At 41.8% G+C, this 120,802-nt stretch overlaps 2 protein-coding genes across 2 annotated transcripts in view; both read right to left on the bottom strand.

Annotated features, from left to right (window-relative positions):
* The window catches only part of me2 (malic enzyme 2, NAD(+)-dependent, mitochondrial), a 60,057-nt gene extending 41,333 nt beyond the window's left edge, over window positions 1-18,724 (bottom strand). Inside the window, 4 exon segments of the mRNA XM_078399931.1 lie at window positions 3,740-3,889; window positions 7,334-7,467; window positions 8,328-8,450; window positions 18,649-18,724. Of these exon segments, the coding sequence (XP_078256057.1) occupies window positions 3,740-3,889; window positions 7,334-7,467; window positions 8,328-8,435 (392 nt within the window). The 5' untranslated portion in view covers window positions 8,436-8,450; window positions 18,649-18,724.
* An 11,484-nt stretch (window positions 18,725-30,208) lies between these two features.
* On the bottom strand, window positions 30,209-113,397 carry LOC144605419 (mitogen-activated protein kinase 4-like). Its single transcript, XM_078420689.1, has 7 exons — window positions 113,187-113,397; window positions 87,371-87,584; window positions 77,561-78,449; window positions 51,036-51,180; window positions 47,579-47,740; window positions 45,401-45,602; window positions 30,209-38,891 (listed from the first exon to the last, which is right to left on the bottom strand). Exons 3-7 carry the CDS (start codon window positions 78,104-78,106, stop codon window positions 38,213-38,215), a joined length of 1,734 nt encoding a protein of 577 aa, XP_078276815.1. The 5' UTR covers window positions 78,107-78,449; window positions 87,371-87,584; window positions 113,187-113,397; the 3' UTR covers window positions 30,209-38,212.
* Window positions 113,398-120,802: the final 7,405 nt, after the last annotated feature.

Genomic DNA, 120,802 nt, shown 5'->3' with positions numbered 1-120,802 from the left:
ACGAGTTAAACCGTTACTTTGGATCTGTCTTCACTGAGGAAGATACACACAATCTCCAAATGTTCTAGGGGCCGAGAACCTAGGGTGATGGAGGAACTGAAGGAAATCCACATTAGGCAGGAAATGGTTTTGGGTAGACTGATGGGACTGAAGGCTGATAAATCCCCAGGGCCTGATGGTCTGCATCCCAGAGTACTTAAGGAGGTGGCTCTAGAAATAGTGGAAGCATTGGAGATCATTTTTCAATGTTCTATAGATTCAGGATCAGTTCCTGTGGATTGGAGGATAGCAAATGTTATCCCACTTTTTAAGAAAGGAGGGAGAGAGAAAACGGGTAATTATAGACCAGTTAGTCTGACATCAGTGGTGGGAAGATGCTGGAGTCAATTATAAAAGACGAAATTGCTGAGCATTTGGATAGCAGTAACGGGATCATTCCGAGTCAGCATGGATTTACGAAGGGGAAATCATGCTTGACAAATCTACTGGAATTTTTTGAGGATGTAACTAGGAAAATTGACAAGGGAGAGTCAGTGATGTGGTGTACCTCGACTTTCAGAAAGCCTTCGACAAGGTCCCACATAGGAGATTAGTGGGCAAAATTAGGGCACATGGTATTGGGGGTAGGGTACTGACATGGATAGAAAATTGGTTGACAGACAGAAAGCAAAGAGTGGGGATAAATGGGTCCCTTTCGGAATGGCAGGCAGTGACCAGTGGGGTACCGCAAGGTTCGGTGCCGGGACCCCAGCTATTTACGATATACATTAATGACTTAGACGAAGGGATTAACAAGTACCATTAGCAAATTTGCAGATGATACTAAGTTGGGGGGTAGTGTGAATTGTGAGGAAGATGCAATAAGGCTGCAGGGTGACTTGGACAGGTTGTGTGAGTGGGCGGATACATGGCAGATGCAGTTTAATGTAGATAAGTGTGAGGTTATTCACTTTGGAAGTAAGAATAGAAAGGCAGATTATTATCTGAATGGTGTCAAGTTAGGAGGAGGGGGAGTTCAACGAGATCTGGGTGTCCTAGTGCATCAGTCAATGAAAGGAAGCATGCAGGTACAGCAGGCAGTGAAGAAAGCCAATGGAATGTTGGCCTTCGTAACAAGAGGAGTTGAGTATAGGAGCAAAGAGGTCCTTCAACAGTTGTACCGGGCCCTGGTGAGACCGCACCTGGAGTACTGTGTGCAGTTTTGGTCTCCAAATTTGAGGAAGGATATTCTTGCTATGGAGGGCGTGCAGCGTAGGTTCACTAGGTTAATTCCCGGAATGGCGGGACTGTCGTATGTTGAAAGGCTGGAGCGATTGGGCTTGTATACACTGGAATTTAGAAGGATGAGGGGGATCTTATTGAAACATATAAGATAATTAGGGGATTGGACACATTGGAGGCAGATTACATGTTCCCAATGTTGGGGGAGTCCAGAACAAAGGGCCACAGTTTAAGAATAAGGGGTAGGCCATTTAGAACGGAGATGAGGAAGAACTTTTTCAGTCAGAGGGTGGTGAAGGTGTGGAATTCTCTGCCTCAGAAGGCAGTGGAGGCCAGTTCGTTGGATGCTTTCAAGAGAGAGCTGGATAGAGCTCTTAAGGATAGCGGAGTGAGGGGGTATGGGGAGAAGGCAGGAACGGGGTACTGATTAAGAGTGATCAGCCATGATCGCATTGAATGGCGGTGCTGGCTCGAAGGGCTGAATGGCCTACTCCTGCACCTATTGTCTATTGTCTATAGTAATTATAGTATTTCTCACCCCACCTCTCCTTCCTCCCTCCCATCTACAGACACTGTGCCTCTTGCACGACATTCAGCTACAGAACACCCTGACAAGAACACCCATATCGGGATGCTACTCATTGACTGCAGTTCAGCCTTCAACACCATAATATTGAACAGGCTCATCTTTAAACTCTCGGACCTTGGTCTTGGGGCCTCCACCTGTAACTGGCTTCTAGACTTCCTGTCTGGCAGACCCAAGTTAGTTAGAAATGGTCATAACATTTCCTCCATCCGGACCTTGAACAGCAATATTCCTCAAGGTAGTGCACTCAGTCTACGTGGCTACATAAATCGACAACTTTAAGTTTGTCGATGAAACTACCGTTGTCAGCTCGATTAACAATGACAATGAAGTACAGGAAAGATATTGTAAACCTTGGGTCATTTAGCCCTTAACCTCGAAGGGAAAGAAGCGGTTGATTCAGGAGTCTGATAGCACTGGGGAAGAAGCTGTTCTTAAGCCTGGATGCCTGTTTCTTCTTCCAGAGAGAAGACGAGAGAAAAGGAAATGGCCACTTCCATTCATCTAGTTGATATACACGGTGCTTTGCATCAGGAAGGCTGGAAGTATTGTCAAGAATGCTTGCCACCTTGTCCATTCCCTTTTCACTCTTCTACTTTCTGGGATAAGATACAGGCATCCAGATGGAAAAACAGCTTCTTCCCCAATGCCATGAAATTCCTGAACTAATCACCAGAGGGTTCTGAGAAATGTTGTAGAGCAGAGGAACCTGGTGGTGCAGATACATAGTTCCTTGAAAGTGGCGTCACAGGTTGATAGGGTGGTCAAGAAAGCTTTTGGTACATTGGCCTTCATCAGTTAGGGTATTGAGAATAGAAGTTGGACTGTTATGTTACAGTTGTACAAGTTTGTGAGGCCACATTTGGAGTATCTTGTTAAGTTTTCATCAGCCTGCCAGTTGTTAAGCTGGAAAGAATGCAGAGAGGATTTACGAGGATGTTGCCAGGACTCAAGGGCTTGAGCTCTAGGGAGACGTTGTGAAAGATAGGACTTTATTCCTTGGAGTGCAGGAGAATCAGGGGTGGTGATCTTATAGAAGTGTATAAGATCACGAGGGGAATAGACTGGGGGAAAAACAATGTGCATTTACCTTGAGTAAGGTAATCATGAACCAGAGGACATGGGTTTAAGGTGAGAGGGGAAAGGTTTAATATGAACCTGAGGGGCAGTTTTTTCCACACAAAGGGTGGTAGATATATGGAACAAGCTGCCAGAGGAGGTAGTTGAGGCAGGTACTATCACAACATTTAGAAACATAGAAAATAGGTGCAAGAGTAGGCCATTCAGCCCTTCGAGCCAGCACCGCCTTTCAATATGACCATGGCTGATCATCCAGAATCACTACCCCGCTCCTGCTTTCTCCCCATAACCCTGATTCCGTTAGCCCGAAGACCTATATCTAACTTTCTCTTTAAAATATATTTGGACAGGTACATGGACAGTAAAAATTTAGGATATGAGCCAAATGCTAGCAGATGGGATTAGTGTAGATGGGACATCTTGGTTGACATGGGCAAATTGGGCCGAAAGGCCCGTTTCCACACAGTCTGACTCGATGATCCACTTTGCAGAGTTGCTGTTACATTCTCTCACTATAAACTCTACCTCATTCAGTTATTCAGCTTGAGGTTTTTTTTGGCACTATTTCAGATTGTACTACAATTCTTGCAGTATTCTGTTTGTTGTGTCGATTATTACCATGTATACTGTTTATTCTATGAGCTTCAAGTGAACAAGGAATTTCATTGCAACCTGGTTTAGATGACAAACTAATTGGAGAGGACCTTATAATATTTTTAATTAATTACAAGTCAGACTAATCCAAATCTCCAAGTAATTAGCAATGGCTCCAAGATTAAAATTCAGAATCAATATACAATATTCTAAAACATAAAACCTGTTTAACCACAGTGAAATGTGCTCTTGACTTACTTCGGTCTCCGAAAAATATGTCCATATTGTGAGCAGGCCAGGCCCACTGTTGGAGTATAAACAATTGGCATTAATTCCTCAATGTTGTCAAGCAGTACCCTATAGAATAATTTTTCATTCCTTTCCTGGATTCCCATGACGTAAATATATCTATAATGGAACAACAGTTACAAGAGAAGCACTTTGGAAATATCGTTCACACGGGGTATCTTTCTTACTCACTTCATTTGGCTGCTGAGACAAATAGGAATGAAAAAAAGTTATGTCAATCCCCCCCATCCCTCCACCAACCAACTATAAGAGAATGTAAAGTTGTCAATGCTTATACTAAAGACAACGCACATGAATTAAAATATTAATAAACCGTATCTCCAATCTCAACATACAAAGGGTTCAATAGACAATAGGTGCAGGAGTAGGCCATTCAGCCCTTCGAGCCAGCACCGCCATTCAATGCGATCATGGCTGATCACTCTCAATCAGTACCCCGTTCCTGCCTTCTCCCTGAATCATAGATCTGAAGAGTCAAGTTTTATAGCTTGGAATTTTAGACACTCGCAAAATACAATAGACCATGAACATTTTGTTTAAATCCTACATTGCCAGCAAGTCAAAAAGTAATGAAACTTTCCCAAATATCCCACTCTATTTTCACCACAGGGATAACAACAGATCAAGTCAGGGCTCACTACCTTTCTCAGTCAAATGGAAGGCCCCACACAAGAGATCACTGTGCAAAATTAGAGCACATGGTATTGGGGGTAGGGTGTTGACATGGATAGAGAACTGGTTGGCAGACAGGAAGCAAAGAGTAGGAAATAACGGGTCCTTTTAAGAATGGCAGGCATGACTAGTGGGGTGCCGCAAGGCTCAGTGCTGGGACCCCAGTTATTTACAATATACAGAAAGTATTCAGATCCCTTCACTTTTCCCACATTTTGTTACGTCACAGCCTTATTTTAAAATGGATTAAATTCTTCTTTTTTTTTAAAAATCAATCTACACATAATACCCCATAATGAAAAAACAAAAACAGGTGTTTGGAAATTTTTGCAATTTGGATGAGGGAATTAAATGTGACATCTCCAAGTTTGCGGACAACACAAAACTGGGTGGCAGTGTGAGTTGCGAGGAGGATGCTATGAAGCTGCAGGATGACTTGGATAGGTTGGGTGAGTGGGCAGATGTATGGAAGATGCAGTATAATGTGGATAAATGTGAGGTTATCCACTCTGGTGGAAAGAACAGGAAAGCAGATTATTATCTGAGTGGTGTCAGACTAGGATAAGGGGAGGTGTATCAGTCGTTGAAAATAAGCATGCAGGTACAGCAGGCCGTGAAGAAAGCTAATGGTATGTTGGCCTTCATTGCAAGAGGATTTGCGTTCAGGAGCAAGGAGGTCCTACTGCAGTGGTACAAGGCCCTAGTGAGTATTGTGTGCAATTTTGGTCTCCTAATTTGAGGAAGGACATTATTGCTATTAAGGGAGTGCAGCGTAGGTTCACCAGGTTAATTCCCGGGATGGCGGGACTGACATATGATGAAAGAATGGGTTGACTGGGCTTGTATTCAATGGAATTTAGAAGGATGAGAGGGGTTCTAATAGAAACATACAAATCGGACAGGCTAGCTGCAGGAAGTATGTTCCCCATGTTGGGGGAGTCCAGAACCAGGGAGTCAGTTTAAGAATGAGTAGGCCATTTAGGACTGAAATGAGGAAAAACTTTTTCACCCAGAGTTGCGAATCTGTGGAATTCTCTGCCACAGAAGGCAGTGGAGGCCAATTCACTGGATGTTTAAGAGAGTTAGATTTAGCTCTTAGACTAAAGGAATCAAGGAATTTACGGAAAAAGTAGGAACGGGTTACTGATTTTACATGTTCAGCCATGGTCATATTAAATGGCGGTGCTGGCTCAAAGGGCCGAATGGCCTACTCCTGCACCTATTTTTCAATTTTTCAAATTATGTAATCATTTTTCTTTGCCCAATAAGAAACTTATGAGTCAGGTGCACACAGATATTAATTGTCATAATATAAATTAATCTTGAATTTAAAAATTGTCAACATATTGAATATTTCCCTTGACAAAAATAAAATGAATTTCTGTTTTTGCATTGTTTGGATTTTTACTGGAACTGAAATAATTTCAGTCTTCGTTTGAAATGCAAAATGACGGCATTTAGGTATTGAAGTGATCTTACGAGCTTAGTTAAGAAAAGTCAAACTGAAATCGTTCAATTAGATACTTGACAACTTCATGATTGAACATGTTCACTTTCAGATTGCAGACACTGCTGCATTCTTCTTCCCCCAGAGTAATGATATCTAGAGATCTATTTTTTCTTTGTAAAAAGGCCATCGGCTTGCCTTGCAACATCTCTTTTGGTCTTTTAAATTACCACCCAAACCAAACCCTCCTCTTTTGTCCTTTCCTCCTCTCACTTTCTTCTCCCTACCTCTATTTGCTTACAAAAAAGATGCAGTCTGTCAAATGACCTTGGCAAGTATTTCCAACAATTGTTAAAACTAAAATCATGCACGTTGGAAACAGTAAGTACTGGTGGATATGCAAAGAGACCACAGAAACTGTAATTGTGAGCATGTTCAGAAAAGATAAGTTTGATGAAGACTTTTTGATTGAGTTCTTTTGAAGAGGCGACCAAGAGGATTGATAATGGTGATGCTATGGATATTGTTGACATGGCCTTTAGCACGGTCCTTGTCAAGGTCCTGTATTGTAGGCTGGTCTGACAGGTTAGATTACATGGTATGTGTAAGAAGGAACTGCAGATGCTGGTTTAAACTTCTGAAGAAGGGTCTTGACCCGAAATGTCATCCATTCATTCTCTCCAGAGATGCTGCTCTCTCTCGCTGAGTTACTCCAGCTTTTTGTGTCTATCGGAGATCACATGGTAGCTTGGATACATAATTGGTTTGGTGGTAGGAATCAGAGGGTGGTAGAGGAGGGTTGTGATTCACATCGGCAGCCTGCGATGAGCCCTATGACAGTAAATGGAAGGCCCTTGGAGAGTGTTGCAGAACAGAGAGATCTGGGGGTACAAGTACACAACTCCCTGAAAGTGGCAGCACAGATAGAGACGGTGAAGGCGCCGGCATTTGGCGCCCTTGCCTTCATCAATGTACATCATGTGACAACCAAACAAGATGGTAGTAAGACAGCACATGGAGTACTGTGAGCAGTTCTGGTTGCTCAATTATAGTTGTGCAGAACCGATCGCATTGTATGAACTAGGGAGGGTGAAGCTCTAAGCCATCTTTGATTCAGTTGCTGAAGCACATGAAATGTCAATAAACTGAAAAATAGCTAGATCCAGGCTCATGGTCTCAGCGGAGCTGTATCTGGCAACTTTCAGTTAACCCCCTACCTCATCAAAAAAAAAAAATCCCTGCAAGATTCTAAATACAACTGGTTCAGTTTCATCCCATTATGGTACATCCCAAGTTTACTCGATTATACATTTAATACCAATTAAAACAATTATAAACAAGAATAACTGTTATCTGCTGGTCCACTACCCCCCCCCCCCCCCCAGTTCTAACATATAGGTCACAATAAATTAGCTATTCCTTACTTTGTTAAAGGGCTTCGAATTTTTTCCAAATTCCTCTTGAATCGCATTGCTTGAATATCTTGTGTTTCTATTTTAGGAGGTAGGAGCCCATGCAGGCCTAGAATCTGTCGTTCTTCTAATGTGAATGCCATGCCCTAAAAATATATTGACAAGTTCAGTATCTCAATGATGACAGTTAGTGCATTGCAAGGGCACACCATTCTACACAGATGCATGGTATGTATGCATGCGTACATATGACATTCTTGGTGCGGAGTGATGACCCGTGAACAAAAATAAATCATTCTTCACTTTGAGAAACATTTAACTCATTCATTGTGCACACTTCCTCCTCTGCAATGGACATTGAAACCCCACACTCTACTCGCTCTCTACTTTCCTCTCAGTTAAAGTATTCATTTCCTCCATAAAACCGTTAATCACACTTCCCGACCTCTCCCTCGCTTCCAAGGATGCCCTTCACCCAATCCCCATGAGAATCCTCCACAGATTATTGGTGCTATACAAATTTAGATAAACACATGTTAAGTGATTATACTAAAATGAAGATCTTCTAATGGTTTTTTGAAAATACAGAAGTAACAGCTTTGATTAAGGGTCACTGACCTAAAACACCCGTTTTCCTCTCTACAAATGCTGCCAGTGTTTTTCATAATTACAGCGAATTACTAATCCCATCAGTAGATAATGGAAAAACTGTTTCAGTCAGAGTTGTAAATCTGTGGAATTCTCTGCCTCAGAAGGTAGTAGAGGTCAATTCTCTGAATACATTCAAGAGAGAGCTAGATAGAGCTCTTAAGGATAGTGGAGTCAGGGGCTATGAGGGAAATGGCAGGAACAGGGTACTGATTGAGAATGATCAGCCATGATCACATTGAATGGTGGTGCTGGCTCGAAGGGCCGAATGACCTACTTCTGCACCTATTGTCTATTGAAAGCATGTGATATTTCAAGACATATTATGCTGTTTTATGTTAAAGAGGAAGTCAATTACTTTATTTGTTCTGGGACTCAACATCAACGGTCGGCCCTTCTCATCTGTGTGCATACAACGACAGAAGTACGCACATGGCCTCATGGTCAATTTAAGTCGAGAGAGCATCTTTCAATATTGAATCTGCAGGAAATAAAGAAAAGCATTTTAGTGATTATTGTTTTTTTATATTGAATTGAACTGAATAAGTTTTATTGGCCAAGTATGTACACATACAAGGAATTTGCCTTGGTGCTCCACTCGCAAGTAACAACACGACATACAGTAAACAATTAAGAATAAAACATTAAAACATTAAAACATTAAGAATTCTACAGTTGGTATAATTTATAGTTTGGAGCCTTCTAGGAAGTGCATTCAAATGGTTTCAAGCTGCCAGAGTCAAACAGCACGGAAATAGGCCATTCAGCCAAATGCCTCCATGTCAACCAAGATGCCCCATCAAAGCTAGTCCCACTTGCCAATATCCCCATAAACTATTCAGTATCTACATACCTGTCCAAATGTCTTAAGTGTTGTTATTGTAGTGGTCTCAACTATTTCATTGAGCAGTTCGTTCCATTTACCCACCCACCTTTCTCTGTAGAAAACAGTTGCCACCCTTCTATGAAATTTTTCCCCGATCACTTTAAACCTATGCCTTTTTTTTCTTGATGTCCCTACCCTGGACAAAGACTCTGTACATTCAACCTATCCGTTCCCCTCATGATATCATACACTTCTATCAGATCACCCCACAGCATCCCGCAATCTAAGGAACAAAGGCCAAGCATACCCAACTTCACCCTACAGCCCAGGCCCTTGGATTCGGGGCATCCTCGTTAATCTTCTCTTCGCTCTTTCCAGCTTAATTGCATCTTTCCTATAACACAGTGAATGGAACGGCTACTCGACGGGCCACGCAGCCAGAAGGCTTCCTGACGGGCCACGGCTGTGGACTGGGAATGCAGCCGGAGGCCTTTATCAAGACGCCGTGGTCTCGATGCCTTTCGGATCGCCGCGTAGAAGCCCTGGTCGGGGCCCAGCCAGGGCCTCGCGGGCCGGACAGAGGAGCCGGGCCTCGCAGATCGGAGTCCAGGTCGGCGGAGTGGCCGAGGCTGGGGCCTGGATCCACACCACGGAGGTGTGAAGTGGGGCATGTGCAGCGGTGAGGCATTGGCGGCGGTGAAGCCTTGCAACGAAGGGGCCTCAGCAGTTGTGAAGCCTCGTGGTGGTGGTGGCGATGCCTCGCGGGTTGACCAGTGGTCGACACTGTTTGAGAGCATGGAGGACCACCATGGAGTTGGGAGGGGGGGGGAGAGAACAATGGTGGACCCGGCGTGGGAGGACCGCTGGGGGAGGGGAGAGAACAAAAGGAGGAGCCGGCATGCTTTGTAACATTGTCAGCAATGTAGGTGGCCGCTATTTGTATACATTGGGTATGCAGCAAAGGATTTCAATGTGCCTAGTCACATGTGACAATAGAGTATTGTCACATGTGACTAGGCACAGTGCAATTCCATATGTATAAGAAAATAACTGCAGATGCTGGTACAAATCGATTTATTCACAAAATGCTGGAGTAACTCAGCAGGTCAGGCAGCATCTCGGGAGAGAAGGAATGGGTGACGTTTCGGGTCTGAAGAAGGGTCTCGACCCGAAACGTCACCCATTCCTTCTCTCCCGAGATGCTGCCTGACCTGCTGAGTTACTCCAACATTTTGTGAATAAATCGAACAGTGCAATTCCATTCCATTTAGCATTGTCATTTTGCAATAATTAACAAGCTTCTGTGGAAGCAACTTTGCCATCAATGCAGCTTAAATTAATGATTTGCTGCCAGTCTTTAAGTACCTCTGCAAACCAATGTAGGCATTTCAAATTGACAGCAAGGATAAACCTCTATTACTCATAGAGCCCCCTACCCCAGTGTCAATCCAAAAGGGAAACAATTGGTGACTTAAAGCCAATTTGGTAGCTTAAGAAAAACTGCAGAGATAACATCTGCCTGTGCACATCCTACAAGTCTTGAGAAATCAGCTGAATTTGATTGAAATTCATTGCACAATTCATCACAAGTCTCTCCAACATACCACTCGTGCACCAAAACCACAATGTTGGTGCAGCATGTCATTCAAATGTATAATGCTAAAACTAATATTGAGAAGAATGAGAATATTTGACATATTTTAAACTTTAAGTAGTTGACACCACAAGTTATAGGAGCAGAATTAAGCCTTCAGCCCATCGAGTCTACTCCGCCATTCAATCACGGCTGATTTCTGCCTCCAAATCCTATGTTCCTGCCTTCTGCCCATAACCCTTGACACCCATTCAGATCAAGAATTTGTCTATCTCTACCTTAAAAATAGCTTCTGACTTGGCCTTCACAGCCCTCTGTTACAATGAGTTCCACAGATAACTACCCTCTGACTAATCTCATTCTTGCTCCCCCTCCCCCCATTCATAACAAGGAGAGTCCCCCTTGTCCTCATATCATATCATATCATATATATACAGCCGGAAACAGGCCTTTTTCGGCCCACCAAGTCCGTGCCGCCCAGTGATCCCCGCACATTAACACTATCCTACACCCACTAGGGACAATTTTTACATTTACCCAGCCAATTAACCTACATACCTGTACGTCTTTGGAGTGTGGGAGGAAACCGAAGATCTCGGAGAAAACCCACGCAGGTCACGGGGAGAACGTACAAACTCCTTACAGTGCAGCACCCGTAGTCAGGATCGAACCTGAGTCTCCGGCGCTGCATTCGCTGTAAAGCAGCAACTCTACCGCTGCGCTATCTTCCAACATTTCCGTCACCTCCAACGGGATCCCACTACTGGCCACATCTTCCCATCTCCTCCCTTTTCTGCTTTCCGCAAAGACCATTCCCTCCGTAACTCCCTGGTCCAATCGTCCCTTCCTTCCCAAACCGCCCCCTCCCCAGGCACTTTTCCCAGCAACCGCAGGAGATGCAACACCTGTCCCTTTACCTCCCCCCTCGACTCCATGCAAGGACCCAAACAGTCTTTTCAGGTGAGGCAGAGGTTCACCTGCACCTCCTCCAACCTCATCTATTTTATCCGCTGTTCCAGATGTCAACCTCTCGACATCAGCGAGACCAAACGCAGGTTCGGCGATCGTTTTGCTCAACACCTTGAGGGGGAGAGGGGCGGAGAGGGAAATAGGGGGAGGGGGGGAGAGGAGAGGGTGCTGCACCAATGCAGGAGAGGTATGAGCCCAACTTGGTCTAGTTCATAGTAAAGACGAGGGAGTGGGGGCCTAGAAAACGGAAGTCATTGAGGAGCCAAAAAACGTGTGAGGTGTCTTGGACATAGGTAGGGAGGAATTGGACCAGGGGGGGATAGGATGGAGTCGAGGTAGGTGGAAATTAATTCTGTGGGACATGAACAGGCAGAAACAATGGGTCTGCCAGGAGAAGATAAAATCGTGCCGTGTGGAGCTGGGGAACGATAAGGTTGGAGGCTTTAGAGGGCAGAGAGCTGGAAGTGATGAAATCAGTCATGGTGTTTGAGATTAAGGCCTGGTGCTCATCTGTGGTGTCATGGTCCAAGGATAAGTTTTATTTTGTTTCTTCAGTGTAACAATTAGGTTAGACTGAAAATGCGTGCATCATGAAAAAAAATATTGGCTTTAAGGAACTAAATCTCTCTGATAAGCAGGAAGCAAAATAATTTAACTGGATCCTACCAGAGCTAAAATGAAGGCTGCTAATTAACTAGCTAGGCCATCAGATGACAAGCACCAGTCAATGATCTCAACAGGTTCCAGTTTCTAAATGTGTAAGAAAGAACTGCAGATGCTGGTTTAAACCGTAGACACAAAAAGCTGGAGTAACTCAGCTTCTCAGCGGGACAGGCAGCATCCCTGGAGAGAAGGAATTATGACATTTGGGTCGTGACCCTGAAGAAGCTGGAGTAACTCAGCGGGACTGGCAGCATCTCTGGAGAGAAGGAATGGGTGACGTTTCAGGTCGAGACCCTTCTTCTCGTCACCCATTCCTTCTCTCCAGAGATGCCACCGAGTTACTCCAGCTTTTTGTGTCTATCTCCTGTTTTTAAATGTTTGATGTGCATTCACACAATCAGTTCACTCACATTCACTTAAATCACCCACTCCCTTTAAAGTACAAAATATACCAATCCCAGTGCTAATTTTAAATGGGGAGCGTCAGAGCAAAGTACATAGCTGGTACATTAATTATTGGAGTCACTCTCAACATACTCGATAATCTCGGCATAATCTATTATTTTCAGATAATAAACTTGGATAGTCTTACTATTTCAAGAGATGATGTCACTAATATAGCCTCATTGCTATGATAAGCAATTCAAAAAGTGCATACAATGGCTCAAAAAATGCCCAAGAAAACAAGCCTTCCACTGTGAACTTGGAACCATTTTTTAAATTCTTAGACACAAATGTATTGGAAGCACTGCAAGAAAAAAATAAAAGCAAAAGAGTTACTGGCAAATCATCATGTATGCAGGCATGGCAAAGTTCAAAATTTGTACCAAGAAACTGATTGATGCTTGGAGGGCATAAGTATAATAAAAATAGCAAATGCTGGAAAGACTGTGCACATCAAGCAGCACCCGTGAAAAGAGAAAAGATAACACTTCAGATTGAAAACAATTGAAGCTGTGTTGATGAACAATTTTCAAACTCAAACATTAACTCTTTCCATTTATACAGTTGCTGCCATGCCTGATCCGTTAAGTTTTCCCCAGCATTTTCTGTTATTTCAAACATCAATTCTCTTTATGCCATCTTCTAGCGCAACACTGACACTTGCTTTACCTCTCCATTAAAATGAAAAGTAATGAGTGCTCAGTGGTCATCTCAGGCCCATTCAGCGAAGATCCTTTTCCCACAACGTATGACCATGACTCTAAATTTTTGTAATAACGCCAGTATGTTGGATCTTTGATTCATGGGTTAAGTCAGGGATCTCCAAACTATGGCCCACGGGCCACATCCGGCCCTCCACGAGATTTTATCCGGCCCGCAGTAAGCTCTTAGGTGGCGGGGACTGGAGGCAGAAGCTGCCGGCGAAGGTTCACCGGAGAGCGGATCGCCACCGACCCAGAGCCGGGACAAGGCGAGAGATCGCAGCGCCCCCTCGCAAACACCAAACCCAAGGAGACCCCTCCTCACCGCCGCCGCTCACCCTGGGGAGAGTGTGGGGGGGGGGAGAGAGTCGGGGTAGAGGGAGCAGAGGGTGAGAGCAGGAGCGCGGGGAGGGGGAGGGTGTCAGAGGATGAAGGAGCGCCGCCACTTGCGGGCGCTGCTCCCTCCCTCTCTCTCCCCCAGCGAGATCCTCCACTCTCTTCCCCGGCCCCGTCTCCCTCTAACGCAGCGAAATTAGAACAAACACAAGTGGAACTTCCCTCCTCGCCGCTGCCGTTCACCCCGGGGATGCGGAGCTTCTGACAACAACTACACTTGTGTTTGTCCTTATTTTGCTGCGTTAGAGGGAGATGGGGCCGGAAAAGAGAGTAGAGCAGCGGCGCAGATCTTGCTGGCTCTGGGAGAGGGGAGAGAGAGGGAGTAGCAACCGCAAATGGCGGCGCTCCTTCACCGGACCCTCTGACACCCTCCCCCTCCCTGCGCTCCCCCGCTGCTCCCTCCACCCCACTCTCTCTTTCCCCCCCTCTCTCTCCCTCCCCCACTCTCTCTCCCTCCCACTCTCTCCCCCCCCCACCCCCACTCTCTCCCCCCCCCACCCCCACTCTCTCCCCCCCCACCCCCACTCTACCCCTCTCTCTCTCCCCGTGGTGGTCACTGTATTGTTTCTGTTTTATAAATAATTGTATACCTACAGTGTATATATATTCCAATATTTCAAGCTCTTTTTAAAAATTGATTATTTATTTGTTGCCATATAAACCTAATGTAAACTAACCTAATCTAACCTAGTTTAACATTTCCTAATCAAATCAAACGTAACCAAGTCTAAACTTTTTTGAGTTCATTAAATTTATAAAACTCACTTCTTTATTTTTTCCTATGGCCCGCAAAAATGTGCCAAATATATAATGTGGCCCTCATGCTGAAAAGTTTGGAGGCCCCTGGGTTAAGTATTGGGTGACAATCAATTTTCATGTCTCCAGGCACCATTCTGGAGGTTCTAACCTTCGTGTGATATTTAAAAAAATTATTAGTGTATGATATCTCCATCTGTCTATTCATGCTGTTGCAGGTTTTGTTCATGTGTAATAAAAAGGAAACAGGAGTAAAATGAGTAACACAACCTTTGAAAGAAGGGCAAACTTTTAAAATAATGGCAGACCCATCACAACTCTGATCAAAGCCACCAACTTCATCGCTCTGCCTGGTAATCTGTCCAAAACTGATCCAGATTGTTCACAATCCTTGTGTGATTTAAAACAAAATCTCTTATCCTATGTCATTTCCAATTCCACCTCCATAATCACCTTTCTTCTTCCTTGCCTTGGTTCTCTTTGTTCCTTCTGGACTTGACTATGCCATGTGGCTGGCTTTGCTCATTATTCTCATACTGGAAGGTATTCAAAAATCTGCTCTCCATGCCCTAATTCACAATGAGTCCCATTCATACTCAGCTTGCTTAACTGGGATTCAGTGTGGACAATTACAAATTATTTTCAAATCCCTGTGTCTAACCTTCTCCAGCACAATAACCTCCCAAGATGTGCATTTTTTTAAAAAAATCTCTGCCCTCTTGCACACCCTTATTCATTTGCATTGCTGTTGGCTGCATAGCTCAAACATCAAATTCTCTCCCAAGATAAATATTCTTTCTTCTCAGGTAGCAGTGTCAACATTTTGGTTTTGATTATGTAAAGTCCCTTCAGCTGTTTTAACTACATTAAGGACACAATACTGCATGAGATGCAGCAACAGTTCCTCTTAATTTCTCAAGAATTTCACTGGCTCCCTTGATGGTTCCACCTTATCCATTTTTTCAATTAAAATCAATGCAAGAGCAATTCTATTGAGGCTTTAATAGATTTTAAATTGAAATACTTCCTCCAAACTACAAGACATTTGAGTTCTATTTAAGGCAAAGGACCATTTTCAGTAAATTTTCACACCCTCATAAAAAATCTAATCTCACGCTCAGAGACATCAGAGTTCTGAGCATTCTTTTGTTTGCATCATGTAGTGGCTTGCATCAAATTTTAAATTAAGAGAACTCACATTAAACAACAAAGACAAAGTGCTGGAGTAACTCAGCGGGTCAGACAGCATCTCCAGAGAACATGGAGAGGTGATGCTTCAGGATGGAACCCTACTTCAAGCCGTTTGTCATAGGAGGACGGAAAGAACGTCAGAAGAGAGGATGGACAGAACAAAGCCTGTTAAATGCTAGGTGGATACAGGCGAGGTGTTTGAGAGGTAGATGGTTGGTCAAAGACAGGAGATGAAAAGACAAAAAAAGGTGTAAGATAGCGATTGAAAAGTTGTGAATTGTGAATCCAGAGGATGGACTGTAGTGGAAGAAGGAGAGGAGAGAAATAAGGCAAGAGACTTGGACAGAGATGCTGGCAGACCCACTGAGTTAATTCAGCACTTTGTGTCTTTTCTTTGTACACCAGCATCTCCAGTTCCTTATTTCTACACTTTACAACAAGGACTGATATTTTTTTTGTAGCTCAAACTATTCCTTACGTTATGAAAAAAGGAAAGATATTTGCACACAAGCTTAGGACAAAAGTCTCTGCAATAATCATAACCCACAATACACGAGTCACAACTTGTTAGAACCAAAGTCAAATAAAACAAAATAGATGTTTGAAAAATGTTGTCGGAACATGCTGCTTTTAATAGAAATAACTGCAATTAATGATTAGAGCTACACAATGCCATGAAGTTCTAATCTGTATAAATTGCTCACTCTTATCACTCATTTCCTGTTGTAATTCAATTCAGTATGCCTTGCAGATAAACAGCACCCAGTATCAATAAAGATTTAAAAAGGTCAGGTTAAGCAATGCACTGGATTGGAGGTTTTGAAAAATTGATACAAAATTTGCTCTTCCAAGATGTGTGAAAATAAGTAAATAATTTTTTTTAAAACATGTTCCTTGATGCATGCAGAGATGAAGCAGCTTCACATTACAGAGAAGGACTTCAACACTCCTATAATGAGGGGATCACCGGCAAGTTGGTTTTTCTTGAATCTAAACCGTTCCACAAATCTTACCAATTCTGAAGTCTTTCGCTCACTCCCCATGAATAGACTTAAACATTCATTAAGAAAATAGAATAATCAAACCCAGTTAGCTTATTAAAGAGGGGAATATCAACATTTTGGGAAGATTAATTAGCCTGGTACAATAATAATTTAGGCAGCCCAAAATCTTAAACTTTCATATTTGCAGTACAAGTAAGGTTCGTGATTATGAACTTCTTTGTGTCTTCCACTGCATCAATTTTTTATGATACTTCATCAAGGAAAATGTTTTTTAAAATACTGGTGCTTAATAAATTGCATACTTTTATAACCTGATAAAGTCCTTCTGCAAACTGTCAGAGTATTCATTTTGGGAAGACTGATTCATAACAAAACTGGCTGAAGTGCAGTTTCACATTTACAACAGCACAGAAATAGTGCTAACACAAGATGAAAATCACATTGATCCGTGTCACATGCACATTGATTGTTTATTTTAAATCCAAGAAAATTCTAACGACACAAAGTTACCATGTATGCAAAGTGCTAACTATCCAGTATTACATTATCGTCAGCATAAAAGTCTACACTGACATTTCACTGCTACCAATGAAGCAGTGCTGCATTGTTGAAGATGCAATCTTTCCGAGGAGACATTAAATGAAGATTGACAAAATGTTGGAGTAACTCAGCGGGCCAGGCAGCATCTCTGGAGAAATTGGATAGGTCACATTTTGATTTGGGATCGTTCTTCAGACCTGAAGGTTCCTGACCCGAAACGTCACATATCGATTTTATCCAGAGTTGCTGCCTGATCCGCTGAGTTACTCCAACATTTTGTATCTTAATTTTGCAGTTAATTTAGTTATAAACCACCATCTGAGGTTCCTTTTTATTAAATGAAGACTCCTCTACTGCCTTATGAAATATGTAGGAAGGAACTGTAGATTCTGGTTTGTGTGGGAATGACAAAGGGAATTAAAAATGTTGGCAAACTGAGCCAAAAATGTTCAGCGAAACAATCACCCAGTCTACATTTGGACTCACCGATGTACGAGTCCACACCTTACACATCGGATACTGTATACCCCCTCCCCAACCCATTCCACCTCCACCCCAACCCTCCCAGTCCCACCCTCCGACTCCCCTCCTCCCCACAACCCTCCCATTCCCCAACTCCTCCCTCCCACCTCCTCTAACCCCCTCCCCTCCCACCCCCAGAATCAGGAAATCAATTACTAGAGGGCATAGGTTAAAAAGTAGGAATCTAAGGGCAACATTTTCACTCAGAGGGCATGGGTATATGGTCCAAGCAGCCAGAGCAGGTAGTTAAGGCAGGTAAAATAGCAACACATAAAAGACATTTGAACAGGCACATGGATAGGAAAGGTAGGTTTAGACGGATATCGGCTATGATGCGACATCTTAGTTTTCATAGACTGGGCAGGTTAAAGGGAATGTTTCCATTCTGTATGATTCTGATTTTTTTTAAATGACTTCTTATAGGGCATTGTGCAGTTGTGAAGGTCAAATTCTTACTTTTATCTTTACAGTTCAATGCATTCAGAAGGCCTTTCAATATCCTGTTCTCTTTCGGTTTCGAGAATTGTTTTTTTTTTTTAAAGTCTACCTATTTACCAACGTTAGAAATTTTGTTAACGCATAGTTAAAAAACACAAATGTTTTTATATTGTTATAATACTGAACATTCAAGTTAAGGGACACAACATAAAATTCAAATTATTAAAATAAATTGTCCCGGGATGAGTGATTGGATTTCTCTTCAATCTGCTTAAAGTTTAAACCATTTCTTACAAGGATAAAAAACCAAATCCTCCCAAATAAGGAGTTACACAATTAACGGAAAACGGAGCAGGTCAGAAACTGCCTCCTGCAGCCACCGGCTCGTTTTTACACAGCGGCGGGCAACATGAATGTTTCCTACTGCACAACCTGCACGAGATAGCACAGCTGTTGGCGGCTGTGCAGTAGAAAACAGAAACATCTTGGAATCACACTATCGACCTTATTCCTGGTCTGAGTCTTTTAATTTCACGACCCCAATGGCGCTGCTTCCCTGCCCTTCCCTTCACTCGACCTCACCGACTGCCTGCAGCCATTGCCGGGCGGCAAATGCAGGCCGCCGCATCACTCACCCGCTCCGTCCACTCGCCTCCTCCGCAGCCCGCCAGACGCGCGCGACCAACAGCCTCCGTCCGTCTCCTCGCGCCGTGACCCGAGGAGCCGTTACGACGGCGAGGGGGGGGGGCGGGGCCGAGGTGGGGAGGAGGCGGGGCGGCGGACCATCAATGGAAACCATCAATTGACGACAGAGCTGCTCCGATGTAAGTTCCGCCTTGATCGGTCGCCGTCTAGAGAAGGGTCTCGACCCGAAACGTCACCCATTACTTCAGCATTTTGCGTCTGTCTCACATTCCTTGTGTCTTGCCTTCTAAACCATCCTACCATGTGGCATCTCATCAAAAGCCTTACTCAAATAAAGCCTTGTAAACTGAGCCTTCAACACTTTTCTTAGTTACTCCAGCATTTTGTGTCTGTCTTCGGCGTAAACCAGCATCTGCAGTTCCTTCCTACACAATTGCCACTTGTCATTTGCAAACCTTTTCACACCGATCGCTGGTCCTCAACAACTACAGGAAATCCATTTATCTGTTGAATGATTGCTTGTTTTTTTTTTAAATCGCACATTAAAGAGATGCAGTTCATGTCGTTCCGTCCGTTGCATCTTGTGGACAGACACAAAATGCCGGAGTAACTCAGCGGGTCGGGCAGCATCTCTGGAGAGAAGGAATAGGTGACGTTTCGGGTCGAGACCCTTCTTCAGACTGAGAGTCAGGTGAGAGGGAGATTAAAGATATGGAAGGATGAGGTGTGAAGGGTAAGGGTCTCTCCAGAGATGCTTCCTGGCCCGCTGAGTTACACCAGGATTTTGTGTCTATCTTCGATGTAAACCAGCATCTGCAGTTCCTTCCGATACATTACATCTTATTTGCTGTTTGGCGCCGGGTTAGCCCTGACTTGTCCACACGAGGTGGACAATTCATTTTTGGTCTATGCTGGTCTACGCTTTTGCACCTATTGTATAAAAAAGGTAAGAAATGGAAATATGAAATAGACGATTGAGTCTTTCTTGTCTGCACCCTATTTAATAAGACACAAGACTCTTCTGATGCTGGAATCTGGAGTAGAAATAAACTGTTGAAGGAACTGAGGATCAGACAGCATCTGTGGGGGGAAAGTGATCGACATTTAGGCATGCTGATCTTTTACCTTACCTATCAATTAGAGTTTATTGTTAATGATAGACACAAAATGCTGGAGTAACTCAGCGTGTCAGGCAGCATCTTTAGAGAGAAGGAATGGTGATAGACAATAGACAATAGACAATAGGTGCAGAAGTAGGCCATTCAGCCCTTCGAGCCAGCACCGCCATTCAATGCGATCATAGCTGATCACTCTCAATCAGTACCCCGTTCCTGTCTTCTCCCCATACCCCCTCACTCCGCTATCCTTAAGAGCTCTATCCAGCTCTCTCTTGAAAGCATCCAACGAACTGGCCTCCACTGCCTTCTGAGGCAGAGAATTCCACACCTTCACCACTCTCTGACTGAAAAAGTTCTTCCTCATCTCCGTTCTAAATGGCCTACCCCTTATTCTTAAACTGTGGCCCCTTGTTCTGGACTCCCCCAACATTGGGAACATGTTTCCTGCCTCTAATGTGTCCAATCCCCTAATTATCTTATATGTTTCAATAAGATCCCCCCTCATCCTTCTAAATTCCAGTGTATACAAGCCCAATCGCTCCAGCCTTTCAACATACGACAGTCCCGCCATTCCGGGAATTAACCTAATGAACATACGCTGCACGCCCTCCATAGCAAGAATATCCTTCCTCAAATTTGGAGACCAAAACTGCACACAGTACTCCAGGTGCGGTCTCACCAGGGCCCGGTACAACTGTAGAAGGACCTCTTTGCTCCTATACTCAACTCCTCTTGTTATGAAGGCCAACATTCCATTGGCTTTCTTCACTGCCTGCTGTACCTGCATGCTTCCTTTCATTGACTGATGCACTAGGACACCCAGATCTCGTTGAACTCCCCCTCCTCCTAACTTGACACCATTCAGATAACAATCTGCCTTTCTATTCTTACTTCCAAAGTGAATAACCTCACACTTATCTACATTAAACTGCATCTGCCATGTATTCGCCCACTCACACAATCTGTCCAAGTCACCCTGCAGCCTTATTGCATCTTCCTCACAATTCACACTACCCCCCAGCTTAGTATCATCTGCAAATTTGCTAATGGTACTTTTAATCCCTTCTTCTAAGTCATTAATGTATATCGTAAATAGCTGGGGTCCCAGCACCGAACCTTGCGGTACCCCACTGGTCACTGCCTGCCATTCCGAAAGGGACCCATTTATCCCCACTCTTTGCTTTCTGTCTGTCAACCAATTTTCTATCCATGTCAGTACCCTACCCCCAATACCATGTGCCCTAATTTTGCCCACTAATCTCCTATGTGGGACCTTGTCGAAGGCTTTCTGAAAGTCGAGGTACACCACATCCACTGACTCTCCCCTGTCAATTTTCCTAGTTACATCCTCAAAAAATTCCAGTAGATTTGTCAAGCATGATTTCCCCTTCGTAAATCCATGCTGACTCGGAATGATCCTGTTACTGCTATCCAAATGCTCAGCAATTTCGTCTTTTATAATTGACTCCAGCATCTTCCCCACCACTGATATCAGACTAACTGGTCTATAATTACCCGTTTTCTCTCTCCCTCCTTTCTTAAAAAGTGGGATAACATTTGCTATCCTCCAATCCACAGGAACTGATCCTGAATCTATAGAACATTGAAAAATGATCTCCAATGCTTCCACTATTTCTAGAGCCACCTCCTTAAGTACCCTGGGATGCAGACCATCAGGCCCTGGGGATTTATCAGCCTTCAGTCCCATCAGTCTACCCAAAACCATTTCCTGCCTAATGTGGATTTCAGTTCCTCCATCACCCTAGGTTCTCCGGCCCCTAGAACATTTGGGAGATTGTATGTATCTTCCTCAGTGAAGACAGATCCAAAGTAACGGTTTAACTCGTCTGCCATTTCTTTGTTCCCCATAATAAATTCCCCTGCTTCTATCTTCAAGGGACCCACATTTGCCTTGACTATTTTTTTCCTCTTCACGTACCTAAAAAAACTTTTGCTATCCTCCTTTATATTATTGGCTAGTTTACCCTCGTACCTCATCTTTTCTCCCCGTATTGCCTTTTTAGTTAACTTTTGTTGCTCTTTAAAAGAGTCCCAATCCTCTGTCTTCCCACTCTTCTTTGCTATGTTATACTTCCTCTCCTTAATTTTTATGCTGTCCTTGACTTCCCTTGTCAGCCACAGGTGTCTCTTACTCCCCTTAGAGTCTTTCCGCCTCTTTGGGATAAATTGATCCTGCAACCTCTGCATTATTCCCAGGAATACCTGCCATTGCTGTTCTACCATCTTCCCTGCTAGGGCCTCCTTCCAGTCAATTTTGGCCAGCTCCTGCCTCATGCCTCTGTAATCCCCTTTGCTATACTGTAATACTGACACTTCCGATTTTCCCTTCTGCCTTTCCATTTGCAGAGTAAAACTTATCATGTTGTGATCACTGCCTCCTAATGGCTCTTTTACCTCTAGTCCCCTTATCAGATCAGGATCATTACACAACACTAAATCCAGAATTGCCTTCTCCCTGGTAGGCTCCAGTACAAGCTGTTCTAAGAATCCATCTCGAAGGCACTCTACAAACTCTCTTTCCTGGGGTCCATTTCCAACCTGATTTTCCCAGTCTACCTGGATGTTGAAATCTCCCATAACCACCGTAGCATTACATTTTTGACACGCCAATTTTATCTCCTGATTCAACTTGCACCCTATGTCAAGGCTACTGTTTGGGGGCCTATAGATAACTCCCATTAGGGTCTTTTTACCCTTACAATTTCTCATTTCTATCCATTCTGATTCAACATCTCCTGATTCTATGTCACCCCTTGCAAGGGAATGAATATCATTCCTTACCATCAGAGCAACACCACCCCCTCTGCCCACCTGTCTGTCTTTTCTATACGTTGTGTACCCCTGAATATTCAGTTCCCAGCCCTGGTCCTCTTGTAGCCATGTCTCAGTGATCCCTACAACATCATACTTGCCCATGACTAACTGAGCCTCAAGCTCATCCACTTTATTTTTTATACTACGCGCATTTAAGTACAACACTTTAACTTCTGTATTCACCTCCCCTCTCACATCGGTCACAATTGGCCCTGCCCTTAATTTCTTTTCCCCTCTAGAACTTCTGTTCCCATTCTTCTGAGAGTCTTTTGCAATATCTCCTGTATTCCCTTTTTTTACCTCATCTTCATATTCACAATTTGTCAACCCCTCCCCCCCACTACTTAGTTTAAAGCCACAGGTGTCACATTAGCAAACCTGCCTGCCAGAATGTTTGTCCCCCTGCTGTTAAGATGTAACCCGTCCCTTTTGTACAAGTCACCCCTAGCCCAGAAGAGATCCCAGTGGTCCAGAAATCTAAATCCCTGCTCTCTGCACCAGCCCCTCAGCCATAAATTCATACCCTCTATCTCTCTGTTCCTGGCCTCACCAGCACGAGGTACCGGTAGCAGTCCAGAGATAACCACCTTCGACGTCCTACTTCTCAGTGTTTTTCCCAACTCTCTAAACTCCCGCTGTAGCACCTCCTTCCTCTTCCGCCCGACGTCATTTGTGATGTTTTGGGTCAAGGGAGAGGAAAGGTAAGGTGTGTTGTCATGTACACAAGTCAGGTGAGGTACATCTGTATACTAAAACTCTTGTTTGTTCGCTTGTTCCTGAACTACAGCCTAAATGGTACACGATAGCGCAACAATTTTAGACCCATCTTACTCACTGTTGTCCCGTGGTCTTATGGAAGAAGTTTCATTGAAATTGGTGTTATATTTTTTAAGTATTCACATTTTAAAGTTTAAAAAAACGCACATGCACAGTTGGGGCTCCATTGATCTGGTACTTACGTAAGATGGCTACCGCATCCGCGCATGGGCAGAACAAAAGCCTCCTCACCTGTGCAGTTGGGGCCCGTTGAGCAGGGCTCGACCACATGTCTCTTTTTTAAAATTTATTTAAAAAAAAAAATATTTTATTTAAGTTTTAACAGAACCCATACATTATACATTATACATTTCATAGTAAACAATAGTCACTAACCTATAACTTCGATTATACACGTATTGTTCTGTATTTTCTCCCCTCCCCCCACCCCCCCACCTCCCAGTTAAAAAGAAGGAAAAAGAAAAAGCAGAAGAAAGAAAGAAAGAGAGAAACCTGGAGTCCCGAGGGAGTCACTTCCGAGTAATTTCTTTTTAAATTCTTGTTAGGTAACAAAGCAATCCTGAATTTAAATACTTCCTATTCTTAATCCTAGCTTTGCCATGAATGGGTTCCACACCTTCAAAAAGAAGTCGTATCCATTTCTCAGATTATACGTTGCTTTTTCTAATGGGATACAACTCCGCATTTCTGCATGCCATCTTTCAAATCTTATTTCATTTTGTTCTTTCCAAGTAACCGCAACACATTTTTTTGCTACTGCTAATGATAATTTGAGAAATCTTTCCTGATGTTTATCCAAACTTAGCTTTGGTGTTATTCCTTTTGTATCTCGTAGCAAAAACAACCTTGAATCCATTGGTATGATCTTATTCATCAATTGATCTAAAAACTTTTTTAGGTCTTGCCAAAAAGGAATTACCTTCTGATATGCCCATGTAGAGTGTATAAAAGTGCCCACATCTTGGTTGCATCTAAAACACCTTTCTGATGAGTTTGGTTTAAATTTATTTAATTTTTCCGGGGTTAAATATAGTTGCTGCAAAAAATTATACTGTACTAAGCTATATCTCACATTAATAGTATTTTTCATACTATCTAGACACAGTCTTTCCCAACTTGGTTCATCAATAATAATATTAAGATCTGTTTCCCATCTTTGTCTTGCTTTATGAATTCCTATCTTTGGACTAGATATCTGTAGTAGTTTATACATTGATGATATATTTTTTTTAATTCCCTTGCCCTGAATCAAGGATTCGATTCCTTTAATCTGAAATAGAGACATTGAATTACCTAACTTTTCCCTTAAAAAAGATTATAATTGATAATAGAAAAAAATACTATTCCCTGGAATTTGATATTTATTTCTCAATTGAGAAAATGTCAAAAAGATATTCCCTTCATAGCAATCTCCTATATTTTAATACCCTTCTGTTCCCAGAGTTGTAGTATTTGATTATTCCAAGCAAACGGCAATAATCCATTTTTTACTAATGGAGTTTTAGCTGTTAAAAAAAATCTTTTATCCTTAACTTTAACTGTTTTCAACAATGTATTAATTAAATGTTTTAGCAAAGGTGACTCTTTATCCTTAACTAATATCTTCGCTTCCCATTTATATATAAATTCTTCTGGACAAGACTCTTTTATTTTATCCATTTCAATTTTAACCCATGCTGTTTTTCCACCCTCTTGATAAAAGGATGAAATAAAACTCATTTGCGCTGCCAGGTAGTAATTTTTAAAATTTGGTAATTGCAATCCACCTAATTCAAATTTCCATGTTAATTTTTCCAGAGACACTCTTGGCATTTTACCTTTCCAAAGAAAATTCCTCACAGTTTTGTTCAATTCTTGGAAAAATTTATTTGGCAAAGGTATAGGCAGTGTTGAAAATAAATACTGTATCCTCGGAAAAATATTCATCTTAATACAATTCACTCTCCCTATCAATGTAATTGGAAGATTCATCCATTTCTTCAGGTCCTCATCTATTTTTTTTATTAGTGGTTTATAATTTAATTTATACAAATTATTTAACTTATTATCTACTTTAACTCCTAAAAACTTAATGCCTTCCTTTTGCCATTTAAACTGACTTTCTCTTTTACATTGATCATAATTGCCTTCAGTTTTATCTTTATTAATTTTATATCCTGATACTTTCCCATATTCTTCCAGTCTGAAATATAATTTTCTTAAGGATTCCAATGGTCTAGTAAGACAAATTAAGACATCATCTGCAAATAAAGTAATCTTGTGATCTTCCTGATTAACTTTAAATCCTTTAATATCTAAATCTGATCTTATTAGCTCTGCCAGAGGTTCAATGGCCAATACAAATAAAGCCGGTGACAAGGGACATCCCTGTCTACTAGATCTTTCCAAATTAAATGATTGAGAAGATTGGCCATTTGGCACCACTTTGGCTTTAGGTTGTTTATAAAGAGCTTTTACCCAGTTAATAAAACCATTTCCTAATCGGTACTTCTCTAATACTTTAAATAAAAAATCCCATTCTAACCTGTCAAACGCCTTTTCAGCATCTAAAGCAACAGCTACGCTCAATTCCTTTCTTTTCTGTGCTAAATGTAAAATACTTATAAATCTTGCTACATTATCAGATATTTTCCTTTTTTTGACAAATCCAGTCGACCACATGTCTCTTGAGGGCGGAGAGGGTGCTGCACCAATGCAGGAGTGGTTTGGGCCCAACGGGTCCACTTGGTCTAGTATACAATAAAAATCTTGCATGTAGCAGCATCACAGGCACATCTCCAATAGAGAGAACATAAATTATACATACATTGTATAAGGCAGTGAAAAAAATAAAAATCATGCAAAAAAAGGACATTAGTGCAAAAAACCAAAATTAGAAACCACAATGTGGTCAAACAAGTCAAAATAAGTGGTAGTCCGTGGCATTGTTTACTGGGGTTCAAGCCGGTTCTTGAAACTGGTGGAAACCGGATGAGAAGTAGTTGTTCCTGAACCTGATGGTGTGGGACTTCAGGCTTTTATATCTCCTGCCTGATGATTACAAGGTTGTGTTCTTGCCCCTACACTCTTCAGCATGGTCTTCTCTGCCATGCTGACTGATGCCTTCCGTGACTGCCAGGATGGAATACACATCAGGTACAGGACTGACAGCAGGCTGTTCAACCTCAGGCACCTGCAAGCTTTACAAAGGTGAAGGAGACCATCATCAGAGATTTCTTGTTTGCTGATGACTGCGCCCTTAACGCCAGCACAGAGCAGAAGATGCAGCATGAAATGGACTGCTTCTCACAGGCCTGTGACAACTTTGGTCTCTCCATTAGCACCAAAAAGTCTGAAGTTATGTACCAGCCCGCGCCTGGAAAGCCCTACCAGGAACCACATATCATGGTGAAGGGGCAGAATCTACAGGCAATCGACAGCTTTACCTATCTGGGTAGTACACTCTCACGAGTGGTGAACATTGACGCTGAGGTCAACAACAGGATTGCCAAGGCCAGCGCTGCCTTTGGGCGACTCCGTGAGAATGTTTGGGAGCGGAGAGGACTCAGCCTTACCACCAAGCTGAAGGTCTACCGTGCAGTGATAGACCTTCACCACTGACCACTCTTCTCCATGCCAGTGAGACCTGGACTGCCTACATCAGACATGCCAAATAACTCAATCACTTTCACGAGCTGCCTACGCAGACTCCTTCACATCAGGGGGCAGGACAAAATTCCCGACACAGAGGTCTTGGAACGGGCCGGAATCCCCAGCGTCCACACCCTCCAAATGGAAAGCCCAAGCCAGATGGGCAGGCCATGTCGTTAGAATGCCCGAGAGTCGACTGCCAAAACAGCTTCTGTATGGAGAACTGTGTCAGGGCAAGCGCTCAGTAGGAGGACAGAAGAAACGGTTTAAGGACTGCCTCAAAGTGTCCCTCAAAGACTTGGACATCAACCTCAGCTCTTGCTCTGGACCATCCAACCTGGCGTAGCAAGCTCACCACAGGAGCCCGTGCAGCAGAGGAAAGACGCACTGTAGAGGCCCAGAGGAAATGCACCGCGCGCAAGGCCCGGGCTACCTCCACTTCCACTGCAGCACCCATCCACTTGTGTCCTACGCGTGGGCATGCCTTCCTGGCCCGGATTGGCCTCACCAGTCACTTCCGGACCCACAGTCACCAATCCTCCAACTGAAAGTGAAGTCATGGTCATCTTCGAACCCGAAGGACGAACAACAACAACATCTCCTGCCAGATGATTACAGTGAGACATGGGCATTGATGTCAGAATTGAATGCACTCAGTGACTGAGCCTGTTTGGTTGTCTTGGATACCGAAGCCCAAAGATTTATTGGCCATTGAGTAAAGAAATTACTTTTCATCTTTATCCTTAACTTTGAAACCTTGACCCTTGGTTATAGACATCCCACTTGGGGAATAATATTCCTGCATCTCCCCTGTTGAGCCTCACTTGAATTATGTATATGTCAATAGATTTTGTAGAAACTCTAGAGACCATATATATGCCTGATAAGCATATTTGATCCTCATATGGCAAATCCACCATCTCAGGGATCAACCAAGTGAAATAAACAAATGGCTGGAGTAACTCAGCAGGTCAGGCAGCATCTGTGGAGGCATATGGACAGACAACATTTCAGGTTGGGACCCTTCTTTCGACTGATGGAGTTAGCTGAGAGATAGAGAGATGAGAAGAAGGGCTGAGGCAAGAGTTGGCAAATGACAGAGGCATTCAGGTGAGGAGCTCTGAAAAGACATTTGGACAGATATCTCGTCACGAAGTGTTTATGGCCAAATGCAGGTTAGCCCAGGTTAACACGAACAAGTTGGGCCAAAGGGCCTGCTTCCATGCTGTTAGTCGTAATGCAGGTAGTGCTGCTGCCTTGCAGCTCCAGCAACCAGATTCAATCTGGACCTTCAGTGTTATCTGTGTTGAGTTTGAACTTTCATTTTATGACTACCTGGGATTTCACCGGGTGCTCAGGTTTCCTCCCGCACACCACTAATTCATAAGTTAAATGGTAAATTAACATGAACGTGGGTGGCAGGAGTGCTGAGAGATGTATGAAAATAGCTGATGATGATATATTATTGTCACTTGCACCTAGTTTAGGTGCAATGAAATTCTTTGTTTTTGCATACAATGTACACAAAAGAGTCGCTACAAAGTCTAGGACAAAGTTACAAAGAATCACCACCCACATTAGTCCACATTAGTTCTCGGTGGCACCCCTACGCCGGGCCCCCTTAATTCTCGACAGCCCCCGAACCCTTACACCAGGTCCACCTTCGATCTCAGTGACTACCCCGCCACGCCTGTCCCCCTTTGTTCTCGGCGACGCGGCCTGTCCAACTTGGCCCGACATCGTCTTCGGCCCGATTCCGTTCAAGGCTTCGACCCGACTTGGAGGCTCCGACCCAGTCTTGTCTTCAGCATGACCTAGTCTTCTTCTTCGGCCTGACCTCGAGGCTCCGACCTGACTCGTCCTCAGCCCAACCCGACCTCAGCCAGAGTAGGGTCAGAAGCCGGTGCAATAAACAACTGGGGAGCCATTGAGAGTCAGGGATGTGTCGGCAGGTCCGTCCACTATCTCCGACATCTGTTATAAGGGGATCATTAAAAAAGGGTTTACTGTATTGACTTTGCTAAACAATTAGAAGAGAAGATTGAGAGTATAATTGATTCTCACGTCAGAGCGACATGACTGGAAAGGGCGCTCAGCGCTCAATGCTATCTGTGGCCGCTCAGGGAATTTCAACTGAGCTTTCGTAAATTTTGTCCGGATTATAGGGGTGGGCAGACCATCAGTTGCTGGAAAACCGGTGTTCACATTGTATTTAGAGGTAGCAACATTCATTCTGATCACACTGACCTAATGGGATATTATTACAAGATAGATAATCTTAAATGTTTAATTAATAAAGGGGCGGCACGGTGGAGCAATGAATGGCAGAGTTGCTGTCTTACAACGCTAGACCCAAGTACGGGTGCTTGTCTGTATGGAGTTTGTATTTTCTCACCTGTGTGGGTTTTCTCTGGGATCTCTGGTTTCCTCCCACACTCCAAAAGATGTACAGGTTTGTAGGCTAATTGGCTTGGCTTGGCTTAATTGTAAATTGTCCCGAGTATGTGTAGGATAGTGTTAGTATGCGGGGATTGCTGATCAGCACGGACTTCGTGGGCCGAAGGGCCCGTTTCCACACTGTATCTTTAAACTTAATACATTTAACAGCGTGGATCAAACCCCAGTATTCAGAACTTTCCCTTTTAAAATGTCATTCGGTCATAAGCATTATATCTGCTACATACATGAATATTTCTGTAGAACTGGAAATCATCGGGCACCTAGGATGGCCATTTGGGCCATTTGGGCTGAAGGGCCTTTTTTCCACGCTGTATGCCTCTCATTAAAGTTGAAGATGTGGGAATTGGAAAGTTAAATCCACAGGATTAAGTGCAATTTATGAGAATGCTCTGGGGATAAACTCCCAAGAATTCATCTTTAAACTTTCAGAATTTATCCAAAAATATACATCCATGTGACTTCCGGTTATCATGTGCTATTATTAATACCCAAGGTTTTTCTTGCATTTTTTAAATCGTCTGCTGGGTTACCAGATTTCTTGTTGCTATTGATAACAAATGTGCATTCTGAGAATATTGCAGTCACCATTGCAGTCAGGTAATTTTTAGATATAAGGTTTACGTAATTGTACAACGAAAAGTAATTAGCAAACAGAAACAAAACTGTTGCACTGTGTGGACCATAGAGTTGAAATAGTGCAGAAAACACATTCTTGGAAAAATTATCTTTATTCCTTTTTGGAGATATTTACAGGTTTACCCTTAACATCCCAATAAATCAAGAGTAATGAGGAATATATCTGCTTTAAAAAATAAAACACCAAAGCTTTATTTCCATCTCACATTTTGAGTCACATTAAATTAGTTTTTATAAAATGCACATTGGAATTCTGTATTATGCATGATATACAGGATTGTGCAAAACATTCATTCCCGTCACTAACTTTAAATATAAATTTTGTTATACAGTGCATTAAGATTTTTAAGTCTTTCAATTTTAAAGTAATAATATCCATTTTGCAGGCCTGCATTCATAATAAAATATTGCAAAATTATTTTGAGGCCACATTTAGGTAGATCTCCTGAGCTGGCAACCACTTCCTTTTGTTAAGTCAAATTCATTTTAAAGGCCACCATCTTCATTAAAAGAAACAACTTATTTTTCATTTTGTTCATAGCAAAATTATATGATCATTTCAATTGCATTGAGATTATTTTAGCACTTGCTTGTACAACTCTTCTGTATTTTCTACCTATGGTAACAACGTCCTTTTACAACTATTGAAAATAATCTAATTGAGGCCCAACATGATGGCAGTAAGGCACAACAAACAATGGGTATAAATTTGTACTCTAAAATAGCAGGATCTCATTAGGTACACTTAATACCTTACAAATCCACACGATATTTGGAGGTTCCTACATCATGTGTCTCTGGCTCATGTTATACGAGTCTGGAGCAATAAAGGTGATTCAGAAATCTCACATATCAAGAAAAAATTTGTAAAGTATACAATAATTTACAAGAAAGCACTATTTAGCCTTTTCTGCCATCTGGGTTCATTGCGGTTTATCAGAGTACCCATAAGTGTATGCATGAGGTTAACTCACTCAGTACATACCTGAACATGGACCTTTCCTAAATTCATCGAATTGTATATTCAAAAATTTTAAATATTTACATAAAGTAACATGCTCATTAATTGTATTCCACTTTGAACCTCATTACTCACAGATGACCAATTTGATTCACCCCTTCAAATGTATTTACAGATATTGTGTTACCAGCACATTACATTTAGAACAATGAATATTTAGTCGTTAGCTCTTTGAATCTATCTGGGTACCATAATTCAATATGTTTATTTGAATTCCTTTTTTTTCACGCCATCTCTTCATAATTTAAGTTTCAAGACTTAATCTCGGTACTTTCCTTAGAAAATAAATAATTCCTGGACGTAACAATGAAATTGGTGTCCAGATAGATGAATTATATGATTAAAACATTGAGATTCTTGTTTGAATGAAGTGAAACATCAGTTGTGTTTTTGCATTTTTGCTAATCAACAACATTAAAACAGTACCTTAAGACTTTATTTCAGGATAACTTTTTCAAACATTGATTTAAATGCAAAACAAAACTGCATAAGCTGGAAATTTGAAATCAAAACAGAAAATGCTGAAATATCCAGCAAGTTGGGTAGCATCTATGAAACAAACATTTGAAACGTTTTATGGCATGGTACATGGAGATCTGATGTTATGGTACTTTATAAAGAAGAGTACGATGCAACATCCTGTTGTATATATTGTTGACTTGAAACTGTGTCCCTTTAACCACATAGTTTATTTGTTAAATATACACACTTTCTTGAAAATCAGAGATTTAATTTTATTTGGTGAGATAACTGTGTTGATTTGAAAAATATTTTCTATTTTTGTACATATAGGAGAAACATTCACCATTTTGGTACTTTTATTCTTTGTTTTTTTTTCCTCAAGTTACTTTGCCTCTGGACTGAAGTGTGACATTGGCAGGATATGAGAAAGTGTAGACACTGGTAGAATTAATCAAAGTCAGTCAGAAAATAAGACAAAGCTCAAGCATGTTCCCTAATGATTTGGCAGAATGGTTTTAGTTACATTTAAAAAGTAATTGCTATTTAGCAAATGGAGTATTTTGTCAACTAGATTGTTCAGAAATGGGCATCTAATGTGAGCCCAATCACTTCACCTAGACGGTCCGTTTCAAGAACCACTATGGCTCGTTTGGATTCCTTCCTCTATTTTATTTGCTAAGGTCTTTTTTTGTTTAATGGGCCATAAACATTGTGATTCTTGTGTTAGTAATGGTTTGATGTTGATTTAAAAGTCTGAATTATATCAGGCGATCAGCTTTCACCCTTTTTCATAAAAATTGGTTGCACAAGATTTTTCAAACAAAAAATGGCCCAGAATGAATTTGTCTGTGAGCTGCGAGAGAGAGAAATATAAAACAGGTACGACATTGCAGTATGCAACATTACATTCTTACAAAGATATTTGTATACCTTTAGGCAATGATATTAGAATACCATTGTGACTGATGTTCACAATGGAAGATAAATGATTTGGTTCTTTTACTGTTTGTCTGCCTATACAAGGCATTATTCTCAGTCAGAAATAAAACTGAGATAACCCATTGACGAATTTACAACCTCCATCTGATCTAATTAGTCATCTCAAAATTCTGCTTACTTTTAACGAGTTATGTGATTTTATCTTTAGTCTTGATCAAAATATAGTATACAAAACAAATCACTTTGTTATGAAAGAAAATTGCTTTATACCAAGTACTGAAATGTATGTTCCATTCTGCACCGTCATATAATGTCGCTTTTACTGTTTTTCAGGTTAGAGGGAAAATGTTTTGTTCAGGGAGAAAATATTAAAATAATTCAAATTGGCAAAACTAGTTATTCAAATACTGGATATTCAACTAAATGGAGAACTGTCGGGCTCAGCAGATCCTCTGCAATTCAGCAGCTCAAACAGAAATTATGCAACATAGTTTCACCAATGAATCATCCAGATAAAGGTTAAAATCTCTGGCATTTACCCTTATACAAATTGTATTATTTAAAGTTAAATAGAAGTTGGCCGATAGCATAGATTGTACCATCTCCAAATTATGACATTCTCATTTGTTCTTTATGGCAAAGACGATCAATAGTGTGTGCATACCTCAAACACTAATACCAACTGCAACATATTTTTCATTCTAGTTCCTTGTTTATGATTCATCTGATGGACAGGTGTCCTAGTCTTAAAGTTTTGGTATTCCAGTGGAAACAAGACTCAAAATTTCAGTTTGAAAATTAGTAATCAATAATATGTAATCTTGAGGCAGTGAGAGATGTGAAGCATCAGTATACTTTGTCATAAGTGTACTTTGTAATAAGTGATGAATCGTTTATGGATCCATTTCTTGAATTCACAAGTGTTAGTTGTCATTTTCTGGAGAGCAACTGACTGAAGATTAAACACCCACTCCTTCCCAAGAAAAAGAATGAGAATTCAAAGAGACAGATGTTTAATGTCATACTCCAAAGTGAAGATTAAAGTAACTATTTAGAGACTCCCAGTTTCCCCCTTGCCACCTAATTGTATGTGATAAGAAAAAGTGATGAAGTAGAAAATATTTTTATAGATATTCGCCTCTAAGTAAATCTGATGGATCATAGTGTGTTAGAAGGAACTGCAGATGCTGGTTTAAGTCTGAAGAAGGGTCTCAACCAGAAGCGTCACCCGTTCCTTCTCTCCAGAGATGCTGCCTCTCCGAGTTACTCCAGCATCTATCTGATGGATCATAGGCCATGTTTTCTCGGTTTTAATGGTATGGCTTGAGCAAGAGAAATCGAACACTACAACAGAGAGAAGTACATCCAATTACAAATTAGCTGAAGCAGAGGAACTAAGACATAAAGTAGAATATGGCCAAGATGATCCTTTAGAATAATGGTAACATTGTTCCTGCTTATTTGACATGAAAGTGGGTGCATAATCAAGCTTGTCCATCTTTGCAGGTAATTCAGATTTCATGGGGTTGTAAGCAACAGGGAACAGATAGATAAAATACAGAAGGGAAAGGTAAAAGACCTTTGACAGCAGAGGGATCTGGTGTCCAAGACCATAACTCCCTGAAAGTAGCAACACAAAAGATAGAGTGGTAAAGTAGTATATGTAGGAAGGAACTGCAGATGCTGGTTTAAACCGATAGACACAAAATGCTGGAGTATCTCAGCAGGACAGGCAGCATCTCTGGAGAGAAGAAATGGGTGACGTTTCAGGTCAGGACCCTTCTAAAGACTAGTCAGGGGAAAGGGAAACGAGAGAGATATAGAACAAAGGAATGAAAGATATGCAAAAGAGTAATGATGATAAAGGAAACTGGCCATTGTTAACTGTTTGCTTGGTGAGAGTGGGAACCTGGTGCGACTTGGATGGGGGAGGAATAGAGAGAAAGGGAGTGCAGGGGTTACTTGAAGTTAGAGAAATCAATATTCATACCACTGGGTTGTAAGTTGCTCAGGCAAAATAGGAGATGCTGTTCCTCTAATTTGCAATTAGCCTCACTCTTGCCTTTATTGCTTGCCTTCATTGATAGGGGCATTGAGGCAGGAAGAAATGTTGCAGCTTTATTTTTCTTTTGTTAGACTCGCATATGGAGTACAACATGTGGTTTGGTTGTCCCACTATAGGAGGAATAAGGATGCTTTAGAGTGCACGCAGAAGAGGTTTACAAGAAAGCTGCCTTGATTAGAGGGTATGTTCTGTAAGGGGAGCTTGGGAAAAAACTTGTATTGTTTTCTCTGGAGCATCGGAGGTTGAGGAAGGACGGTTGAGAATGCGATTTTGAAGAGCCACACATGGAATACTGTGTATAGTTGCAGTCTCCATATTTAAGGAAGGATATACTTGCATTAGGGTCAATTCAGGCAATGTTCACTAGATTTATTCCTCTGACGAAAGCTCAGAGGTTGTGCAGATTGGATCAATATTCATTGGAGTTAAGATGTATGAGGTGTTCTGATTGAATCCCAAGATTCTAAGAGGATTTGCAAGTGAATGCTGTGAAGACATTTCCTGTAGTGAGGTTGCTGAGTTTCAGAATAAAGGTTCACTTATTGAGACAATGAGAAGGAATTTCTTCTCTCAGAGATTCATCCAATTTTGGAATTCTTCTCGCCAGAGAGCTATGGGGATGGGGCTTTTGAATGTATTCAAGGTGGAATTTGATGGATATTTGACAAAGAGCACAATGTGGAGAGAATGGGAAAGTGACGGTGAGTGGATCAACCATGATCTTTCTGAATGATGGAGCCGGCATGAGAGGCCAATTAGCCTAGCCTTGCATCTGTTTCTGATGCTCATATTTAAAGTCCTGATCCGTGTTGTGTTTAAATGGTCCTATTCTAAACCTCAGAAGTTTTACAGATCTAATCCGAAAAATGCACAATTTCTGCAGCCATTTTTTTAAAGACTAAGGATTAAGCTTTCAGGTCCTGTATATTAGTCAGATTTCAATCCATTAATTTTTTGCTACCTATTGTTAAAATGTTGTTTAAGGTCATCCTCTCACCTGTATAATTATTCTTCTGGAATGAGATCTGTGTTTTCTGCCTTGAAAATGCGTACAAAGTACTTGTTCAATATCTAATTCCCCATTGTAATTTCTCTTTATGTTGCGTAGCAAGGACCCATGACTACTTTTGTTAAACTCTTCCTATTTATGATCCTGTAGACATTTTCACAATTTATTTTTAAGTAACTAAAAGACAAATGCTGGAGTAACCTTTCTCGTTCCATTGATCCTGCATGATCTGCTGAGATTTTTCTTCCAGGATTTTCTGTATTTAGAAATAAACTCTTGTCCATAGCAGAAATATCTAAAACTAGAGGGCATAGGATTAAGATGAGGATAAAGGGGATCGGAAGAAGAATTTTGTTCAACCAGAGGGAATCTGGAATGCAGTCTGAGGAGGTGGTGGAGGCAGTTACTGTCACCACAGATGAGTACTTGATCGCCAAGGCATATAAAGCTATGGACCATGTGCTGGTAAATGAGATTAGTTTAGATCTCATTTGATGAAACTTGATGGACTGTAGAATCTCTTTCTACACTGTAGAATCTCTTTCTACACTGTAGAATCTCTTTCTACACTGTAAGACTCAATGAAATAAGGACCCAATGCTGAAATAATTTTGAAGTGCCCTTTTGCTGCCTTGATTGAGTTGTCTAACTCATGGGATTCAGGAGAGAGAACAGGGACTATCTTGGTCCTTTTGGCTCAGTCCCCTTGATAACCTCCAGTAGTACATGTATCTTATCCATGTCATTTTTAACACTTTTTTTCCTGAATGCATCGATTCATTACCACATTTAACATAATTTATTTTTCAGTTTCATCTAAGTGGCCAGGGGACCCAAGAATATTATGCCAAACCAGCCCTTTTTTCAGCATTCGCTGAAGAGAATTCACTTAGTTTCTACTATCAGCTAAAATGTCTCAATGTATCTTTCGCTGTAATATACCTGTTGAAATGGCAAACACAGCAGAATGGAATTATCAGGGAGAGCACTATTTACAATTTTCGGTAGTTTTTTCTACTGCTAATATTTACCTGCAAGTGTTTAAAAAATAACCTGCATTTACATTACACTTTAGATCAGATTGAAAATCGTCAGGATGTATTTTCAGCAGTATAGCCTTTTTAAGTACTAAAAAGAAATCTTGCAGCAGTCTCCTTTTGCTGCTCAGCCCCTGTTTAAATTCAATGCAACCAGTCTCAACTCGACTCATCTTTGAGACAGAACAGGTCCACCTTATTCCATTTTATATTAAGTGATATTCAGACTGGTCACACAATATGTAGCTGCAGACAATGGAAAATTATCACCATGGTGCAAGTTAGAAGATTTTCCGAGCTTGCAAGCAAGGTGTATTCTTTGAGCAGAATGTGAAATCCAGAGCCTTCAGTCGGGATTATATTTGATAAAGGAATGCTTCACAAAGGCAGAGTTGAGAAGTGTTTCATTTTGCTATAATAATTATTCAGCCCAAGAAATAAGCAAGCTCTTAAAAAAATAAATGTAAATAATTTCACCTCTGAGAAGATAGTAATAGGATTTTCACACCAATAGGTGATGTTCCAGTCCAGAACTCTAAAATGTTATCTTATCTACAGCATATAAGATACTAGATTTTAACTCCTGGCTGGGCAGTTGACTGCTAAATTGGGCCTTCCAGGGACACCATGGTTAAATCTCTGACAGGGTAATGAAGTTACTTTGGCACCTTTAAAGCTGCCAATCCAATAACATACAAGTTTGGGATATAGAGATTCAGTCATTAAAGTGGAAAGCATGGGATACAACAACCCACATTGTGTGCATGGAATATCTCCTGGCTCTCCAAAAATATTATTTTATATTTAGAAAATAACTACTAATTCTGTCCCATCAGATTTTATTGAGGCTAGCATCTTCAGCGAATACCATGCCCAGCTAAAATCCTATCAGGATTCTGTATAAATTGCATTTGTGATAAAGGGGAAATAAATTCTAACTCAATGATTACAATTAACCCATTTAAAGAAGTTGAGATGTTATATGGGTAGGTGGGAATTGAACCTGAAGTCATTCAGATGGAAATGGGGCAAATGTGAAATATTCCAATTGGGAAATTCCACACCCAAAAACATGGCAGAAAGCTAGAATTGGACAGAGCAAATGAACAAGGCAATCAAATAGTAAAAAAATAATTTAGCCTTTGAAAGAAAAATGTCACAACATCCATGTTATTGCCCCTAATTCATTAGTATGAACCTAAAATGTAACCTGTATGTACATGCATCACATAAAGTTATAGATTTTTCAGGCAAATTAATTGAAACTATCAGCACAAGATGGCAAATTCATTTCCTGGAAATATACAAAAAATACGAGCTTTCATTTTTGCTGAAATAGTGTCATAATCATCCCAGGTTTAGCAGTCATTGGTGCTTACTACAGCTATCTTCCAAATGAATGAAGCAGTGAACTTGGGTTGGAATGGATCAAACAGCCCACATCTGTAAGAATTAATTTTCCAGGTTAATTTCCATTAGGTTATTCTACTTGTTTGTTGGGACACCATCTTTATAAACTGACACCCCAATGCAGCAGTTCCAATAATATCCAATAATGCTGTATTCTACCATCTTTCTTTTTCATTGATTTCTGCCTGGACTATTTCATTGGCATGTTCTGACATGCAAGTGCCATTCAAATCATTTAATTTATTATCGGCTAGCTCTTCTTGTTTCCCACAAAGTTTCAGAGCTCTGGATATGAAGACATCGAAATCAAATTGGGAGCCTCCTCCACTTATTTCTGAAGATGCCAGAGTGCGCGGCGATGCTGGCTGACTCCTTTCCTGAATGTTTGGCAACGAGCTGGAGCAATCAATTTTTAAAGGACTGCCATTCTTATAATCTGAGACTTTCAAAAGGAGGTCTGATTTCCCTTCATCCAGTGAAACAGCCACACATGAGGCCGTTGCTGTTCTTTTCCTGTGAGATAAATCCAGAATGAGTTTGGGTTCGGAGTAATGATGGGGCTTGTTATCCCTCCACAATAGTCTATCCAGGTAAGAGGGCGATCCGATTTTATAATCGCACGATCGTCCATAGTCCATTTCACACATTCGATCCATTGACGTGTGAGACTGCTCCAGGAGTCTCTCAGAGCTACTCTGTGAATATTTACGTGGGTCGATCTGCACATCTTCTGCTACAGCTTTGGACATAGCTCGTGGATCTCGCTGCACTTCATCCATGTCTCCATATTTGTCCCGGAGCCATTCCAAGTCAGAAGAGAAGCTATCTTGATATCTGCAATACAAATGTTAATTGTGATTATTTTAAAGAGAAGCAGTAAAAATCAGTCTGAAGAAGGGTTCCGACCTGAAACGTTACCCATCCTTTTTCTCCAGAGATGCTGCCTGACCCGCTGAGTTACCTCAGTGCTTTTTGTCTATCTTTAGCAGCAGAGGTAATATCCTTGTATTGATTCAAAATTCTGCAATATCTTACAATGGGAGATGTAATTTTTGCTATTTATTGGGAAAGCTTCCAGGTCCAGTTTTCACTTTAATTGGATATCCCCCTCATCAAATAATGAAACAGAATTTTCTATGTTTCCATCAAAATTCCTGAGAATTATAAGGAATTGGATAGCAGAACTATTTGTATCTGTTATGGTTTAAGAAAGTACCTAGACTTTGTTTGTACCTCCCACCATCAGTTGGTTGTGAGAAGAATTTTAGAGTTGAAAACAGTCATTTATATTTACATAGGACCTTTATCATATCAAAATGCCTCAAGGTACTTGAGACATAAATAAAATGTTACATATAGAATATATGTTGCAATAATACCACTCGAGTATTATGAAAATATAATAGGTGCAGATGCTGGAAATCTGCTGGAACCACTAATTAGGACAGGTGATATCTGTGGAAAGAGACAGGGAGTTATTGTTGCCGGTCCAAGACTTTTCAAAAGAACTGGGAAGCAGAGAATACAAGTTGCTTTAGCTTTCTATCCCACTCCTAATCAGACCCATGTGTCTCTGGCCTCCTGCACTATTGCAACAAGGCTTAAAATAAGCTTGAGCAGCATCATGTCATCTTCTTTCTGGGCATGTGGCAGATTTTCAAACTCAATATCCAGCTCTGGGTAACTCACACTGCCTTTCAGTCTTTATCAGTACACACCATTTCTGTCAGCCATCCATCGGTGATTTGGACTCCCTTTTTCGCCCTTCATAAGTATATTATGTTTACAGGGCAAGTCCCACATTACACAGGCTAAAGATATATAAATAAAATTTAACGCATTTGACTTCACCTATCAGAAATAATTTTGTTGTTCTACCCAACTCTCCCATCTTCTCTTCTACTGATGTTTTTGGCATGGATCATGGAGCTTCAACATTAACTCTGTTTCTCTTTCCACATATGCTGCCTGGCCTGCTGAGTGTTTCCAGCACTTTCTGCTTTTACTCTGTGCTCCATGGTGGACCCATGGAATGATTGCAGCCTGGAAGGACACTATTTAGTCTATCAATATCATACCAGCTTTACAAAAGAGTAATCTATCTTGTCCCACTACCTGCCCTCTCCCCAAAGTCTTGAAATTCTTTCCTTCACCAATTTCAATTTTTATATGAAAATTACTTGTCCAATATTAAACAATCTTTCACTACTACTGGCCATTGGTGTGTATGTAGATATGGCAGTGCATTTTATGTAGTTGTGTGTGGTTGTGAAGGGCATCTGTACCTTAGTCAAGCTTTGTTCTCATTCATAACTTTTCCTTTTGCTAGGATTACTGCACATGAGTGAGTTTTTCTTCTTTGTCCTTCCCCAGTGTCTAAAGTAACTTATCATTGCTTTCTGCTATGTTAAGTTAACTTGTCGTAGACCATACATTAAACTTGGTGTATTGACCTCACCTGCGTCCAACAGTTTGTCCATCAAAAAAAAACCCTCACCTATGTTCATCCTCACCGGCTCTGTCCAGCTCCTGGTCTTATCCAGCTTTCTTTCCTGCCCCCCACAATCAGTCTGAAGAAGGGTCCCGACCCGAAACGTCACCTATCCATGTTATTCAAGAGATGCTGCCTGAACTGAGTTACAACAGCATTTTGTGTCTCTCTTTGCTATAAACCAGCATCTGCAGTTCCTTGTTATTGCATTTAAGCAGGGTCAGCATTAAAGCAGGCAGGGCAACAGAAATAACCTGCTATTCATTTTTTGCCCTCTAAAAGTCTCATCATCCACTTGCATGTACAAAACAACGTAAATAAGAATCTTAGCAGGCACTTCAGTTCAAATTAGCAACCTCAAATCATGGTTCTGAGAAGAGTCACTGCCCTGAAATGTTCATAAGTTATCGGAACAGAATTGGACCATTCGGCCCATCAAGTCTTCTCCACCATTCATTCATGGCTGATCTATCTTTCCCTATCAACTTCATTCTCCTGCCTTCTTCCCATAACCCCTGACACCCTTATTAATCAAGAATCTGTCAATCTCTGCTGTAAAAATATCCATTGACTTGGCCTCCACAGCTGCTTGTGTTACTCCGGTTTCTCTATCCATAGATGCTGACTGACGTGAGTATTTCCAGCATTCTCTGCTTTAATTCGTTAGGATTGTAAGTCATTGGGGAACTTCCTTTTGGATTTTCAAATTTGCTACATCTTCCCTACAAAAAATACACAGGCCGAGTCATACAGAGTGGAAATAGGCCCTTTGACCAACTTGCCCATGTCAACATGGACCCATACCCCATCTACACTAGGCCCAATACCTCCATTTTGCCCATATCCCTTTATCCATGTACCTCTCCAAATGTCTTTTAAATGTTGTGATATTACCTGCCTCAACTACCTCCTCTGGCAGTTCCTTCCATATGCGTACCACCTTTTGTATAAAATAATTGTCCCTTAGGTTCCTATTAAATCATCCCCCCCCCCCCCCCACCTTAAATCTATGTCCTCTGGTTCTTGATTCATCTACTCTGGGTAAAATATTCTGTTCATTTCCTCTCATGATCTTATACACTTCTATAAGATTACCTCTCATCATCCTGCGCTCCAAGGATGAAGTCTCTGCCTTCTCAACCTCTCCCTCTAGCTCAGGTCCTCAAGTCCTGACCACATCCTCATAAATCTTCTCTGAACCCTTTCCAGCTTAACAACATTAACAACATATTTCCTATAACAGGGTGGCCAAAACTGAACACAAAACTCCAAATGTGGCCTCACCAAAATTCTATACAACTGTAACATAACCTCCCAAATTCTATACTCAATACTCTGATGAATGAAGGCTAATGTACCAAAAGCCTTCTTGACCATCCGATCTACCTGTGATTCCATTGGTTGAATATCTGGACAATTAATCCTGATAAGTTGTTACTCAGTTATTTGTAACTATGTCCTCTGCACTAAAGATCACATATTAGGAGGAAATGGATATCTGATTTCTGAAAGGATCAAGGGAGGAGATGGATCTTATGTACAAGATAAATTAATGAGCTCACAAGAAAAAAAAGTACAAAAAAGCAAAAGAATGGTATGAATTCAGTGGCAGTGGCCTGATGTGTCAGGAAAATTAGCTATAGAGGTCATGGCTTCAGTCATCTGAATTAATGATACAAAACAGTTTGTGAGTTTCTTGAATTTTGGGCAGAAAAAGGAATGGATTAAAGTTTGTGAAGATGATTTGCAGAATAGTAATAAAGCTTGATATTATTTTTGTATTCGACGTTGTGTTACTGTGGCAGAGAAGTCATGATCAAAGATCCTGGGTGTATAAATAGTGTTTGATCTTTCCCCAGGGCAGCACAATGGTGCTGCGGTAGAGTTGCTGCCTCACTGCGCCAGGGACCTGGGTTTGATCCTAATTACAGGTGCTGTCAATACACAGTTTGTACGTTCTCCTTGTGACCACATGGATTTTACCCAGGTGCTCGGGTTTGCTACCACATTCCAAAGACCTGCAGGTTTGTAGGTTAATTGGCTTCTGTAAATTGCTCTTAGTATGTAGAATGAAAAAGTGGGATAACATAGAACTAGCATATGAATGGGTGATAGTTGGTTGGCCCGGACTCAGTGAGCCGAAGGGCTTCTTTCCACACTGTACCTCTAAACTAAACTAAGCTAATCTACCCCGAAGGATGCTGTGTTGCATCATTTACTTTTGTATGAATAGCAAGATGATGAGGCACACAGTTCATTTTTGTCCTGAGAATAAATTGAGAGCTTGTATCCATCATTGGTCCAGCTAGCTGATTAGTAATTTCTCCTCTGTTGATTTAATGTGCAACACTTTCCCATTGGGAAAAGATGGTCTCCCAAGGCCAGTTGTGTTGGCAAAGGCAAAGAGATTGATAATGTACCATAGAGCGGAAATTAAGTAAAAATGTTTATCATAGCAGATTTAAAACAAAAAAGAAATATTTGTAAAAGATAGTACCAAAGAAGATGGAATGACTATTTCCTGGAATGACTATTTCCTGGAAACTATGGCCAGATGTTAACATGTTGCCTGAGAAAGCTTGCACTGCAGCTGATACTTCAGATGTGAAAATGTGGCTCTCTCAATTTTATTTTGCTCAGGATATTACAGTTATTGTTTCTGCAATTGTGCATTGTGTTTACATCCCCTGTGAGATTGTTGACATATAGTATATATATGTATTGAGGTGTTTATAAATATTTAATCCCGTTCTTTTATATCTTAAAAAAACAGATACTGCACCACAGGCAGTCACAATTACTAAGAAACGATTGTGCTTTGCTGCATAAAAACATTGATCTTTTGAGATAACGTGGCAACATTGTCATTCAAATGTGATTTCAGTGAAGACAACTATAATGCATTCCACTAACAGCTGGGCAAAACGATTACAATGCTGCATTTTTTCCGGAGTTGGTCTCAACACAGTAAATATAGTAAAAAATCTAATCTCCCTTTCAAAATAAAAATCCTCTGTCTGAAAAGTTTGAATGTGTGGCAGTAAGGCATTTGACAAGGTTCCACATGGAAGGTTGATTAAGAAGGTTAAATCGTTGGGTATTAATAGTGAGGTTGCAAGATGGATTCAACAATGGCTGAATGGGAGATACCAGAGGGTAATGGTTGACAATTGTATGTCAGGTTGGAGGCCAGTGTCTAGTGGAGTGCCCCAAGGATCTGTGTTGGGTCCACTGTTGTTTGTCATTTACATTAATGATCTGGATGATGGTGTGGCAAATTGGATTAGTAAATATGCAGATGATACTAAGATAGGTGGAGTAGTTGATAGTGAGGTAGATTTTCAAAGTCTACAGAGAGACTTGGGCCTTTTGGAAGGGTGGGCTGAAAGATGGCAGATGGAGTTTAATGCTGATAAGTGTGAGGTGCTGCATTTTGGTAGGACAAATCAAAATAGGACGTACAGGGTAAATGGTAGGGAATTGAGGAATGCAGTGGAACAGAGGGATCTGGGAATAACTGTGCATTGTTCCCTGAAGGTGGAATCTCATGTGGATAGGGTGGTGAAGAAGGCGTTTGGTATGCTTGCCTTTATAAATCAGAGCATCGAGTATAGAAGTTGGGATGTAATGTTGAAATTGTACAGGGCATTGGTGAGGCCGAATCTGGAGTATGGTGTGCAGTTCTGGTCGCCAAATTATAGGAAGGATGTCGACAAAATGGAGAGGGTACAGAGGAGATTCACTAGAATGTTGCCTGGGTTTCAGCACTTAGGCTACAGAGAGAGGTTGAATAGGTTGGGTCTTTATTCTTTGGAGCGTAGAAGGTTGAGGGGGGACTTGATAGAGGTTTTTAAAATTTTGAGAGGGACGGACAGAGTTGACGTGGGTAGGCTTTTCCCTTTGAGAGTGGGGAAGATTCCAACAAGGGGACATAGCTTCAGAATTGAGGGACAAAGGTTTAGGGGTAACATGAGAGGGAACTTCTTTACTCAGAGGGTTGTGGCTGTATGGAATGGGCTTCCGGTGGAAGTGGTGGAGGCTGGCTCGATTTTATTATTTAAGAGTAAATTGGATAGGTATATGGATAGGAGGGGATTGGAGGGTTATGGTCTGAGTGCAGGTAGATGAGACTAGGTCAGGGAGAATGGTCGGCGTGGACTGGTAGGGCCGGACAGGCCTGTTTCCATGCTGTAGTTGTTATATGTTATATGTTTGTTATATGTGTGAAACTGACTCAACTTTTTAATCAAGCCTTTTTCATCAAACACTTTTTTCCTCCCTTGTTCCTCACTTGTCAAGCTTATTTTGCAGGTGCTAATTAGCTTCGCAAATAAGTCAGTGAAGTAGTGCCTGGGCATGAACTTGTCTTCATCCAATGTCCCTATATGATGTTTACAACCGGAATCCTAAGTTGCAATTGGTGTCAGGAATTTTACTTATTTATTTATATTTTCTTTTGCTTGATTCAAAGCACATTAACTTTATTTAAACTAGCAACTCAGCATAGGTTGGAAGTTGAATCTGAGTTTTATGATTCCCAGGATCCACCCCTCACCAAGGTTTACCCCACTACGCCAATGGAATGTATTTTAATAGCATTACTCCCCCAGCCAGCAAATACCTTCCGAGCTTCCCATCCCCTGTTTCACTTCCTTCTGGTTTGCCTTTGTCTGTGGATCACCCAGCCCTAATTGCCAATTCTTTAAAGACCAAGAATCGCTTATGAAGAGAGTTAAGGATGAAAACACATGTCCCATCTTTCAACAATAATGTATCTGTTATAAGAAACAATAAATTCTTAAGAAGACTCTTTATCAGGGTCATTTCACATAATTCACATCAAGCGATATACCTCTCCCAGTTAGACATCTGGCTCTGACTCGCTTCCATCAGCAGGATGTCATCTATCTCGTCTTCGATTCTGAAAGGATGCTGAGATACTGGTTCATCTTGTGGGCAGGAGTAAGGGCTCATAAAGAGATGCGCTAGGCCTTCTTCAGCAGTTAATCGATCCATAGAGTTAAATGTCAAGATCCTTTCCAGGAAATCGATGGCTGTTTGAAGCAGATAATATCAGTTACTTTTGCAAACATTGTATTTCGTTGTACCAACACAATTCTCTCCTGTAGCTGCTGCATTGATAAAAATGACAAACAGGACTTGTTTGAACCATGTGCATGCAATTGATCTTTGCTCAGTACTTGAATATACTTTGGTTAGGTAAAAAAGCTTGAAGTAATGATTTTGTTCCTCAGTAGAAAAGCTCTGCCATGAATTCTGTATGCTTTATTTTGATACATGGATGCTTATACTGTACACACATTACTTTTTGCAAAAACAGTAAACAAAGGAAATATGTCAATATTTTAATCAATACCCATCAATATGTCACATTTATAAATAAGCTTTTTTTGCATTCAGGACAACCAAAAAACTAGTTCTGAATTGTAGTCACTGTCATTGTGCAACAAAAGTGGTAATCATATTGCTCACAGCAATTTTCTACTAACAGTAGTGAGATGTTGATCAACCACCTGGTTGTAATTGAGGCTGAGGTACAGGATTCCTGGGCTCGCCAAGTATGATGGGACCTTTTTCACTCACCTCAGCAGGAAGGCAAAGAATCAATTTAACCTCATTGCCTCCAACAAATTAGCAGGTGTGAGAGATTCGATAGCAAAAACTGAAAATTCTAGAAATACCCAGCAGATCAGGCCGGGTCTGTAGTATGATGGCTGTGGAGCCTTTAGTAATTCAGAACAGAAATCAGTAGATAAGGGAATCATAGGATTCCTTAAGTATAGGGATATAGTATTGAGGTAGATTAACCATGATCTTGATGGGCAGGCTTGAGGGGCCAAATGACCTACTCCTGCTCCCACTTTTTATGTTCTTCAAAACATGCACCATTATGAACTGTTAATTTATCACCATTCCTTCACAATTGCTAGGTCAAAATCCTGGAAAACAGTACCTAACAAAAACTGGAGCAGTACCTTCAGCACATGGTTCTCAGCAGTTTCAGAAGGCAGCTCATCGTCATTTCTTCAAGGCAATTAGGAATGAGCAGTAAACACTGGCCTTGTCAGAGATAATCATGTTCCATGGATGAATTAATTTGTTTTAAAAATGGTATTTATTAGTCTGCATGCAAACTGTCTCTTCATGGCACTGCAAGATGATATATTCCTTGGGAGTCTCTGCCTGCTTTTAGTAATTACCTCTTTGCTAATCAAGTTTTTGGACAAATCCCAAATTGCACTGCTACTGAGATGATATCTGGCAATCTTTGTCTACACTTGTTTAAAGGTAGCAAATGCCTCAGATAGACAAGGAGAGCAGTAAAAGAAAACAAAAGGAACCTGATACAAATTCATTAGTACAAAACTGAAAGTGAGCATTGCAGTCTGTTCTGTGTTCACATTATCTACAGTAATGTTAGAGCGGGGATTTTTAACTGTTGTTTGCCCATTTCTCAATTGAGGAAATCAAACGAAAGAAAAAAACCCATTGATTTTCATACATTTTAAATTGCTCTACTTCTTAATATTCACCATGTGAACAGCAAGTCCAAATGTGTAGATTTTTTTTAGGATATGTACGTTGTTAAGAAATAAGTAGAAACAGCTGTCGGCCATTCGGCCCCTTATGTCTGCTTCCCCATTCAATAAAATTGTGGCTGATCTTGTACCTCAACTTCATTTTCCTGCGCTAACTCTCCATAATTTCTTGATTCACTTAAATTCCATAATTCTATTGGTCTCCATCTTGAATATACTCGGTGACTGTGCCTCCACCACCCTTTTCAGTACAGAATTCTAAAGATTCACTACTATCAGGGTGAAGAGATTTCTTCCCATCTCACTCCTGATTGGCCGACCTCTTATTCTGAGATGAGACCTAGCCTCAATCTATTATCCATGCACCCTACCCTTATTGTTCTCTCTCACCCTTTTTATTCATAGAATCTCTCGACCCCTGAACAGATCACATATGCAAAAAAAAAAAACCACACTAATTACTTATTTACCTTCTGCATTTCCTTCAGGAAGTAGATCCCTTAGGGGTTTTGATACCTCCCACTTTGGGCTGATGTAGGCGGGCATGACGCGGAGCAATTCTTGTTTGTCCTCTTCTCGGAGAACAGGAATTGTTTTCAGAATTAACTGCATCTGTTCCAGCTCATGTGCACCTAGGAAGAGAAAAAAGTGGGCAGGAGGAAGTCGCTGTGTATAAAGGTTAGCTCACTGCATTCCCCATCACAGACCATGTACAGTTCAACATATAAAACAAAAACATGTATTGCCAGGGAATAATAGGCTAAAAGGTCTTAATTTATGGCCAGGAGTACAGACACTGAATATCACCTCAGATATCTGTTAGTTGATTCTATACATAGAAAAGAAGCAACACTGATTCAACTATGATTCAACCCAGCATTCCTGCCCAGTTAAGTCCCACAAAACTCTAGGCTCACACCAATATGTGGATGCTCAGAATGCGCTCTTAAGTGGTTCATGCACTGAAGAAGAAGTGATTTCCCCCCCCCATATGTTCCATAGTTCAGTGGAACACGAGGACAAAAATAGTTTGATGGTGATGAAGAGGTAGCACCTCAATTGCAAAATCAAGCACTGCAGAACAGAATGAAAAGAAACAATTGGCAGAATGATCTTTCAGTTTATTATTGTCACATGTACCAAGGTACAGTGAAAAGCTTTTGTGTGCATGCTATCTAAATTAAATCATATAATACAATATATGAATGCAAGCAAGCCAAACACTAGTACAAAAGGTAGATGAAAGAAAAAGATGGCAAGGTGCAGATTTATATGTGGAAACAAGATTTAAAAGAGTCAGGCGATTGTATTGGATGTTAGTAGATTCTCCCCTGGGACCAAAGAGTCGCCACATGGTGCTATTGATAGAGACGAAGGGTCAGATCAGCACAAAACTTGGAACAATACAAGATCAGTATCCTATAAAGTACTTCTCAGTACTAGTGAGCAGCAGTGCTCAAATTGGACGAGCCCCACTGCAGGTTACCCATGCAATGCAACATGGAACAGAACAGTACTGCACAGGAAAAGGCCCTTTGGCCACAAATAGCCTGACATAATAATTGTAAGAGGATGTACTAGCAAAAACATATCTAGAATCCATCATAGTCATCCCTGCTTGTATACGGACCTACCAAAGTGACAAGACAGGTAGGAATTCAACAACTGACTTGAGACCCCATGAAATTTAATGTTTACAGATTGAAGAACTAAACAGATCACCTGATGATCAGCAGCTCTACGACTACTCCATTGATCAATCAATCTTCGTTTACAATAACTACCACTTTCATGAAGCGCTGTACCCCAGGTTGCAGAAGACCTGATCTATGGGAATCTGCCTTTAGGCTAACTCTCCTGTAATTTTTAAAAATAATTCTTCATGACAGTAATAATAATAATCATAAAGGGTGCACCCGTTGGGCCCAAACTCGTTGGGTTCCTATTGTGATGTGGGAAAATCGCATTTTTTCTTTAAAATAAATGGCATTTCAAAAAAATTAATTAAATCTCAATGAAAATCGCGTTTAAAAAAAAAGTTTTTTTTTTGCATTGGTCTAGCACCCTCCCCTTCCTCCCACTCCCCCTTCCCCTCCCTCCACTTCCCCCTCCCCCCACTCACCCACTCCATCCCCCTCAACCCCTTATCCCCCCTCCCCTCACCCCCAACCCACTCCATCCCCCTTATCTCCCCCTCCCCTCACCCCCCCACCCACTCCATCCCCCCTTAAAACTCCCCCAAAGCTCTCCTGCATTAGTCGAGCACCCTCCTCTCCCCATTCCCGCCCCCACTCACCCACTCCATCACCCCTCAACCCCCCCTCCCCTCACTCACTCCACCTCCCCCCCAACATGAGATTAATATATATTAAAAGATATACAATATAACATTTTATATTCTTACATCATTATATTTTAAGTATTATTATTTTTATTATATTTTAAGTATTATTATTTTTATTATATTATATCATTATTTTTATTATTACCCTGGAGTTGTATATTTTAAGTATTATTATATTATATCATTATTATTTTTTATTATTACCCTGGAGGGGTGTGTGTGTGTGTGTGCGTGTGCGCGCCGCACTGCCCGCTGGGGGTTGTAGTCCGGTGATGGTCCGGGGCGCTGGGACTGGGCGGGAGCGGGGACGCGACGACACTGTCGGTTGAAGCGGGCGCTGGAGGAGACAGAGGGGAACGATGAGACGACGGGAATGACGACCATCTTCCTCCTGCTTGGAGTCTCTCCCGGGGCTGGGGGCAGGCGAGGGGGGAGAGGAAAGAGGAGAGGGAGCCACTCACCCCAGACCCAGGTGGCCAGCAGCAGGATAGCGGCCTGCCGGCAGCCCTCTTCTGTTGCCTTACCTCTGATGCCGCGCTGAACCATGGGAGGAAGGTTCGCGCTGCACCACGATAAAATACACCCCCTACATGACCACCCTTTGCTACCTCAGCGTTTGAAATCACGCAGAAGTTTCCACCCTTCTGTCCATCCCCTGGATTGCAGTGCATTGTCCAGAAGACTCAAACTCTGGGAAGAAATCTCCAGAAGACACTCACATGGCAATCGATCCCTCTGAGAAACTCTCACCAGGTCCCGACCAACCGTGGATAACTTGGCGCAGTCTCAACAGACTGCGTCCAGGCATGGGGAGGAGCAAATCGAACATGCTGAAGTGGGGATATACTGAAGATGCGGCAGACTGCGAGTGTGGACGTGGCCTCCAGACTATGGAACATCTCCTGAGCTGTGACATGCCGAATGACACATGCACCATAAAGGATCTTGCAGAGGCCAACGACGTCTGACTAAAATTTGCTCGCTATTGGTAAACAGCTGTGTGATGACACGAATAAATAAATAAATGTGAAAACAAAGTCTCATTTATACAATGTGGCCATCTTGGTATGTTGGAGCTATGATTAGTTAGGATTGCAGATGCCACAAAAGCTGGTTGTGTTATGGACAGTGAAAATGGTTGTCCAAGGCGACAGCAGGCTAAAAGGTGGAATGTTGACTTAATTTAAACCCGACGTGTGCAAGGTGATACATTTAGGAAGTCAAATAGGGTAGGACATATACTGTGAATAGTAGGATGTACAAAGAAATGTTGTGGCTCAAGTCCATAGTGGCAGCACAGGTGGATAGGGTGGTGAATAAAGCCATGGTATGCTCGCCCTCATAGATCCATGCATAGAAAAGAACAGTTGGGACATGTTGTAACTTTACAACACACTAGTTAGACAACACTTGAAATATCGAGTGGTGAAATTGAAATCCATTCAATTATGGAAAAACATTGCAGAAAATTGCTTTTTCTTTTCTATTTTTTTTCCCTTTCACATGTAATATGCAAGATTATTATAGATGTCCTCTGTGGCAGTGATTGAAAGTTGGCGTATTTGAACATGGGAACTTCTTACCAGCAAACAACATCTTTCCAGTCAGCATTTCTATCAATATACAACCTGCGGCCCACATGTCAATGGCTTTGGTGTAATTGTTCGGTGACAGAAGGAGACGTGGAGATCGATACCATTTTGTTACCAAACCTTCCGAAAGATGACCCTGGACAACAAGAAATAGAAAACATGGCACTGAGAAATATCACAGATTCTCAACCTGAACGAGAAACCGAGAAAAAGCTTTGCGGCACAACTGCACTACTTGAACAAGTATATGATTACCATTAACATGTCATGAAATTCACAACACATCATTACCAAAGTTTCTTTTTTTTTTAGAGATACAGCGCAAATACAGGTCCACCGGGTCCTCGCTGACCAGTGATCCGTACATTAACACTATCCTATACACACTTGGGGCAATTTACAATTATACCAAGCCAATTAGCCTACAAACCTGTATGTCTTTGGAATGTGGGAGGAAACCGGAGCTCACCGGCAAACATCAACGCAGGTCGCGGGGAGAATGCACAATCTTTTTACAAACAAGCACCCGAAGTCAGGATCGAACCCGGGTCTCTGGCACTATAAGACAGCAACTCTACCACTGCGCCACGTGCCGCCCTAAGTTATAAAAGATATTTTATGAAATTAATCTATTGTAATTAATTTTATCTATACTGTACAGTATCCATTTCTGATGTTGACCCTCTGGCAGTATTTTAATCACAAAACCAATGGAAATTTCCCATCTGCTTTCCAACTGCAGCTCTACAACTAATGTAATGTAAATGTTATACAATTATACTATAGATTGGAGAATGCACCAAAAGTACTAATCAGCATAATGTCAAAAATCCATGACATAGAATTTCACTCATTGCCGTCAACCACAAGTGAAAGGAGCAGAATTAGACCATTCGGCCCATCAAGTCTACTCCGCCATTCAATCATGGCAGATCTGTCGCTCCCCCAACTACATTCCCCTGCCTTCTCCCCATAACCTCTCACACCCATACTAATCAAGAATCTATCAATCTCTGCCTTAAATATATCCACTGACTTGGCCGCCACAGCCTTCTGTTGTAAAGAATCCCACAGATTCACCACCCTCTGACTAAAGAAATTCCTCCTCGTCTTCTTCCGAAAAGAATGTCCTTTAATTCTGACTATGAGGCTGTGACATCCAGTCCTAGACTCTCCCACGAGTGGAAGCATCCTCTCCACATCGACTCTATCCAAGCCTTTCATTATTATGTACGTTTCAATGAGGTCCCCCCTCATTCTTCCAAACTCCAGCGAGTACAAGCTCAGTGCCGTCAAACAAAAAAGCTGTTGCCTCAAATATGTCAATTTTTCTGAGTGTTTTGTTCAGTAGCACTCATTGAAACAAATGGGGAATTTTGTTTCACATTCCTGACATATGTACTACAAGATGTCAGGGCATTTTGACGCTTCAGGAAGTGAGATACTTACTGCAGTGTATCCACAATTTACTCCTGTCCTTTTTAGTTTATGGTGTTTATTTTTTATTAGAATGGTGTCCAGCCTCTCAGACAGCCTAAATGCATTCTAAATTTGCCTACAGCTGCAACAGATTCCCCCATCTCCCTTTCGCTACACTCATCCCTGGAAATAGACACAGAATGCTGGAAGAACTCAGCAGAACAGGCAGCATCGCTGGATAGAAGGAATAGCTGACATTTCAGGTCGAGACCCTTCTTCAGACTGAGAGTCAGGGGAGAGGCAGACACCGCAATAAGGAAGTGTAAGGTATGAGAACAAGACATCAAAGGGGGTGGAGACCAAGGAAAATAGAATAGATCATTGTTAGCCAGGAGAAGTTGACAACCAAGCATACAGAGATACAATTTAATCAAGGGGACAGTCAGATTGGTCGGAGAGCTAGGAAGGGGGAGGGATAGAGAGCGTGGGAAAGCAAGGGTTACTTGAGGTTAGAGAAGTCAATATTCATACCACTGGGGTGCAAGCTGGCCAAGCAAAATATGAGGTGCTGTTCCTCCAATTTTCACTGGGCCTCACTCTGATGGTGGACGAGGCCCAGGGCAGAAAGGTCAGAATGGGAAGGGAAGTTAAAGTATTTAGCAAGCAGGAGATCAGGTAGGTTTAGGCGGACTGAGCGGAGGTGTTTAGCGAAACGATCGCCAAGTCTGCATTTGGTCTTGCCGATGTACAGGAGTTGACACCTGGAACAGCAGATACAGTAGATGAGGTTGGACGAGGTACAACTGAACCTCAGCCTCAATGAAAAGACTGCCGGGATCCTTGAATGGAGTCGAGGGAGGTGGTATAGGGACAGGTGTTGCATCTCCTGCAGTTGCAGGGTAAAGTACCTGGGGAGGGGGTGGTTTGGGTGGGAAGGGTCTTTGTGGGAAGCGGAAAGGGGTGGAGATGGGAAGACGTGGCTAGTGGTGGGATCCCGCTGGAGGTGGCAAAAATATCAGCGGATTATGTGCTGCACGCGACGGCTGGTGGGGCCTAGAAAACAGAAATCATGGAAGAGCTGAAGGGCATGTGAAGTGTCTTGGACATAGATAAGGGGGCATTGGACCAGGGGGGGATAGGATGGAGTCGAGGTATGTGGAAATTAATTCAGTGGGACAGGAGCAAGCTGAAACAATGGGTCTGCTAGGGCAGTTCTGTTTATGGATTTTGGGGAGAAGATAAAACCGTGCCATGCTGGGCTGGGCAATGATAAGCTTGGAGGCTTTGGAGGGCAGACAGCCGGAAGTGATAAAATCAGAAATGGTCTGAGATTATGGCCTGGTGCTCATCTGTGGGGTCATGGTCCAAGGATAAGTAGGAGGAGGTGTCTGAGAATTGGCGCCTAGTCTGGCGCGGTAGAGGTCAGCACGCCTCTACCTAGTTGGCGCGGTAGAGGTCAGCACGCCGGACTACCACGGCACTTCCCTTGTTGGCGGGTTTGATGATAATGTCAGGGTTGCTGCAAAGTGAGCAGAGGGCTATACGTTCAGAGGGAGTGAGGTTAGAGTAGGTATGGGGAGTAGAAAAGTTGAGACGATTGATGTCACGTCGGCAGTTAGAAATGAAAAGGTCTAAAGAGGGTAGAAGGCTGTTTGGGGGAGTCCAAGAGTCCAATGGAGGCGGGAGAAGAGGTCATCACTGAGTGGTGAGAACTCCTTCCCAAAGAAAGAGGCGATGGAAGAAAAGCTCTGCGTCGTGGCGGACCCGGAACTCATTGAGGTGGGGGAAGAGGGGAACAAAGACGAGGCCTCTGTTGAGGACAGACCATTCCGTATCGGAAAGGGGGAGGTCAGAGGGGAATGGTGACGACACGGCAAGGGTGAGGGTTGGTGCCAGAGAAGGGCAGGTGAGTGGACCGAGGCCAAGGCAAGATCTGGTGGGGGTTCAGAGAGGAGGAGGGCATGAGGACCAGTGCACAGGTGGAGAGTAGCTGGGCCCACCTGGTTAAAAGAGGGGGAAAGGGAAGACCCAGTGAAATCACCACTGAGGTTTCCTGTATTGAGGGGGGGGGGGGGGGGGGGGAGCAGTGGGACGCAGGATAGTCAAACCCCGCGGTAAAGGAACATTCAGTGTGGAGGCTGTGGTGCTGAGCCTAGAACTCAGGTGAGGCTACGGCTCCGGCCAACTGGTGGGCAGTGGCGAGGCTGGTCTCGGCTGAGTCGCTGGTGGAGACCGCGGGGGACCAAAGCAAAGGTACGGGTTGGCAGCGGTGATGGCCCCAGGGAGGTGGTGAGAGTCAGCGGCAGCGGTGGTGACCCCGGAGAGGGGGGGGGCGATGAGAGTCGTTGGCAGCGGCAGTTTCGATGGTCCAGGCCTGGGATCGGCCAGGAAGACGATGAGGGTCGGAGAGGTATTATAGATGTTGGTGCTAGTCCTCTTGGTGGTGATATGGTCTCGGCCCCATAGTGAACATCCCTCATCCCTGGAATATCTGGTTATGGACACCGACTTCAGATATCTCTGCCTTCATGCCATAATCCCAACAAAACTTATCTCCAAAGTCTTGGACCTCGAACTCAGCGCCACCATTTAATGATACTGAACCATCATCTGAATATTTTTTAAAGAAATTTACATTCTGAGTTAAATGTGGAAGCCATGGAGTAACTTGGCACCAAAAAAAACATTTAACATAATTCCAGAGGATTGCATGAACAAAAGTTAAATTCAAGAGGATTGCATGATAAATTTTGAGTATCGCTATGAAATAGCTGGAAAATAGAGGACAAAAACTGCAATTAAAATTGCCTGACACACTCTCAGCAGCACCGTTGTAAGTGCCAGCATTCACTGGCCTTTCACATTGGCTCAGCAGACACCTCCACTGATCCGTTAGATATCAACACAGCTAATCGTGGCATGAATCAGTGAATACATGCTAAAATTATTGTTTTGATAATAATAAAACATTTAAAAATTAATGTTTGCTTTTAATTTGCTTCATGATAATATGTATGGCTCACTGTATGCACTTTCTTGTTCAGGTTTGATTATGTGACGATGAATGAAATAACTTTAGATATTTCACAGCAAACAGATTGGCAACCTGAATTTCCTTGGAAGGATCTTTGCCGCCAATCAATTTACTTTTACTGCTAACATCCATTTATTAAGAGTGTCAAAGGTAACTGGGAGAAGCCAGGACAGTGGAGGTGCGAGGGAAAAATAGATCAGCCATGATCGAATGGCAGAGCAGACTCGATGGGCTGAGTGGCCTAATTCTGCTACTATTCAGAAGGCTATTTCCACAGCACATATTTTTTCGTCTGTTGCTTCAGTGACTTTATTTTAAAAAGAAAGCATTTAAAGAAACTAAAGCATATAATGAAACTAGAAAAGCATTTCTTCTGATGCTTCCACCCCTTATCCATCTCCCAAGAAGCAAAATTTAAAACCTCCCATGGAAGATCATAATGCAAACATTTGTTGAAATATTATTCTCCAATGAAAAATGCACATCCACGAGTTTATATTTATATCAAGGGTTACTTCCTTCAGGTTTAATGTCACACAGTTATGCAATAAGCAATTAATCTCTTCCAAACAGACCATAAGACATAGAAGCAGAATTGGGCCATTCAGCTCATCGAGTCTGCTCTGCCATTCAATCATGGCTGATACATTTTTCCCTCTCACCTCCTTCTCCTGGCTTCTACCAGTAATCTTTGACACTCTTACTGACACTCAAGACCTTATCAATCACCGCTTTATAAGACAAGGAGCAGAATTAGGCCATTCAGCCCATATCTCAAATTATCCAATGCTTTACTTGCGGTAACAGGCCAAAATATCACCCTCTTGCAGTTCAGGCCATTGAAACAATAGGAGTAATGATGAGATTCCTATTCAGGAGCAATGAATTGACTGGCTCCTCAGCTCTTTGCAGACAGCCATATAGACTTCCAGTTCAGCCGCCCAGCAGCAGTAAAAGCACTTAGCACCTATGTGTAAACTAACTAGACAATATCAAAAGCCATCTCTAGGATGAAAGCCAACAATGCCACAGGGATAGATCCCATTCACATATAAATATCAGTCATTTGAGCAAACAAGTGAGGACCAGAAGTAGGATATTCATCTCCTTGTGTCTGCACAGCCACATAATAAAATTGTGGCTGAACCCTGCTTTTGCATCTACCCACAATGGCCTTTCAACTCCTTGCTTACCGACCTTTACCTTAAAAGCATTCAGAGGCTCAGTTTCCACTGTAGTTGACTAAGTGAAACATTTCTGCCTTTATCTCTCTTTTAAATAAGCAATCTCTTGTCCTTAAACAGTGACCCTAGGTTCACTTGGTCTTCCATGTGTCTGAAGGCAGTGTGGTTTGGGATTCACCAGTGACGAGAATGGCCAGGAGTCATCTGAAGGTTAGATTGCAGGGCAGGTGGCATGGGAAAAGTTGAGGTTTGGGACATTGAGCAAAACCCAAAAACCTGCATGCAGAGATCAATTCCTGTACCTGGACTGGCAGGTCTAATGTAAGCATTACAAGTCCACACGCCTCATCAACCCTAGAAAGATCATGTGGTAAGTTGGACGATCTATCCATGTTCCTCGGTAGGCCGTTGACCTTTCACCGCCCAGCGGCGGCTTCAATATCGGGAGCCCCGACCGCCCCGACGTGGCAACTCCAACAGCCTGACCGCGGGACAAGACGGCAGGGAAGAGAAAAAGACATTTTGGCCTTCCATCACAGTGAGGAGGGACTGGAGGAGACTCACTGTGATGGATGTTTCTTTTTGTTTGGTGTTAGTTGTGATTGTATGTGTTATTGCATTTTTATTGATTAATCTTATTGGTCTTATTGTTCAACTGCGGGTAATGTTTCATTTTACTACACATTTATGTGTATGTAACAAATAAACGACTATTGACTATTGATTGACTATTGATAAGAACTAGGAGGAGGAATGAGACATTCAGAGCTTCAAACCTTCCTTGCCATTCAACAAGATCATGGCTTGGTTTTTTCTTATCTAAAACATCAGTTTCCTTCCCTTTTCCCATACTCCTTGATTCTTTTAACATCAAGAATTCTATTGATTACTGTTTTGAATACAATCAATAACTGTGCCTCCAAAGACTACTGGGATTAGAGAATTTCAAATATGCAAAACCATTTGTGTGAAGAACCTTCTCATTTCAGATCTAAATAGCCGGTCTTTTATTTTAAGATTGGGACCCTTAATTTTGGGTTGCTCAGCTTGGGGATGTGTCCTCCCCATATCTATCCTGGTAATTCCACTAATAATTTTGTATGGTTCGGTGAGGTCACCTCTCATTTTTCTAAACTCTAGAGAATGGAGACATAGCCTACTCAATCTCACTTATCAAACATACCATCCTAGAAGCCAATCTGGTGAACCTTTTCTGCATTACCTACACATCAAGTATATCTTATTTAAGTAAGGATACCAAAATTGTACACAATACTCGAGTTGTGGTTTCACGACAGTCCTTTATAGGCATGGATAGATTTGTTGGTTTGTTCAAAGCTCAGAGAATATTACAAAAACATCAAGGATGCATATAGGAATTCAGGTGATTTCCACCCAAATATATTCTGAAGACATGCATTGATCTGTTTAATGTACCATGACGTTCCTCAAAGATAACATGGAGTCTGAAATGTTATTTTGTGAATTAAAGTAGTCCCACTGAAGGCAACTACAATAGACTCATCACGAATATGTATTACGTTTTAGAGACCGATTTACTGTATAATTGAGATACAGTAAAAATATTACAAAACTTGGTAATATTAATCTTGAATAATACCTGCAATAGTGTTCCTCAACTTCAAAAAAATAACAAGGTTTTTACCTCTCCGAAACAGTTTTATTCATGCATATAATTATACAATTGGTATTGGTTTATTATTGACACGTGATATCGGTGGAAAAAATTGTTTGTGTGCTATTCAATGATTCAATGAGGACAATCAACCCATACACAAGTAGTACAAAGATAAAAAAATAACCTGAGGGCAGAATAAAATGTTACAACATTATAACTACAGAGAAAGTGCTGATAAAAATGTGCAGAGGCTTCAGTGAGGTAGGTTGGTTGATCAGGATCACACTCTTAGTTTACAAGATGTCCACTTGGTCGTCTGATAATAGCGGGGGACAAAGATGTTCCCAAATCTGGTTGTAATGTGCTTTCAAGCTTTGTATCTTCAGGAGAAGAGTGAAGGACTGGGGTATGGATGGTCCTCCCTGAGCAACGGTGAAATGTAGATCGAGTCGATGGACAGGTGGGAGGGAGGATGGTTTGCGTGATGGACTGGGCTGCATCCACAATTTCTGCAATTTTGTATGCTCTTGGGCAAACGTGTTCCCAAACCAAGCTGTGATGCGCGTAGAAAACATGCTTTCTACAGTGCATCTCTAGAAATTGGGAAGAAACACCTTGTTGTTATATTTCTAATTATTGTCATTAGTGTAGCACTTGCCAAACATCCCATTGGATACCCGTGAGCAGCTTTTAATTCCCCACAATCTGTGCACCTGGCTGACTGACCATATCTGGCTGCATTATCAAAGGCATCAACATAAACATCCACTTCACACCCCAATTAATAATTTTAAAAGATCGTTATAAATTCTGAATTAATCAAACAGTATAATATTATGAAAAATTCTAGATTGTCCACACTTACTAATGAACTGGGCTGCACTGAGTGGAACTCCTGGCTCTCCCATAAGAGCCATATGCTCAGGCAGTATTCGAAAGCGTCGCCGCTTTAAAGAAATGAGTGTCAATTTGTGCATGGATTCTTTCAGGTAATGGGCCCTAGCCAAGTAATTTGACATAGAAACAGGACTTGGCCAGGTTTTCCTCAATAGCTTTTATTCACAATTTGGAGGCAGGGCAATTGCAAGAAAGCCCGGGAACCCAAATTTCAACAGTCCAAACATCAGAAAAGTACCATCTATATATTATCTTATTCTGATTTCAAGTGCCTACTCATGTTTCATGTGCTCCTTTGCTTTCTGTGGCAAGGTTGGTTTCATATTTTAAATATCTTTGATGCATAGAACAGTACAACACAGGAACAGATCCTTCTGTCTACGATGTCTGTGCCCAATACATTGCCTATTTAAACTAATCACTTCTCATGCATGTGCTTTCCATGTCCCTAAAATCCCTGCATATTCATGTATCTGTCTAAAAGCCGCTTAAAGTTCATAAGTGCTTACACCACCACACCTGGCAGCACATTCCAGGCATTTACCACTCTCTATATAAAAAACATGACCCAACATTTTCTTTAATTTTTTCCCCTCTTTCCTTATAGGTGCATCATGTAGTCTTTGATGTTTTCATCTCGGAAAAAGGGTCGAACTGTCTATGTCATCTATGCCTCTCATAATTTTATACACTTCTATTAGGTCTCCCCTCAATGTCAACATTCTTGATTGGAATATAAGAAAGGGACAACACAGGTTGAAAAGGCATTTGGCACACTTGCCTTCATCAATCAGGGCACTGAGTACTAGAGTTAGTGCATCACGTTACAACAGTATCATTCATTGGTGAGAGCACACGGAGTATTATCTGTTGTTCTGGATACTGAGATATAGGAAGGATGTCATTAAATTGGAAATGGTGCACTAAAGATTCACAAGGATGTTCTTGGGACTGGAGGATTTGAGTTATCAGGAGAAACTTTTTTCCTTGGAGCAAAAGAGGGTAATGGGTGACCATACTAAAAAGTATACGTCATGAAGGGCAAAGATAAGGTGAATGGTCACTGTCTTTTTTTCAGGCTGGAGGGCATATATACATTGTGAAAGGGGAAAGATTTAAAAGAGACCAAAGGTGCAAAGGTTTGATACAGATAATAGTGGAAATGTGGAACGCGTTGCCAGAGGAAGCCGTGGGGGTTGATACAATTACAGTATTGAAAAGACATTTGAACAGGTTTTTGGATAGAAAAGGTTTAGAGCAATATAGACCAAACACAGACAAATGGGATCAGCTCAGGTTGGCAAATTAGTCTGTATGGACCATTTAAAGTATAACTATGACTCCAAACAACATGAAGAGGTCGTACTGCTCAAGTTACTGGTGCATTCAATAAACTCATGGTTGATCCGAAAGTCCCCTTATTCCCTTGTTGAATTTACTCATCCAGTCTTGAATATTCTGAATGAGCATCCTCCACCCTCTGAAGCAGTTATCTGAAGATTTAGAGCATTCCATCTAAAGAAATTACTTCATATTTCAACCTTAAATATTCAATCTCTCATTCTGGTATTAATACTAGATTATTCAGCGGAAAGAAACAACCCCCTGCAAACTTCCCTGTCAAAAGCATGGATGTTTCAATGAAATAACTTTTGAAACTCCTTCTTAACTCAGATGAGTATAAGCCAATCTTCCTCAATCTCTTTTCAAAACAACCCCATCATCATTTTGAATCGAATTAAATTGCTATGATTCAAAGGCAAGTTCAAACACTTTTAGATGTTTTGGTCAGTACTACAAACAAATCTGTTTAGAAATTGGGAGTCAGCTCCGTGGAAAGCCATAGGAGAAGAAGTAAACAGTAAATAGAGAATCTCGGGTCAGGTTTCCCAGCACCGGACAGGGACTCGCTCAAGAAGGCCCCCTTGAAAGGATACTTTGGGCGATGGTTGCCTATTAGTGACTGGCGAAGGATCTGCTATTAGATTGATTGTGTTGAGTCTAGGAGTGAGAGTGGGAGATTAATTTCATTCGTTCATACAATTATATAATGTATTGGTATTGGTTTATTATTGACATGTGATATCAAGGTGCAGTGAGAGAGTACTAGTTTCCTGGGTCAGATATCAAGACCCAGGTGGAGAATCTAGGACCAGAGGCCATAATCTCAGAATAAAAGGATGTATCTTTAGAAAGGAGATAAGAAGGATTATCTTTAGTCAGAGGTTGGTGCATCTGTGGAATTCATTGTCACAGACGGCGTGGAAGCCAAGTGCATGGACATTGTTAAGGCGAAGATTGACAGATTCTTGATTAGTACGGGTGTCAGGTGTTAGGGGGCAAAGGCAGGAGATCGGGGTTGAGAGGGAAAGATAGATAAGCCATGATTGAATGGCAGTAAACTTGATGGGCCGAATAACCTTATTCTGCTCGTAGAAATTGTGGGATATGTGCAGACCTGACAAGGCTATATTTATAATCCAGCTCTAATTATATCAAAATTCTTACTGGTTCAACAGTGCTCCTTTAAGTATAGTTCTGAGTAGCAAAGCATAATAAACAAAAATAAAGATAATGGTTTAGATTGTAAAACAATCCAGCAAACTCTTCCTCACAATGTTCCTTTTTCTTTCTGTGTGTGCAATTACTGGTTAGATCTGATCAGGTCAGTCATTCACCTTGAACTATTCCAGCATTCGATGGCTTCCACCTGCTTCAACCAGTTAGCACTAAAAGTGCAACCTTGACTTCCTACCTTTCTTCTGCAATCCAATAAAAATTAGTTACTGATCAAGTAAAATCCACTGTGTCATTTCACACAGGTTAAGACACCGTAATCCATTAAAACGCTGATAGACAATAAAATTACTGAGTGAGCCACATATTTTACAGACAAAAGCGGTGTACGGTTTCAATAGTAAACAAGATACACTACAGGGGCTCTTAACTCCACCTCAAGCTCAATCTGTGAGATAATATATTCACAAAATGAGCAACAACCGAACAGCTTGTCCACAACGTAGCACCTGCTCTTTTGACTTGCATAGAATATTGGCAAATGTCCTAATAAATACTGGATTTGTGTCAGCTCACCTTCTGTCTAGATCTACACCTTAGAAACATAGAAAAATAGATGCAGGAGTAGGTTATTCGGCCCTTCGAGCCAGCACCACCATTCAATATGATCATGGCTGATCATCCAAAATCAGTACACGGTTCTTGCTTTTTCCCCATATCCCTTTAGCCCAAAGAGCTAAATCTAACTCATTTTTGAAAGCATACAGTGAATTGGCCTCCACTGCCTTCTGTGGCAGTGAATTCCACAGATTCACAACTCTCTGGCTGAAAAAGTTTTTCCTCATCTCATTCCTAAATGGCCTACCCCTCATTCTTAAACTGTGACCCCCTGGTTCTAGACTCCCCAACATCAGGAACATGTTTCCTGCATCTAGCCAGTACACTACTTTAAGATTTTTAAATGTTTCTGTAGGATCCCCTCTCCAGTGAATACAAGCCCAGTCGACCCATTCTTTCATCATATGTCAGTCTTGCTATCACGGGAATTAACCTGGTGAACCTACGCTGCACTTCTTCAGTAGAAATAATGTCCTTCCTCAAATTAGGAGACCAAAATTGCCCACAGTACTCCAGGTGTGGTCTCACCAGGGCCCTGTACAACTGCAGTAGGGCCTCTTTGCTTCTAAACTCAAATCCTCTCGCAATGAAGGTCAATATGTCATTAGCTTTCTTCACTGCCTGCTGTACCTGCATGCCTACTTTCAGTGACTGTTGTACAAGCACATCCAGGTTTCGTTGCGCCTCCCCTTTTCCTAATCTGAAACCATTCAGATAATTGACCCATTCCTGCTCTCCAGAGATGCTGCCTGTCCCGCTGAGTTACTCCAGCATTTTGTGTCTACCTTTGATTTAAACCAGCTTCTGCAGTTCTTTCCTACACATTTTGTCCGCTCCACTGCAAAATCTCCTCAAGGTATGTCTACATTGAAGACGTTCTCCTCCTCTCTCCGACGAGTTCAGCAACATGCTCCCCCTCTGTGATTCCTCTTTCCCTCCAACTCCACGACCATGTCTTAACCCTTTCAAGACCCATTCATTCTCTCCGGAGATGCTGCCTGTCCCGCTGAGTTACTCCAGCATTTTGTGTCTACCTCCGATTTAAACCAGCATCTGCAGTTCTTTCCTGCACCATTCAGATAATAATCTGCCTTCCTGTTCTTGCCACCAAAGTGGATAACATCACATTTATCCACATTATACTGCATCTATCATGCATCTGCCCACTCACCCAACCTATCCAAGTCACCTATGCAGCCTCATAGCATCCTCCTCGCAGCCTGCACTGCCACCCAGCTTTGTGTCATCCGCAAACTTAGAGATGTCACATTTAATTCCCTCGTCTAAATCGTTAATTTATATTAATGTTAAGGGTCCCAGCAACGAGCCTTGCGGCTCCCCACTAGTCACTGCCTTCTATTCTGAAAAGGACCCGTTAATTCCTACTCTTTCCTTCCTGTCTGCCAACTAGTTCTCTATCTATGTCAATACCCTACCCCCAATACCATGTGCTCTAATTTTTCACACTAATCTCTTCAGTTGTACCTTGTCAAAGACTTTTTGAAAGTCCAGATACACCACATCCAATGGCTCTTCCTTATCCATTCTACTTGTTACATCCTCAAATAATTCCAGAAGATTAGTCAAGCAGGATTTCCCCTTCATAAATCCATGCTGACTTGGACCAATCCTTTTACTGCTACCCAAATGCACCGTTATTACTTCTTTAATTATTGACTCCAGCATCTTCCCCACCACTGATGTCAGGCTAACTGGTCTATAATTCCCTGTTTTCTCTCTCACCCCTTTCTTGAAAAGTGGGATAACATTAGCTACCCTCCAATCCACAGGAACCGATCAGATTCTAAAGAACATTGGAAAATTATCATCAATGTGTCCACGATTTCTAGGGCCACCACCTTGAGTACCCTGGGATGCAGACCATCAGGCCTTGGGGATTTATCAGCCTTCAGTCTCATCAGTTTACCCAATACTATTTCTCGCCTAATGCAAATTTCTTTTAGTTCCTCTGTCTCCCCAGATCCTGTCCTCTAGTACATCTGGGAGATTGGTTCTGTCTTCACTAAGAAAGTCACAAAGTACCTGTTTCTAACTCGTCTGCCATTTAATTGTTCCCCATAATAATTTCACCTGTTTCTACCTTCAAGGGACACCAAATTTGTCTTTACTAATCTTTTTCTCTTAACTTACCTAAAGAAGCTTTTACTATCCTTCTTTATATTCTTGGCCAACTTACCCTCGTACTTCATCTTTTCAGCCCGTATTGCCCTTTTTGTTACCTTCTGTTGTCCTTTTAAAGTTCCCCAATCCTCTGGCTTCCCGCACCTCTTGCTATGTTATACATCTTTTCGTTTAGTTTTATTCCAGCCCTAACTTCCCTTGTCAGCCACGGTTGCCTCTTACTCCCCTTAGAATCTTTCTTCCTCTTTGGAATGAAATGATCCTGCATCTTCTGGATTATGCCCAGAAATTCCTGCCATTGCTGTTCCACCGTCATTCCTGCTAGGATACTTTTCCAGTCGACCTTGGCCAGCTCCTCCCTCATGCCTCCATAGTCCCCTTTGTTCAACTGCAACACTGACACTTCTGATTTAACCTTCTCCCTCTCAAATTGCAGATTAAAACGTATCATATAATGGTCACTACTTCCTAGTGGTTCTTTTACCTTGAGTTCCCTTATTAAATCTGGTTCATTGGACAACACTAAATCCAGAATTGCCTTCGCTCTGGTAGGCTCCAGTACAAGCTACTCTAAGAATCCATCTCGGAGGCACTCTACAAACTCCCTCTCTTGGGGTCCAGACCAACCTGATTTTCCCAGTCTACCTGCATATTGAAATCTCCCATAACCACAGTGGCATTACCTTTGTTACATGCCAATTTTAACTCCTGCTGCAACTTACACCCTACATCCAGGCCTGTAGATAACTCCCATTAGTGTCCTCTTACCTTTACAATTCCTCAATTCTATATACACCTCACCTTTCACATCGATTCCTATTTCACTCCTATCCCTTTGTGAGCTTTCTGTCCCATTAATTCTGGTGTCTTTCTTAATTTTTCCTATACTCTCTTTCCCATTAACTCCATCCTTGTCTATCCAATTTGTCTGCCCTCCCCCCCCCCCCCCCCCCACTATTTAGTTTAAACCCACCCTGGGTTTTATCGCCCTTTCTCCCTGCATTGGTTACCATCCCCCTGCCCTGTTAGTTTAAATGTGACCTTTCCTATACGCTCTTTCCTGTTAACTGCACGCATACGCTTCCACCTTGTTGACTCCAACCCTCACTGTTTAGTTTAAACCCACATGTGTAGCACTAGCAAACTTACCTGTCAGAATGTCGGTCCTTTTAAGGTGCAACCCTTCCCTTTTGTACAGGTCACCCCTGCCCCAGAAGAGATTCCAGTGATCTAGAAATCTAAATCCTTGCCCCCTGCACCAATTCCTCAGCCACACATTCAGATCTATCTCCCTGTTCCTACCCTCACAAGCACAAGGTACTGGAAGCAACCCAGAGATAACCACCCAAGAAGTCCGGCTTTTCAGCCTCCTACCTAGTTCTCTACACTCAGCTTGCGGAACCTCCTTCCTCTTCTTACCCATGTCATTTGTGCCTACATGTATATGCATAACTACTTCCGGCTGTTCACGTTCCATCTCGAGGATGTTCTGAAGTCGGTCTGAGACATCCTTCTCCCATCCTGTGTTTTTCCACTGCTTTCAAGGCAGGATATGATCTAATATTAAATTAATCAGAAGTATGTGGCACATTGTGTGTGACTGTTTAAATCCAAGGACCCAAATCTCTGTGATTTCCCCAATCACAGAGACGATTACTTTGAGGTCACTGAACTCCTTTGAACCCTGTGCTGGTTGGGGAGGCAGTTGATCATATTGGCTTTGGCAAGAAAAAATCATCATCATAATAGTAACATAGTCCTTGCATGATTTCTACATGGACAAAGCATTGCAGCAACAGAAGGAATTCCATATGAGAAGGGTGAACTCGTTGTTTATGGTTTCATAATTTTGCTGTTCATTTGTGTTAATGATGCTTTTAATACCAATCCATGACAACTAAATTACTGCATCAAAGGCAAAGTCAAATAGATCTGTGATAATCCCAGCCGGAGTGGAAAGTGGACTAAATACATGAATCATTCACAATCTTGACAAGAAATAGCAGCAGCAGCAGCAGCTTCATTATTTATAGTGCCCTCCATAATGTTTGGGATAAAGACCCATCATTTATTTATTTGTCTCTGTACTCCACAATTTGAGATTTGTAATAGAAAAAAAATCACATGTGGTTAAAGTGCACATTGTCAGATTTTGTTAAAGGCCATTTTTAAACATTTTGGTTTCACCTTGGAGAAATTACAGCAGTGTTTATACATAGTCTCCCCATTTCACGGTACTATAATGTTTGGGACACAGCAATGTCATGTAAATGAAAGTAATCATGTTTAGTATTTTTTTGCACATCCTTTCATGCAATGACTGCTTGAAGTCTGCGATTCATGGACATCAGTAGTTGCTGGGTGTCTTCTCTGGTCTGTATTGCAGCCATTTTTAGCTTATGTTTGTTTTGGGGGCTTGTCCCCTTTAGTGTTCTCTTCAGCATATAAAAGGCATGCTCAATTGGGTTCAGATCGGGTGATTGACTTGGCCACTCAAAAATTAACCACTTTTTCGCTTTGAAAAACTCCTTTGTTGCTTTAGCAGTATGTTTGGGATCATTGTCTTGCTGTAGAATGAGCCGCTGGCCAATGAGTTTTGAGGCATTTGTTTGAACTTGAGCAGATAGGATATGTCTATACACTGCAGATTTCATTATGCTACTACCATCACCAGTTGTATCATCATTGAAGAGGCGGCACGGTAGCGCAGCGGTAGAGTTGCTGCTTTACAGCGAATGCAGCGCCGGAGACTCAGGTTCGATCTTGACTACGGGTGCTGCACTGTAAGGAGTTTGTACGTTCTCCCCGTGACCTGCGTGGGTTTTCTCCGAGATCTTCGGTTTCCTCCCACACTCCAAAGACGTACAGGTATGTAGGTTAATTGGCTGGGTAAATGTAAAAATTGTCCCTAGTGGGTGTAGGATAGTGTTAATGTACGGGGATCACTGGGCGGCACGTCTTGGGGGGCCGAAAAGGCCTGTTTCCGGCTGTATATATATGATATGATATGATAAGTGAGTCAGTACCTTCAGCAGCCATACATGCCCAGGCCATAACACCCCCACCACCGTGTTTCACAGATGAGGTGGTATACTTTGGATCTTGGGCAGTACCTTCTCTCCTCCATATTTTACTCTTATCATCACTCTGATCTAAGTTCATCTTCATCTCATCTGTCCACAAGACCTTTTTCCAGAACTGTGGTTGCTCTTTTAAGTACTTCTTGGCAAACTGTAACCTGGCCATCCTATTTTTGCGGCTAACAAGTGTTTTGCGTCTTGCAGTGTAGCCTCTGTATTTCTGTTCATTAAGTCTTCTGCTGACAGTGGTCATTGACAAATCCACACCTAACTCCTGAAGAATGTTTCTGATCTGTCGGACAGGTGTTTGGGGTTTTTTCTTTATTATAGAGAAAATTCTTCTGTCATCAGTTGTGGAGGTCTTCCTTGGCCTGCCAGTCCCTTTGTGATTAGTAAGTTCACCAGTGCTCTCTTTCTTCTTAATAGAAACATAGAAACATAGAAAATAGGTGCAGGAGTAGGCCATTCGGCCCTTCGAGCCTGCACCGCCATTCAATATGATCATGGCTGATCATCCAGCTCAGTAACCTGTACCTGCCTTCTCTCTATACCCCCTGATCCCTTTAGCCACAAGGGCCACATCTAACTCCCTCTTAAATATAGCCAATGAACTGGCCTCAACTACCTTCTGTGGCAGAGAATTCCACAGACTCACCACTCTCTGTGTGAAGAAATGTTTTCTCATCTCGGTCCTAAAAGACTTCCCCCTTATCCTTAAGCTGTGACCCCTGGTTCTGGACTTCCCCAACATCGGGAACAATCTTCCCGCATCTAGCCTCTCCAACCCCTTAAGAATTTTATATGTTTCAATAAGATTCCCCCTCAGTCTTCTAAATTCCAGCGAGTATAAGCCTAGTCTATCCAGTCTTTCTTCATATGAAAGTCCTGCCATCCCAGGGATCAATCTGGTGAACCTTCTCTGTACTCCCTCTAAGGCTAGAATGTCTTTCCTCAGATTAGGAGACCAAAACTGTACACAATACTCCAGGTGCGGTCTCACCAAGGCCCTGTACAACTGCAGCAGAATCTCCCTGCTCCTATACTCAAATCCTCTTGATGTTCCAAACAGTTGATTTTGGCAAGCCTAAGGTTTGGCTGATATCTCTATAACAGTTTTATTCTTGTTTCTCAATCTCATAATGGCTCCTTTGACTTTCATTGGCACAACTTTGGTCCTCATGTTGATCAACAGCAATTAAATGTTTCCAAAGGTGATGGAAAGACTGGAGGAAAGACTAGGTGCTGAGAGCTCTCTTATACCTGCATTAATGAGGCAATTAAACACAGCTGAGCAATTACAAATGCCTGTGAACCCACGTATCCCAAACATTATGGTGCCCTGAAATGGGGGGACTATGTATAAACACAGCTGTAATTTCTACATGGTGAAACCAAAATGTATAAAAATGGCCTTTCTGACAATGTGCACTTTAACCACATGTGATTTTTTCTATTACAAATCTCAAATTGTGGAGTACAGAGGCAAATAAATAAATGATGGGTCTTTGTCCCTAACATTACGGAAGGCACGGTATGTTCTTGTAAAACAACAGGCGTTGCATACTTCGCAAGAGAAGATGATTGGGATGCTGAAACAGCACTACAATATGTATGCAGTACAGTGCAGCATGATTTACCTGCAAGTGATACCGAAAGGGCTCGTCTTTCCAATTGCAGAAGATTAGTAGGATGAACCATTTTTATGAGTTTGGTTGGGCATTTGAGGTGTTGCTTGCAAACTGCTCACCTCATTACAGGAAGGACATGGAAACTTTGGAAAGGGTGCAGAGGAGGCTTACCAGAGTAATGTCTGGATTTGAGGGTATTAGCTACAGGGAGAAGTTGGACAGGTTTGAATTGTTTTCTCTGGAACGCCCGAGGTTGCAGGGAAACCTGATAGAAGTATATGAAATTATGAGAAGCATAGATATGGTAGACAGTCAACACCTACTTCCCAGGATGTAAATAGCAAATATTGGAAGACATATCTTTAATGTGAAAGGGGCAAATTTTAAAGGTGATGTGCAGGCAAGTTTTGTTTTTACACAGAGGGTAGTGGGTGCTTGGAACACGCTGCCAGGGGTGATGGTGGGTGGAGGCAGATGCAATAGTAGCATTTAAGAGACTTTTGGATAAGCACATGGATATGCAAGGAATGGAGGGATATGGATTATGTGTGGGCAGCTAAGGGTTTGTCGGCATCATGTTTGGCACAGACATTGTGGGCCGAAGTCATGTACCTCTGCTGTACTATAGACAATAGACAATAGGTGCAGGAGTAGGCCATTCGGCCCTTCGAGCCAGCACCGCCATTCAATGTGATCATGGCTGATCATTCTCAATCAGTACCCCGTTCCTGCCTTCTCATGATCATGAGATCATGAGAAGCAAGATCATGAGGGACCCCTGCCACCCCAACAACGGACTGTTCCAGATGCTACGGTCAGGCAAACGCCTCCGCTGTCACGCTGTGAAAACGGAGAGGATGAGACGGAGTTTCTTCCCACAGGCCATCAGGACTTTCAGCTTTTATAACTCCAGAGACTAAATTTTTGTCTACACTATAGTAACTTATTAACTTTATTTATATGCTGTAACTGTAATTCTTTTTTTGTGCACAATCCGCAGGCATTGCCACTTTCATTTCACTGCACATCGTGTATGTGTATGTGACAAATAAACTTGACTTGACTTGATACCCCCTGACACCGCTATCCTTAAGAGCTCTATCTAGCTCTCTTTTGAATGCATTCAGAGAATTGGCCTCCGCTGCCTTCTGAGGCAGAGAATTCCACAGATTCACAACTCTCTGACTGAAAAAGTTTTTTCTCATCTCCGTTCTAAAAACATTTTTCCTCATCTCCGTTCTAAAAAAAGATTTTCCTCATCTCCCTTCTAAAAAGGTTTTCCTCATCTCCGTTCTAAAAAGGTTTTCCTCATCTCCGTTCTATTCGATATATCCCCAAGTCTTTCAGTTTTCAGCCCAAGGAAGTGTTTTCTATGGGCAAGATGTAATAACAATTAATAATTCATGCTAGAAAACAATCAGAATTTGTTTCTAGACCATTACAAGTAAAGATTATCAAGTATAACAATGATTGTTGAAGGATTCAACATACAAAACACACACAATATCTTTAGTTTTCAAATCATTTTCAGTACTCAAACCCCATGCATTAAACATTTTCTATTCATTTATTTCTTATATTTATGTTCATACAGTATGGACCATAACTTTCCTGAAGTTTCAATAATAAATAACTTCACCTATACATAAATTGATGCTGTCATATTTTATCACTGCCAATTAAACAATTTGTAGTTGCAATTGGAATGCAAATTTAGCTATCCCGATAACAATGTTAAATTTGATAATAATATTGAAGTGCATAGAACTGGTTAAGCAATCATTCAGTTGAAACTATGAACGTACCCTGCTTATTCTGCCTTATCAAATTGTGACTCAGTTGATAAATGATAGACTCGACCTTCAGTCCCATCCTTCAGTAATTAGCCCTGTCTCATTTTAACACTACGACTTACACACAACTGTTTTCCTGCACTAGATATTGCATCACCGTTATATTTTTTAAACTAGTTAAACAATTACAATGTATAATAATAATTAAAGAGTATCCAAATCACATGCACACACTGTAAGTTATCTAAGACGCAATACTGCAATGACACAAGTGTTTTTGAATTTTCATTTTCTCATGACACTGGTATCCCAATCTGAATCGCACCATCAAGCAAGATAAAGCCAAATGGTTCTTTAACCAAAGTTTGTAAACATTACATATTTGGTTGTAAATGGCAGCAGATAGTTAACTAACAGGAGAAGGGGGATCCAAAATCATCTCCACCCCTAGTAATGGAAGAACCCAGCGATTGATTGGCAAATATAAAGCAGAAGCATTGCAACCATGCCCAGAAAAGACCAACATAGAAACTAGCCTTTTCCAATTCAAACTCTGTTCCGTAGACACTAACAGCAGAGCCTAAAGAACCAGACAACATCCAAGTTATAGTGCAGAATACATATATTTCAGAACTGGTTGTCCTTCCAGTTGAAGTGCTTAGTACATTTATATAACTGCCATTTACCAGACAGCATGGAAAATGCAGAGACACGAGAGACTGGAGATGCTCGAATCTAGAGTGGCAAACAATCTGCTGGAGGAACTCAGCGGTTAGAGCAGTATCTGGGGGGAAAAAGGAACAGTCAATGGTTGTGGGGTGAAACCCTGCATTAGAACTGGTCCAGGATTTCAACCCAAACCATCAACAATTCTTTCCTCACAGCAGATGTTGCTCAAACCGCTGTTCCTTCAGCAGACTGTACAGTGGAAAATCTCACAAATATGTCTGATCTGCAAAGAGCAAGGCAAATCCTACCGAATGAATTACTGCTCAGCTCACTGACATTGGAAGCTATCATAAGCAGCACTGTCAAGCAGCATTTATCAATATCCTGCTCACTGGCATGTTCAGGTTTATTATTGTCACGTATACCAAGGTACAGTGAAAAGCTTTATTTTGTATACTATCCAAACATTATCAGATTTTTCATACATAAATTTAATCAATTTAAGTACAATAGACAGAGCAAAGCAGAAGATACAGAGTGAAGAATATACTCCGAAGCATTGTAGTACATCAGTTCCATAGGCAAAGTTCAACGTCTGTAATGGGGTATAGAGGTGAATTGGACAGTACCCTATCTTATGGAAGGACTGTTCAGAAGCCTGATAGCAGAGAAGAAGCTGTTCCTGAGTCTGGTGGTACATGCTTTCAAGCTTCTACATATACTACTTGATGGGAGCAGAGAGAAGAAGGAATGACCAGGATGGGACAAGTCTTTGAGTATATTGGCTGCTTTTCTGAGAGAGCGCCAAGGTAGCGAAACCGAGACGTCCTGGTTTCAAATCTTGCACTAGGACAGCCAGATTCCTAGGCATCTCAGAACTCTGCAATCAGTCAATATGCTTCTTATTTATTTCTTCTGCCCAAGTAGACTCTACTTTCTGTAATCCTTGAGCCTTTCTAGTTGTACATGGTATCTCTAATACCATGAGCTTCTATCTTGTGCAGTGATTTTTTTTTTTTAAGGTGACACCCTATTGAATACTTTTTGGAAATCCAAATACACTTTTGCCTACAAATGGGATCATCCCAATGGAAATGGGATGCCATCTTCTTTTAAGTGTTATGTGTCTAAAATTAATCTTATCTGGGATGAATAGGTGAGGTAATCATGTTTGGGTGAAATCATGCCAATCGTACATTTAGATGGAGAACTTGCAGTTGCAATCTGCACTGGCTCACCTGATCTTCTCAGTCAGATGCACACTGTTGATCTCAATTATTGCACTGCATTAATTGCATCTCAAAGCTGCAGATATTGGCCACAGGGCATTGAGCATAGAAATTGGGATGTTATATTGCAGTTGTTGGTGCAGCTGTACTTGGAGTATTGTGTATAGCCTTGGTGACCCTCCTACAGGAAATACATCATTAAGCAGGAAAGAATGAAAGATGATTTATAAACATACTGCCAGATACTTGAGGACCCAAGCTATAGGGAGAGTTGGGGGGCAATCTGGGACTTAATTCTTAGCAGTATAATAGACTGAGGGGTAATATAGAGCTGTATAAAACTATGAGGTTCCGACCTTTGAAAACACAGACCTTTTCACATTGTTGGGGGGTCAAAAACTGGAGGGCATATGTTTAACATGAAAAGGGAAAAATTTAATAGGAACCTGAGGGGCAACTTTTTCACAGAGCTTGGTAAGTATCTGGAATGAGCTGCCAGAGAGAGTGGTTGTGCCAGTTACAATAATAACATTTAAAAGACACGTACAGGTATGTGGATAGGAAAAGTTGAGAGTGATATCGGTCAATCTCAGGCAAATGGGAGAAGCTTAGATTGACATCTTGGTCAGCATGGACTGTCCAATTATGACTCGGTCTATGACAATGACTGCCATGGAATAGGCACAGAACACTGTGTTCTTGCTTCACTTGAGATTTAAACAGACGCTCTGTTGACATTGGGAGAACGGCTTCAGAATCAACTGCAAACTTGCCAAAGTCACAGAGTGTGCTAAAACAATTGGCAGTGCTTACTGCACCCTAGTAGGTTTAGTACGCTGGGCTTCAAGTTTCCTGAGGGCCAAGAAGCAAATGGGGATCAACTGCTGCAGGAGGAGGAGGACAATGAATATTCCCAGAATAGAGGTCCATCTTCCAGCCAGGAAATAGGTGGAATTATTTCAAAATTAGCAGAGATAAACTTTTCTTGTCAGACAATCTGACTTCCCAGGAATTAGCCTATGAACCTTTTCTGAATTGCCCCAATGTAATTATATCACCCCTTTAAAAAAGGTGATCAACCTATCTACAGTACTGCAGGTGTGGTCTTATCAGTGTTCTGTACAGGTCTGTAATTTTATGCCACATTCCCTTTGGATTCAAGGCCAATATTCCATTTGTCTTGCTTGTATGAAGATTTGATTTCTCTAACTCCAAGTAACCCTTGCATCCCCTCTCTCTCCGTCCCACCCCACCCTCGTACTAGTTTCACTGTTGTCCTGGTCATAAGTGATAGGAACAGAATGAAGCCATTCGGCCCATCAAGTCTCCCTTGCCATTCAATCATGGCTGATCTATCTCTCCCGCCTAACCCCATACTCCTGCCTTAGAAACATAGAAAATAGGTGCAGGGGGTCATTTGGCCCATCGAGCCAGCACCGCCATTCATTGTGACCATGGCTGATCATCCACAATCAGTAACGTGTGCCTACCTTCTCCCCATAACCCTTGATTCCACTAGCCACTAGAGCTCTATCTAACTCTCTTTTTAATTCATCCAGTGAATTGGCCTCAACTGCCTTCTGTGGCAGAGAATTCCACAAATTCACAACTCCCTGGGTGAAAAAGTTTCTTCTCACCTCAGTTTTAAATGGCCTATGAGGATATGGGGAGAAGGCATGTACAGGTTACTGATTGAGGATGATCAGCCATGATCACAATGAATGGCGGTGCTGGCTCGAAGGGCCAAATGGCCTCCTCCTGCACCTATTTTCTATGTTTTTATGTTTCTATTCTGTCGCAATGAATTCCACACATTTACCAACCTAACGACTAAAGAAATTCCTCATCTCCTTCCTAAAAGGAACATCGGTTAATTCTGAGGCAATGACCTCTGGTCCTAGACTCTCCCACTAGTGGAAACATCCTCTCCACACCCATTCTATCTAGGCCTTGGTGCATTGGTGCTACCTCTTGTACCCATGCAGAACTCACTGACTTCACCAATTTCACCACTAATTTCCATCCTGCTCTTAAATATACTTGGACCATCTCCAACATCTCCCGACCATTTCTGGATCTCATCATCTCCATCACAGGTGACAGACTAGTGACCGACATCTACTACAAACCTACTGACTCCCATAGGTATCTTGACTACACTTCTTCCCACCCTGTTTCCTATAAAAACTCTATCTCCTAATCCAAATTCCTCCGTCTACGCCGCATCTGCGCCCAGGATGAGGTGTTTCACACCAGGGCATCAGAGATGTCCTCATTCTTTAGGAAACAGGGTTCTCCTCTTCCATTGTAGATGAGACTCTCACTAGGTCCTCCTCTATATCCCGCAGCTCCGCTCTTGCTCCCCCTTTCCCCATTCGTAACAAGGATAGAGTCCCCCTTGTCCTCACCTTCCACCCCATCAGCCATTGCATACAAATTAACCTCCAACATTTCCGCCACCTCCAACGGGATTCCACTACTAGCCACATCTTCCCATCTCCACCCCTTTCTGATTTCTGCAGAGACCGTTCCCTCCATAACTCCCTGGTTCACTCCTCCATTCCCACCCAAACCACCTCCTCCCCAGGTACTTTCCCCTGCAACCTCAGGAGATGCAACACCTGTCCCTTTACCTCCCCCCTCGACTCCATCCAAGGATTAATATAGTCTTTCCAGGTGAGGCAGAGGTTCACTTGCACCTTCTCCAACCTCATCTATTGTATCCGCTGTTCCAGATGTCAACTTCTCTACATCGGCGAGACCAAGCGCAGGCTCGGCGATCGTTTTGCTCAACACCTCCACTCAGTCCGTCTTAACCAACCTGATCTCCCGGTGGCTCGGCACTTAACTCCCTTTCCCATTCCCATTCTGACCTTTCTGTCTTGGGCCTCCTCCATTGTCAGAGTGAGGTCCAGCGCAAATCGGAGGAACAGCATCTCATATTTCGCTTGGGTAGTTTACACCCCAGCAGTATGAACATTGACTTCTCTAACTCCAGATATTCCCTGGTTTCCCTCTTTATCCTCTTCCCCTTCCCAATTCTCCCACTGGTCTTCCTGTCTCCGACTACATCCTATCTTTGTCCCACTCCCTCCCCTGACATCAGTCTGAAGAAGGGTCTCGTCCAGAAACTCCACCCATTCCTCTCCAGAGATGCTGCCAGACCTGCTGAGTTACTCCAGCTTTTTGTGTCTACCTTCAATGTTTCTGTTGCTGACCACCAAGGGGATTGTGCTTTTGGGTTGTATGGTGTTCTCTGAATGCTGAACAGTAAGTGTCAGCAGCTGTGCTGAATTGAGTGTAGCCCTGTTGGGAACTGAACAGTTTGCATTTCATTGTTTGAAACATGCTAATGTTCTTGCATTCTTGGATAAAAAACAATTTCACAACTTTGTAAGAAGGACCTGATATCAGTAAGCATTTGTGCAGGGAAATAGTTCAATATTCAGAAGGTGTTTGTGAAGTCTTATGTCTGTTAACCTAACCAGTATTTGGTGAAAAAAACAAACACAATTCTTGGTGCTTTTGCTTCAATGATTTAAGGAGTTAGTGGAGTGCACAGTATTATTCAGCATTTGCTCAGTGCCTTGGTAACTTTTACTTATTTACACATGCATTATTAATACAAGTTGTTGTGTAGCTCAAAATGGGTAATAGTCTCAAACATTAACTACACTGTTACTTTGTCCTAAGACTCTCAAACCATTTAATTTGCAATTGTAAGAGACTCATGACCAAAAATGCTGTTGCTTCAGGTTCGTAAACTAAGTTTTTAAAGTGTTGGGAGATTGTTTCTCGTTCCACTCAATATATACTGTTGTTAATTTACTCACCAGTTGACCTGCAACTGACCTACATTTTAATTTTAAAGACCAGTTGACTGAAAAGGAAGTGCTTCTGCCACCCTCTTCCCCAAAATTCTCAAGTCCTCTCTAATTAAATAAGCTATGGCCCAACCTCTGAAACCTCATCCAAATAACCATTGTTGATTGATGCCATGTCATTCACAGCCCAATATTTCTTTGGAGGTAAATTTGCCTAATTTGACTAGACAACTTTTAGGTTTCCTTCTCAAAAGAGCATAAGAGATCTCTTTTTTTAAAACTTACATTCCCAATGCACCTTCCTTGACCTTATCATCCAAGATATGTCAGTGGAGTACTACTGAGATGATAATTATACTGCTCTTTTATTTCCATATTTCTCTTGCCACAGTCAAATTAAATTTAACCTTAAACTCTTGGATTATTGGTCTAGATCTCTGGGTAAAAGTCAAATCGTATTAGAATTATAATAGTGCAAAATCAACTTGTTTAAGGACTTATGACATTTTTAATTTGTAGGAGGAAGGAAAATACAATCTCCTATTGATTCTTCTGGACTAGCAGCAGAGTTCTGTATCATCATCCAGGGATATGAGTTCCAAACCCATGAAGGCAATTACAAAATTTGAATTCAAGTCATTAAATAACTCTAGAATACTAATTCAACAATATTAATCAAGAAAATACTGGATTGTTGTAAATATCCATACAAATCACTAACGTCCAACAGGAATGATCTGATATCCTTACCCGATCCTGCCTGTATGTGACTCTCAAGATAATTTAGAGATTGACTATAAAAGCAGCATTCCATGAACAAATAAAGTTAAAAAAATCACTTACTTTATGTGAGTAATGTGGGTCCACAATCCTCGCCAATCCAAAGTCCCCGATTTTCAACACAAGGTCTTCGGTATTGATAAAGATATTGGCAGGTTTTAGATCCCTGTGCAGTATGTTCGCTGAGTGTATGTACTTAAGTCCTCGAAGTAGCTGGTACATAAAAAGCTTAGCATGCTCCTCTGAAAGGGGTCCCTGCTCCAACAGGCGAGCCAGGTCAGTGTCCATATGTTCTTGGACTATATACACCATGCTCAACCTGTAAACATCTTGAGGTATCTCACTTCCCTTGGGACCAAGAACCTCAAAAACCTTTACTATGTTGTCATGATCCAATCGACGGATAATTTTGATTTCCCGCAGAGCATGTTTTAGACTTTGAGCATTACTAATAGTGATTTTCTTCACTGCAACTTTGCGGTAGCTTTGGCTATCTATTGCCGCAAATACCAAACCATTAGCGCCGTACCCCAAAGGCTGCAAGTCAATATAACGTGCACCTAGATCAAAGCCATGGACTTGGGAGGCACAGTCAAAATTTTCTGCCATTTCCCTGGTCAATAATTCTTTCACAGTGAAGGTTAATGTTTATTTTCATCCAGAATCCTTTAAAAAATATTGGATTATTTTTCCAATGAACAGTTACGCAAAATAGACGACACTCAGCTGAAGAGGATTACATTTTGGTGGGCATGGCATTGGATGATATTCCTGGGACGTTGAGTGCCTGCAAGAATTCCAACAGGGCTATGCAAAGCAGAGCAGACACATGGTTGTCTTGTTCAGCAGTGGGTTCTATAAATGCACTTCACGGCTCATTGCAATTTTTATTGCCGTTTGTTTCTGTTGTGTTCGGGTAACAGTTTAGCCTTAATCCACTCCAAATCTTCTCCTGTTAGAGAAAAATTAATTTACTTCAATAGAACCAAAATCAGCTTACAAGCTCTTCTATAACATTGAGGAATGAAATAATGAAATGCTGTTAAACAATTCCTTGAAAAAAACCCTCAGGAATTGGAACTTGTAATGCCCTTCCTTTTGGCATTAACGGTTCCAGTTTCTGGAATTTTAATCAGAATTTATGAATGCATTACTTTAACATGCCTAGAGCAACTCTTTAAATTGAATTACACAGTTTTTGCACATTGTGCATGCAAGCTGGAAGCAAAGAGGCTATTTAAGAAATACAAGCAGGAGCAGGCCATTCAGCCCATTGTACTCGATCTACCCTACAGCAGGATCATGGCTGTTCTTTTGCCCCAGTTCCATCCCACTTCCCTTGATTTCCTTAATATTTAAAGTCAGTCATTTTGGTCTTGAATATACAATGGCAGAGCTTCCCTACCCTTTGAGAAGAAAACTGCAAAAGATTCACCTATTTATGATAGCATTTCTTCCCATTTCGGTACTGAATAGCCAACAACATTTTCAGACTGGGACTCCTGCTTGTCGACAGCTAAATGAGCTATGGCTAATCCCGCAATTACCCTGTCAAACTCTGAAGAATTTAATACATTTTACCACTCTTTAAAAACAAAATGGAGACTATATACCCCGAGCCATAATTTGTTCTCATAAATCTGCATCCCACCAATCAATTTAGTGAACCCCAGCTGTAATCCCTCTATTACAAGTATTACATTCCTTAGTGAATATTGTGCACAGATGTGGTCTTACCAAAGCTCAAAATAAATGGAGGAGATTTCTATTCTTGAACACAAGTCCCCTTGTATTAGGTTGAAGAAGGTGCTCAGCACAAAATGCTATTTGTCCATTTCTCTCCACATATGCTGCCTGATTTGCTGAGTTCCTCCAGCACTTTAGAGGGCAAAGGATTAGAGGACAAGATTTAGCCAGAACCTGAGAGGCAACTTTTTCCACACAGAGGGTCTTAGGTATATGGAATAAGCTGTCAGAGAACATTTAAAATACATTTTTGAAAAGTATATGGATAGGAAAGATTTAACGGAATATGGATCAGGCTCAGGCAAATAGGACAAGCTTAGACCCAGTATCTTGGTCAACGTGGAAGAGTTGGGCAAAAGCTCTGTTTCAGTGCTGTATCATTCTGATTCTATCATGTGTTTTGGGAATATATGATGCCATTCCCCCATTGCTACAGATTGCGAATCTACAACAACCCACACAATAACATGTGAGGTGGTTTATTCATAGCCTATGCTATCGCTGGTTAAAGGGGCAGCTTGTCAAGTGCAGTTAAAATTCATCATTGAATGTTGACCTGCAGTCATAAACTCATCAAATAACAACGTAGAGGAACTAGAACTAAAGCGAAGCTGTTTTTCCTCATTACCTTCTCTACTTTGATGATCGTCTCAGTGTCTTTCTCAGCATTAATGAATACAAGGGTTGATGCCAAGGCACAGCAATTAGTGGTTCAATGCTGATCTCCCAGTGAGCACGTGCTTCTCCCAAATTGCTCTGGATTTCTCCATCATCCAGATGTGCTGGAGATGAGTAGCAAAACAATCAGAGGAATGTTGGGTATGTGAGAAAGTGCTATTGTGCTATTGAGGGGGTGCAGCGTAGGTTTACTTGATTAATTCCTGGAATGGCGGGACTGTCATATGTTGGAAGACTGGAGCGGCTAGGCTTGTATACACTGGAATTTAGAAGGATGAGAGGAGATCTTATCGAAACGTATAAGATTATTAAGGGGTTGGACATGTTAGAGGCAGGAAACATGGTCCCAATGTTGGGGGAGTCCAGAACAAGGGGCCACAGTTTAAGAATAAGGGGTAGACCATTTAGAACTGAGATGAGAAAAACTTTTTCAGTCAGAGTGTTGTGAATCTGTGGAATTCTCTGCCTCAGAAGACAGTGGAGGCCAATTCTCTGAATGCATTCAAGAGAGAGCTAGATAGAGCTCTTAAGGATAGCGGAGTCAGGGGGTATGGGGAGAAGGCAGGAACGGGGTACTGATTGAGAATGATCAGCCATGATCACATTGAATGGCGGTGCTGGCTTGAAGGGCCGAATGGCCTCCTCCTGCACCTATTGTCTATTGTCTATAAAGTGAGTGTGGGTTGCAAGGAAAGAAGTGAGGGAAGGAGATGATGGGGCATTCTGCTTGGAACTGGCATAGATCTGATGGGTTGAGTATCCCCCTTTAATAAATTGGAAAAAGAAAGGCAAGATAGAACATGAAAGTCAGCTGCAAGAAACATAAAATCAAAGATATGGGGTTTGCGTTGGAAAATGAGACTGTGGCTCAAAGTCAGCTAAATGGCAGCGCAGGCTTAAAGGGCCGGGAGAGCTCGTCCTCCTAATCCTTTGGCTCTCTCATTTTCCCGTGTTGTAAAAGTAAGAACAAACATACCAAGATACTGAAAATATTTATATTGAATCGGTCTTGATGGGCTAATAATCCTTGTGTGAATCCTTACAGCCTGCCTTCCTCTCGAGTCAGTCAATGAGCACAGAAACAAGTCCGTCGGCCCAGCCCGTGCAGGCCAACCAAGATTCCCACCCAAACTAATCCCATTTCCCTGCGTTTGGCCTATATCACTATAAACTTTGCCTATCCATGCACCTGTCCAAATGTATTTTAAATGCCATTATAGTACCTGCCTCAACAATCTCCTCTAGCAACTCATTCCAGATATCCACCACCCTATAATTGAAAAAGTTGTCCTTCAGGTTCCTGTTACATCTCACACCAATCACTTTAATCCTGTTTTCTAATGTTTGATTCCCCTATCCTGGGTAAAAGTCTGCATTCACCCTACCTATTCCCCACATGTTTGTAAAGGTTGCCATTTAATCTCCAGAACTCTGAGGAATAAAATCCTAGTCTGCTCAAACTCTTCCTTTCAGCCAGGCCCTTGAGTGTTGGCAATATCCTCATAAATCTTCTCTGCACTTTTTCCAGCTTAAACAGAGTGATAGATCTGAGCACAATACTCCACATGTGGCCTCACTAACATCTTGTACAGGTGTAATATAATGTCCCAACTTCTATACTGAAATACCTTTAATGATGAATGCCAATGTACCAAAAGCCTTCTTTACCACTCTATCTGCCTGTGATGCCACTTTCAGGAAACTATGTACCTGTACTTCTAGGCCCCTTTGCTCTACAACACTCCCCTTGACCCCACGGTTCACTGAAAAGGTTCTGCGCTGGTTTGACTTCACAAAATGCAACACATGCATTAATGGCATTCCTCAGCCCACTCGCCCAGCTGATCAAGATCCAGCTATAACTACCTTCATTATCCATGATATCACCTATTTTAATGTCATCTGCAAACTTACTACTCATGCCTTCTACGTTCTAATCCAAATTGTTGACATAAACCACAAACAGCAATGGGCCGAGCACAATGGGTGGCAAATCTGTGGAGTTCATTGCCACAGACTGCTGTGGAGGCCATCTTTGGGTATTTTTTAAAGCAGAGATTGACAGATTGTTGATTATTAAGGGTATCAAAGGTTATTGGGAGAAGGCAGGAGAATGGGTTTGAGAGGGAAAGATAGATCGATCATGATTGAATGGTGGAGTAGACGCGATAGGCTGAATGGCCTAATTCTGCTCCCATGACTTTGAACTGATGAGCACCGATCCCTGACGTACACCACTGGTCATAGGCCTCCATACTGAGAAACACCCTTGCACCACCATCCTGTGCTTCCTTCCATGAAGCCAATTCTGCTTCGGGTTATGTTGCTCTCCCTGGATACCATGTGATCTAACTTTCCAAACCAGCCTACCATGCGGAACCCTATTAAAGGCCTTGCTGAAGTCCATATAGACAACACCTATGGCCTTGTCCACGTCAACCTTTATGGTTATGATAGTAACTTCTGCATCAGGCCTGTTATGTTCAAACATTGACTGGTTCCTGCTGTGGAAGAAGCGGCAGATAGCTGGAGGGGCAACTCGGGTAGCTTGGCCAAGAAAGCCTTACTTCAGACTGCACAGTTCGCCATTAATGGTAGCACTGTGGGCAACAGTGAGGCCACTATCCATGGCAGTGGTGGGATGCTGTCTTCCAGATAGGAAATTTGATTTGTACTCCATGAACTTGAGTACTGGATGGAAGGGTACTCCGAGGTTCAGATTTTGTTCACAAAGCTGGTCCTTTAGCTCAGTCTTCTGGTGCACAGAGGGCTCCAGCCATCATACCTTCCCTGGACAGCTCTGGCTGTGGCAGTGAAAGACACAGAGGACCCAAGCGTTTTAGCCTCCAAATCATGTCGTGTGACTGCGGATATGTTAGGTGTTCCAGATTGACTTTACTGAGCTGTGCACTTAAGCGGAAAGGAAATCAATCCTTCTGAGTGACCAGAGAGAGCAATATTTAAATGAGGCATGTGGATTATCAGAACCCTGTGGTTTGAGGAATTAACCAAATAGCATTTTTAGCACAAGGGATAGCTCTTGGGGGACAATGACTTTCCTTCCCTCAAATGCTTGTGTGCTGTAAGTGCTGTCAAAGCATACTTACGAGAAGCACAGATTTGCTAATCACCATATGGTTCAGTTGAGGATCCCACTCCATTTAGTAAGGAATAAAAACTACTGGAGGAACTGAGCAGGTCAAGCAGCATCAGTGGTGGCAAAGTGCCAGCATCTGCAGTCTCTTGTGTATCCATTTAATAAGAGTTCAGATCAAAAGCCTGTTTGCCTAAGTGCAATAGTCCTTGACCACATTCATATTTGAAATGATATGTGATGTTAGATTTAGGCTGTATAAGTGCCAATCCATAGCTATCTCTAACAAGAGTAGTTTAACCGTAGCCCATTGCCACTAAACAAACCAAGGCCTGTACTTCATCCTCCGAACCAGAACATGATCAGCATTTAATTATTGTTAGTCGTATTGCTGGGGCTCGATATTCTGCAGGAAGTAACTCAACTCCTGCCTTTTCAAAGACATCTATATTCATCTACAAGGTAGGATTTGAAAAGAATGTTATCTGCTTGCCCGGATGAGTGACATCAAAAAGTGAAAATTGATTATCAAGCCATTTATTAACTGGGGACACAAGCATACACTCGTGATTTGTGCACCAGAGTTCCTTGCCCCTCCCCGTCTCTGTAATCTCCAATCCTCTACCCTCAATGTTACAAGAATCCAGACCCTAGATTCTGGAACTCCCTCCCAAACTTCTTTAAAACGCCAGGATATTAAACATTCCTTTCCTGGAGAGTTCAGGATTATATTGGTGGTTTGATAATCGACCTCAACCATCCCACGTTGAATCCCAGGCCCAACCTTGCACTGCCAGCAAGCCATCATTAGTGCACCTGTAGCATGGAGAGCAAACCTCTTAATAAAGATGAGGAGGAGCGAGAACCTCTGCATTGTGTAATGCGCAGAATCATCTGGTTACTGTGTGGAATATGTGTTACTACTGGGTGATTGTATGACCCCATTACAGTCAATTGTTGAAGTGAGGTAATACATTTATTTTCCAATGAAGCTGTTGCAGAGATATTAAAGCACACTCAACTGGAAGGCATAACTTACTTTTAGACTGAATTTTACTTACGACAATGAAATTAAAGTATCAAATTAAATTATTTAAAAAATATTTTCTCTCCATTTGTTGAAATATGGAACCTTAATGCATCGGTTACTGACCCTGCTTTATAGGACTTTGGTTAGGCTGCATTTGGAGTATTATGTGCAGTTCTGGTGGCCCCATTACAGGAAGGATGTGAAGGGTTTGGAAGGAATACAGAGGAAGTTTACCAGAATGATGCCTGGATTAGGGGGGTATTAGTTATATGGTGAGGTTGGACAGACTTGGATTGGAGAGGTTGGACAGACTCTGGAATGCCGGAGGTTGTGGGGAAACATGATAGGAGTGTAAAACATTATGGGAAGCATAGATAGGGTAGACTCGGATGGAAAAATCAAATACTAGAAGCCAAAGCTTTAAGGTGAGAGGGGCAGAGAGACTTTTGGATAGGGACATGAATATGCAAAGAATGGAGGGATATGGGTTATGTGCAGGTAGATAACAGATGGTCTTGGCATCATGTTTGGCATAGACATTATGAGCTGTACTGCTTTATGTTCCATTTTCTAACCTCCTTAAATATTTTGCTGAATTCATCATGCAAACTTTACCAACTTCATTGGGTAAACATTTGGGACTGGCAAAAGTTAAAAGACTTGTTCAGCTGAAATATTAATAACTATCAGTATCATTGACATAGCATTTGATTGTGCATGCAAGGAGCTCTGACAAAATGGCATCAAGGGGAAAACAGTTCAGTAATCGGAGACATACCTCACATAAAGCAGACTGGTTGTGGTTGTCCGAGTCCCAGGATCACTCCAAGAGCTCCTGGGGCAGTAACCTAGACCCAACCATCTGCAGCTGCTTTAAAACCTTTCTTCTGTCAGTAAAGCCGAGACAACATTCAGGCAGGGGCTGATAAGTGGCAATTGTCAGTTATGCCATCAAAATGCCTGCCAATAACCATCTCCAGTAGAGAGTGCTCAACTATCAGTGCTTTGCATTATCACTTCTGCTTTCTCCATCATCAACATACTGAGGGGGAGGGTCACCTTTGACCAGGAACTCAGTTGGAAAAGTTACATACAGTAAATACCGTGGCTACAAGAACAGGTCAGAGGATAGATATCCTCTGGTGAGTGACTCATCTATTAATATCACATATTCTTTCCACTCTCTACAGGCTTGAAGCTGTTAGGTTACAGGAAAACATTGATCAGTTGGTCAGTTGCAGATGGAATTTAATCCTGTTAAGTGTGAGGTAATGCACTGTGGGAGGACTGCTCTGGGATGGACGTACAATAATAGCTGGTCCCCAGGGCATATGGAGGGCTAGAAATACAAGTCCTGTGTGTGTGATGGAATGTCTCCACTTGTCAGGATGAGTACAGACTAACAATTCTCAAGAAACTCTACACCATCCAGTGAAAAGCAGTCTTGACTGGCACTCCACTAACCACCCTAAACATTAATTCCCCACACCACTGGCTCCATAGCAGCTGCACTGTGTATCATCTACAAAATGAACTGTGGTTACATTACTAAGCTTTCGACTTTAAACTTTAGAGATACAGCATGGAAACAGGCCCGTCGGCCTACCGAGTTCACACCGAACAGCAATCACCCCGTACATTAGCACTATCCTACACACCAGGGACAATTTGTAATCTTACCAAAGCCAATTAACCTAAGAACCTGTATGTCTTTCGGAAGTGGGAGGAAACCCGAGCACCCAGAGGAAACCCATGTGGTCACAGGGAGAATGTACAAACTCCGTACAGACAGCACCCATTTATCGAACCAGTGTCCCTAGTGCTGTAAGGCAGCAACTCTACCGCTGCCCGTCAATCTGTTCTTATAGTATCTCACAAACTATTATCAAGCATGACAATGACAGCGGGTACATGAGAATACATCACCTGCTGAATCCCCTCCAAGTCACACGTTATTCTGGTTCCCTCAAAAAAACTCCATCAGATTTGTGAGAACTGATCTCCCCAACATAAAACCATGCTGATGCTTCCGAATCAATCCCTGCCTTTCCAAGCGAATATACATCCTATTCCTCAGAATCTTTAACAACTACTTTCTCTGATGTAAAGCTCACCAGCCTGTTTATCCGGGTTTGTCCTTACTGTCCTTTTTGAGTAGGAGGACAATATGAGCTGTCCTTCAGTTTTCTGACATCTTACCCATGGCTCACAAAGATACACACATCTCCGTTAAAGCCCCAGGCATCTCCTTCCTCGCTTCTCTTAGCATCCTGGGATAGATCTCATCAGACCCTGGGGATTCATCTGCCCTAATGTGCTCCAATATTTCTAACACTCTCTGCTCCTTGATACATACATGCTCCAGAATATTTGAGTAGAAAGTAACTGCAAATGGTGGTTTATACCGAAGATAAACACAAAGTGCTAGAGTAACTCAGCGGGTCAGGCAGCATCTCTGGAGAAAAAAGATGGGTGACGTTTCGGGTCTGAAGGGTTCCCACCCGAAACATTACCCATCCTTTTTCCCCAGAGATGCTGCCTGACCCACTGAGTTACTCCAGCACTTTGTATCTATCATCTGCTCCAGAATATTACTGTACAGCCTCCCTTAACTCTCCAACCTTCACATCCTTCTTCCTGCTGAATACAAAGAAGGCACACACATTAATTCTGGGACTGAAAATTGGAACCTGAAGTTCTGCAGAAGTTAAATACCTTTCCAACCTAATTAAATGATTTTGCCTACCTTAATTATATGTTTATGTGATCATAAAGCAATTGTTCATTCCTGTTCAGATTTTTGAAATTACTGCTTATGCCCCTATCCTAAATGGAGATTACCAGAACATGATAATTCGAAGCAGATCTCAGCACCCCTGCAGAGGGTCACTTGGATGACTTCAAAATCTCAGGGGTGCACAGAATTACTTAATACAATTGTATTAGTCGGATTCATGGGGAACACTTGGATGTCTCCAAGTGACGATCCAGTACTGGCAATAAAAATCAACATTTCTTATCATAAATATATCTTACTCTTTATCGCTCTAACAGGGTCACTGAAACCATAATTTAGTTCAGTTTTTTTTTTGTTTAGAGGTACAGAATGGAAACAGGCCCACCAAGTCCGCACCGACCAGCGATCCCAGAAAAACCCCACGCAGGTCACAGGGTACAAACTCCACACAGACAGCACCCATCGTCAGAATCGAACCCGGGTCTCTGGCGCTGTGAGGCAGCAACTCTACTGTTGCGCCACCGGCACCGTAATATTTGCTGACATAATACTTTGTATGTTTCTAATCTACCGATGTGTTTCTAGTACCTCAGAGAAGATTCTTTGGTGGACCCGACCATGGCTGGCAACTTAAGAGTATTTGACAATGCAAGCATTCCTCCCATGGTTGCCAGCTGTCAAATAGCTATTTTAGATGCTCTTCTTGCCGAAGGATTGTGGGACACTCTCCATCTTGTTGTTAAATTCCAAGTTGGTTATGCCTTCAGGAAATAGCTGCAGCTGACAGAGCTGAAGACATCTTCTGTGAAAACATAACATTTGAAAACATATCAGAAATGCTGCTTCAAACATTAATCGAGTAATATCATCTGAAGCTGTGAAAAACTTAACAATAATAAGGATAAATTTCTTGATATGATTTGGAGCACAGTATCTGAAAGAGTGATGAAAGCTGATTAATCAATGGCTTGTAAAATGAAATTGGATACACGTAAGATTTTGCAGGCATGGGACAGAACTGAAGAAAGAGACACTATCAAAGAAATAACTAAAACCAACAATTTGGATAACATTTTATTCGCTGCCTTATACAATGATCACGATCTCTACAAACTGATATCAGAAGCTGACTCAGGAATTCAGATGAAAATTAACCAGAACATTTTTTCCAATTTTGCTCCATTGAGATATTTTCTCAAATCAGATGATTGGGACCATGGGGATGAACTTTTTCTCCCTGGGACCAATTTGAAATATTTTCTTCGTTTTTTCTTAGGTGTGATTGGGTTTCTTCATTATACTGTAGTTATATATTTAATGAAAAACTGGAGCCGAAGCAATAGTCACTGCAGTACACAACTAATCATAATCTGCAAACCTGAGACAGAACTGTTTATTCTCACTCCTTTCTTTCTGTTCGATATCCAGTTCTCAGTCTTTCAGTATATTCCCCCCAGACTTGTGTTCTAACACTGTTGACCAATCTGCTTGTGGAAAGTCTCACACAAATACAAACAGACCACATCCACTGGCCTATCAGTCACATCTCCAAAAACTCCAGTAAATAAGTTGAAGATGATTTCCATTTCATAAATCCACAAGAACTCTGCCCAATCCTATTCGTCTTTTCAAGAAGTTGTATTTTTACTTCCTTCATTAATCTTCTTCTTTCGTATATCAACTCCAACAATCAAAAGTGGCAATTGGTGCTTCAGAGTACCGTAGTTGACGCTTTGCTGCAAATTTTGCAGTTCCATAGAACTACCCAGGGTGGACGAAGAGGACGTAAAGCAGCTCCCACCCCTCCTTCATTAATGATTCCAGCCTTGCAATCCTCCGATTTACAGGGACAAATCTAGATTTGATAGAATTGTGAGGATGATAACCAGAGTGCCATCAAGTTCTCCCCTACTATTTTTTGATAAGACTTTACTCCTTCAGTTCCTCATTCTCACCAGATCTTTGATTGTCTGGTATTTCTGGCAGTTTAAAAAATTATATGTCCTAGTCTGTGAAGACAGATACAAACTGTTAATTCCTCCACTATTTCCTTATTCCCCATTATCAAGCCCCTCATCTCTGTCCATCAGGGACCTATATTTACCCTTGCTATGCTTTTCATTTTTATACTTACCTGCAGAAACTCTCAGCCCATTTTTATACTTCTTACCATTTTACCAGCATGTTTGATCTTGCTCTTTTTTTAAAGCAAATTCTTAGGGCCTACTTTGTTCACTTATATGAACTTTTGGAGGCTAGGCTCCACGTCATTATTAACTTGTTTAGTGGACCATGTGAGAGAATGAACTTTATATTACACGTTCACATGCCGCTGCCCTGCACAGCCTGTCTCTACCTTCTGCCCAAGGTCCATAAGCAGGACACAAACAGCCACATTGCTTCAGCCTGCTCTTGCTTGGCCCACTGATCTTATTTCTTCCTACATTGAGCCCTTCCTCTCTCTGCGGATACAGTACCTTCCTATTTACATCCATGGCTGTTACAGACCTCCCAACATTTGATTTTACAAATTCAGAATTTTGATGTCCAAAATTCAGAGTTTTGATGTCCAAAATTCAGAATTTTGATGTCCAAAATTCAGAATTTTGATGTCCAAAATTCAGGATTTTACATCAAAATTTATAATATGGCGCATAATGCAACTTTTCAGCAAAAAGAAATATGCACGCCAAATGCGCATACGAGTTGCGCTACATTCATGTGTGAAAAACGACTATTATTTCCAACAGTCTGTAGTTCTTGGACTACATGTACAATGTCAGGTCTATCACGTGTATATTCTGCTATTTATAGAAAGGTTATTGAGCAGAAATACTTTGTACAACACAAAGAATTTTTTTTTTGTTTTGTTTGTTCTATTTTGCTTTTTCCTTTCACATCCCAATTCTCTTGGTATTGAATACAAGTACAATGGTCATAAAAATGATTGTTATGAAGAGTTTCATTTAAAACTGCACATACCTAAATTGAAGACATACTTGCTCCAGTGGTCCTCAATAGCAAATCACAACGGTCCATGGCTTCAGACTACCAGAGGAGAAGAACCCGCAGCTGCATCTCCTCTATTTCCCACTTCTGCTCTCACCCTCTCCTCCTGGACAGGGCAAGAACAGAGTTCCCTTGGTCCTCACCTTCCACCCAACCATTCTCCACAATCAATGGATCGTCTTTCACAATGTGATAGAATCGGAGGGGCAAGAGGTGGGGGTGTTGCATTGCTTGTCAGGGAGGATATCACAGCAGTGCTTTGGCAGGACAGACTAGAAGGCTCGATTAGGGAGGCTGTTTGGGTGGAACTCAGAAATGAGAAAGGTTTAGCAACACTTATAGGGGTGTATTATAGACCGCCAAATAGGGAACGAGAATGGGAAGAGCAAATATGTAAGGAGATAGCAGATATTAGTAGTAAGCACAGAGTAGTGATTGTGGGTGATTTCAATTTTCCATACATAGACTGGGAATCACATTCTGTTAAAGGACTGGATGGTTTGGAGTTTGTAAAATGTGTGCAGGATAGTTTTTTGCAGCAATACGTAGAGGTACCTACCAGAGAAGGGGCAGTGTTGGACCTCCTGTTGGGAAATGAGACGGGTCAGGTGACGGAGGTATGTGTTGAGGAGCACTTTGGGTCTAGTGATCACAATACCATTAGTTTCAATATAATTATGGAGAAGGTCAAATCTGGACCAAGGGTTGAGATTTTGGATTGGAGAAAGGCTAATTTTGAGGAGATGAGAAAGGATTTAAAAGGAATGAAATGGAACTTTTTGTTTTATGAAAAGGATATAATAGAGAAATGGAGGATATTTAAAGGTGAAATTTTGAGAGTACAGAGTCTTTATGTCCCTGTTCGGTGGAAAGGAAAGAATAATAATTTGAAAGAGCCGTGGTTTTCCAGGGAAATTGGACACTTGGTTCGGAAAAAGAGGGAGATATACAATAAATATAAGCGGCAGGGAGTAAATGAGGTTCTTGAGGAATATAAAGAATGTAAAAGGAATCTTAAGAAGGAAATTAGAAAAGCGAAAAAAAGATATGAGGCTGCTTTGGCAAGTAATGTAAAAGTAAACCCCAAGGGGTTCTACAGATATGTCAATAGCAAAAGGATAGCGAGGGATAAAATTGGTCCATTAGAGAGTCAGAGTGGACAGCTATGTGCTGAGCCGGAAGAAATGGGGGAGATATTAAACAATTTCTTTTCTTCGGTATTCACCGAGGAGAAGGATATTGAATTATGTGAGGTAAGCGAAACAAGTAGAGTAGTGATGGAAATTATGAGGATTAAAGAAGAGGAGGTACGGACACTTTTGAAAAATATAAAAGTGGATAAGTCTCCAGGTCCTGATAGGATATTCCCTAGGACATTGAGGGAAGTTAGTGCAGAAATAGCAGGGGCTATGACGGAAATATTTCAAACGTCATTAGAAACGGGGATGGTGCCGGAAGATTGGCGCATTGCGCATGTTGTGCCTTTGTTTAAAAAAGGTTCTAAAAGTAAACCTAGCAATTATAGACCTGTTAGTTTGACGTCTGTGGTGGGAAAATTAATGGAAAAGATACTTAGGGACAATATATATAATTATTTGGATAAACAAGGCCTGATTAGAAAGTCAACATGGATTTGTGCCTGGAAGGTCATGTTTGACTAATCTTCTTGAATTTTTTGAAGAGGTTACCAGGGAAATTGATAAGGGCAAGGCTGTGGATGTTGTCTATATGGACTTCAGTAAGGCATTTGACAAGGTTCCACATGGAAGGTTGATTAAGAAGGTTAAATCGTTGGGTATTAATAGTGAGGTTGCAAGATGGATTCAACAATGGCTGAATGGGAGATACCAGAGGGTAATGGTTGACAATTGTATGTCAGGTTGGAGGCCAGTGTCTAGTGGAGTACCCCAAGGATCTGTGTTGGGTCCACTGTTGTTTGTCATTTACATTAATGATCTGGATGATGGTGTGGCAAATTGGATTAGTAAATATGCAGATGATACTAAGATAGGTGGTGTAGTTAATAATGAAGTAGAGTTTCAAAGTCTACAGAGAGACTTGGGCCTTTTGGAAGGGTGGGCTGAAAGATGGCAGATGGAGTTTAATGCTGATAAGTGTGAGGTGCTGCATTTTGGTAGGACAAATCAAAATAGGACGTACAAGGTAAATGGTAGGGAATTGAGGAATGCAGTGGAACAGAGGGATCTGGGAATAACTGTGCATTGTTCCCTGAAGGTGGAATCTCATGTGGATAGGGTGGTGAAGAAGGCGTTTGGTATGCTTGCCTTTATAAATCAGAGCATCGAATATAGAAGTTGGGATGTAATGTTAAAATTGTACAGGGCACTGGTGAGGCCGAATCTGGAGTATGGTGTGCAGTTCTGGTCGCCAAATTATAGGAAGGATGTCGACAAAATGGAGAGGGTACAGAGGAGATTTACTAGAATGTTGCCAGGATTTCAGCACTTAAGCTACAGAGAGAGGTTGAACAGGTTGGGTCTTTATTCTTTGGAGCGTAGAAGGTTGAGGGGGGACTTGATAGAGGTTTTTAAAATTTTAAGAGGGACGGACAGAGTTGACGTGGGTAGGCTTTTCCCTTTGAGAGTGGGGAAGATTCCAACAAGGGGACATAGCTTCAGAATTGAGGGACAAAAGTTTAGGGGTAACAGCAGGGGTAACTTCTTTACTCAGAGGGTGGTGGCTGTATGGAATGGGCTTCCGGTGGAAGTGGTGGAGGCAGGCTCGATTTTATTATTTAAGAGTAAATTGGATAGGTATATGGATAAGAGGGGATTAGAGGGTTATGGTCTGAGAGCACGTAGATGAGACTAGGTCAGAGAGAGTGGTCGGCGTGGACTGGTAGGGCCGAACGGGCCTGTTTCCATGCTGTAGTTGTTATATGGTTATATGGTTATATGTTTGTCAGGTTCTGCCAGAAGAAAAATATTCCCCTTCCCTTTTAACATCTCAAATAAGTCAATTTCTGGTCTGCTATTCCAACCCTTCCAACTACTCCCTATCTTATGGCACTTTCCGACTTTCCACGCAACCACTTGAAATGCAACACCTATTCTTTCACTTATTCCCCACTCATCATTTGGCGACCAATCAATCAGTCATTTGCAGTGAAGTAACTATTCACTTGCACTTATTCCAATCTATTGTACTGCATTCAATGATCACAATGTGATCTCCTCTACAATGGACAAACCAAACATAGATTATGTCATCATTTTGTGGAGTACAGGTAGTTCTGCTGTAATGAGATAATTGCGTTCCTAAGAAACAGTGTCAAAAATGGTGTGAGAAAAACCAATTGTGTCAACAAGAACACATGTGATAGGAGTCTCAAGAAGGGTCCCGGCCTGAAACATCATCTATCCTTTTTTCTCCAGAGATGTCTGAAGAAGTGTCCGGACCCGAACCATCACCTATCCATGTTCTCCAGAGATGCTACCTGACCCGCTGAGTTACTCCCAAACTTTATGTCCTTTTGTGCAAACAAGCATCTGCAGCTCATCGTTTCTACTTTACTGAAAGGAGAACTACTGTACCAGCATTCAGTCCACAAAATCGACCCTGCACTTCCAGTTTCCTGCCACTTTAATTCCCCATCCCACTCCTGCCCCTCGGTATATGGTCTCTGGTAATGTTACAATAAAGGCATAATGTAAGCTTAAGAAAACATAGAAACATAGAAAATAGGTACAGGAGTAGGACATTTGGCCCTTCGAGCCAGCACCACCATTCAATATGATCATGGCTGATCATCCAAAATCAGTACCCCGTTCTAGTTTTTTCCCCATATCCCTTGATTCCCTTCGCCCCAAGAGCTAAATCTAACTCTCGCTTGAAAACAAATCATATGTTGCAGCCTTCCTAACTCAATATCAAATTCTCAACTTGGAATAACTTTTCTTTTGGTCTATACCAGAACAGTTTCACCTGCCATCATTTTGGTTTAGCTTTTCTTATAAGGACTAGCTTTTCTTATAAGGACTTTTCCTACAAAAGGACTGGATAAGCTAGATGCAGGAAAAATGTTCCCAATGTTGGGGGAGTCCAGAACCAGGGGCCACAGTCTAAGAATAAAGGGGAGGCCATTTAAAACTGAGATGAAAAAAAACTCTTTCACCTAGAGAGTTGTGAATTTCTGGAATTCTCTGCCACATAAGGCAGTATACGCCAATTCACTGGATGAATTTAAAAGGGAGCTCTAGGGGCTAGCGGAATCAAGGGATATGGGGAGAAGGCAGGGACGGGTTACTGATTGTGGATGATCAGCCATGATCACAATGAATGGCAGTGCTGGTTCAAAGGGCCAAATGGCCTTCTCCTGCACCTATTTTCCATGTTTCTATGTTTCTTATTCTATTTATATGGACTGGCCTGCATGGCATGTCCCACAACCTTGCTTTTAACTGCTTTTAACAACACATTGCACAGGCAAAGAAGCATAATGTGCTTTAGCCACTCTAACCGCAACATTAATTCATTGGGTCTCACCCTATCAAGGACATTTCCTTTGTTTCAACAACCCTCCCCCACCTTCTTTGCAACTGACAACCAATTTGTTTTCACTCTCATTCTTGGAACAAAATCTGGAAAGAGAAAATTCAGGTTTACTGAAATTGTTGAATTCAATATTGAGTCTCAATAGCTCAGGGATCCGCAGTCATCCAATTTTCATTTGGTTTCTCTAATGTTGAGGAGACCACACTATGAACACCAATATACATTGGGTATGCAAGCAAAGGATTTCACTGTGCCTAGTCACATGTGACAATAAAGTAAAGTAAGTTGACCTCCCAGCGGAACGAGCTGTCCATCGGGGAATGTTGCCGACTGGCCCGCTGCAGACTGCAGGAGTACTTGCTGAGGGACGCACTGAAGCTTGGTGCAGCCAACGCCAAGGCTCTGTGGGGGAGGACCACAGTCTAGGGTCCTTCCGCTGCTCGACATGGGGGGCAGGGTGTGGTGGAGACACGCCTCCAAATAAGGGAAGGGATTCTGTATAAATTTGGCAATGAATATCTGCATTGAATGTATAACCTCCAGGAATGTCGGATGGAGTTTTGAAAGGAAAATGTTTTGTAAATATTTATTACTGGAATAAAGTATTTTTTGATATATAAAAAAAATTAAAATAAAGTAAAGTAAGTAAGTATTCCAAATACAGTGCACTGGACAGGCAAAAGTGCAAGTGAATTGCTGTTATATCTGGGAGGATTGTTTGAGTCCCTGGATGGTGCGAAGGGAAGAAATAAAACAGCAGATGCTATAATTCCTACAATTGTATGGGAAAATTGCTAAGTGGGTTGATTGGTGGACGTGGAAAAGTGGACCAGAGAATTATGACGGTAAATGTCATAATTAGAGATAAGGGAGGATGTCTGGTAGTGAAATTTCAGTGAAGACGCTGGAAGTTGCAAAAGGTGAACATTAACTCTGTTTCTCAACCCCTGTATACTGTCTGACCTACTGAGTGTTTCCGACATTTTCAGATTTCCACCAACTTCAATTTCCACATCTGCAGGTTTGTTGATTTTCAAATAACGTGAAATAAAGCCAGAGGTACAATTTATGTTTCGCAAGTATTTATTTAATGTCAAACTTTATTTAGCTCTCTGTTCAGAGCACTGTAATAATTAGACAGTACCTGTATTATTTTGTACAACGGATGTTGGAAATAGCAACAATGTCAGAAAGACTTTAGTGCTAGTTTGCAATGAAAACTATTTAAAATGAACCAAATTTGAAATAACCATTTTTTATAAATAGTAAAACCTGCCTGAATTGCATTAATATTCCTTTTAACAATGCATGGAAAAAATAATTGAATCAATTACTGTATTTTCACTTTGTGTTCAAAGGAGTGAACTTCATTTGGAAACATAAAAATATTGGCAAGGAAAGGCTTTTCAGGCCTTTAAGCCGACGACCTTTCAGCAAGCCCATGCCTAATCTTCTACCTCGGCACCATTTTCCTGCCATATCATCACCTAATTCCATTAGTATCCAGAAATCAATCTCAGTTTTGAACATAGTTAATGACTAACATCCACTGAGAATTCCAAAAATTCACCACCCTCCTAGTGCAGAAACTTCTTCCCATTTCAGTCCCAAATAGCCCATTGTTTTTTTAAAAATTGGGTTCCCTGGTTCTCACCAGGGGAAACATCTACCCTAAGAATTCTAAACATTTTGTAGATTTCAAAAATAATACCTCTTATTGTTCTAAATTCTAGCAGATAGAAACTGAGCATACTCTGCCTTTCGTCAAATGGTGGACCAGCCATCCCAGAATGGCTGAATCTATGATGCATTTCTTCTGCAGGTATTAACTAAGAAAATTTAAATCATAGACAGGACTTCAGATGTGGTCTCACCCAAGGGCCTGTAAATTTGGAAAATCTTTAGTCTTATTCTCAAATCCTCTTACACCAAAGGCTAGAATACCACTTGCCATAATAACTAACTGATGTGACATGTTGGCTTTCATAAACAAATTTGTGTACATCAACACTCAGAAGATAGGTGGAGGGGCAGGTAGTGTAGAGAAAGCAGGGACTCTGCAGAAGGATTTGGTCAGGTTGGGAGAATGGACAAAAAAGTGATAGATGGAATACATGCATAGCAAAGTGTGCGGTCATGCATTTTGGAAATAGGAAAAAAGGCACAGATTATTTTCTAAATGGGGAGACGATTCAGAAATCAGAGATGCAAAGGGACTTGGGAGTACCGGTGCAGGATTCCCAAAAGATTAATTTGCTGGTTGAATGAATAGTAAGGAAGGCAAATGCAAAGTTAGCATTCATTTTGAGAAGACTAGAATATAAAAGCAGGGATGTAATGCTGAAGCTTCACTGGTCCAACCGCATTTGGAGTATTGTGAGCAGTTTTGGGCCCCATATCTGAGGAGGGATGTGCTAGGGTTGGAGAGGTAGTTTAGGAAAATGATCCCGGGGATGATTGGATTAACGTATAGGCTTTTGATAACTCTGGGCCTATACTCGCTGGAGTTTAGAAGGATGAATGTCGATCTCATTGAAGTTTAGTTTAGTTTATTGTCACATGTACTGAGGTACAGTGAAAAGCTTTTGAAAGTTACCGAGAAATGAAAGGCCTGGATAAAGTGAACGTGGAGAGGATGTTTCCACTAATGGAGAGTCTAGGACCAGATGGCATAGCCTCAGAATAAAAGGATGTACATTTAAAAAGGAGATGCAGAGAGATTTCTTTAATCAGAGGGTGGTGAATCTATGGAAGTCATTGTCACAGACGGTTGTGGCCAAGTCTTTGGGTATTTTTAAAGTGGAGATTGATAGGTTTTTGATTAGTAGGGGTGTCAAAGGTTACGGGGGGAAAGCAGGAGAACGGGGTTGAGAGGGAAAGTTAGATAAGGCATGATTTAATAGTGGAGTAGACTAGCTGGGCCGAATTGCCCAATTTTGCTCTTATGTCTGATGAACATATTCTTTTTGAGAATCAACCTCTCACATTTTACAAAGTACTCAAATTTTTTTGATTTTATTACCAAAGCAAATAACCTCACATTCTTCTATATTATTCACAAAATGCTGGAGTAACTCAGCAGGTCAGGCAGCACCTCAGGAGAGAAGGGATGGATGACCTTTCGGGTCGAGACCCTTCTTCAGACTGAAGGGTCTCGACCCAAAACATCACCCATTCCTTCTCTCCTGAGATGCTGCCTGACCTGCTGAGTTACTCCAGCATTTTGTGAATAAATACCTTTGATTTGTACCAGCAACTGCAGTTATTGTCTTATACTGTCTTCTTTTATATTATGTTCTGTATTGTTTCCCATTTACTACTTGTCTATATCCCCAAACTGTCCTTGGAGTCTCATCACCACCCACATTTCCACTTAGTTTCATGTCATTATGTCATTTCATAGAAATCATAGAAAATAGATGGAGGAGGCCATTTGGCCCTTCGAGCCAGCACCGCCATTCATTGCAATCATAGCTGATCATCCACAATCAGTAACCTGTGCCTGCCTTCTCCCCATCCCTTGATTCCCTAAGCCCCTAGAGCTCTGTTCTATCTAACTCTCTTTTAAATTCATCCAGTGAATTGGCCTCCACTGCCTTCTGTGGCAGAGAATTCCATAAATTCACAACCCTCTGGGTGAATTTAATTGGATCTGCTGAACTGATGATATTCTTGTTCTCAGATGAATATCTGTTGTCATTATTTTTTTCCTCTCATTCTCCATTACACTGATAAGCCACTGAATGGTTTTACACAAAAGGAGGGTATTTGGACATCACGTGCACATCGACCCTCACTAGCCCAATCCGCTGATTAACCACAGGTCCTTTGCCAGATCCAGAAGCCACTGAAGCCAGATTTTGTAAAGCGAGTTCAATGCACAGCTGTTGCCATATATGACACTTACTCCACCCATCTACCAATCAAACCCCCGCCATTTATAGACAGACAAAAAATGCTGGAGTAACTCAGCAGGTCAGCTGCCTGTCCCGCTGAGTTACTCCAGCATTTTGTGTCTATCTTTGGTGTAAACCAGTATCTCGGAAGGAGGAGGAATAGGAACACTTTATTGTCACATGTGACTCGGCATAGTGAGATTCTTTGCAAATCTAGTTACATCTACAATCATATCTACAGTTCCTTCCTATACACCCCCTCATTTGTATCCACCTATCACTTGCCAGGCCTTGTCCTGTCTCTACTTCTCTTTTCCAGCTTTCTTTCTCTACTACCATCAGAGTGACGAAGGGTCCAAACCAAAATATTGCCTATCTATTCCTTTTACAGATGCTGCCTGACCCATTGAGTCATTCCAGCACTTTGTGTTTTGTGTTCAAGATTGCAGCATCTGCCTTTCCTTGAATCACAAGATAAGCAAGTTTTGCAAGAGTGATAGGCATCACATTTCTACCATGTGGTGTCTAGGTAAAGATCACAACCTTTGGACACAAACAAGAGTGTAGTAAGCCAAGTCAATTATTTTGCACATTTTCAATAAAACTTTTCACGTTTTTCTTTCTTGAGATGCATCTACTCATTCCTGTTCACATGCGTGTACTTGAAAGGTCCAAGCTTTGGTCTGTACCTCTCTGAACACATCTCCTTCACTGTCTTTCAGAGGTTTTTATTACCCGTTAACTTGATCCAGTTCATCATGTAAACCAGCCTCCCCCCCCCCTCCTAATCAGCTCCATTTACACTTTGTGATGCCTCAGTTCAGCCAACATTTACTGGCACAGAGGCACTGGAAGCCAATTCACTGGATGTTTTCAAGAGAGAGTTGGAGTTAGATTTAGCTCTTAGGGCTAAAGGAATTAAGGGATATGGGGAAAAAGCAGGAACAGGGTACTGATTTTAGATGATCAGCCATGATCATATTGAATGGTGGTGCTGGCTCAAAGGGCTGAATGGCCTACTCCTGCACCTATTTTTCTATGTTTCTATTCCCACTTCTTCCCTCTCTTGCTGGGCAGAAAATACAAAACTTGACAGCACATTCTACTAAATTCAGGACAGCTTCCTCGCTGTTTTAAGACTAAGGACTTCAGAAGGACAGAAAGGGGGATGGTCACTGATGATTGCACAATGTTCAATTGCATTCAGAACTATTTAGAAAGTAAACTCGTACTTTCCTGAATGCAGCAAGATAACATTTGGACATGGGCCGACCCCGTGATATTCAATAACATTACCATTGTTGAGTTCCCAGCCAACACATCCAGAGGCTTATAGACTGGAAGTTCAACTGGACTGTTCAACATGATTACTGTGGCAGTAAGAGCACATCAGGGTGGCTCATCTCCTTACACCCCAAGACTTCCACAATACACAAGTCAGGAGTGTGAGGAATATTCTCAGCTTGCCTGGATGAGTGTATTTTCGACAACTCTCATGAAGCTTGACACCATTTAAAACTAAGCACAGCAGTTGACTGTCACCCCTTCTACTACCTTAAACATTTCCTCCCATTACTGGTGTACAGTGGCTGCAATATGTACCATCTACAAAATGCAAAGTAATTATCCACTTCTGCCACCCAAACAGAACTTCTGAAACCGACCACCAAGATGAGATGGTCAGCATATCCACATGAACACCACTACCACTAAGTTCTCTCTAAGAAACATTCCATCCTGACTTGGAAATATATTCCTGTTGCATTATCATCAATGGAAATTGATAATGCAACAGGACTGTGGGAATACTTTTATCAGAAGAACTGGAGCAGTTAAAGTGAATGGCCATTTCCTTCTCAAAGGGAATGGGCAATAATGTGCTAATGCCCACATTCGGAAACATTAACATAACAATGTTTTCAATATATTCACTTTCCACTTTTGAGACGAAGTTTTTAAATAATTCTTCTCGGTTTTCTTTCTTTATCTTAAAATTCAATACTAATCCCTGCATTATGAGTTTTGGAACCTCAAATAGTTATCTTGTTATGAACAAAAGCATCTCAATTAGCATTAATATACGAAGAAAATATACCATATATGGTGCTGCATGAGAAGGTCCTAATTTCAGAGAGCTTTTGGAGAAAGTGCCAAAAAGAGATGGGATGGGTATCCCCGCTGAGAGAGACAGTAGATCAGATAGCGTGTCATCCACGTGATAAAATTAACATGCTGCATTCAAGAGCAGGGCTGACAGAGAGTTAACAATGTTATCTGTAGCTTTCCAATGGGGGCTAAAAAAATAATAATAATAATAATAATAATATTCATTTATTGTCATTGCAACGAGTACAACGAAATTAAAAAAATAGCCAATCCTGACGGTGCGTACAAACATATATGCAATAAATGCAAAAACAAATAAATACATAAATACAATTAAATACAATTATATTAAGTACAAGATTTTTTAACGGTGTTGCCTAGTGCAAAGGTAGTGTTCAGTTCTCGTATGGCCCTGGGGTAAAAACTGTTCTTAAGTCTGTTTGTTCGGGATTTGATCGACCTGAAACGTCGACCAGAGGGCAGATGAACAAACAGACGGTGGCCGGGGTGGGATGGATCTTTTATTATTTTGCCTGCTCTACTGAGGCAGCGTAGTCTGAACAGGTGCTCCAGGGAGGGCAGTGAGCAGCCGATGATCTTCTGGGCCGTCGTGATGACCCTCTGAAGGGCCTTCCTGTCCTTTTCTGAGCAGCTGGCATACCATGTGGTTATACAGTATGCCAGCACACTCTCGATGGAGCAGCGATAGAAGGACAACATGAGCTTCTCCTGCAGGTTGGTTTTCCTGAGGATCCTCAGGAAGTGGAGTCTCTGCTGTGCCTTCTTTACTGTGGTGATGGTGTTGGTAGACCAGGTAAGATCCTCTGCGATGTGCGTACCCAGGAACCTGAAAGCTGGTACCCTTTCCACACAGACCCCATTGATGTAGAGTGGGTCGTAATCTCCACTGGTTTTTCTAAAGTCAATTATAAGTTCCTTTGTTTTGGAGGAGTTCAGGACCAGATTGTTCACTGAACACCATGCTGCCAGCCTTTGGATTTCATCCCTATAGGCTGTCTCATCTCCTTCTGAGATGAGTCCAACCACAGTCGTGTCATCCGCGAACTTGATGATGGTGTTGGTGGGATGGGTGGGGGCGCAGTCGTGAGTGTAGAGGGAGTAAAGGATGGGGCTCAACACACAGCCCTGTGGTGAGCCGGTGCTCAGTGTAATGGTGGAGGAGAGGTGAGGGCCTATTTTGACGGTCTGGGGGCGGTTGGTCAGGAAGTCCTTGATCCATTGGCAGATGGTTTGGGAAAATGCCAAGAGAGGAACAAAGAATTCTGTAGATAGTCATTTACTCAAAGCGATGCATTCTCCAGTGACAATGCAACATGTTTATTTATGTTTAAATAATGTTTAAACAACACAAATGTTTATTTTGAAAATCAAGTGCATTGCATCTACTCTTGTTAAATCATAAATAAAACATCCTTCTTTGTTTTATGTTATCCGATTTTTTTTTAAAATTCAAATACCATGCTGATAAATAGGTCAGTATTTATGTATGTAGTATGTAATTCAAATAAATTTACACGGCTCATTGAACTTTAAGCTACAATACAATCTCTAATATATGATGAACATCCGTTCAAGGTCCATTCTTAGGTATTTCCAACTCAGCGGACTATTTCATCTCAATTATCATATTGTAAAACATTTACATCATTATTCACCATTGAGTATATATTACAGATGTTATTTTCTGGTAAGCAATCTTAGTCATTTGATTAATCTACGGCAGTTAGCTCACAATCAATAAACTTTCTTGTTTTCTTTTGTTTTTGTTCTTCAAGCCGAGCTAGATTCTTCTTTTGAACCTGAACACTTTCTATTACAGTTCATGGCATCCCGACTATAACAGGGTGATATTTCTCCAAATCAAAACTAGCATTCACAATGTAAAGCTAATTACTGACAATTTAGAAACGACTTTGTGTTCGGGATTTGTAAGCAAGTCACAAGGTAAAGAGCCAATGTTTAACACACATCACCTCAAGCCCAATCATTAACTAATCAAGTAAAAATATCACCTTGCATCAACTTTGCAGATTATTCTGGCAATGAATGCCCATAAATGTATCCAAGTTAATGAAAAATTATAGAAACGCAACATAGAAACAAACAAATGTTTCTATGGACATAAATATGAAGAAGGCAGCTCAGGTAAATGTGTGGCCTCCAGAGAACAAGGTCAGTAAACTAATAACAGCAAATAAAATGTGGCAGAAATGTTGAATAAATCCTGCATTAGACTTGGATGTGGAATATATTGCTAATGTTCAGAATGACCAAAATAACGTGGTGAAACATGCCAAAATCCCAATTACAAGGGATAGCATATTGGAAAAACTCAGGGCACTAATAGGGAGTGGTCACCAGGTTCCAAAGGACTGCCCGCTAGAGTTTTTAAAGAAAGTGACGACAGAGATAGTGGACACATTGGAATGTTATGAAAAATTTCAACCAAACGCTGGAAAGATACCCCAAAACTGCAAAACATCCAAAATGACTCCCTTATTCAAAAATGAAGAGCATAAGGCAGGGAACTACAGGCCAGGTAGTTTAACAGCTATTATTGGCAAATTGTTAGATTCAATCATCGTCATGGCTATCCCTCGAGGTCGAGGATGATGGTCTACGTTCCGAAGAACGAAGACGCCTGTGCGTGTGTTTGTTTAACGTGTACTTGATGTTGCACTCCAAGAAGCACACGGTCCTTCACAAATCAATCAACTAAATCCAATGGCAAGGGAACCAAGACGATTGGAGCTGATAGATCTGTTGCAGCCTTCACAGCTGTTGAGTTCAAGATAACATTGTCCGCCTGGTCCGCCGTGGAGGTCTTGTAGGTTCGATCGTTCTTAGTCTGGATCCTCATCCTCGACCTTACCGCCATGGGTGGCCCTACCAGAAGCTAGTGCTTCCGACGGCATCGCTCTCGGAATCATGGGGGCACGCAAGCCTCTTCACCACAACAAGGTGAACGATCCGAAGAGGGCTAGATTCAATAACCAAAGAGGGAATCACTAATCATTTAAGAAACCCAAATGGATTAAACCTGGTCTATTGTGATTTTATGAAAGGTAAAAATATGTTTAACAATTTTGCTCAAATGTTTGAGGATGTAACTGGGAGAGTTGGTTAAGAGGAATCTGTAGATGTAACACATTTAGATTTCCAAAAGGCATTTGACAAGATGCCATATAAGAGGTTGGTGCATTAATTAAACGACCATGGTATTGGAGGAAGCATGTTCAAATGAATTGAAAACTGTCTGTTTCAGAGAAAAAATTGAGTTGGAATGAATGGGTCCATTTCAGACTTGTTCGGAGGTAACTGGTGGAGTGCCACAGGGATCAGTTCTTGGCTCACAATTGTTTATTATTTACCTGTATGACCTGGAGGCAGTGACTGTTTTGTTGATGATACTAAAATAGGTGGAAGAAATTATTTTGATAAGGTACTGTGAATCTGCTAAAGAACACAGACAGACTGAGCCAGTGGGCAAAGGAAGTACAAGGTCATGCACGTTGGTAAGTGAAATCAAACAGCAGATTAGTACCTAAATAAAGAGAGACGACAAATAATTGAACAATAGACAATAGATAATAGGTGCAGGAGGAGGCCATTCGGCCCTTCGAGCCAGCACCGCCATTCAATGTGATCATGGCTGATCATTCTCAATCAGTACCCCGTTCCGGCCTTCTCCCCATACCCCCTGACTCCGCTATCCTTAAGAGCTCTATCTAGCTCTCTCTTGAATGCAATCAGAGAATTGGCCTCCACTGCCTTCTGAGGCAGAGAATTCCACAGATTCACAACTCTCTGACTGAAAACGTTTTTCCTCATCTCAGTTCTAAATGGCCTACCCCTTATTCTTAAACTGTGGCCCCTTGTTCTGGACTCCCCCAACATTGGGAACATGTTTCCTGCCTCTAACGTGTCTAACCCCGTAATAATCTTATACGTTTTGATAAGATCTCCTCTCATCCTTCTAAATTCCAGTGTAAACAAGCGTAGTCGCTCCAGTCTTTCAACATATGACAGTCCCGCCATTCCGGGAATTAACCTAGTAAACCTACGCTGTACGCCCTCAATAGCAAGGCAGGGGGATCTAGGTGTGAATCACAAAAAGCTAGCAGGTAGTTCCAATAAATAGTTAAGGCAAACTTTGTTTTGCCCTTTGTTGTAAAAGGGTTGAGGTTTCAAAATAGGAAGTTTGTACAGGGTGTTGGCGAGGCCTCACCTGTAATACTGTGTACATTTTTGTTTCCTTACCTAATTTTGGAGGCAGTGCAAAGCTCGATTCATCAAGCTAAGCCCTGAGATGTGAGGGTTGTCCGACCAAGAGATAGATCATTTGAGCCTATATTCCTTAGAGATTTGAAGAGGGGTGACTTTATTCAAGTACACACGATCCAAAGGGAGCTATCAGGGTAAATGTTGAGATGTGTTCAATAATGGGAGTTTAGAAGTATGGCATGGAAACAGGCCTTTCATCCCACTGAGTCTACATCGAGCAGTGATCATCCATTCACACTAGTTCTATGTTATCCCACATTCTCATCCACTCCCTACACGTTAGGGACAATTTACAGAGACCAATGAACCTATAAACCCGCACAAGCGGCACATTGGCACAACGGTAGTGCTGCTGCCTCACAGCGCCACAGACCCAGGTTCCTGACTACGGGCGTTTTCTGCATGGAGTCATGCAGGTTTATAGGTTAATTGGTTTCTGAAAATTGCCCCTAGTGTGTAGGATGGGATAGCATAGACATAGTGTAGGGGTGATTGATGGTCGGCATGGACTCGCTGGGCAGAGAGGCCAGTCTCCACGCTATATCTCTAAACTAAACATCTTTTTGGGATATGGGAGGAAACTGGAGCACCCAGAGGAAACCCGCGTGGTCACAGGGAGAACTGGTGTTGTGAAGTGTTGGGCCGCCCGTAATGAAGAGATATAGCCTCAAGATAAGGGTCTGGCCATTTAAAACAATGATGCATTAAAATTTCTTATCACAGTGAGTGGTGAATCTCTGGAATTCTTGCTCTGATGGGTGGTTGCAGCTGGATCATTTAAAGCATTTGAAGAGGATTTAGACTTTAGTGATACAGTGCAGAAACAGGTCTTCCAGCTCACCGAGCCACGCCGACCAACGATCACCCCGTACACTAGCAATAGCAGCACCACGGACAACTTACCATACCAAAGCCAATTAACCTACAAACCTGTACCTTTTTGGTGTGTGGGAGGAAATTGGAGCATTCAGAGAAAACCCACGCAGTCATGGGAAGAACGTACAAACTCCGAACAGACAGTACCCAAGCTCAGGATTGAAGCCAGGTCTCTGGCGTTGTAAGGCAGCAACTCTGCCGCTGCGTCACCGTGCTGGCCAGGATGTGGATAAATATTAATAGAGTGAGCACTAGATGGATGTTGAGGAGAGGAGTTGAGGCCAACAATCTCAAGTAACCCTTCCTTCCGTCTTCGTCCCTCCCCCACCCTAGTCATCCTGCTACTTTCACTATTTGTATCCCTTCTTCCACAACCAATAATGGACATTGTGGGTTCCACCTTTCCCGAGCAATTGCTGCCAGCTCTGATTTGTTCTGTACCTTTTCATACCCTTAGTTTCCCTCTCTCTTGACTCGCAGTCTGAAGAAATGTCTCGTCCCGAAACATCACCTATTCCCTTTCTCCAGAAATGCTGCCTGACCCGCTGAGTTACTCCAGCATTTTGTGTCCACCTTCGGTGTAATCCAGCATCTGCAGTTCCTTCTTATACATGGGTCAGCCACGATGATATTGAATTATGGGGCTGGTTAGAAGGGCCTTGTAGCCATCTGACACCTGGTCCTAGTTTTCTGTGCTCTTGTAACACCGAGCAAAATCAAAGCTGCAACAAGCCTTGTGCTATGAGAGTAAAGAACAAACTGCTGGAGGAACTCAACAGATTGAGCAGCATCTGTTGGGTGGGGTGCTGGGGGGTGAGAAATTGTCAATGTTTCTGGCGAGACCCTCCATCAAGACCTGACTACATGGAACACTAAGGAGTTCAGTGTTCCTTTTTTAAACTATAGGGAAATGCCACTCTCAATACTAGGAACACAGGCACTCATTGACAACGCATGCGCACAAATCTTCCAGAGATATCCCATGAGATACATGATCAGCATCTACACAAGTGTGACAACCCCAAGAGAACATGAAAGCAAATGCAAAGCAGCACACAAAATTCAGACCTCTGACACAACATCACTGTTGCTGGGAAATACAATAAACACATAGCCAAGCAAGCAAAGCCATAGATATGATCTTGTTTGAAGTGCACTATCCATGGTACAAAAGGCTTGAACACAATAGAATTTGTTAATAAGCCCATATAAACATAGAAAATAGGTGCAGGAGTAGGCCATTTGGCCCTTTAGGCCTGCACCGCCATTCAATCTGATCATTGTTGAACATCCAAAATCAGTATCCTGTTCCTGCCTTCGCCCCATATCCCTTGATTCCGTTAGCCCTAAGAGCGAAATCTAGCTCTCTCTTGAAAACATCCAGTGAATTAGCCTCCACTGCCTTCTGTGGCAGACCATTTCAGATTCACAACTCTCTGGGTGAAAAATGCTTCCTTATCTCAATCCTAAATGGCCTACCCCTTATTCTTAAACTGTGACCCCTGGTTCTGGACTCCCCCAACATTGGGAACATTTTTCCTGCATCTAGCCTGTCCAATCCCTTAAGAATTCTATATGCTTCTTTCTATATGATCCCCTCTCATCCTTCTAACTTCCAGTGAATATAAGCCCAGTCGATCCATTCTTTCGTCATATGTCAGTCCCACCATCCTGTGAATTAACCTGGTGAACCTATGCTGCACTCCCTCAATAACAATAATGTCCTTCCTCAAATTAAGAGACCAAAACTGCACACAATACAATAGACAATAGACAATAGGTGCAGGAGTAGACCATTCAGCCCTTCGAGCCAGCACCGCCATTCAATGCGATCATGGCTGATCACTCTCAATCAGTACCCCGTTCCTGCCTTCTCCCCATACCCCCTCACTCCGCTATCCTTAAGAGCTCTATCCAGCTCTCTCTTGAAAGCATCCAACGAACTGGCCTCCACTGCCTTCTGAGGCAGAGAATTCCACACCTTCACCACTCTCTGACTGAAAAAGTTCTTCCTCATCTCCGTTCTAAATGGCCTACCCCTTATTCTTAATCTGTGGCCCCTTGTTCTGGACTCCCCCAACATTGGGAACATGTTTCCAATCCCCTAATTATCTTATATGTTTCAATAAGATCCCCCCTCATCCTTCTAAATTCCAGTGTATACAAGCCTAATTGCTCCAGCCTTTCAACATACGACAGTCCCGCCATTCCGGGAATTAACCTAGTGAACCTACGCTGCACGCCCTCAATAGCAAGAATATCCTTCCTCAAATTTGGAGACCAAAACTGCACACAGTACTCCAGGTGCGGTCTCACCAGGGCCCGGTACAACTGTAGAAGGACCTCTTTGCTCCTATACTCAACTCCTCTTGTTATGAAGGCCAACATTCCATTGGCTTTCTTCACTGCCTGCTGTACCTGCATGCTTCCTTTCAGTGACTGATGCACTAGGTCACCCAGATCTCGTTGAACATCCCCTCTTCCTAACTTGACACCATTCAGATAATAATCTGCCTTTCTATTCTTACTTCCAAAGTGAACAACCTCACACTTATCTACATTAAACTGCATCTGCCATGTATCCGCCCACTCACACAACCTGTCCAAGTCACCCTGCAGCCTTATTGCATCTTCCTCACAATTCACACTACCCCCCAGCTTAGTATCATCTGCAAATTTGCTAATGGTACTTTTAATCCCTTCATCTAAGTCATTAATGTATATCGTGAATAGCTGGGGTCCCAGCACTGAACCTTGTGGTACCCCACTGGTCACTGCCTGCCATTCCGAAAGGGACCCATTTATCCCCACTCTTTGCTTTCTGTCTGTCAACCAATTTTCTATCCATGTCAGTACCCTACCTCCAATACCATGTGCTCTAATTTTGCCCACTAATCTCCTATGTGGGACCTTGTCGAAGGCTTTCTGAAAGTCGAGGTACACCACATCCACTGACTCTCCCCTGACTAACTGGTCTATAATTACCCGTTTTCTCTCTCCCTCCTTTCTTAAAAAGTGGGATAACATTTGCTATCCTCCAATCCACAGGAACTGATCCTGAATCTATAGAACATTGAAAAATGATCTCCAATGCTTCCACTATTTCTAGAGCCACCTCCTTAAGTACCCTGGGATGCAGACCATCAGGCCCTGGGGATTTATCAGCCTTCAGTCCCATCAGTCTACCCAAAACCATTTCCTGCCTAATGTGGATTTCCTTCAGCTCCTCCATCACCCTAGGTTCTCCGGCCCCTAGAACATTTGGGAGATTGTGTGTATCTTCCTCAGTGAAGACAGATCCAAAGTAACGGTTTAACTTGTCTGCCATTTCTTTGTTCCCCATAATAAATTCCCCTGCTTCTGTCTTCAAGGGACCCACATTTGCATTGACTATTTTTTTCCTCTTCACGTACCTAAAAAAACTTTTGCTATCCTCCTTTATATTATTGGCTAGTTTACCCTCGTACTTCATCTTTTCTCCCCGTATTGCCTTTTTAGTTAACTTTTGTTGCTCTTTAAAAGAGTCCCAATCCTCTGTCTTCCCACTCTTCTTTGCTATGTTATACTTACTCTCCTTAATTTTTATGCTGTCCTTGACTTCCCTTGTCAGCCACAGGTGTCTCTTACTCCCTTTAGAGTCTTTCCGCCTCTTTGGGATAAATTGATCCTGCAACCTCTGCATTATTCCCAGGAATACCTGCCATTGCTGTTCTACCGTCTTCCCTGCTAGGGCCTCCTTCCAGTCAATTTTGGCCAGCTCCTGCCTCATGCCTCTATAATCCCCTTTGCTATACTGTAATACTGACACTTCCGATTTTCCCTTCTGCCTTTCCATTTGCAGAGTAAAACTTATCATGTTGTGATCACTGCCTCCTAATGGCTCTTTTACCTCTAGTCCCCTTATCAGATCAGGATCATTACACAACACTAAATCCAGAATTGCCTTCTCCCTGGTAGGCTCCAGTACAAGCTGTTCTAAGAATCCATCTCAAAGGCACTCTACAAACTCTCTTTCCTGGGGTCCATTTCCAACCTGATTTTCCCAGTCTATCTGCATGTTGAAATCTCCCATAACCACCGTAGCATTACATTTGTGACACGCCAATTTTGCCAGACTAAGTGGTTGAGAGAGTTACAAAAACAATATTTTAAAACTATTTTGGTTGCACCAGACAGCAGGGAAGAGAAAGACATTCTGGCCTTCCATCACAGGCGAGGAGGTGACTGGAGGAGACTCACTGTGATGGATGTTTTTTGTTTTTTGTTGGGTTTTGTGATTGTGTGTTTTATTCCTTTCTTTTTTATTGCCTCTCGTTGTTGACTGTGGGTCACGTAATTACGTCCAAAAACATGTTTTTGGATGACAATAAAGGCTATTGTATTCTATTCTACCAAGGGGTTTTCGCATTAATATTTAGGTTTCTATTTTTTTTATTATTATGTTACCTATGAGTACTATATTTACAGCCCTGTTATGCTGCTGCAAGTATATATGACACTTAAACACTCGACATTTGGACAGGAAAGGTTTAGAAGGATATGGCCGAATGCAGGAAAATTGGTGTATCTTAGATGTTATCTTGGTCAAGGACTGTGGTTCTATGACTGGAAGTTCCATAATCAAGCATTGCATTGATCATCAACCACTGTCACTGAATCCAAAATGGATACTTCAAGATCAAAGAAACTGAACAGCTGATATCAAAGCCTGAACCTTTACACCCAGAAATCACAAATTATCCACAGTGCAACCTCCTCATATCCAGAAAACTTAGTTATCTATATAAAATATATTACGAATTTTAAAAATCAGAATGCCTCTTTTAATCAACATGAGAGATGTAATGTTAGGCTATTGTTAAGCTATTTAGAACATTTCCTTTTTACATAGTGTTTATCTCTTCTTTAAGACTGAACATGACCAATATCTGGAGTGTGGCAATAAAGAAAAGCCACTGTTTACATCATGCTTGGCAGTGAGTCTGCAAAATAAATCATCAATGCAAGGGCTAAAGGTCTCCACTTATAAATAACAAGTGACTGATAGCGTATTCTTGCACTGATTGTTTTCAGGCAAGGTGATATTACAATTGAAGATAGACACAAAATGCTGGAGTAACTCAGTGGAACAGGCAGCATCTCTGGAGAGAAGGAATGGGTGATGATTTGGGTCGAGACCCTTCTTCAGTCTCGACCCGAATCGTCACCCATTCCTTTCCTCTAGAGATGCTGGCTGGCCCGCTAAGTTACTCCAGCATTTTGTGCCTATCTTCGATTTAAACCAGCATCTGCAGCTCTTTCCAACACGTGATATTACAATTGTTATACCATTCAGTAATACATTGGATTATATTTTACACAGAGATTAACAGATATATTCGATTGATTACAATGCATCAATTTTATGGAGGAATTTAGGAGATAATTATAAACTCCTTCAGCTACTTCTATCTTAGTGCAGCACAGTGGCACAGCAAGTAGAGCTATTCCCTCAGTGCTTGCGACCCAGGTTCGATCCTAACCTTGGGTGTTGTCTTTGTGGAGTTTGCACATTCTCCCTGGATGGGTTTCGTGGGTTTCCGCCAGGTGCTCTGGTTTCCTCCCACATCCCAAAGATGGGTAGGTTTGTAGGTTAATTGTCTTCTGTAAATTACCTCTTTTGTAGGTAGTTGATGGGATGGTGGAATAACATAGAACTAGTGTGAATGAGTGATCGATGGTCAGAAAGGAATCAGTGGACCAAAGGTGTAAGAAGAAATTGCAGATGCTGGTTTAAACCGAAAACAGACACAAAAAGCTGCAGTAACTCAGCGGGACAGGCAGCATCTCTGGAGAGAAGGAATGGGTGATGTTTCTGAAGAAGGGTCTCAACCCAAAACATCATCCATTTCTTCTCTCCAAAGATGCTGCCTGTCCCGCTGAGTTACTCCAGCTTTTTAGGTCTATCAGTGGACCATGGTGAGACCATGCTGCGTCTCTAAACTAAACTGAACTACCTTACCATGGGAGCTTGGACAACTACCAGAAATTATGTTTAATATATTCTCCCTAAATTAAATACAGTTAATCTTGCAGTCATTCTGTTTGTGCTTAACAAGAAAACTAATATTAATTGTTGACAGAATAGACTGCAGGTGCTGGAACCTGATGCAAAAAACAAACTGCTGGAGGAACTCAGCAAATCGAACAGCATCTTTGGAGGCAAAGGGAGACGACATTTTGGGGTGAGATTCTCGACCAGGTCTTAAGAGTATACAGGGAAGATAGCCAATATAAAGAGGTGAAAGGGAGGAGTAACAGATGGTGGATGATAGATGGAAGCAGGTGAGGAGAGAGATAATGTGCAAATGGAGCCAGGTGGAGGAAAAGGTTGGTGGAGGGAGAGACTGGAATGTGATAAGTGGAAACAAAAGGTTGCAGATCATAATCTTATCAGTAAGAAAGGTGGACCCAAACAAGAGTGAGAAGATGGTTAGATGGAACCAGTTAGGGTTTGGGATAGGAGATGCAGGTGTAGCGTGTGGGTGATGGGCAAATATTAATTATTTTTCAAAACCAAATTACTTATTTTAAAAATAATTATATACAACACACAACACAGGAAAAGGCCACTAAATCCAACTGGCTCATGCGTTATACATGCTCCCGAAGACTCTTCCTATAACATAGCATCATAACTCTTTAGTGCCAACTTGATCAAATACTTCTCGACATTTCCCTTAAATGTGTCCATCACATTGCCCACAATCGCTCCTTAATGGAGCGAGTTTCAAATGCTCAACATCTTTAGGAAAACGAGTTTCTTCTGAATTTCCTGATTGGTTTATTAATGACATCTTACATAAGGTAAAGTACAGGTGGGGGAATGAGGTTGTAATCCCACCTCAGCCATTCGGGTAATTCCTGCAAACGGGTGACGTTTTGTGGTATTATTCCTCTCCTCAAAATGTATCTCTCTGCCATGAGACAAATCGCCGATGCTTATCTCTTGTTTGAAGCCCTGCTGGACAAGCAGAGGGCATTACAGGCAATCTTTCCACACAAAAGAAAGCTATGTGTTGTCCGAATCACCCAATATGCTCCATTATTCGACACCCATTGTAGCCACATACGTCTGTTGCGAGCATCTATCTTGTGTGTCTTATTTTTGGTTAGGTGCTGAGGTTAGATTTTAGATCAACATCACTCGTGGGATAATTAGTTACGAAACAGCATTAGCGACCGTGGTGGTAACCATATCTCGGAGATTTAACAACAGATGCAAATGTTTATTTACAAAATATAGTTATGGTAGCGGCTAAATCAGCAAGCTTGTACACACATTGTAGAACACGCTGCGCCTGCATGAATCTATTATTTATGCATTTCCAGTTTCCGTGTGATGCACTAACCCGAACCTTTTTTTCTCTACACAGAGCCACACGTTTACTCATTAAAGGGAGACAAAGGCAAAGTACTGAGCAAATATGCGTCTCTCCCATCTCCCTCCCAGGAGTCAGTGTGAGGGCTATGAAGATCTCAACGTCCCCGTATCCTCTCTTCCCAATCCCATTTTCCTTGGGTTTTTTTCGGATTATATTTTTAAAAAACACATATTTGCACCGCGTCGTTCCCTGTCAACTGAAAATGCTCCAAGAAAAACGTCACAGAAATGCTGTCACCGATTCATTCCCCGTGTCATGATAAATAAAACTCACCGTCAAAGAAATCCCGTCGGTGTGATCCCCGTGGCCGGTGCGGGTTTGTCATTTGCCGCTTCAGAGGGTGATTTACTCTGCTGCCGGATGCCGTGCGCCCGGTGCCACTGGCTGGCTGACCGACCCGACCCGCTCCCCTCTCCTCTCCTCTCCTCCCCTCTCCTGCGGCTGAGGAGACCAAGCGAGCCCGGAGCGGCGGGAGAGCGCCAGGCACAGCGCCGCGGCGTGACGTCAACCCGGCTCTCACTCACATTGCAGCCACCTGATGTGAGTGCTGGTCCTTGGTGTGTGTGTGTGTGTGTGTGTGTGTGTGTGCGAGAGAGAGCCAGCGAGCTTCTTTTTCTTCTGAGGGTGAGATTGCAATCACCGCATCTGAAATCAACACCAACAAGAGAGAGAGAGAGAGAGAGAGAGAGAGGGGGAGGGGGAGGAAGAGGAATTAGACAAGACTGCAGCCTCGTCAAAGTGTCTGGGAGGAGAGGCAAGTAGAGTATAAGAAAATAACTGCAGATGCTGGTACAAATCGAAGGTATTTATTCACAAAATGCTGGAGTAACTCAGCAGGTCAGGCAGCATCTCAGGAGAGAAGGAATGGGTGACGTTTCGGGTCGAGACCCTTCTTCAGACTGATGTCAGGGGTGCTCTATACGGGCGAAATGTGCAGGAAGGAGCTGCGGATGCTGGTTTAAACCGAGGATAAACACAAAAAGCTGGAGTAACTCAGCGTCTCGAGAGACAAGGAATGGGTGACGTTTCGGGTCGCGACCCCTTTTCAGACAGAAACAGGTTGCTATCCACCCTTTAAAAAAAAAAATATTCTATTGTAAGAGAGAAACGAGCACTCCTTTTTGCAAGCAATTTGCTGCAAAGTTTCCTCTTCTCTCCACGTTTCCTGCAAACTCCGTTGCAATTCTTTCTGTGTTCGTTTTACATCATGATACAATTGCGCGCAGGTCAGAGTTATATATAGGGAGGCGAGGCGCCAGCTGGAGCGCCGGGGAGCAAGCTTGCTGTTTCACATGGTTGAGATCAACAACCGGTTGCATAAGATTCACACGCAGATTATTGCTGTCAAGCACCGAACCAAGCCAAAGCGCTTCAATACATATCTTTAAAAATCTTTACCGATGGCTGAGTGGGATTACTCGTTCATCAGCCAAGCCAACCAGGCTTGATTTTATAAATCTAGAAAGCGTGGTGCTTTATCACGGTTTCTTCCAGTCGACGGAGAAAAACAACTGCAGAATAAAATCGCACAAGGTATCAACATGCATCCCAGGTCAGTGTTGAAATAGTTGATCCAAGCAGACATTAGAAAGGATGTTTGCATATGATGCAAGTTAAAAGCACATGAAGAAATAGTGCATTCTCCTAATGAAGAGGTACTTATATTTTTATTGCAGATGATGGTTGTAAGACGTCCGCGTCCTCTAGATATTTTACTGGGTTCAGTATCACCCAGCACTCCTACAAGTGGAACTAAAACCAATCTGGAGTACAGCTAATGTGTAGGAAGGAACTGCAGATGCTGGTTTACACCGACGAAAGACAAAATGCTGGAGTAACTCAGCGGGACAGGCAGCATCTCAGGAGAGAATGAATGGGTGACGTTTCGGGTCGAGACAGTTCGTCAGATTGTCTATCTTTGGAGTAAATTTTGCCAAGTTACACAGCAGCGTGAGGCAGGAAAATATTTATTCCACCAATCGGCAATAAAGACCTGTAGATTATGTGTCTGTTGCAGTCTCAGGATACTACGAAGTGCTTTCCAGCCGCCGACCAGATGTGACCTGCAACCAATTTGCACACAACCAACTCTTGTCCGGTTCCTTTGAGATTGATCAAAGTATAAATATTGACCAGGACACGGGGATATTTCAGTCTTCTTTGATTATCACCATAAAATCTAAATTTTCTGTTTAGAAAACATACAAGGTCCAATTTAGCTTTTTATCCAAGTCCATTAAGTTCCGCAAAGAAGTGTCAGCCTCGATTATTTGATTCAGAACCATCCTGAATGAGCCTTATCTGACAACGTCTGTGCTAAAAAAATAACTGCAGAAGCTGGTACAAATCGAAGGTATTTATTCACAAAATGCTGGAGTAACTCAGCAGGTCAGGCAGCATCTCAGGAGAGAAGAAATGGGTGACGTTTCGGGTCGAGACCCTTCTTCAGACTGTGCTAAAGATCAATCTCCATTGAAATATAATATTTCTTCTAATTTGATGGCATAATCATTCTCAAGCACGGGACACAAGCTCCTCATGAAAAGCTGATTGAACAAGGCTGGTTTGAACATCTATTTGTACGAAGTACACGAACAAACAGTCAGAACGCAGTAAGAACATCCTCAGTGTATGAAAGTGACAGTCGTAACTTACTTTCTCTTCAAGTGTCAACGCAATGAACTTATTACACTAGACTAACCCCTTAAGGTAAAACTAGCCCAGGCTTTAAAATGTAACAAATGGTTGTTTGCTGCCAGCTGGAAAATCCTCACACCTATTCCTGAGAGAAACTGTCCTTGCCCTGCGATAGTGAACTAGTGACTGAGCTAACAATGACAGAGGGCTTTAGCCTGCAACCGCTCCTTAGAAACATGGCTGGACAATATATCTGCTATGATTTAATTAAATCAGAATGACTTTTCATCTGCACTGAATGAAAACAATCTCCCCTGATGCCCCAAGGTAGTTGTTAATGAATGTATCCATATCAGTTAAATTCCATCTGGGGATTTCTCATTATTCACAACTTCAATAATTTGCATAAATAGGCACTGTTGATGCTAAAACTGAAAAAGCTGGCACAACCACAAAAAAAATCTTTACACTCTAATCCAAAGAACAAATGTTTAATAACGTAAGTGCAAAACAACCCTGATCTTTTCTGGAGTCTCGGGTGGAATGTATATAGGGCAGCCAATTTGATTCATCCCCTTATGTATTGTGGACCAAAGGGATTGTTTCTGTGCTCCACTGTTCAATGTTCTTTGGTGCTGGGTGATCGGAAATTGGGTTTGATGACCCCGTTTGATGTTCCAGGTAAGGGCAGGCAGTGGAAAGGTGAAAACAGGTAATTTGTCACTTACCTTTGGTGGCCCAGGGAGAACAATTCAAGCTGTATATAGCTGTACCAAAAGCTGGAGTAACTCAGCTGGAGTAACAGGATTTCTGGAAAAAGGGAATAGGTGACGTTTCTGGGTTGAGACCCTTCTTCAGACAAGCTGTATGTTGGACACCAAGGACATTACCACCTTTTGCTGTTTCTTGCATTGAGAAAAATTGATTAGCAGAAGTAGGGATAATCACAGCTCTAAGTTGAACATACACTAAAGGGATTAATAGCTCCAGTGGTACTGTGCTTAGATACATTTCCCCAATCTATATGTAAAGACCATGCAATAAAATCATTCAGTATTTTATCCATTGATGTATGACAAAACTCTTCCATGAGACTATTCAGCGATACTGGAAAATCTTGCAATTGCATCTAATTTGAATTCAATATACTTTATCATGGACCTGTTTACTGCTTGAGTTGTAAATTTTCACATGGAGGAACCCTCCAGTGGCTAATTACTGTCTCTCTTGCCTAAGAGAACTTAATGACTTCACTAGATTTAAATTATCAAATGTGAATTGGGACCAGAATATATTTGGCATTTTAGAATACAAAACATGTTCTCCACAAAAATGCAATTGCTTTGGGTGGAATAAGCTTGGTCTTCAACTTTTATGTAACTTTTTAAAATTGTGACTCTGCATACCTAATGAGATATAATGTGCCAGCATTGTGTTGACCTTGGATAGATTGCTTGTGTACCTCTCAAACATTTTCCATTTAATATTCAGAAGATAATTAAATTTAGCAAGGGACATGAGTTCAGGTACAATGGCAGTAATATGCAACATGCACATCATTATTTCAAGGGTAAAGTAAAGGTGATGCAATGCATTATCTTGCCGTGTCATGGAATCATTTTCATGAAGCAATACATTAGTACTTTGCAAACCTTTCATAGGGCAGAGGAATTGACACTGATTGCTCAACACTTATCTTTCTTAGAGTTTAGATAGAAATAAGATTGTCCTTCTGTATGGTTTTACTTATCAGAATAAATTATGAGTCAAGAGTGTTTAATTGTCATATGCACCAGGATTGGAACAACAAAATTCTTACTTCCTGCAGCTGAGGGGCAGGTTGATGCAACAATGTTCAGAGTAGTTCAGTGCTGAGGTAGGGTTGTGGTTCGGAGGGATGCAAGGTCGTTCATCAGCCTGATGGTTTTTGAAAATAAGCTGTTCTTGAACCTGGAGTTAACGCTTTTCAGGTTTCTGTACTTTCTTTTCGATGTGGCCAGTATCATGCTGGATTTTTGAGGATATTAGCTGTAGAATGAAGGCAGCACATCCTGTCTTCAATGGGAGGGCAATAATCTGAGCAATATACACAACTTTCTGGAAATCTACTTAAACATCTGAGGAAGTAAAGGCATTGATGAGCTTTCGATGTGATTGCATTAATGTGCTGGGCCCAGGACAAATTTCCCGAGATGTATGCCCAGGAACTTGAATCTGTTGATTTTCTCCACCGCCATCCTACTGATGAAGATAGGTTAATGAACCCTTCACATTCCCTTCCTTAGTCTTGCCTACATCGAGAACAAGATTGTTGTTGTGGCACCACTCTGCTAAATTATCGATCTCCCTTCTCTACTCTCATTGTTACCTGTAATTTGTAACAAGGATTTGTCGGTGAATTTAAAGATGCTGTTGGAGCTGTGTTTGGCTACACAATTATGGGCGTAGAGAGCGTAGAGCAGGGAACAGAGCACGCAGCTCCCAACTGGTCGAAAGCACAGAAGCTTGAAAACACGCTCAGAAACAGTTTCCCCTTCTCTGTTATCGTGCAAAGTATAGTCCTTTAATGAGCTTTTTGGAGAGCAAGATAGAAATGGCAGCAAATAGAATGAAAATTTTGAGGTCTGCAAGAGTGCTTCTGTTTACTCCTGATAGGTAAACTTTAGTTTAGTTTAGAGATACAGCACGAAAACAGGCCTTTTGGCCCATCAAGTCCGCACTGACCAGTGATCCCCACACATTAACACTATCCTACACACACTAGGGACAATTTACATTTTTACCAAGCCAATTAACCTATAAACCTGGACATCTTTGGAGTGGAGGAAACCGAAGATCTCGGAGAGAACTCATGCGGTAACGGGGAGAATGTACAAACTCCGTACAGACAGCACCCGTAGTTGGGATCAAACCCAGGTCTCTGGCGCTGTAAGGCAGCAACTCTACCGTTGCACCACCGTGCTGCCCCACTGATTTTTATTCATGTGGTTGGTCGGTTAGCAAGTTTGCAGTCAGCGTTAAAATTGGCGGAGTTGCAGATGATGAGGAAGGCTGTCAAAGTATACAGTGGGATATAGATCAATTACAAATATGGCCAGAGAAATGGTGGATGGATTTAATCCAAGCAAGTGTGAGGTACTGCACTTTAGAGGTCGAATATAAGTGGGACAGTTAATGGAAAGACCCTCAACAGCACTGATGTACATGAGGATAGTTCCCTGAAACTGGCCACACAAGAAGATAGAGCACTAAAGAATAGTGGTGTGCAGTTCTGGCTGCTCCATTACAAGGATGTGGAGGCTTTGGAGAGGGTGAGTAAAGATTTACCAGAATGCTGCTTGGATTAGAGGATACTGATTCTTAGAACAGATTGACCAAACTTGGATTTTCTCTGTACAATGCAAGAGGTTGAGAGAGACTTGACAGAAATATATAAATGGCATAGGCAGGGCACGCAGTCAGAATCTATTTCCCAGGGAGTAAATGTCAAAGACTAGTTAGAGGGGGAACATTTAAAGATGTACGAAGCAACTTTTTGGTTTAAGGTGAGTGGTGGATGTCTGGAAGCAGATACGATAGTGGTGTTTAAGATGCCTTTAAGTAGGCATATGGAATAGAATAGGCTTGGAATGGAGTGATATGGATTACATACAGGTAAAGGAGATTAGTTTAATCTGGCACCATCTTTAGCATCTGCTCAATGCTATACTGTTCTTTATTCATCACAATATTGCACTCACACACAAAACTTCAGTTAACGTTTGCTCAGAAACAACTTTTTGGATTTTGAATAAATGCAGTTGAAACTTATATTTAAACCCACATGATCACTTAAGCAGTTTGTGCTACAAATAGAACCAGAAAATTTACAACAGGTGACGTTTCATTCGATAGCATCTGTGCCCTCAAAGAGCTTTCCTACTAAACCTGCCTACTAGCATTAGTATTTTTAAGCAATTTGATGAAATCATCACCTAAATGGATTTTATCCAATACATTAAACCTACCAATTAACTCTTTATATTTTTAGTTCCATCTAATATTAATGATAGGACTAAAAATATATTGATGAGGTCAGTGTGATTGATCTTTTCGTTACCTCTGAAAAATTCAATCAAATTAGTCAGACATGATCTCCCCTTTCAAAATCGCATGACAACGAGATCTGGGTATCCTAGTGTGTCAGTCACTGAAGGAAGCATGCAGATACAGCAGGCAGTGAAGAAATCCAATGGAATGTTGGCCTTCATAACAAGAGGAGTTAAGCATAGGAGCAAAGAGGTCCTTCTGCAGTTGTACAGGGCCCTGGTGAGACCGCACCTGGTGTACTGTGTGCAGTTTTGGTCTCCAAATTTGAGGACAGATATTCTTGCTATTGAGGGCGTGCAGCGTAGGTTTACTAGGATAATTCCCGGAATGGTGGGACTGTCGTACGTTGAAAGACTGGATCGACTAGGCTTGTATACACTGGAATTTAGAAGGATGAGAGGGGATCTTATTGAAACATATAAGATTATTAAGGGGTTGGACATGTTAGAGTCAGGAAACATGTTCCCAATGTTGGGAGTCCAGAACCAGGGGCCACAGTTTAAGAATAAGGGGTAGGCCATTTAGAATGGAGATGAGGAAAAACATTTTTCAATCAGAGAGTTGTAAATCTGTGGAATTCTCTGCTTCAGAAGGCGGTGGAGGCCAATCCTCTGAGTGCTTTCAAGAGAGAGCTAGATAGAGCTCTTAAGGATAGCGGTGTCAGGGGGTTATGGGGAGAAGGCAGGAACGGGGTACTGATTGGGAATGATCAGCCATGATCACATTGAATGGTGGTGCTGGCTCGAAGGGCCGAATGGCCTACTCCTGCACCTATTGTCTAATCTTTGATGAATCATTGCCTTTCCAATTTTAGCTGAAACGTGTGCTTCGGATGTTTTTTTCAATAATCTCTCCACCTCAGAGATGAGACTCACAGGTCTCTAATTACCTGCCTTAACCTGACTTTCCTTGAATAAATGTATCATCAAATCACCTGATCTTCTTCAAACCAGTCCAGATTCTCTCAATTATCTCATTGCAGACATTGGACTTTGTCTCTGGAATTGTTACACTACAATAATGTGAACTATATTCTGCATTATCTATCTCTTCGCTCTACCTATTGTGCGTGTTTTAACTTGATTGAATTCATGTATCGTATGTTTTGTTGGACAGCAAAAAGCTTTTCACTGTACCTTGGTATGTGACAATAATAAACCTAA

The sequence above is a fragment of the Rhinoraja longicauda genome, chromosome 1, assembly GCF_053455715.1.
Source record: "Rhinoraja longicauda isolate Sanriku21f chromosome 1, sRhiLon1.1, whole genome shotgun sequence".
NCBI classification, from domain to species: domain Eukaryota; kingdom Metazoa; phylum Chordata; class Chondrichthyes; order Rajiformes; family Arhynchobatidae; genus Rhinoraja; species Rhinoraja longicauda.
Note: the sequence above shows the minus strand (reverse complement) of the source record. Positions and strands in the feature narration are given on the sequence as shown.

What these genes read in the sequence shown, in the direction of transcription:
- LOC144605419 (XM_078420689.1), bottom strand. Translation starts at nt 78,106, where the DNA reads ATGGCAGAAAATTTTGACTGTGCCTCCCAAGTCCATGGCTTTGATCTA. An exon ending in TGGAAAGATGTTGTTTGCTG is followed by an intron (nt 47,741 to 51,035) that starts GTAAGAAGTTCC and finishes TTCTCTTCCTAG; the next exon opens with GTGCACATGAGCTGGAACAG. An exon ending in TCCTGAAGGAAATGCAGAAG is followed by an intron (nt 45,603 to 47,578) that starts GTAAATAAGTAA and finishes TGCTTCAAACAG; the next exon opens with CCATCGATTTCCTGGAAAGG.